The 143,636-nt window shown below is 42.7% G+C and overlaps 5 protein-coding genes across 6 annotated transcripts in view; 2 read left to right on the forward strand and 3 right to left on the reverse strand.

Moving 5' to 3' along the window:
• zgc:55943 (DUF4612 domain-containing protein) overlaps positions 1 to 8,678 on the forward strand; it is a 10,366-nt gene extending 1,688 nt beyond the window's left edge. The window contains exons 2-6 of the mRNA XM_012860989.3: positions 982 to 1,120; positions 3,011 to 3,090; positions 5,902 to 5,966; positions 6,073 to 6,136; positions 7,937 to 8,678. Of these exons, the coding sequence (XP_012716443.1) occupies positions 1,030 to 1,120; positions 3,011 to 3,090; positions 5,902 to 5,966; positions 6,073 to 6,136; positions 7,937 to 7,975 (339 nt within the window). The 5' untranslated portion in view covers positions 982 to 1,029 and the 3' untranslated portion in view covers positions 7,976 to 8,678. The remainder of the gene's footprint in view (positions 1 to 981; positions 1,121 to 3,010; positions 3,091 to 5,901; positions 5,967 to 6,072; positions 6,137 to 7,936) is intronic.
• Positions 8,679 to 8,833: 155 nt separating this feature from the next.
• On the reverse strand, positions 8,834 to 11,962 carry tsen15 (TSEN15 tRNA splicing endonuclease subunit). Its single transcript, XM_036137903.1, has 4 exons — positions 11,767 to 11,962; positions 11,606 to 11,687; positions 10,361 to 10,496; positions 8,834 to 10,277 (listed from the first exon to the last, which is right to left on the reverse strand). The coding sequence occupies exons 1-4, from the start codon at positions 11,842 to 11,844 to the stop codon at positions 10,106 to 10,108; spliced, it is 468 nt and encodes a 155-aa protein (XP_035993796.1). The 5' UTR covers positions 11,845 to 11,962; the 3' UTR covers positions 8,834 to 10,105.
• A 5,934-nt stretch (positions 11,963 to 17,896) lies between these two features.
• On the reverse strand, positions 17,897 to 28,853 carry zgc:153115 (C2H2-type zinc finger protein). Its single transcript, XM_012860990.3, has 2 exons — positions 28,056 to 28,853; positions 17,897 to 23,047 (listed from the first exon to the last, which is right to left on the reverse strand). The coding sequence occupies exons 1-2, from the start codon at positions 28,576 to 28,578 to the stop codon at positions 22,800 to 22,802; spliced, it is 771 nt and encodes a 256-aa protein (XP_012716444.2). The 5' UTR covers positions 28,579 to 28,853; the 3' UTR covers positions 17,897 to 22,799.
• A 1,703-nt stretch (positions 28,854 to 30,556) lies between these two features.
• On the forward strand, positions 30,557 to 96,733 carry LOC105925175. The gene is made up of 74 exons (XM_036137904.1): positions 30,557 to 31,786; positions 31,973 to 32,020; positions 32,180 to 32,346; positions 32,431 to 32,501; positions 32,711 to 32,876; positions 33,804 to 33,941; positions 34,049 to 34,226; positions 34,314 to 34,456; positions 34,872 to 34,975; positions 36,778 to 36,943; positions 37,022 to 37,207; positions 37,331 to 37,483; positions 37,762 to 37,906; positions 38,117 to 38,275; positions 40,083 to 40,201; positions 40,290 to 40,484; positions 44,867 to 45,025; positions 45,663 to 45,847; positions 45,926 to 46,108; positions 48,232 to 48,323; positions 50,515 to 50,684; positions 51,980 to 52,133; positions 52,215 to 52,291; positions 52,437 to 52,617; positions 52,703 to 52,858; positions 53,171 to 53,304; positions 53,961 to 54,119; positions 54,216 to 54,399; positions 54,496 to 54,707; positions 57,723 to 57,911; positions 58,034 to 58,176; positions 59,242 to 59,401; positions 59,483 to 59,566; positions 59,888 to 60,025; positions 60,667 to 60,783; positions 60,868 to 60,960; positions 61,038 to 61,255; positions 61,344 to 61,537; positions 61,973 to 62,221; positions 63,486 to 63,706; positions 63,837 to 64,001; positions 64,742 to 64,819; positions 66,591 to 66,959; positions 67,554 to 67,907; positions 68,099 to 68,428; positions 68,507 to 68,638; positions 68,760 to 68,909; positions 70,124 to 70,240; positions 70,315 to 70,488; positions 70,601 to 70,805; positions 72,205 to 72,359; positions 72,701 to 72,813; positions 74,263 to 74,344; positions 74,440 to 74,577; positions 76,505 to 76,667; positions 81,608 to 81,723; positions 83,535 to 83,681; positions 83,824 to 83,955; positions 84,018 to 84,134; positions 84,214 to 84,372; positions 84,508 to 84,669; positions 85,431 to 85,593; positions 85,687 to 85,877; positions 85,959 to 86,051; positions 86,149 to 86,353; positions 86,444 to 86,631; positions 88,011 to 88,108; positions 89,541 to 89,725; positions 93,414 to 93,613; positions 93,721 to 93,889; positions 95,372 to 95,481; positions 95,573 to 95,698; positions 96,282 to 96,408; positions 96,516 to 96,733. The coding sequence occupies exons 1-74, from the start codon at positions 31,723 to 31,725 to the stop codon at positions 96,524 to 96,526; spliced, it is 11,478 nt and encodes a 3,825-aa protein (XP_035993797.1). The 5' UTR covers positions 30,557 to 31,722; the 3' UTR covers positions 96,527 to 96,733.
• A 6,889-nt stretch (positions 96,734 to 103,622) lies between these two features.
• asip2b (agouti signaling protein, nonagouti homolog (mouse) 2b) lies at positions 103,623 to 114,091 on the reverse strand. Of its 2 annotated transcripts, none has more exons than XM_036137905.1 (4): positions 113,922 to 114,091; positions 113,702 to 113,819; positions 106,842 to 106,903; positions 103,623 to 104,554 (listed from the first exon to the last, which is right to left on the reverse strand). In XM_036137905.1, exons 2-4 carry the CDS (start codon positions 113,805 to 113,807, stop codon positions 104,387 to 104,389), a joined length of 336 nt encoding a protein of 111 aa, XP_035993798.1. In that variant the 5' UTR covers positions 113,808 to 113,819; positions 113,922 to 114,091; the 3' UTR covers positions 103,623 to 104,386. The 2 variants fall into 2 exon arrangements, with proteins under 2 accessions (XP_035993798.1, XP_012716403.1); XM_012860949.3 differs by having other exon boundaries at positions 106,842 to 106,915; positions 113,922 to 114,083.
• Positions 114,092 to 143,636: the final 29,545 nt, after the last annotated feature.

The following is a 143,636-nucleotide window of genomic DNA, read 5'->3' on the forward strand; positions in this document are numbered from 1 at the left end:
AACCGACTACGATGTGGCTCTCAACCTAAACTAACTAAACCTTGCTTAGGATTGTTTAGGTCTGTGGCGTGTGTTAAAACCACCTGGACATCGCTGGCTGGATGTTTGGTGCCGGTTAGCTGTCTGAAAGAAGGCACGCTCGCAGCATGGACGCCTTAAGCTGTTTGGAAACCTTTCTGATTGTAAAAAAAAAAAAAGCAGGCAGCTCACTGGTTGATCAACTATCAGCTCATCATTCCTGCGTTTGCCGAACAATAATCTGCAATAACCCCCACAAAATTCACTTCAAATGAAATGTAGTGAATGATAACTATAGACTGTAATAATTCACGTGCTACATTGCTTTTGCAGGTGTTCTTTTTTTTTTTTTTTTTTTTTTTCACTAAAAGCAATTAGTTTGTCATACAGTCTCATGTTGTTAGACATTGTCTAAATGTGTGATCTGCTGAAACTGAGATTTTTCACTGAGGTTACCATTCTGTGAGGATCTCAAGTCTAGTTCCCGTTGCTCCATATTTCTCTTCCTACGCCGCCGTTGTAAACTGGTGGAGTGAGGCACACGGGTCGGCACACGGGTCGGCACACGGGTCGGCACACGGGTCTGCACGGACAGCCTGAGCCAGGTGCTCAGTTCTGACTAATGCATTGTGTCCTGAAGGCTTCCTTTTACAACATTAGTGGATGGTATATGGTCCGGGACAACCTTCCCTCTCCACATGCATCAGTGAGCCTTGGCCACTCGTAGCCCCGTCATTAATGCGGGGGTTCTCCATCGTTGGGTCCCTTACAGCAGCTTCCAGATGCCCTTGTCAAACCAGCTCTTTCCAGCCTTATATGACACCCAGCAGGTCATCACATTGTTCTCTTCCTTCTCTAATGAGCCTCTCTCCCTTTGCCAGGTGTCTCTGTCATCCATCCTCGTGCTATGACTGCTCGGTATGTGCCTTACCTAATGTTGTCCCCCGTCCTACCTGTCTCCAGGTGTTCCTGTAATGCTTTGGGCTGAGGGGGAGAGCAGTTCAGGAGGAGATGGGCTGCACCTCTGCCAAGCAGGCGTTATCTGTTCCCAGCGATGAGGAGGGCCAGAGCAAAGCCCAAAGCAACGGGGACCTCGTCTCTGGTCAGTCTGTCTGTCGGAAGGTTTGAAGCAGCTGTACTCCCTCCTCACTGTCAGCTTAAAGTTCACAATTGCATTTCTAAATTGAGAACATTTCCTACCACAGTGATGGACGCACTTTGTAGGGAATTGGACTTTCTTTTTGAAGGGACCAAGTGTGTTGCAGGGTACGAAGGTAAAGAAGAATCCCCTTCTCACCATTCTGCCAAGGGAAGAGCACCCTACAAGAGGAGGGCCTTCATTTCTATGCAAATCTAAAAAAGAGGGAAGCACTGCCAAATTCAGCTGTTATTCAGGCATCTCTTCCCAGCATGTGTTCATTAGACCTGAAAGTAGGGCAGGACTTTCTGAAGATAAAGAAGTGAAGGTCCCATTTGATTTTCAAGCTGATTAAACTGACGGTACATAACAGTAGCAGCAGTGACTAAAAGAAAGCTTAGAAAGAAGACTTCACAATAAAACATCACAAATGCATCTCAATAATATTACAAAAGGTTGTAATTCTCATTAAACGCACACATTGGGTCAGGTAATATCTAAGTGTATATTTTTGGTCATTTGGTTGATTATGGCTTACAGGTATATAAAAGAAATTAGAATTTTGTGTAAAAGTGCTATATTTTGCCAGGCATCTCAGAAATTAAAATTCATGTATCAATAATAATTAATAATATTTTTATAGAATCACTCCGCATAGAGTGAAATATTCCACGTCTTTGATGCTTGTAACTTTGATGATTATGGCTTACAGATTATAAAAAAGGTCATTGCTGAAGCAGCTGGATGTTTACACAGTTCTGGATCCAAGCACATTAACAGAAAGTTGAGTGGAAGGAAGAAGTCATTTGGAAAACCTTGACACCTGTTCATGACATAGTACAGCTAGCTTGGGCATGAGATGACTTTTGCTTATGCTTTCAGACATCCTGATAGAAATTAGCACCCACAAGGTCCATGTTAATGGTCCATAAGTAAGGCTTTCCTCTTCAACCCATCTCTACCAGTAGCAGTGGCAGAATCATGGCTCGCTTGGAGGACTCCAGTAACCCACCTTCCACCATGCAGCCTCAGCAGAACTGGAGCTTGTTCAGACCGGGCTGTTTTTCCTTCCTCAGTGGCTGCAGCAGTAGAGCCTGCGTAGCTGCGGGCTCAGCTTTCTGCTGCCGCTATACTCTGACTGCCTCGCAGCTTCACCTTGTTGACGTTGCGCCTACTCCAGCCATCCTGCCCGCCCTCCTCTAACCTCTGAAGAACAGCTCGTTTCTGTGTGCTCAGAAGGAGACGTATTTTTCATTGAACCCTAGAGGCTGCTGACGTGAAAACCCCTGGAGATCTGCAAACCCAAATCAGCCCATCTGGCCCTCATAATCACATCACAGTCCAAGTCAATGAAATCACCTCCTACAGAACGAGCTGAAGCTGCTGACCTGACACTACTGCCACCTGATTGGCAACCTGAATATTAAAAAAGGGCTGTCCTGATGTCCTTATACAAATCTCCTTAATGGCAGATTGCGTTGCCGATCATTTTAGGTGTTAATAACCCATTATTCAACACTTAATATCTGTATCTTCCTCTTCTCTCAAAGCGTGGGAGTGGGATAGATGAGGGGGGCTCTACATGTGTGGGAGGACAGAGGAGAGTCAGGCTATCAGCTCGTGTTCTACTGCTTGCCAGCCATTGTCGGGACAGGGTTTAGTGCTGAGCGCGAGAATTTGAGCACGTAATTACTTTGAGAAGTACTGAACTGTGAGAACTATTAACCTCAGAGGATTGTGCTGATCAGAGTGGCTGCGAGTGGGTTGTCCTGAATCGGCCCGTCGCCGCTCCTGTTGCTGTCATGTGTTAATAACGGGGGGGTTGTGCCTCTCTTTGTGTCTGTCTCCTCACAGATGAGCACAAGATGAGAGGAGTGGAGAAAGACAAGTACATCAGTGGAGAGGAGGCAGGAGGGGACAGCCCTGACGGCACAGTGCGTGATTCCTGTTCTCTTTCTATTCAGTTTATTGTCTCCAATAATGGGTCTGATTTTAAACCCATTGAAATGTAGATGTTTGAACTAAAAAAAAAAAACACATACATTTGTTTTCATTTAACCACGCACTGTATGAATCCCGGATATTTATTATTTCCTAAAGACTTTTTTTGTATGTTAATAGACATTGGTAGATTTCAGCCAGACAACCCAAAACAGTGATGGATGCAATCATGCTCTCTGAAAACACCTCAGCCAGATCTGGAGGAATTTGTTTTGTGAAATTGTCAATACAGCCAGTAACAGACCTTAAAGCCAGGCTTCTGGGTCTTATAAACAGAGTTTTTGTAAGTTAAACTTGCAGATGTTTAATACTTTTGGAAGCCAGACATTAAATCTATTAAGCCTTAACTGTTCTGGTCAGTTCTGACTATCCTAATTATTTCTATTTACTAAGTGCTATAATAATAGATTTTTTTTAGAAACATATATTTACATACATTATGATTACTATTATGTTAAAAACTTTGGGAAAGCCCAGACAATGGTGTCATGGTTGGTACATTAACTTATTTCTTGCTACACTATGCAGTTGCTCTATGTGCACTGATGAAGAGTTACTCACCTCAGCATGCTGACTGCTTCCTGTGGCTCCAACTGACTAAACTAAATTCTGATTGGTTCAGCTAGGGGGTCACTCGTAGAGCACTGAACTTTTTCCCCACAATAGTCAATTGCAGGCAGGGGCCAGTATGAGATTCTAACAGTATGATAACCTTGACAAAAAAATACCACAGTTTGACTGTATCCCTGTGCTAACACAAATATTATGAACAAACCTGTATGAGAGGATTCAATTGAATTTATTTAAAGGTGACCCATTATGAAAAATCCACGTTTTGCTTCTTGTTGTACTTCCAATAGGGTCTCTACTGCTTCTAGAAACAGTCCAAGAGCTTAAAAAAGTATCCAGCTGTTTTTTGGCAATAAGTAAATGTTTTGTTGATGTCTGTAAAATGGGACAGTCTACACAGACAACAGTTATCATTATGCTAATTTGCTTTGTAAATCCCATTTGGACGCTAGCACTATTAGCATCTCTTTTTTCTCTCAGATTCTTCCCACCTAAAACAACAGAAATGCCTCCAAGAAATATCTTACACAAACCAGTGCTTTATAAAAACATAACACGCACAGACAGATGTTTCTTGGCAGCTGAGAAGGTATAACCGGATAGTTTACTGCAGAAACGTGACTGTCAACGTAGCTCTGGGACCCTCTCTAAAGTAGCTCTGTAGGAATAGACTACTAACTTACCTTTCAGAAACTGTTGCTACATCTTTGCTGCTTGTGTGTAGCCCATATACCTATCCTAAATGTTTAAAAGGAAGCATAATAGGTCACCTCTTAAAAAACAAAGCAATGATGATTGCATTGCTTCTGCTACAGTAATCTATTGATTATTTCAGATATAATAATGTTATCTATGACGTCTTCATGAAAACACTGCTTGGAGTATTGACAGTTAGCTAAAAATACTTTGAAAAATCAAGAGTTAAATTGAATCTTCAATTTAACTCGCACTGTCATTAAAGATAATGTGAGTTAAAACAGAAGGTTGTTTTAAAAGATTTAATACCAACTGTAGACAGCAAAATATGGTATAAACAAATGCTAAATTTAGCAGAATTGTTTAAATAAACATGATTATTTTGCTAAATTTTATCACCTCTCGCTATTTTACCTTTACTTGATTAACACTGGAAGGTAACACTAGCTAGCTAATTAGCCGGGCTATTGGCTTGGTTAGCTAGCCTGCACTCTGCTTAATAGACAGATAACTCTAGACTTTTGTCATCTCAGCTTTGCTTTAAAAAAGGCATCAACTTATAATCAGCTATGGGTAACAATCAGTGACGTTCATTTTGTAAACAAAAGAAACAGATTGACCAGAGCTGTAGTGGGCCAAAACTGCTTGGGAGGGATAAGTTGGGAGCCACTTTGCTCCAAAGTCAAGCTCAGTCCAGAACGTTCTTTGGCGTTTCATGGAGCAGAGTGAAGGAACATTTTAATGTAACTTGTTAAAATCACGTTATATCTGGAAACAAGGAGCTGGCATTGTATTTATGTGCTATCAATGATGTATAAAATATTATACTAGCTCAAAATACGCTCAAATACAAAGATTACATGTGTCCCTCACGCTCACATTAGACCACTGGACTGTTCCACAATCCTGGCTGCACTTCTGCAGCCAATGTAATATCTTACATGTGAGAGCTTCTGGTACATGAATTAACAAAATGCCTTTTTTATGTGTTATAGTCCTCTTACAGACCATTCAGACCTGAAAGAAAAGCTGAATTGGGTATCAGCCAGTAAAAGCTATATCTAACACATTTCATTACTCAGACTCTGAAATGCCAGAATATTGTTTAAATGCTCTGGCATTTGTGACATTTACAGATTGATAAAAGGTTTTCTCTCCTAACTTTATTATCAGAGTGTTTCTCTAACTCAAATCAGCTTACCTCAGTAGCACTGTTGCTTTTAAGCTATAGCCTCATTCCAAGGGCACTTCCTGCTTGTCCAAGTAAAAGCATTTCCTGTTATGTTTTTCCCTTAGTTTTACTTTTTTTTTTTCATTTAGTCACTGTGCTATAATCATTGTATAATTTACAGCATACCTTGAAGCCTATTTATTATTTCCAGATAAGAACAAAGGTTTTAAATGTAAATGTAAAGCACAAAACCATGGCAGGATTACAGAGACTGTAGTAATGATGGTTGGTGTGCATTGTCCCGCAGGAGAAAAGTGCTCTCCTAGGAGTAGGACAACATGCCAACGAATCAGGATCAAACGGGAAGGTTCTGTGAGTGTGAACAATGCTGCTGTTTGGATTGTTATAGAGTAATTTTCTCTGAGGTCAGGGTGGTGTGGTGAACTTCTGACTGGCTGTTTGTTCCTCCCCCCTCCAGGAGCATCCACTCCTCAGAGAGCCAGCAGGAATTCTTCCGAATGTTAGATGAGAAGATTGAGAAGGTAAAGGACGTGAATCCATCCCGGCAATGTAGTTTCTCTGTTTAAAAAAAAAAAAGGAAAAAAAAAAAAGCTTCTGCTGAATGACAGGACGGAGATTAATCCTGCAGCTGGAGCAGAACTGTATTTAGCGAGGACACGGCAGATGACACAGTGATACATAACAGACTCAATCTGTCACATCCAGTGAATGAGTAAGATGGTTACAGACAAGTCTGTCACCTCTAACGCAGCACGCGAGGGTAGATGACAGCTGATATCCCAGACCTAGCGCCAGCATGCAGAACAGATGGCTTGGGACAAGTAGGGGAATTGATAATATAATAAAGTCCACTTCCATTTCTGCTCTTAGCCCTATCCTTCCATTTTATCCTCCATCAGCTGGGATGTCCTGATAGATCTGCCATTTAAAGTGCCATGAAAGCATATTTGCCCCCATAAAGACTTATAACCTACGTAGGTAAAAAAAAAAAATATGTTTCAAATAATAATTTATTAGATTGGGACACATCATGTCCCAATCTAATAAAATCTAAGAACAGATTAGAAATTAAGTAATTGACATCTGTCAGCCTGGAAAGTGTTGCAAAGTAATTTCTCAGGCTGTGGAACTGCAAGAGTTCATCAGTTACTTATCCAGGAGATCACAACAGAACCCAGAACAGCAGCTGAAGAACTGCAGGCCTCACTAACCTCAGCTTGGGTCGGTGCTCCTAATTCAACCAACAGAGTTCCCGGGCCAACACCCAGGCTGACCCAAAATGACACAAAGGCCTAGATTACATCTGCTAAAAAAAAAACATCTTGATGGTTCTCAATATTCTGTGGATTGATGCGACAAAAGTGGACCTTTTTATAGAAGTACCTGATACAACTGCTTTAAAACTAACAGATTTTGATTAAAAAAAATTTAACAAAAAAGATCATGCCCACAGTCAAACATGGTGGTGGCGTGATGGTCTGGGTCTGGTCTGCGGCTTCAGGACCTGGAAGACTTGCTTTAATTGATGAACCCTGAATTCTGCTTTCTAGCAGAAATTCCTGAAGGAGGATGTCCGACCATGAGGTTTTGATAATAAACTCGAGCTCAGTCGGACCAAAGCAGGACCAGTAAGTCCGCCTCTGTCTCCCAAGAGACAAAAAAAAGTTTCTGGAGCGGCCTAGTCAAAGTCCACACCTAAGTCTGATTGAAAGGCTGTGGCATGACCTCAAACTGGCTGTTCATGCTCATAAACCTGCCAATGTCGCTGGTTTAAAACAAATCTGCACAAAATGGGCCAAAGTTCCCGGTGTTGTTGCATACCCTGACTGTCAGTTTGTGCTGCTCGGGGCGGCACAGCCAGTTATTAGTTTAGTGGCCAAATGCTTTTTCTCAAAGGGCCATGTGGGTTAGGATATTTTCTTTCTCTTAATAAATGAAATTGGCATTTGAAACCAATTTTTTTTGTATTTACCCAAGTTACAATTGTCTGATATTAAAGCTTGATTGATGGTCTGAAACATTTTAGTGAGAAAAGTAATGAGGCAGAATTCTATAACAGGTAGGAGCATCGACTAAACAATCAGGAGTAGAGGTAATGATCTACATGATGAGCATGTGCTAACTCCACCATTGATTGATTGATTGATTGATTGGTTTATCACATGGAAACCCAATGAAATTAAAGTTTGTCGTTGAAGCATAAAAATGTCAAATGGGTGAAAACTTTTGACCGGAATTAGTCCAGTGTCAAGAGAAACGTTTTGAAAAAGTAATTCTAGCTATCCTTTGATGTTAGTGCTGATGATGTGTGTTGTGTCCAGGGCCGGGACTACTGCTCAGAGGAAGAGGATCTGACATAGCCCTGCGGTCCTGCTTCCGACCAGATGGAAGACGCCATGGACTCCGCGTGATCTCGTTTTTAATTCAGCTCTGTATGAGAGGAATCGGTCTCCATCCTGAAGCCGGGACGTTTTCTTTCCAATACCCACAACCTGAGAGTCCAATCAGCTCCGTCATGATTCCAGCTGCAAGCAGCGTGTGGCGTCTCCAACGGGAGGAAGACGAAGCCATCAGAGGGACCCGGAGCCAGACCCCGCTGAAACATGAACTAAAACTTATCAGACTGCCATGTGTACACGTCTACTCGTGTGGACCTGTGGCAGAGTTGCATCGTTTGGACATAGCGCCTCCCCCTCTAGGCTCGGGGTGGGGGAATCCACCCTCCCAGAAGCAGTATGAACTGGTTTTCCACAGCGTTTGGGCCATCAGCGTGTCCGCCTGTCCGCGCCCGTTTCCGTTCAGATGTATCTACGTCTTAAACAAGGCTCAGGGTTAAAGTGTTGAAGCGTAACAGTCTCTCCCATGTAGTCCGGTCCTCCCGCTCACCGAGACACGTCTGCACCGTATAATGTACCCATGCACCAGTTAGTCATGTTTCCTGCTTCCGTTTCTGTTCCACGTTAAGGACAACGTGCACGCTGCAGCAGCACAGAGCTCTGTCCATGTATGTCAGTCACCAGTGTTATATCTTTGTGTCATCGTTACGTCTACTCTTGGGTTGTTGTTTTTTTTTTTTTTTTTTTTTTTTTTTTTAGGAAAATTAAAAGTGTTTACAGGACTTCTCTTCTGGTCGACTGGTTTGTTTCAGAGAACATCATGAGCAGAAGGAATCTAACGAGATCAAATATTTATTCATATATACTCAAATCATGTTGGATATGATGTTTTATTGAGGTGAGGAAAAAGTATAAAAAAAAAGATTTTTGTTGTCAAACTTACTGTACATGTTTCTCATAATCAAATTAATTTCGATATCAGATCAACTGACCTAAGGAAATACAAAATGCAGTTTTCAAACTTTGATTTCTCTCATTCAGGGTGGGACAGGACATCGTGTTTAATCTGGTCAGTAATATTCACCTCTCCCATGGAGGCCATTTTGTCAGTCTCTTTTCCATTGTTGACCCTTGACCTCTGAGGCATGAGAGGCCTGCAGCGTTGTAGATGTTGTTCTGGGTCCTTTAGTGACCTCCTGGATCTGTTTAATGCGCTCTTGGAGGGATTTTGGGATGGCGGCCATCATGGCTCTCGCTGTAGTTAACTGGAGCCTCTATTTGTTAGAAAAATCTTTTTAACTCTTTCCAGACTGATAACTTTATTTCTTATCTGTTCGTGACTGCCTTTCAATCAGGACATGACGCGTTGCTTTTTAACCAATCCTTCAGCCTACTTCATGTTGTGAGACAGGTTCTATTAAAGGGGGCCAGGGTGTAACCAGATTAGATTTTATAGTCCAGCACCAGGTTGGTTTGGATAGATGTGTCACCCGAGAAATAAAAATCTACTATTTATAACCTATTTACCCAGGTTTGTTCTGATGTTCAACATAGTTTGATGATCTGAAACATTCAAGCATAACCAAGGAAAAAAGGAAAAAAAAACAGAAACCATCTTTGTGGGCAAATGCTTTTCAACAACAAACTACTTTGCTTGTGAAATTCCAAAATCATCGCCAAACATCAGTCAGCCGTCAGGTTTTATGACGGGTCCAGCTGCACCAATCAGGGAGAGACGAAGTACCTGGAGACAAAACGCGCCTCTTCATGTGATGCAACAATGCTGCTGCACACGGATCGATCTTTAAACAGATTTCTTGAGCCCTTGTGAGGGCGCTGAACACACAAATAGACGCTTTGTACGGAGTTAAAAGCCCAAAGAGGGGCAAGCTGACAGTTAATGAGGGGTTATGATTTCAACCATTAAATGCCATCAGAACTTTTCACACATCTGTTATTGTGATGACACTGTGACGTCAGGACCGCTGCTCTTCTGTTCTGAGCTGTGAAGCTGCTGAACGAGGACCGATGGTGGTGGGAGGATACGGGTCCTCCACGCTGCCGGCCCACCCCAGGGCTGGACTGAAGACGGACAGCGCGGCGGGGTCTCAGCCTCATCCTTTCTGCTGCTTCTCGGGTCATCAGCCCCCCAACTCAGCGCTGCTGTCGCCTCTTCCGGTGCTGCCGCCGCCCCAGATCCTCGAAGGGTCCTACAGGGGGGTCCGGGGTCACCAACCCATCCGTCATCCTCTGGTAGACCAGGGTAGAGTCGGACGCCACGGCACACAGCAGCATAGGGAGGCCCCGGTCCAGCACGTGGCGGACGCTGCACAGCAGAGAGGGACACACCTGAGCGTTAACAACGAGGGGGACAGGTGAGGGGGCGAAGGCTGCTCCCGCGTGTCAGACCTCCTGTGGCTCAGACGTCGGTGGACAGGCAGCGGCAGCACGGTGTGAGCAGGAGCTCCGTCCTTCTCCCTGGCCTCCAGCAGAACCACCTGCAGCTCCGGGCTTCTCACACACGACACCTCCTTCCACCGGCGCACTGCAGAGTGCAAACAAGGATTTAAAAAATGAAGAAGAATGCGTTCTCTCTGCACTCTTTGAAGGGGACGGAGGGTCTGAGTTTGTGATTGGTTGGGAGGATTTAATGACTGTAGTATTAACCTACATGATAGGCTAGAATTTGCCTTTTGTTTCCTATCATCAGTCGATCGATAGATATTATTGAATTATCGTCCAGTTCAAGTTCTTTTAAACAGGATTGCTGAGTGGTTTTTTTTGGTCAAAATTCCACAGTTGTTCTTAAATCTATTAGTGTTAACCCGAAACTTTACAGTTCTTTAAATTCATAGAAGATGAAGGAATCTACAAAAGCCACCACCTGTATGGACGGACAGATGGATATGTGGATGGGTGAGCTGATAAGTAGACTGACAACGGATGGATGACGGGATGGATAGCTGAATAAGTGGAAGGAAGGAAGGAAGGAAGGAAGGAAGGAAGGAAGGATGGATGGATGGATAGCTGAATAAGTGAAAGGAAGGAAGGAAGGAAGGAAGGATGGATGGATAGCTGAATAAGTGAAAGGAAGGAAGGATGGATGGATAGCTGAATAAGTGGAAGGAAGGAAGGAAGGAAGGAAGGATGGATGGATGGATAGCTGAATAAGTGGAAGGAAGGAAGGAAGGAAGGAGGAGATGATGATAGCTGAATAAGTGAAAGGAAGAAGGAAGGATGGATGGATAGCTGAATAAGTGGAAGGAGGAAGAAGTGAGGAAGGAAGGAAGGATGGATGGATAGCTGAATAAGTGAAAGGAAGGAAGGGAAGAAGTGAATAAGTGAAAGGAAGGAAGGAAGGAAGGATGGATGGATGGATAGCTGAATAAGTGAAAGGAAGGAAGGAAGGATGGATGGATAGCTGAATAAGTGAAAGGAAGGAAGGATGGATGGATAGCTGAATAAGTGGAAGGAAGGAAGGAAGGAAGGAAGGAAGGAAGGAAGGAAGGAAGGAAGGAAGGAAGGAAGGAAGGATGGATGGATGGATGGATGGATGGATAGATAGCTGAATAAGTGGAAGGAAGGAAGGAAGGAAGGAAGGATGTGGATGGATGGGCAGTTTTTAGACAACAGGAACCCTGTCCTCCAGCTCACCCTCAGTAAGGTCCATGTAGACCAGAAAGGCTGTGTAGATCTGCTCACTGTCCTCCACCTGCAGCTGCTGCATCTGTTGGTACTAACACAGGAAACCCCACTGGTCACTCCGAGGGTCCCACACAGCTCGGACCCCCTGCCCGGGTTCCTGTCACACTCACCGTGGGATGCTGCAGGATCCAGTTTGCGGGCGCAGCTTTCTCAGCTGATCCCTCCGCTCCGTCTGACGCTCCGGACATTTTCACCTGAAAACGAGCAGCACGGCGAGAGACGCCTCACAAACCGCGGGTCTCAGCGCCGCTTAGCTGATGGTTCCGGATTTACCGGCGCCGCGTGCAGCAGCTAAGTTAGTCCGGGCGGAAACACAAGCGTGTTTTCTTTTCCGCACACCGGAAACAACGTTGTTGTTTTTCTTCTAAAATAGCTTTTTTAAATTTTTATGCTTTTTTTCTTTTTTGCCTGTAGCACTCGGAGATCTTTTGATGGAAAGTGCAGTATAAATTAAATGTATTATTATTATTATTATTATTATTATTATTATTATTATTATTATTATTATTATTATTATTATTATTATTATTATTATTATTATTATTATTATTATTATCATGGTTCTGGTTTAAAGCAGGGGCAGCCATATGATGTCTATGGGAGCAGCCAGCCTGACACTGTTCCTTTTCTCTCCAAACTTTATTACCTTATCAGCTACATTTTACAAGCAGATGTGACATTATACAACACAAGAAGCATGACATCTTACATCCATGAAACAGCGCTTAATTACAGGAAGCGTGTAATAAATATCACATAACAAGCGACGAGGATAACTAAAATAAAATTACAATGTACCAGGATGCATAAAGATAAATAAATAGAAATAAAAAAACAAGAGATTTTATTTAGCAAAGTGAGACATAATACTTTCCATAAAGCCGGATGTCTTCTAAGCTTTCTTGTTTTTATGTATTTTGCGGACAGAGTCATAAAAAGATTTAATTTCTACATAAAACAACGTTTGATTTGGCTTAGCCTGGAGAAATCTAGCTTTATGGATGTAAAATTTACCTAGCAAACACAGCAATGTATTTATATTATTACCTTACTTATTTACATTTAACATTTAAGAAAAATAGCAGTAACAGTGATAAAAACGGTATGGGATTCCCAAATCAGTAAAAACAATTGAGTCCAGACTGACAGACTGTATTCGGGAAGATTGGTTCACCACTAGGTATGGCGCTCTAAAGTCGCCATTACTTGCTTTTATTTTTTGTTTTTTACCCAACAGAATGTTGGGTGAAAAACGGAGCAATAAGTGATTTTTCACCAGTAGGTGAAGCTTGAGCACTGTCTGTAGACCAAAACTAGATGTGTATCAAGCCACGCCTCTCTCTATCTGGGCTCTAGCAATCAGCACCCGTTTCCCCTTCTCACCCATTGGCTCGTAGGAGTCGATTTGCAAAGGATAAAAACACAGCAGAACAACATCACCTTTCACAGGAACATGTCAAGTGAAGAAGTACATAACTCATAACTTTAGAATTAGCAAGAGAACGTTTTGATCCAACTGGCATGCTCTCTACCATTTTGTGCCTGGCGGTGGCATTTAGGGAGTGGGTAAGCCTTGAGTGGCAGCTGTTCACGTGCACGTACGTGCATGCGCGGCCGGCCCCGCTATGTAAACAAGAGATTGGAGAACAACACAGAGAGATAGGGTGTAATGTTTAACCATAGTCCATATAAAAAGATACCTTTAGTTCTTTACAAAACATTTTTTTAGTTCTTTCTATGTAAAATAATGAAATTTCACCTATTGGTCCTTTAAGTTGTGTTCAGATAATTCACCAATGGAAGTCAGGAGCTCTGTACTTTGATGATCCGATTTTATTGATAAAGCACTTGAAAACAAACACAGAGGCCAAACTGCTGTACAGATCAAAGCTAAATATAACTAACACCAGTAGAGCCAACAGAATTCAAAATTTCTAAAACAAGAAAATCCACGCATATGAAGAGATCTTAATTTGTCATTGCAATTGTTCCTTCCAGCAAAATGTGTCTTCTGCATTTAATCCATCCCTGAGGGAGCAGCAGGCAGTTTACAGCGCCTGGGGAGCAATCTGGGGCTAAGGGCCTTGCTCAGGGTGTCATGGTGGCAGTCTGCAGGGATCAAACTTCTCAGACGCAAGCCTGCCGCTCTAACCACTAGGCTACTCCTCCTCCCTATCAAACCTGCATTAAACAATATGAGATCTACATAAAACATTCACTGGATATTAAAAGCCTGGGAGAAAAGATGTGTCTTTTTATTCTCCTCACACATTGACCTTCCAGATCAATCTGAGACGAAGCTAAGACAAGAGAAAGAGGAAACTGAGTTCCTTGGATGTTCTGGTCATTGATGCTCCACCACTAGATGCTCTGGGTGGAAAATATGGTATTCAGTAGCAGAAGCAACAGAGACATGATTATGTTTTGTTTTTTGGTTGATTTTATATTTTAAAGACAAAATCATACATTCTTGAATGAGCAAGCACTGCCATGATTGGTTGTAAGTGTGATGTTCTTGCTCCACATCAGAGGTAAGACTTCCCCTCAAAGGTTCTACTTTTGACTTCTCAGTCCACAGAGTATAATATATAACTAAATATTTTGGGGATCATAATTTTTTTTGGCTATTATGTGACAGAGCTTTTGGTTGGCTTTTAGATCATGAACTCTGTCACTGAGGCATGTGAGGTCCGCAGAGCTTTAGATGTTCTGTGTTTTTCTCTGGCCTCCTGAATCAATCGTTGATGTGCTCTTAGACTAACTTTGGTTGGGTGACCACACCTGGGAAGGTTCACCACTGTTCCATGTTTTCTCCAGTCATGGATAATGGCTTTCACTGTTGTTGACCAAAGCTTTATAAATTGCTGTTAACCCTTTCCAGACTGATAGATGTGAATGACTGTTTCTCATCTGTTCTAAAATTTCTTTTGACATGATGAGAAATGATGTATTGCTGTTTGAGTTTGCTTGGCCTACTTCATGTTGTCAGACAGGTTCTTCTGAAACAACTTGTTGATCATACACATCTGGCAGTCATCTAATCATCTTAACTTCAACCAAAGTAATTAGGTTAATCACAATTAATTCATGATTTAACATGAGGGGGAATTGCCATCTTGCACAGGGCCAGGTTGGTTTGGATGGCTTTATTCCATTACTAAATGATATTGTTACTTGACTCGTTTACCTTTGTTTGTACACAGGTTATGTCTTTCTGATCTTTAAATTAGTTTGATGTTCTGAACTTAGTGTGAGAAAAACTTTTACCAGCTGCAACAGTAAGACACAGCTAATGCAGATATTGTACACCGAGCGTTGTCCTCCTGTAGATTCTAATGTGAGTTTTTTTTAAATGATCTTCACATGTGTTGCTAACGCCACGGACTCTCTGCTCATCACTGCGCTGCTCTTTTAGCAACCCTTTTCCATTCAGGTGTAATGTGCAGGTTCTACTGGAAGCTGCAGCCTACCGCCCCCTATGGAGCGGTTGAGTCAATTGCAGCCTGTTTTTCTCGTGTTATATTGGTGCCTCCCTCCGTGTCGCTTCCAGTCATCAAGGGTTAAGGTTACTCCTACTGACATTGGGCTGCATCCCTTCTTTACTGAATGGTGCCGAGAAGCTCTTCTTGGTAAAACCTCTAAATAAAATCCTTCTCGTTGAGGGCCTGGCAATCATGCACAAGAAGGACTCTCAATGAGTCAAATCTTCTGAGCGTCCCGAAGATAAGATAAGATAAGATAAGATAAGATAAGATAAGATAAGATAAGATAAGATAAGATAAGATAAGATAGACTTTATTGATCTCACAGTGGAGAAATTCACGTGTCACATCGGCTCAATATTCAAAAGAAGGTGCCAAAGGGAGGAAAAGGTGCATGAGGTATATACAGTGCATCCACATATATACAGTGGATCGAGAAAAAAAAAAAAAAGAAATAAGCAGAGATTTAAGATGATTTAAGATGAACATGACTGTATCAGTTTTTCTTTCTTCACAGATAAACACACTCCAAGCCAAGGGACATGAAAGCATGTTCTTTTTTTTCTTCTTTGATGGACCCTCCGCTGCTTCTCTCTGCACTACATCCAGTGAGTCATGCCTCTTCTGCAACACAGACATGTTAACATGGAGAGCATAGATAGGGTCTGGAACAGAAGAAGACCAAAAAGCAGCTATAAATCAGGTTCTTCTTTGATCTGTGGCTGATGGTGTCAGCATCTGCTAATACAGGAGGCCTGGGCCTTGTCCTCTGATGTGGCATAGTGAAGCTCCTAATGAATATTTTTATTCTAAGATATGAATGCCTTGCTTTTGATATCAGCTCAACTGGAAGCAAATTCAAGCTCATCCACTTCCATTTTAAGTTTTGCATATCTGGACAGAACTCTGTACATTATTTGGTCTTTGGGATCCTTTTCCTGTTCCAGTTCCAGCCAAGCCCATCCTTTCAGACTGATTGTCTCACATTTGACCTTAATAGGAGTTCACGGCTTTTTATCCCTTTTCCCTCATTAGCCTTAATCCTTTGTTTTCTGATTTCAGCGGGAGGACAAACGGGAATTGCTATCCAGACCCTAAAAATATAAGCATGGGGAATGTCCAGTCATCATACAGATCAGAAGGAAGGTTTTTTTTGTCCTGGACAAGGATGTGATTTGTAAAATGTGTGAATCACCTCCAGAACAGAACGCTGGAGATAGGCACTAGGAACCCCTGCGACCCCATGAGGGATTATTGAATCAGGAAGCTGTTTAATTTTCTATGTAATTCATATTCTCCAAATATGGTTGTAGCCAATCAGAGTGAAGTCAACTTGGTAGAGCTGCATGCCATTACTGCAGCCAACCCTTTTACTGAGGAGGGACATTTGGTCTGACAAAACAAGCTGACAATATTTCTTTTGCAAAATTCCTTGGAGAATTTACATATGCAGCAATATTAACTACATGAAAGGGTTTATACAGTGATGTCATTGCACCTTTGGATAATTAGAAAAAGTTAGAAAAATATATAAATAAATACACAGTCTAGACCACATATAGTACAATAATATCCATCCATTTTCTACACACCTATCCCTCATGGGGTTGCCAGGGTTGCTGGTGCCTATCTCCAGCTGTCTGGGTTCACCCTGGACAGGTCGCCAGTCTGTCGCAGGGCAACACACAAATAGGACAAACAACCAATCACACACACATTCACACCTAGTGAGAATTTAGAGAGGCCAATCAACCCAACAGCCATGTTTTTGGACTGTGGGAGGAAGCTGGAGTACCCAGAGAGAACCCACAGGGAGAACATGCAAACTCCATGCAGAAAGGCCCAGGGCAGGGGTAGGACTCGAACCCAGGACCTTGCTGCATGGTAACAGCGCTACCCACTGCACCACTGTGCAGCCTAGTAGAATAATATGCATTCTATATACATAGAGGGAAGATGTAAAAGGTGAGAAAGTATATGTCAGCAGCCTAATTGCTCATCTATAAATTTGCTTGTGTGATGCCGTCTCATCTCTGGGTTGTGATTGCGTAAAAGCAGAGGAAAAGATGCATTGAGCTATGACAATTGTGTCAAAGTCATCTACTTGGCACCATGATCCAAAGACCAATTTACCTTTCAACCCTATTCGCCCCCCAGAGCAGTGTGGACAGCGACGCTGCTCCTCTCTCCAGTCCGGTTGTCTCCACCTTTTTTTCCCCCCTCTCCATTTTATGCTGATTGTTTTGTCAAGTACTTTATACAAGCAGGCGATCTCGAGTGCACATTAATATCAAATAGATAAAGTATTAAAATGACTGGCGAGTAAAAATAAACAAGCAAATCAAAATGAGGACCTATGGTGTGTTCAAACATTTTGATGCCGTGTGACAATTAATTTAGCTAAATTTCAGCGTCATGTAACACATTTCCTGTCTAATCTGTTAATTTCACACCTTTGATTACTAGGAGTGTGCTTGATTTTATCTCCTCTTACCAATCACAGCTCTTAAAAAGACAGGGGTCAACCACACCTCCACATAAAGATAAAAATGTGTCACTTCCTTCCTCAGCGTCGCTCTCAGCAGCTAGCTGAATCACTCTTAAACCAAGTCTCTGGGCACTGAAGTCTAGTCAGATTTAATGCCAGTAAGAAAAAAGGTTTATTACACAGCGTGTTAATATCTGGCTCCAGCTGAATATTTCTATTGACTCAGTTAGTCTTAAGACTCAAAAGGAAAAAACTCACACAACACATATCTTGAACTTCAGAGTTTTTATTTTTTTTAAAAAGCAATGGTCAAACATTGAAACAATGTACTATTAGTACAGTCCCATATGAAAAAAATGAGTTATGAAAAAGAACAATTAAATCACATAAATGATCCGTCTTTGATATGTAATAAATTATTCTGCAAAACAAAAGTAATAAAACGCTTATATATATCGGTGCTGCACAGGAACATTTGAAACTCCAATGCTTAAAATCTAAGACACCTGAGAATATAAATATCAAAAACAGCTTCTCGCAGCAATTATTTAATTCCACACTTCCAACAAATGATCTTAACTAAAGCTTTAATAGGAGAGCTTTAAAAATGACATCTTAGAAAAAATTAGCAATCACAAAAAAGGGGGAGGAAAAAAAACAACATTAAAATACAGCACATCCCCCCCATGTACAGTGTGCAGAACTGAATTAGTGTGGCTGACATTTTTTCCCCCTTAAAGCAGAAAGAAAATAAAAAAAAAGGTTCATCCAAACTGGATGGAGCTCTGCTGTCAACGAGCCACATTTTGTGATCTGAACAAATGGATGGGCGACTGAAAGCGCTCCATCCACATCTTCTGCAAACTGAGGCTTTGAGTTTGGATCCTTTTAGGTCACTGCATCAACCAGTAGCTGGGTTAAACCCTTAATTACAACAAAAACAAAAAAACAAACAGCTGCAGCCAAAGCCAAGAGACAGTAGAATGATTTATCCGTTTACCGCGCTTAGCTGAAAGACTTGAGCTGCTACATGAGCTGTAAGGATGTTGCATACTGACCAAGCCGATGAGGTCAAAGTTCAGAAACCCGACGCCAAAAGGGCTTTCTAGGAGTTGTGGAAAGAAAAGGTTGGAGGGAATCTGTACAGACGCTGCAAAGCAAACAAAAGTCAAACTGTGAGGTATGTTCTTGTGATTTTATAGCTCTAAGAGTCAGCTGACGCCTCCACCTGCCACGGGAGGCGGGAGGAGACGTTTCCACCTGAAAACAGAAGTAGATTGTGTTTGTTCCTTTGTGAAACAGTCCATGTGTTCGAGGTCACTGCCAGCAGCAAACCTCCTTTGGCGGCAAAACAAAAACAAAACCCCAAAAATATTATAAAAAAAAAAAAAAAGTGGATAAAAAATGTCAGCGTTGCATTTTTTACTTCAACGGGCTCCCCACTGACACGGAACCATCGGTGAACTGCTGCCGTTTGTGAAAACAGTGAGAGGAAGACGTCCTGAATCGGAAACCACGAAGTGAAATCTATGAAATCAATCCCACACGAAGAGACGGCCTGGATAGCTAAGCACACACTAACGCAAAACGACAACAAAAGGTAACTAATGAAACAAAAGCAACCCGGTTCATTTAGCACGCTTTTTGAAGCAGATGGAAAAAGGCAGTTTTCTAGTCTTTTTACACGATTTGTTACAAAACGTCAGCAAAGTTTCCACAGTGCTTCCTTGTAGACACAGTGAGCGTGCAGGCCGCCGCGCTCCTCAGCCATCAACACCTTTCAGAGGAAAAAGAGCCGTGCTGCATGGTGATGAAGCGATATCTGCGTATTCCTGAACGGTGCAGCTGTAAACACGGTGAACAAGCAGCCACGGCGACGCTTAAGGCTTTCAGACGTCTCCTGAAGGCGTTCGCTGAGACAGAGGGAATGTGTCCATGAGTGGGCTAAACTCAGCGTGTCGCTGAAAGATAACAGCAAATCAAGTTAAAGCATCTGAATTACTTCAGACTGGCTTCACCTTCAGCAGAAACCCCTGAACAGGCGCGGGCCCATCATCGGTCCCCGCCGCACACCGAGGGTTTCAAAGATTAAAGCTCTTTGAATGAGATGTCAGAGGAGCAGTGTAACGGGGCTGCCCTCCCCCCACCTGGTGTACAAGACTGCCAGTCAGCTGGCTGAAAGACTCACACCACACCTTCCTTTGTTTCCAAGAACAAGACTTGGCTGTTTGGGTCACGTAGAACCTGGATCAACATGGCTACTCACCGATCTCAATGAGACACGTCTGGATCTACAGAGGCGGCCACGAGCGGCTTGTCTGGAAGGCAGAGGACCGCAGGTGGGCGGCCAGAGCAGACAGCCTGACTAATTAACCGACTGATTCTAGGCCTCAAAACCCAATGACTACACGTAAAGCCTGATTGATGCCTCCCAGTTCCACTGTGAAGCCTGTGTAATGTAACTTTTGACATCTGCCTCCCCAGCAGGGTGTCCATGTGCAGGCCGGAGTTTTGTGACATCGCTGTCCGCTCCCATAGCGTCAATACAACTCCTGTCCAAGGGGGGGCGCTATGCACACGAGGAATACAGCGAGGAGAGACATGTTTCCCCCGCAGGAATAGTTTAACGTTCAGGAATCTAAAATCCGTGTTGACTCTGGAGAGAAATCCTTTAATTCTCGCGCTTCTTTTCTCTCACCAGCTCAACGTCGCCCCCGTGAGGCTGTAGTGAAGACGGCACGCCTCTGAGTGAACCAGCCGCTCAGATGAGAGCACAACTGGTATGAAAAGCGGCGTGCTGGCCTGCTAGAGGTATGTGAAGGCATTTTCAATGTTACAGACATTGTTGACATGACTGTAAGAAAATCTATATAAACTGTGGAAGTTGTGTATTTACTGAAGTTAACCTTTTACGTTAAAATCTAATACCAGCCTGTGCCTGATCCCTGAAAGATTGGTTGATCTTTCTGATGGTTTTATGTGTCGTAGAAAAGACTTTATCTGGTCCTGGGTCTGTTTTGCTGCTTCCCCCACTGAACAGCCAGCAGTGACCGTTTCCGGTCCACCTACTGTTGCTGTGGGTTTATGGGTGGGGAAAACAAAGTCAATGCAACTCACCCAGTGTCACTATTGGTATGGTTGACAGAGATCCGGTTATAACTAAAGCCCATCTCAGTCTTCAGATTACGCCTGTCTGGACATGTGGCAGTTTATGAGCCCTTTCCCTACAGTAGGTCATAGTGGATGTCGGTGAACGTCTGGCTGTCTAACAGTGCAAACTATTCTCAAAAGGCGTTAACAAAAAGATGCAACTCACTCGTGGCGTTGCATATTCTTTGTTCCCTACAAAAGTCGGGCTGAGGGACGATGAAACCTGCAGCCGTGAGCAGCAGAGGCCAGACTGAACCTCCTAGGGCTAACGAAGTCATGAAGTGACGGCAGCCATGTTTGTTCCTCGTTACAGACACCGGTTCTCCATCAGCGCTGATCATCCACGTGCCCAACAGCCAGCTTTGGATTTCCACTAAAAACGGCTGCGATCCGATAATTCTTCCAGTGCAACCTGTAAGACTCGTTGTTCTGCTTTGGAAGAGGAGGAAAAAAAAAAAAAGAATAACAAACCCGTCTGGCACACCTGACCCCAGGCTGCTCCACACTTTCTACCGTCTGGCCCCACAACCCAGAGGAATGCTTTTAATCTGAAGGCAACGGGCTCACCCGTCATCCCCCCCCCCCGCAGCGATCAATAAGAAGAGTCCAATTGTTGCACGCTGTTGCAAACACCCTTACAATTTCAATCACTAGTCTTAAAAAAAAGAGATAAAAGAAAACACACAAACTCTCCCTGGATATGCCATCCTATTGAGCATAATATTACCCCTAATATAAGGACTACGATGCATTACATGTAGCTGCTAGTAGCATTACGCCTTAATCTACATTACAAGCTTAAAGCTTATATACATTTGCATCACTATTAGACATAATACTGCTGCGTATTATGTGAAGAGGAATTGTTGTAGCCTTCAGAGTGATGTGCAAACTGCTCGTCTACAGCGAGATTCGTCCAGCTTCCCAACAAAAATCAACATCGGATCTGATGCGGTGGAAAGATGGACAAAGCACCCCCCCCCCCCACCCCACCCCACGGTAATGTTGCTAATAATTAGCAAACGGGAATGGTTTCACCTCCAAAACTCAGGAAAAGCAAAGATAAAGCAACGGCAAAAATAAAGACAAACTCTAGTCCCTGCCTGGCTACCTAATATCACAACATGTTTAAGAAATGATGCTGAGGAGCACCACAACCACCTATGGAAGAACCAGGAGAAAGGTCTACAGCTTTTTCTTCTTTCCCTCCAAAGAAGAAGTGAAAAAACAACAAAAACAAAAAAATCCCTGCAACTCGCAAAAGAGTTTGAGACCTTGAGTTCATTCTTAGGATTTGGAGTTCTTTATGGCTTTAAATCTACTCCACTGTTCTTGTTGAAGGTAAAAAAGAAAGCGTCAGGACAGAAAGTGATTTGTGCTGCCATGAACCTGCATTGAACCATGAGGTATTCTGTGAGCTGTTTTTGGTAGGGGGACACAGGGGGATGGATAGAGATGTCATTATGAGCATATTGTGGGATGTAGCCAAGCTTGAGGAATGCTTCTGGTAAGACTGGACTTTTTCTTTTTTTTTTTCTTTTTACAGACATTTGGTACCTTTAACTGTCGGGGTGGGGGCAGTTTACGCTCCTGTGTTCTGGAGGAGATCCATTCGTCTACCACTCTGTGGTAAGTCCCTAAATGCATTTCTTTCTGTCCTTGCATATGTTCCGTATGCAGAGAATAAACCGCTGCATCCTTTCTGCCTTTTTTTTTGTAAACTTTCCACACACATGCTTCCTCACATGTGCAACTGGGGATGCAAGTGGTAGGGAACTAGGTCCAAACAGGTGACTTTAGGAAGCAGGAAGTGAAATGGGGAGAAGGCAGACGTCTGCCTCGTCTGGTGTGTACAGACCGTGTTCGAACAAAGCAGGTGAACATCAGGGTGAACAGAGAGGGGGTGCTGCTGCCCCCCCCCCCCCCTGAACATCCGGCCTCAGTGTGTGCGCTTGTATGGAGTTTGACCCAGTGGATTTGATTGTAGCTGGTTAAGTTGAAACGAAGGTGGCTTGGAGCCCTCCTAGGTGTGGGCGGCTTGGCGGGAAGAGGGCGTGGCCGCGGCCTTGCAGCGGGCCAGCATGGAGGGCTGGAAGTCAGGGTGGCGGCGGGCGTGTTTGATCAGGTGGTCGCTGCGCATGAAGCGCTTGTCGCACAGCGGGCACAGGAAGCGCTTCTCCCCCGTGTGGGTGCGGGTGTGGCGGGCGAGCTCGTCGGAGCGGGCGAACTTCTTCTCGCATTTGGGCCAGGTGCACGGGAAGGGCCTCTCACCTGCAGCAGAGCACAGAGATCCGTCAGACGGCCGGCTCTGACGCCACGGCAACAGCTCTCCTAGCTTAGACGCTCAGGCTAAGCGCCCGGCGGGAGAAACAAAGCAACCCTGCAGGCTACAGCTGATCTAAGTCCCTGTATGGCCGTGACTTAAGTAACATTAATTATAGCCCCATAAACACATATGTTCTGCTTAGAAATATACATTTAATGTTATAACATATAACACAATAAAGCAAAAATGCCTTCTTTATCAGGATACTAGCTTTTCATCACTCAACCCCACACAGTAATGGCAATTAATTAAATTTTTTATTTATTGATATTTATCACTGCTGTCAAGTAACCAAATGTGCAAAAAACTTCTTTTTAGTAAAAATTACAATCCTGACATTACTAGCAGTTCTGGGGTTTTTCAGAGACCACTAATTGGAATTTATCGTTATCATGATAAAGCCACATTCTTATCACGACGAGACATTTTTCACCGCAATGATAAAACGATGCGATACACGCCCACCCCTAGTTGTTACCGAGGGAACGCGTATGACAGGTCGCCGTTTTCACCGTCAGCTGGGTGTTTGCAAATGAAGTGAGACGAAGCGGAGACATGAGATCCGTCGGTTATGTGTTCAGCCTGGTAAACACGGGGAGCCGGGTTTGGATCCAGCTTATTGCTGAATGGAGAACAGCCGCCTGCCGCAGAGACCGAAGTTTACAGGTAGTGGTGCCAGCGCCGCTAACCAGGCCGACTGCAATACAACCTGCCAAAGCAGGGGTATTAAATTCTAGCCCATCAGCGACGTCAAACTTTTACATGTTCCTCGGCTTAAAAACACATGGATCAAATAATCAGAACAGCGGAGGAGGCGGTTCACCTCTGCAGACCCCACACATCCTGCACACAAACCGGCCAGACCTGGACCCGCGGGTCGCCAGCTACACTGGGGGCAAACAAAACCAGTATATTTGCACTTTTTCCTCTTTTCTTTACATATTAAAAAGAAAATGGCTGGACATGTTGCTCATTGTATCCTTATTTTTAATTCTTCTAAAGATTATATATTTATACTTAATGTCTGAAAGCTGTGAGAGCTTGAAACCAAAGTCAAACTCCTTGTTGGTTCACACAGTCTTGATTTCTGATTTAATTCATGTGTGCTGGACCAGAGACAGGAAACACCTCAGCGGTCTGGAGCACGGCACCCTGGGAGCTGGAGTTTGAGACACCTGCATTAAAGACACTTGAAATGTCAGTTCTTTTAAACGGAGGAACTCTGTTTTAAAGCGACCGCTCTCTCCCTCACACCAACGGGTTGTAACGCGAATTTTGAAGTATCGTATTGAGAAAGTTTGATGGAAACTGCAAAATAACTTCTTCAGTCTCGCTCGCTTGGGGGGATTTTTTCAGATTATGTGCAAACCGGGACATGGAAACGCATTTGCCGAATATGTTCTGCAAACAAATGATCGATTTACGATTAGTAGTCGATTGATGGTTAATTAGATTAAAGCTTGTTCCATTTGATGAACCGGCTTCTTGCAGTGCTGTAGTATGGCCGCCATCCAGAAGAGGGCGCTGCTGGACATTCTAAAGCGAAGCCAGACCGCAGTAGTTGTAAAAAAAAAAAAAAAAAACAATCATGGCGGAGGCAACGTGAGGCGGCCCAGAGTCCAGTGTGGGATTATTTTACATTTACGTAAAAAATTTGAGCATGGTAGAAACAGACATGAGGCCTAAAGCTCAGCTGATGATGGCGGCTTTCATAGTGATTATTAGTTTTTCCACGTATTTTATTCTCTTCAATTTATTTGGTTCTATCTAGACTTAAAGGTTCCTGTTTTGTTATACTTTATAAATATGTCCAAGTTTAATGTGTGAGAAAACTACAGTTTTACTTTATTCAGTCAGTATTTAATACAGGTGGCACAATAAACTATTAACATTTATTGATGTGCCTCTTTTAAAATTTAGCTTATTGTAAAAAAAAAAAAAATAAAGTAAAAAAAACACCTTCATTTTATGTTAATACCCTCTTGATACAAGAGAAGTAAAGTAGGGTTTTTTAAGAAAATGGCTGCCAATCAATGAATCGTTGGTTAATCTTTAAGATCCATCGCCTTTAGATTAACTCATTAAATGCAGCGAATTATTATTTATTTATTTCCACAGGACTGATCAACTGTTGCCGTCTTCCCAGATATTCCCATAACGTGTATGGAACCCACCCCAAAGCCGAAACATGTCTAATCCACGTTTTCTTTTTTCGTCACATTTTGAAAGTTTGCTCAGAATTTGCATGACAGTCGGACAGGACATGGCTACTGTGACGTCTTCTCTGCTCCTATTCTCCATGCCTACCGCTCACAGCAGGAATGGATGCTGACGAGTATTTTTAAGGCACATCAGAATGTGCTAATGTTGGGGGCAGCAGCAGAAAGCTTAGATCTCTGTAGATCACCTCCAACCTGAATCTAACAGCTCTCCTCAGTCAGTGTGCCAAACATTGGACCGTAAAGACAGAGTAGCCTTAAATGAGACGTTCTCCTGCCCAGCTCAAACACAGCTTACCAACGTTTAAAGCCAAGAAAAAAATGCAACAATACTAAAATATTTCTATGAAGATTTTAACAATTATTAGCTAAAAAACTAAACTCATATGAGTTTGTGCATGGCTGCAGTGTTGATTCAACAGACCACTAAGAGTGGCACAGCCCCAACATAAACAGGACATTATTTCCCAGTGCAAGTCCCACTGATGCTGAGCACTGAATGAGGGCTATTTTAAGCAGGCGGGCTTGAAACTAATGTATTAATCTGCTTCTGCGTTCAACAACACAGGGCTCTGTGGTAGTCTTTGTCACTGTACAATAATGTATTGTATGGAGGAAAACCTGCCGGCTCAGATTTAACACGACAACGACCCCTCCTGTCCAGCCCTCTCCTCACATTCTGCCGCCTCTAATCTCCTGCAGACGCCAGGCGTGGGCCCAAGCCCGGCTTCTCCCAGGATGCCCTCCTCTGCTGCCATTTTCTAGATCACAGAGCCAGGCCTGCTGGAGAACACCCCCGTGGGCGTTCCCCAGCAGACGCCGCTCTGAGCCGTTTCCTGCCCCTAATCCGAACCACGCCTGCTGGGGGGCTCTGGACGTGCTAGAAGCCCCCCCCCCGTGTCTGCGTGGCTGGGATCTTTGCATAGACGACTCAAATCGGTAGTGAACTAATCGCTGTAACTACTGGGGTTCACGGTGGGAGCGATGTGACTCATTGCCAAGGGTGACACTGGCTAGGGGGCGGCAATCAGAGAGAGGAGTTACGCGTCAGTAGCACCGGAACACGGCTTTTTTAAACGTGCAGTAAAGTGGGACTGTAAGTACAGTATGACCACATGGCCGGCATCACAGTAGGATAATAATGCTGGAGATTCAGTTTCTGTCCTGGTGTCCGATTAAAGGGTTATTTAAGAGCGCTTTAAAGAACCTGGACAGCATTTGATCCTCTCTAGTTAGAAATCTAATAAAAACTGGACCTGGACCGGGTCACCAACACGGCACCTGTGGGCACCAGGTAGCCTGTTCCAGAAAGAGGGCAACGCACCACTAAGCTACATCTAAAACTTTATTTTATTCTGTCGCTCTTCGTTTTTAAATCCTACTTGCATTGATATAGATTAATAACATAGCAATATAAAAAAAAAACATGAAGATATGTTTTTTTTACATAAATAAAGCGTTTGTTTCATAAATCCACTGATCTGATAAAAGACCACACGGCTGCCCTAAATACTTTTATTTTCCAGTTCAGTTACAAAATTTGATTACATTTACTTGAAAAAAAGTCCACAATAAGTCATTTAGTTTCACAGCAAATTCAGTTTTTAAACTATATATATATATATATATATATATATATATATATATATATATATATATATATATATATATATATATATATATATATATATAGCAATGAATGTGACTTTTTTGACTATCAGTTAACTGACATCTATCCCAACCAATAAAAAGGCTAAATCACCCCACATTTTCTGTTGTTGTGTTGCATAACTCTATATATATATATATATATAACTCTATATATATATATATATATATATAAAAAACTAAATTTAGCTTTTAGTGTGTTTAATTTCTACTCTACATCCGCGATCTTTGTCTTATTTGAACGATTTTTATTCAGATTTATTTTGACATCAAATTCTTTTGAACAACCAGAGCTTTTATTCTTACAAACCTCTCCTGAGTTTTAGAAATTGCTCTATTTTTTCTGTTTATTCCGGACGGGGCTTTGTCAGAGAAGTGCGTGTTTGTTTTCTGGTTAAGTGCGGGGCGGAGGGGGGCGGAGGCAAGAAGAGGCTTGCCCATGGCGCTATTCGTGCCAGAACCGCCACCTGTGCCTTATTTTAATGCCGGACGGCTAAAATGAACAGATCCCAGGACGCGCAGCGGGTCCATATCCCGGCGGGACCTCCTGCGGCTGCTCGGCCTAAAGCTGTAGGGAGGACGGAGGGTCATGGCGGAGTGATAGGATGGTCGGAGGAAGAGTCCCCCCCCCCCCCATCCTGCACTTGCTGCCAGAAACGTGTCTGCTGCTTCTGAACTCCGTGTCCCCGACGTTAAGGTTTCGTCTTACGTTCATTTCATATGCAAATCCAGCGGGGAGGAAAACCTTCGTCACAGCTTTTAGCGTCCAGCCCTGTTCTTTTGTTAGTTTACTTCTTTGTCAGAGTTACCGAGGGGAGTTAAGTTTTTTTTTTTTTGTTGTTGGTCTTTTCTCCCCCTCTCGCGTTTTCTCCCCTGCTTTGTGTCGCCACGTTTATCGAACAAACCCAACGAGGGGAAACAATAAATTCAATAAAAGTTAAAAAAGCATTTTCTATGGCGCAGCGGAGGTGGGCGAGAACAAAAGCGGGGACACGGCGTAGCGGGACACAAAGCTAGCTAACATGTCCTGGAAAGTGCTGATGTAACCCCGCGGCTGCTGGTGTACCTGTGTGCGTCCGGATGTGAGCCTTCAGGTGCGACGATTTCCCGTAAACTCTGTCGCATCCGTCAAAGGGGCACTGATGCCGCTTGACGGGGGACCGCGGGGGCCCGACGCCCCCCGGCCCCCGGAGGTGCTGCTGCTGCGGGAGATGCTGCTGCTGCTGCTGTCCGGGCACGGGCGTCGCGGAGGGGGTCATGGTCGGGGTGGTGGGGTCGGACAACGTGGTGTACCCGCTCTCCCCGCCGCACGAGGAGTTGCTGCTCTCCGAGTAGGCCGACATCGGGCGGAACTTGCTGTGCAGGTCCGTCAGGATCCCGGCCACCGTCATCATGTTGGTCCCCTCCAGCCGCAGCGTCTCCCGAACTTCCCTGTCCTCGCTCGACCCGTCGGGCTCCCCGGGGTGAAGGCCCACCGGGGCGGGCTGGCTGGCGGGGGCGACCGGGGTGGGTCTGTGCAGCACGGGGCCGCTGGAGATCGACACCAGACACTCGGCGGCGAAGTAATCGGACGACGCGGGCAGCGACATGGTTATCTTCTTGGTTTTGTTTGTTTTCGCGGGGGGGAAAAAAGAAGGAAAAAGTCTGGCTAGGAGGGGCAAACTGTGACGTCGCTCTGCTCCCCAACTCGCTTCTCCTCACAAACTCGACGGCCGACCTGCTTCCAGGCGAGAGTTGAGGCGGTCATAAGATGCGCCAGCAGCGTGAAAAACAAGTTTGGAAAACTGAACCAAGGCACGGCTAATAAAAATAATCTTGTAAAATCATGCTAATGCCCCGGGCCCAGCGTGCGTGCCCCTCTCCGTCTGACGGTTCATTGTGTCTGAGCCTCCGAGAAAGCCGGTCAACCCACGCCCCCTGGTCCGGGGACTAACGATGCGTTCACGGCCAGTCGGTTAAACCCCTTTCATTCCCCGATGTAATTTTGAAATGCTATAAACACGAATCCGTTTTAACTCTGCGGTTTCTATAATTGCAGCAGGTAAAACGTTTATAACAACTGCGAAACAAGGGCTGGATCAGGCACAAGTTTGTGTTACAGTTGTGTGTAATGCATTGCCATCGCATCCGAACTAACAACATAGATACTTTTTAGATTAAAACAAAACTACCGGATTTGACAAGTGTGTAAAATCGCAACATCGACACTTTAGAAAAATGACGAAGAAGAATACGTCGGCCTTTCTCTGTTTGTTGTGTAAGAGGAGTTTGTTTTTCACGTTTGCAGCGTGAACGGCACACACGTTACGGGCGTGGACCACGCTGGCGGGTGCATCGTGGAAAGTAGGTGGCTCTCTATGGGAGCTTAATGATGGGGGAAGGAGGCTGGGATGGAAAGCCTGATGGGTAATTTAGTTTCTTTTTTTTTTCACATCCAGCCATAGAGGACGTGGCTGATTGGCGGGCAGTAGATAAACCCAAAACCCATCACCGCTACCTTCAAATAAGCAGTAGGTCTAATATGTTGGATATTTTGGAGACAATAACACAGAAGTGCAGAAGCAGCGCATAAAAAAACCCCAAAGTTTACTATTACTGCTGTTTTAGGAATAAAAGGTTCAGTTGCAGCCAGGAATTAGCAATTGATTAGATCTAACTCTTTTGTACAATATGATGTTTTTGTGATTAACACACATTAATGTCTTCTCTAGGAACAAGAAACAGCAGCAAGAACATTCGAGGAGTAATTGCCGGTGCTTATTGATATGGGGCACCATATTTGGCTCTGTTTGTTTTCACAGAACCTTATTACCTCCACCATGTACCAGGGTATTCTTGTCAAATTTTGGCAGGAGCTGGAATGAGCTTCTCATGGTATGAAAACCTTGAGTGATACCGACCGGTTTTATAATGTCTCAGTTTTCAAACAAAATACACAGCAGTTGCCGTCATAGAGGTGAGAGGCGAGGGTCTTTTACTTTTCAAGGATTTCCTTCTTTACGGCTGGCAGAAACCTTTTTAAACAGCTGGTCCTGCCTTCCTTGAAAGTGTGGAAGGGGGGGGGGGGGGTCTGTAGCCCTGTGTCAGCTATAGTTAAGTCCAAAATGATTCATACCCCTGGCAGTGTCAGGTTTAAAATAATCTTTTAATATTACAAACATGCTTCTTCTGCCCGGTATTAATATTGACATTTCAGGGACGACCTAGCCAGAGTCCTGGCTTAAATCCGATGGAGAATCTGCAGAGGAAGCTAAAGAATATAGACGACTTTCAAACCTCAAAGACTTGGCCCTAATAACCAAAGAACAATCATCCAGAATTCCAGTGGAAACATGCAAAAGCTGCTCAGCAATTATAAACCACGGTTGGTTGCAGTAATACAAATAAAACTTTTTTTTTTTTTTTTACTGATTTTTCAGAAGGATATAAATAATATGCAACATGCAATTCTTTTACAAAATGTAAAAACAAGTTCTGAATAATATTTGCAAAACTTTCCTTCTGTAACGTTGTTTTATTATCTTTTGAGAGATGTCTGTCTCGTTTCTGTGGCACGCTGCTGGAGGTGAGGGTCGTTGCTCTGTGCGCCATATAGCTGGAGACACTATCTGTTGCGTCTCAAAAGGACGTCGAACCATCGGGGTTTTAACACTGGAAAGGTATAGAGGTTGGCCCGGGTACCCGGTAGTCAGCCCTGGCCTTCTCAGAGGTGAGGCTATCTGTCCCACAGCTAAAGCTTGGTTCAAATGAAGACATGCAGTACGACAATGGCCCCAAACACAGCAGCAGATCTACTGCTGTGTGTCTGGAGAAGAAAATGGTAGCATTACATTTAGTGTACCGCAATGCTAACAAACAATGTGGTCAACAACAGCACGTTTTGGATTTTTTTTCTGTGTTCCTATTGAATAAAAAGATGACAAAAGAGAATGCGTCTTGTGTTTATCAACATGGTACGTACTATTTTATGGATATCTAAAGAAATCCATTTGTGCACTCATGGTTAAACTGTAATTAAAGACACGTGTGCTGTTTTACATAGGTTGTATTACAAAGTGTTCCTGCTATCTGTCCCACTTTTCTTCTTTGTGAAGCTAGCTCTGGCTCACTCAGATGAGATGGAGAGCACATGTGAACATCCATTCTAAAGGTTGTGCAACAAGTTTTCTCTTTTGGACTGAGGACTTTGACTAGGCCATTCTCTGACATGAATAAGCTTTGATGTAAACCACTGAAACCCTGTCTGTAGGTGTAGGAGGCTGGAAGGTGAACCCCGGTCTACAAATTACAACAAAAACCTGCTCTTCTCCAGAACTTTCTCCTTGACGTTGTCTGCTGTTCTCCTCGGGCTTCAAGAAAGTGTTTGCTCACTGATGTTCTCTAAAATCCCAGTAAAGTACATTGAAGGTTTGAAGTGGTAACACCTAAAAACCTGGAGCATCAAGGTAAACTGAAGTTGCGTTTTCTCCACATATGTTCCTCATGTTTCCAATTTAGCCACACATCTCCATGTGTTTTGAGTCTCAAGGCCTCGCTAAGTGATTGGCCCATTGACTGTTTGTAGCTTTAGCCTGGGAACTGCTTCCTGATTGGCTGCCGTGAGCAGCATGGGTCACGGTGGAAGTCCACATACAAGCCCGGTCATTCAGTTAAACGAACAGAGCTTGGCTTTCATCTCTCATGTACATGTTGAGGTTTGTGGGGAACCGGACCTGTACTGACTCCAGCTTGCTATGGCTGTGTCTATGTCGCTGCTTGGTTATTCACATGCTATTATGATTATTCTACTTCTACATGGTAAGATTTGAGATTTCTTTTGTTAACCTTTCTTGATAAATCTGAATTTGCGCGTCAATCAGAAGTTTACAGTTGGCATGATTGCAGACGATCTCTTTAAAAGCATGAAATGGGACATGAGAACGTTTATCATCATCGTTGCCTAGCTTAAAGCTGGGATGTTTTACTGGACCTTGTGTTTAGCAGGTGACTGTCTTATGGTGACACCAGACGTCTGTGACTCAAGTTGTTCTGGTGAGATGTTGCTGTTTTTGCACAGTATAAAGCCATTCGCACATGTTGCATGCTCTTAAGTCAAACTATATGAAAAAAAAGTCCTATCTTTGAAGAGTTGCAAATATTTTGCCTCCATACAACCAAGTGCTGGATTTTTTTTTAACTCCGTTCCACCAGGATCTGCGGCGGCTGCTTTCTCCGGTCAGAAAGGTGTGAGGTACACTTACAGGTACAGCAGTGCCATCACCACCAGCCTTCATGGCTCGAGCGGTGGCAGGAATGGGCTGGCTCTGGACTGCGTGGTGGACATTGAAGTGGTCTCCAAGTGTCACCTAATAATGCAGGTTGGCTTTTGTTCAAAGCTGTTTTGAGGCGGTTATCTAATAAGCATATTGTGTTGTGGTTTCAAGTGCCTGCTTGTCCAACAGATAAGGAATTCACAGATAAAGCGTCTCTCCCCTCAGAGGGAACACTCTGTCCTGCATTTAAAAAGCTTGAGGTAACACCCAGCAAAGTTTCTGGTTTTTTTTTACTCATAGTTGTGTCTGCGCTCTGTTTATTGCATTGAATCTGCAACCTTATATCGCTTTGGAATGCTTCCCCATAACTCCTATTATTCAGATACGCAGTTTCAGATGTGCCTCTTCTATTTGTTCTCTTGTCTCGGGAGGAGGGGGGGGTGGCTCATCTGGTGTTTTTGTTTCCCAGGGAGTCACTGGAGAGAACGCGCCTCAAGTTCTCCCTCCAGGGGGGAAAGGTCACAGCCCTCTGTCTCCAGGAAGGGGAGCAGGTGTGGGCTCTCAACATTAAAAGGGCTCTACTGAGCATGCTCCAGACCTCCACCACGGTCGCCAAATTCAGAGAAGAAACAGAGGTGAGCGGAGGGAGACGATTTTCTGTCTGTTACATGAGACATGATTATGAACGGCCTCGCATTTCACAAACTTCAATACATTTTGTTGGGATCTTATGTTATAGAGCTGCATAAAGTAGTGCGTTACTCTGATAATGGAAAGAAGACCAAACATGTTCAAAAAGTGTGAAGTACATTTATATTTTGCTCCCTTACTCTTATACCACTAAATAAAACCCTTCCAAAAGGCAGCTAATTAGCAAATTCATCCAACCTGGGTATATTTCTTTTCTCAGTGTAAGTTGAATACTGGCCTCAAAGTTGTTGTTGTTTTTTTTTTAAAGAGGACTTTAGTAAAGAGCATCATGACAACTAAGGAACCGACAGCAGACAACTCAGGGAGAAAATTGTGGGGAAATGTAAAGCGGGGTTAGTTTAGAAAACAATATCCCAGTTTTAAATCTCTGACAGAGCTCTGATCACTCCATCGTCTGAAAATAATAAGAGGACGGTGCAACTGCAGAACTACCTGGAACTGGCCGTCCAGCTCGTGTGACCGTCTGGTTAAGGAGAGCAAACATAGAGGTGGCAGCGTCATGCTGTGGGGCTGAGCTTATCCGACAGGGACGGGGAAGCTGTTGCAAGACCTGCAAAAGGCCAATAATTTGTCTCTAGATGTGCAAAGCTAGGAGAAACGGACTCCAAAAGACTTGCAGCTATGATTCCTATGAAGGTATTTACTCAAGGAGGCTGTATTTCACACACGTTTCCCAGTTATATACCAGTAAAAATCTTTAGTTATGATGTGACAAAGCGTAGAGCTCCATGGCCTCTGAACTAGCTCCATTCAAACTGCAAACAGTAGTTCTGTTTTAGCGTACTCCATCTACAGGGGGTACTTTCATTTTAATGTTCATGTAAAGGACTTGCGCCGATGCTTTCCCTCAGACGGATGTTCATGGAACATGCACCAGCAGATATGAGAGGCGAGGGCCCACACTGCTGAAGAGCAGGGATCTTAAACGGTGCCATCAGTCCAGGTTGGCCGACCTCTGGCCTCACTCAGCTGCTCTGACCGAAGACACGGTGAGTTTCACTCTCACATTTGCTTTCTGGCCAGTCTGAATATAAAAGATTCAACATTCCTTCATATTTTTGTATAATCACATTTTTTCCCCCCGTTTTTTTGCTAGATGTTGCAGATGGAGCTACACTGCGTTCAGCGACCTGGAGAGACAATGATGGAAGAAGTCAACTGTACCGAGGTTGTCTCACTGGCAACTTCTTTGAGGAGTTCAACACCTGTGAAGACCAAGAGTGTGTCCATGTTGCTCCTGCTCAAAGTCCAGTCAGGAACATCTTTAGGAGCAGGTCAGACCAACATTTGTTCATTTACCTTAGCAATATTACCTCGCGACAGACACACAGCCCGATCCACATATTCCTTTGCTCTATCAGAGTCCCTAAGTCCTGGTGCGCTCACTGACCTGCAGTTTGAGGATGATGATGATTCAAGGCTGCAAAAACACAGGCCGACAACTCCAGAGAAAGTTGGTCAGACCGTGGCGTTGTTGTGCAGCGCCGCCTCAGATCCTCAGCTGGTAACCAAACAGCCTCTGATCGGTTTTTCAGACGCTTTCATTTCTTCTACTCTACGCTTCAGTGGCTGCGTTTGTTATTTAGCAGTGAATGTGAATAACGTAATACTGCTCATGCTCTGCCAGATCACTAAATGCATGTTTGTATTTGTAAGTCATGGCCTCTCTCCCGGGGCCCCCGAGTCTCTCGGGGAGGTTAATCATGCGCAGTTTGACGGCTTTCAGCCTTTCGGGGTGTATATTTATCTGGCATGTTTTTCAGAGGCCCAGGACCTTACTGGGTCTTTGTATTTTCAAGAGCCTAATATATTCTCACTTTAAAACAAATACTTGGCTATGACAATAAAGCATGAGTCATATCATGGAAAACAACATGAAATTAAGCTTTGTGGTTGAGTTTTACTGGATCCTCTTCTAGGTTTCACAAGAGTTCCTGCAGCTGGTGTTCCAGCTCAGAGATATGACTCTTTCTCAACTCAAGAGACTTTGGCAAGAAACTTCTTTCAAGTGCAGAAATGACTGGTCAGTATTTCCCCTATGGTTTCCCCTTTAGTTTATCAGTATTTCAATTCTGACAATGCTGAAAAAAAAATGTATTTGCCCCTCACAGATTTATTAGGTTTTGTATGTATTCTGTATTTTTGCCATGATTGAATGTTTCAGACCATCAAACGGAATTTTAATTCAGAAAATGTTAACCTGGGTAAATTTCACACAGCTGTATAGAGAGACCCTGGTTGGAATCCTAGCTGCGTATGGAAGGGCATCTAGCGTTAAAAACTCTGTCAAGTCTGTGTGCAAGTAGTAATGACTTCCTGTGGCGACGCCTGAATAACGGAGGAGACAAAATTACACAATTAAGAGTAAAAAAAGGTATTCAAATCAATCTGGCCTTCTGTGAAAAATGAAAAATTGACATCAACTGCCAGCAGGCACTGAAATAACTAGTAACGAGTCTTTTACATCACTGAGGAGGATTTCTTTACCAATGACTGACCTGTTTAGGGTCACAACGCAGCATCTCAGCATGAAAAATTCCATACCTCGAGGAGGTCACTCAAACGTTCGTTTTGATTTTATTTGAGCAATTCAGAGGTGGACTTGCAGGTGAGTATGGATCTTCTTGCTTCATAACTCAAGTGTCCTTAAGCGCTTGGCCATGAATGGATGACCGGACATTCTTCAGTTTTCTGCTTGAGAGCAGAACTCATGGTTCCATCAATTGCAGCAAGTTTTTCAGGTCCTGAAACAACAAAGCAGCCCAGACCATGAAATTGCCACCACCATGGTGGACTGTCAGAATAGTTTTCTTTGTCTGAAAATTTAGTCTACAGAATACTTTCCAAAAGTCTTTGGGATCTCCAAGATGTTTCTGGTAAATGTGAGATGGACCTTTGTGTTACTTTTGGTCAGCAGTGGTTTAGGCCATGGATGTAACGCACCAAACTGTGGACCCGAATTTCAGCCAAGCACTGAGAGCGTATTCAAAGGAACCGTGGCAGTGGTGAGAGCAGGCTTTACTCATTGCAGCGGCGTCAGGCAAATCAGCTGAAAACAATCCAGAACCCAAGGGAAAGGCAAGGGTCATTCATGTAGAGGCAGAAGTCAGCAAACAAATCCTAGCATTAGGCAGAGCTCTTAGGCTGGGGTACAGAAACAAGGTCGTGGTCTAGAACGTCAGATGCTCGGAACAGATCAGGCCAGGGCAAGGCGAGGTGACGAATTCCAGGAGACAGAATCATGGTAAAAAAAAAGAAGCAAAAATCGGAAATGGTAAAAATGCTGGAAATCCACAAGCAAGTGCTTTCAATAATCTGGAGAGGAACCAGTGGCTGTGAAGTGTTTAAAGTGTATCAGTGCAGATACCAGATAAAAGCTATGAGGCTGATTATAGCAGAGTAGGTGGACGTGGTGGTAGGCAGAAAACAAACAGGCACTCATCATTACAATGGATGCCATTTATGCCAAGTCTCGTTCTTATTGGTAAATCATAAACTCTGACCTTAAGTGTGGAAACTGAGGCCTGCAGAGCTTTAGATGTTGTTCTGGGTTCTCTTTTGACCTCCTGCATGACTGCTCGATGTGCTTTTGGTAGCCCGGCTACTCCTGGGAAGGTTCAGAGATATTCAATGTTTTCCCAACAATAAAATAGTTTCTTTCGAAAGGTTTTATAACTTTCCAATCACTGTCTTTTTGTCTTTTAAAGAAAATATTAACCCTAAATACTGTTTTAGGTTCACTCTGGTTTGAAACAGATTGTCTTATATTAGAAGTAAAAGATCGTATGTAGTACAGATGGATACGGACATTACCTGTTTTGACAGGCAGCCACTATTGGACGCATTACCTGCATGTGGATCTGAAAACTGCACTCTACTGCTGACTGACCTGATCATGAACAAAGAACTGGACGAGGAGCACGTTAACTCTTTCCTTACCGCCCTAGCCCTCATCCCACATCCATCACCTCAGATCATTGGCTCCATCAATGTAGGAACTTACACACTGAAGCCACTATGTTCCCTCATGCTATATTTTGGTTAAACTGATAAACTTTTTTTTGGTAAGGGTTTCTTGGAGAGCCCAGAGCTGCGGCCCAAGGCAATGCTGACCGGATCATCTCTGATCTATCAGCTGTGCCAAAGGCTTCAAACGTCCTGCGGTAAAACACCTCAGGTAGAGTCTTTCTTACAGACGCTTCAGGAAGCCCTGAGCACGGGCTGTGAGGAAAAGGAACCCCACGAAGTCAGTGAGGTACTGTCCCTTTAAGCTGAAGTCAGTGCTCTCGTAAGGCACATGCCAAGTCTTGTAAATGGATTGGAAAACCATTAATGAAAAACTGCCCATTTGCAGATATTATTGTGTTTCTTCCAACAGATTTTTTATGCAATGAAATCCATTGGGAACAGTGGTATGTCTGCAGCTGCCTTTATTCCTCTGTTGAATCGCTGCATGCTGGGCCACAAAACGGAGCTGGAGCTGAGACTTGCTGCCATCCAAGCTTTCAGACGCTTTCCTTGCTCAGCTGACGTAAGTTCATTTTGAAAACCATAGATAAGTCAGTATCAAAGCAAAACATAAAAACCGACACCTTTAAATTCCCCTTTGCCCCAGTTGATTGATTATGTACTCTTTGGTCTAATAGTCTAAGCATGAACTAAAAGACACAGATTAAAACTGAATGAAAGAACATCCCATCAAGGCGTATTTAACCGAAGGGATAATTGATTCACTATGAGCACCAGGTTGAGGAGTGATGAAGAGTGGGAGATTAACAACAGTTCCTGACAGCGGTTTCCTTCCCTCAGCGGTCTGTGCTGTTGCAGCTGTACAGATCTTCCCAGGAGGACCCTGAGGTCAGGATCGCTGCATACCAGCAGCTCATGCTCTGCCCTGACCAGGAAGTGTTTAAGGTGGTGAAGACAACCCTGAGGAGCGAGACTTCCAGCCAAGGTCAGATGTGTGCTTAGACAAGACACCCGGAATATGTAGCACAAGTCTAAATGATAAGTAGAAAAAGTTTAATGTTGACTTTCCTGAGTCGAGTATTTCTTCACACTGGTGTTAATGCTACTGTGAAAGTCAAGGCTATCTTTTTGGGCCTTTTTCCTATTGTATCTGTATTTATGAAAATCTTTTGCCTTTCTCCTTTTGTTTTTATAGTGGGCTCATTTGTCTGGAGTCATCTCACTAATATCCTGCGGAGTGAGGACCCTATGAAGCAGACCTTAATTGACTTACTACCTGATGACATTATAAGCAGAGATTTTGAAGCAGAGTTTTGGAAATATTCCTCCTTTTCAGATCATACTTTTGTTTCAGGTAATAATTCCAGGGCGTTCGTAATGGAGCCGGTTCATATTTATTGTAGATCCTGACCTTAAAGGACATGGACCATTGTTTTTACAACTGTCCCTTTAAACCAGGGGTTCTCAAACTTTTTGTGGTCAGGGACCCCTTAGCAGCAGTAAAGTTTTTCCAAGGATCCCTTTAGATTCCTCATGCTGATAGTATTTTGAAACAGCCCTTTATACTGTGAAATACATTAGGAATTATGTATGTTTTTAAAAAAATATATATATAAATACACCTAATATTAGAGATTTGGTGCAGATTAGATCCTCATTCTCGATAAAGCCAAACTCGATGTAACTTGGCTTTTACCTTCCTTGATGAAGTGGACGGAGGTAAATATTTGTCCATTGTGTTACTTTGCCCAACCCGGACGCATCCTCTGCTGCGCCTCCTCAGGCCCCACATAATATGCGTTTCACGGACCCCCAACCCTTGGTTTGCGGACCCCCGGGGGTCCAGGAACCCCAGTTTGAGGCCACTGTTTTAGACTGTTAATAGGTGGCTTGTAACTTATAGTAATTCTGTTCATTTCCAAATCCAAACTTAAGAAATGTGAAAAGAATTATTATCAAAGAAACAAACTTACAGATGAGCAAACACCCAGAAATAGCCAAAGAGAGATAATGAAACAACAACCTGGGGCCTCTGTGCATAACAAACTAGCCACCCGAGACTAAAGAGCAGGAGATCGGAGACCCAACAGTCCAGTAATCTACCAAGCTTGTTTGGGAAACCACAACTGATAAAAATAAAAATCTTTGTGCTTACAAGTAGATAATGTAAAATTGAATCCAGTTCTGACCGTTACTGAAGCTTTGATGTGCAAGCCTATAATTCAGCTCTTCCTTTTCTCCAAACAATTTTCACCAAAACATTCACCAATTTTCACCAAGTTGTTCTGTAGAATGTTGCTGCAGTCAATGGAAGCATCTATAAGACTTTTCCATTCATTGTGTGTCCATGTTTCACGCAAGATATATAAGCGATAGAAAGCAATTTACATTTGATTCACATGCGATCCGTGGATGTCAGCAGATGATTTGGATCAACATGGAATTTATGAAAGTAAAAAGCTTGTTGAATGAACACATGTTGTTACCTGAGGAACTTTTAGCCACTCCACCACCAACACCTGCGGCTGAGTCTGTCAAAGTCATCTGTGCCACTCTGGCACAAAATGTGTTAAATCCTTGTACCTCAGCATTGGGTTTTTCATTCAACTCAAACCAAGATTCTCAATAAAACTGCAAGTAGACACAATTGTTTCAAATTCAAAGGGCTGGCCCTTATTTGAACAGAAAGACGTTTTTTTTTTCTAAGTAAGGCGAAAAATCCATCCTCTTTACTGATTCTAGTTTTAGAAATCCAAACAACATTTATCTTTAGTAGGATAGTACTCACTCAATCCTTTTATATACTTCCCAAAAAGCAACCTCATATCCATCCCAGAAGAGATTTCTGTTTAAACCAATTTGCACTCAACTCTGCAGTTCTTGATTTACACAATGATGGGCTTTTCTTTTCAATAAAATGCCTGCTGTTAATTAGAAAGCAATGTTTAAAAAGTATTTTCCTGCTTTGGAAAAAAACAGGAGAAGGACCAGTTCTGAATTATTTCTGTTAGCGTTGTCCTGGTCAAAATGTTTTGTGGTACTAAAAATGGTTAGATGAGCTCTTCAAAAATGTAAACGTGTCAGTAATGGTGAGATGATTATGATGTCTGAGGTGGAGGAAGATGCTTTAGGTGTAAACATCCTTTTCTTTTCTGTTTCAGGCTTTGGGATAAAAAATGTAGAAACATCCCTGATTTTCTCTCCAAAGTCCTTTCTGCCCAGGTCTGTCTCGGCCAACGTGACGATTTATTTACACGGTCGAGCGCACAACCTGCTGCAGGTGAGTTTTACCGACATTCAATTATTTAGATTCTGTAGAGATCAAGTAAAAGTCATGTTGAAGGCCCTTCTCTTATTTCTCGCCCCAGGTGGATCTACACATGGAAAACTTTGAGCCACTTTTGAGGAGTGCTTTTGGTGACAAGACAGACAGTGAGCGGGCTGCTAAGCACGGAAAACAGGAGACGAGAAGGGGTGGAAGGGCAGCGGATGACAGAAACAGAGGAGAAAAAGAACCGTGTGTGTCCAACACCGACAGTTATCTGAACCAGGCCAGGGCCATGGTAAGAAACCGGGTTTTTGTCTAAGAGAAGCAGACAAGGTCTATGGTCTAGGTTTCTGCAGGGAGCCAAGGAGGTTTTTAAATCACTGCCATATATCTGACAAACATGCAATTAAAAATGTAATTCACTTCACTCTAACTTTAACCATTTTCTTCTGCAACGATCTGTAGACATAAAAGCTGCAGATTGTTGCAGGTAGAAAACTCCAAACAGGAGTTCAATCTGAAAAACTCACAGAGAAAGAAATTGCAATTAGAAGGATTTTATTGATACAATATTTTAAGTCTTTGGCGCTCAGACCTCGGCAGGAACATTAATGCTGAATTATACTTTAATATGCATAAGTAGATGTATGAGAACAGGGATGTTCCCCCCCAGGTCTGAAACTGGTGGTGGAGTGGAGATAGAAGAAGTTTGTTCAGTCCATATGATGATCTGTTTAAGATAGATGTCCAACTTGATAAACACAGGTTTGCATGAACTGTCCATGATGAGCAAGCTTGAAGCGACTGTGGAGAGGAAAAACTCCCCTTTGGGAAAAAACCTCTGGCAGAACCGGGCCCAACATGGTGGTCTTCTGCCGGACCAATAACAGGCGATAGGGAGTGATGAAGACTGAAGGGAGAAAACACTCTGATGGGTTGAGGATGGAGGAACGTCTTGGAAGCTAGATGAACTCAGCTATGATGGTGGAGAAGGGGTTGGGGGTGGGATGAATCGGACATCTGATTCGAAATCCAACATGCAATCCGTTTGCGCTTGCTGGTTAGCAGGCTGAGACGAGGATTTGAAATTGCTTTTAAGATGAGCGTGGGATGCTGATTGGCTTCATGGAGGTGCGGTTCGTAGCTGATTGGCTCACATCAGAGGCGTATCGGACTCTGATTGAATGGAGGCAGGCGATGAGTTTCTTCAATTGAACTTAAGCCTTCAGCTTCATTTCATACTCAGCTCTTGTCTCTGCTGCCTTCTCTGGACACCACCATGAAAGCTTTCTTAGCAACTTGTTTTTACGGCTTATAATGTCTATCAAACTGTTTCTAAGGTCATTCAGCTTACTGTGTTGTGATGCATTCACACCCCCACACTATATTATGTCGAACTGCAGGAGAATTGTTTTCTAATAGTGCTAAGATATTAAGTTCAGATTTGCTTAAACAACAGATATTAAATGCTTCAATCAAAACGAAACGGCTTTGAATCTCAACAGAGAAATCTCATCCAGTTCCCACAATTATTGACAATTCTGGTAAAGATGTGAAGCACACAGTTCCAGCGGTTTTTAATGTTTGATTTTTGTCTCTGATTATTGATATTGACAACAGTTGGTGAGTAATGGTGCCTTAAAAAAGGATTTGCCCCCTTTTCACTTTTTGCCAAACGGAGTGTTTCAAATCATTAAATCAATTCTAATATCAGACAAAGATAACCAAAGTAAATAGAAAGACAGTTTAAACCAATCTGGCTTTGTGGGGGAAAAAGTACTTGTTCTTGTTGTGACTTGAAGAAATTAACCACAAATGTTGCTTCAGCACAACCAGACCTGTAGAATTAAGAAATTACTTAAATAGAACCTGCCTGACAATATGAAGAAGGCTAAAAGATTTGAAATAAGCCGCAGTTCACGCCTTGATGTAAAGAAATTCTAGAACAGGTAAGAAACAAAGACATTAACATCTCTCAGTCTGGGAAGTTTTACAAAGCCATCGCTAAGTCTTTGAAACTCCAGCAGGAAACAAAAACAAGAAAAATTCTAAAAATCCTCTTTCACATCAATGTAGAACCCTTCTTAACCTTCCCAAAGATCTATTTCACATGGTTTGTGCAATCTTTCATTAGTCCATCCTTTGTAAAACACTAAATAAGATTTGTGTTTATCGTATGGTTGCATGAGAAAAGTCCCTGCGCCCGGTGCTAAAAAGCAAGCTTGGAGAAGATAAAACCAAATTAATTTTTGTTGTTGAAATGACAGGGATTATGTTTAAAAAAGAAAATAAAAACATCTCAATTATCCTTATAGCATTGGTAAGATAAATTGGTGATAGTATTACAGGCCAGTTCAGCTGCAGGATGGACGGAGTTGTAAAGGAATGGTGCATTTTGCATTTATAGCAGCAAATTCTAAAGAGGAACCGTCAGGACATCTGTCTGAAGAAAAAAATGGGTCATGCAATGAAACAATGACCCTGAGCATACAAGTCATTCAACCAAAGAATGGCCGAAGAAGAATAAAGTTAATGTTGTGGAATGGCCAAGTCAAAGACCAATGTCCTGACCTTAATCCAACAGAAATGTTGTGGAGGGGACAGTCATGGGGTAACCTCCATTAGAGTATATAGTTAATGAGCTACCGTTCATCCCCCAAGATGATGGTTTGGCTTGATCGGTGGTGATCAGACAGGCAAAGGCTGTACTTTACCCCTAACAGACGCTTAGCTCAAACAAGCCCATATCATTTCAACTGTTAAACATTTCGCATAATGTTCTCATTTGAGTAATCTTCAATCAAGATTTCTAAATATAAATTAAGCAAAAGGTTATGCAACTTAGACACTTTAATATTTAAGTTTAATTCTACCTAATTTTTAAAATGTACATTCTCAACATGGACGTAGACTTTTAAAGGGCCATTGTCATGTATTTTGACCATAAAAAGAAAACACAAAAAAAAAACATATATTCATCTTTAAATAAAACAATATAAGCCAAGCAGTCGTCTTGATAGTGTTTACTTGAATTTTTTGAGCCGTAAAAGAACTTTGCACTGGGTGCGATCAGCAGACATAAACATTGTTTTGCTATCTGTCAGCAGTACTGCCGAACTAACAGAAAGCTAGATGGAGACAACTGACAGATCTACTGTTGGAGCAAGTAAACCCTGAAACTGGGCAACTAATTGGCATTGTGGAGGTGAACTGAATTAAGCTGCTTATAGAAACAATGGTAAAGATAAGGAACCAAAACACTGATGGAACTTAACGGAGATGTAAGGATACGGTCTTACCAGACAAAAATCCTACAGGTAACTACATAAACAAAAATGATCCCTAAGCAGAGAGTAATTAGAACCTTGTTGTGTGAACATATTAACAGAAATGGACCAAAAGTCTCATTTCAGTGGATCATTGTCCTGTAAACAGGGCCTAAGAAGCTAAGCCTTATAAATGCCTCATCATCCGGAAAAGAAAAATAAATAATTAAAAGCAACTCTTACAAGGAAATGCTGAAAACAAACCTAAAACAAAACCCAAACACCTGTAGATTATGATGCTGAAATAATAATAATAAAAAAAAAACACTTCACTGCTCTATATCACCTCTATCCATCCATTTTCTAACACATCTATCCCTTGTGGGGGCTGGTGCCTATCTCCAGCTGTCAATGGGGTAGAGGCGGGGTACACCCTGGACAGGTCGCCAGTCTATCACAGGGCAATATCACCTTCAGTTATTTTATAAAAAACAAAAACTGTTGCGCTATGCCCCTCTCTTCCCCTAGGAGTACAATTTTGTGGAAGGGCAATTGACCTCACGTTAAAAAGAAACAACCACAAAAGAAGAAAAAAAAAAAGAAACAACCAGGTTTAGGATTCAAACTCTGGAGTGTCGCATGCGCTAACCCTGGGCCGCCACCGTGCTATGTTTTTAATTAAGGAATAGAATGTTACTGAAATATTGGTACACCTCTGACTAACTTCTAAATCTTTTCCAACAAGGTGGCTTTCATATATTCCCCATAACAACAAGCTGGTTTACCAGCAACAGCTGCTTCAGGTTAAGAAGCGCAGCTTTTTTGACTTTAGCATTAGCGCTGTCGTTGAACTCGCTAAAGCTGGGTAAACTTATATCTTTGGGTCAACAGAGAAACTTTTTCGATCGCAAGTATTATAGGTTTTAAGTTTTCTTACTTAACATGTTTATTCACAATACAACATAATACACCCCATCTAATCATACCAGCTTTACAGTTCACTGCTGGACATGACAAATGACAATAATGCCAGGCAGCGACAACATTGTCAGGGAAACTAATCAATATATTTGTTATCTAAATACGCAGTTCATGCTGTTAGAATTCACTAGTAATTTGCTTCATTTTGGTTTAAATTTGTGTATTTGTTTTATATGTTTGTTAATGTGTGGTTTAGGTGAGCTCAATCTGTACACCAATAATATGCAGGAGTTGTGGGATTTGACAGGCAGTTGAAATTTTGCAGGGTTGCAAGTTTATGTTTGAGCAAGAAGATATTTATGCCCCTCATTTAGTCAACATGTAAAAAAAAAAAAAAAAAAAAAAAAAATTCTTACCTGTTAGATATTCATCCAATTTTAGCATGGTTTCCTGACAGCCTTGTGTCTGTTAATGTGTTTTTTTTCTCCAGTTTTTTGGAAAAAAGAAAGTAGACGAGGAAAGGCCAAGGTGTTGGTTTGCTGTGAAGATCTTTGGGAATGAGCTCAGTGTGTTGACATGTGACGACATCTACAACCAAGTCCATCAGGCGTCCCTCAGCATGGCTGGGCTGGCTGTGAAACTGCTCAAGGTAACGCAGCAAATATAGCGTGCGCTGCTGTAACCACCAATCTTAGTCACAGTTTTCATCAAAAATCTCCTTTTCCAGATGAAAAGTAAGCTAAAAATAATATACAATGACCTATACTCAGATAAAAAAGACATTATTATGTCAACCAATAAGGAATGAGAATAATGGAAGTAGATGCCATCCATTACAATTTTATATTTGATAGCCAGTGAGATTTTAATCTTTGAAGTGTACATCCTACTTATGGCTTTTTACAGTTGAAACTTTATTGTTATGTTTTCAAATAACAAAACTCAATCTTTGTCTGTGTATGTCAAACTTTTTAATGAATTCATTTCCATAGTAAGATAAATATTTCACCAAAAATGTAAAGAAAAATGTAAAAAGGTCTCAAAAAAAAAAAAAACCCTATGACTTCTGGTTTTACTCGACTAAATTCACTGCAAATTTAGTCAGCTAAAACTAGACCGAAACTAAAACGACAAGATGATTGAATTGTTACTAAAAGTGCTTTAGTCAAAGGACTTCATCAAAATGTGCTGTCAAAAGTAACACTGGCTGTAACAGTCTGTGATTCACTCATCTGTTTACAACCCCTCACCCGCAGGATTTTCCTTCCTCCTCCTTTGTCCTGCAGGGTCATGAGGTTCAGCTGAGCCACAGGGGTGTGCTGATGACCGAGGAGCTGGTGTTGCCCTCGCTGTCCGGCGTCCCCATCAAACTGGCCGTCAACATGACCTCTCTTCTCTCGCTGCACCTGAAAGGCAGCGTTAACTACAGGGATGCTTCTCACTTCTCCCTGAACGGATACGTGCGCCCCAGGTAGAGCTGGCTTTACGGTCTAACAGTGGCCACATGGTTAGTCTATCAGCAGAGTGTAACTAGTGTCTTTGTTCACAGTGCCTATGTGGGCTTGTCAGCCAGGATGGGGGTGGACGGTGCTTTGGGTCGGGCTGCGGTTGAATGGCTTGCTGAGCTCAGGAGCTCCCCCAGCCTGGATGGGATCTTACAGCTGCAGGAGGGGCGGGACATCCGAGTCACTCTGAACACACCACAGGACTTGATGGACATCTTCTCTCTCAGGTAAGTGTCAGTGTTTAATGCCACATGAAAGGACATTAAATACTGCAAGCGGTAAAATCAAGTGGTTGAATACTACAAGAAAATACATTTATTCATGATGTCTTCTTTGTTGTTTTGTGTCTCAGCCCAGACACATATGGACATTGACTTTATAGCGCATTTGATGGCTTGCTGTGATATCTAGCACCAACGTGTCAGTGATAGATCCTTTATGCCCTGGAAAATTGTAAGTTGGGTCTCAGATGGTCAGCGTCCACTTAGACAAAGATAGAGAGAATTTAAAAGCTAAGGAACGCTTTGTCTTGTTTCTGAAACTGATCAAAGCACATTGATCCTGCTCCCAAATGCCACGGAACTGGGGATTGTCTCTAAAAAAAGATGCTGATCAGCAACATATATCTTGGCTTTTCTGTAAACATATTACAGCTTCTTGAATAAAATAGCCCAATATTACCCAGAAGAACATTGTTGGCCATCTTGCCTTTGTCCTTTGTTGGTGCCTGGGATCTTCTGTAGCCTGGATACACATTCATCAATCTGGATACTTACACAGAAAACACCCTCAGCAGAAAAAAACACCTTTGGTGTCGATTAAAGATGATCATGGAGACCCTGACCAGTCTGCTGCTTCATGGCCTCATACCAACAAACTTTCGGGGACCAAAAAAGTTGGTTCATATTTTTCTCCTCCTTGGATCACTTTCTGCTGACATAAATCACTGCAGATGAGGAAATGTTCTATCAGAGCTGCAGCTGTCAAAATGTTAAAACCCTCAACAAGCTTGTCCATGTCGAAAAACAAATCTAATGAAAAAACAAGACAAAGGACCACTTGTATAAAAACCCACTGACCATCTCATTGTAATCAGATAATATATGACTCCACTGTGGCATCAGCCTTCTTCTATTGAGTAATCTGCTGGGATAGCAGCATCACAATCATTATAGGAAGAAACTTGGAAGACAGACCAGGGATGCTAGCTCTGTCTTAGGATCAGAGAGATATAGTGAATTATATATTAATATGCAGACAATATATTAATTATTGTAGCGAAATGTTACTTGTTGACCCAAGGTCTGTGGGTGCTCATGTAAACTGCCCCCTCTCACATCGCCATAATAGACATCTACCAATGTCTATTATGCCTTTTAATCAACTGAAAGGTCCCAACACAAAATGGAGACTGAAATTTACCCCAAAATAGTATGCTCCTGAACCTTCATGGGAGGTAGTAATAATAAATCTGGGACCGCTAAGCTTGTATAAACAGCACTAAATGTATTCCAACGGCATGCATGAGGAAGATGACGAAGAGCTTGGACATGGGGAAATCCCGTGCAAAAGGAGGCTGAGATGTAAGTCACGACCCTTTGATTCCGCAATCCCAACTACACGATCTGAATGCTCACACATCATCGTCAATATGACGTTAGAGAGCAAAGTCATCCATATGGTTGGGTTTGTGGCTGGACCTACGATGCGATGGGGGCCACTGGTTCAAACAAGGGCCCACTGTAACATTTGTACGCCCCTTATACTGGGCAGTTAAATGGTAAGACCACCTGACCTCAGGCAAATCCAAAATGTGACTGATATCCTTTTAAACTCTACCAAGTGGTGGTAATACTGTGTCTGTTTAATTTGGTTTGGCACCTTCTGTGGCACAGGTCAACTGCAAAACACCTAAATGTTTCAGATCATCAACTATCTGATATTTTAAGATAAGACAAAGATAATCTGAGTAAAAAGTCATGTATTAAGGGGAAAAAAGCTATCCTATGTTTAAAAGTGATTGCCTCCTAAACCTCATAACTTGTCCGACTCTTCGCAGGAACAATAGGAATGAGTCTGAGTTAGATTTATGTTTTCTGATTAAACAGGGGGGCTTTTTCCACCATTGTGTGTCCTCCTGTTATCTTTGTTTGCCATCAGACATTTCAGTGTGACAAAAAAAGGGAAAACAGACGTAATCTGGAAGAGGTCTTATACATTTTAACAACCCTGTAGGTGTTGTAGGTGTTGTGCTCTAGCAGTGATAAAGTTAGGATCCCAGCTAAATGGGCTATTTTGAGATGTTAATGATGGTTTCTGAATAGCGACTTGTAATTTCTGTACTCTTCAGCTCCAGAGTATTTCAGCTTAGCGGAGACCACAGAGAGGAGATTAAGGGACCAAAACCTCGGATCCAAAAGACCTCCTGCACACCAAAAGACTGTGAGTTTTTTTTAGAAGTCAGCTTCTGTGCCACCTTTGCTATTTGGTTAGTTTTAACTCAGATTGTTGCAGGTAACAAACATGAACATGACTGTAGCTTTGCAATGACGGGGGGGGGGGGGGGGGGGGGGACTTAGAGAGGAGGCAACAGAGCAGTCTAAAACTTATATTTCGCAAGCTCAGTTTTCTGTCTTTTTTTTTTTTTTGGTTGCTATTGATCCGGTGTATTGTGGCTATGCAGCTTAACATGACTTCCACATCCACCCCAGCAATAAATACTTATTGCCCGAGTGCCAAGTTCAGGCACTCGGGCAATGAGTTCAGGACCTAAGATCAAGTCAGATCTTGAACTGATCAAGATTTGTAAAACTTGATCAGGTCTTTTAACCTGACTCAGTTAGTGAATGGTCCAACAGAGGATGAAGGACACGCCCTGAACTTAATTTGAACCTTTGGTTTACCTGGAGATGTCAAAGAGATATGCAACTCTGGCATCTCTGATCATTTCCCTGTTTTATTTGAGTTCAGTCTTTTAGCGTCTGTGCGTGGCTGGTCTGACCTGCTTACAGGGTGCAGCAATGCTGTTGGATCCCTGGGCTCTTCTGGCTGCATGTCTGTTAGGTATCTTGATGTGATTCTTGATTTGGGTTGTAAGTACGGTAAACAGGTTAGTGCAGTAGTCCAGTCTAGCTTTTATCGTCTAAGGCTAGTCAAGAATTATCTTTCTCGTGATGCCCTCCAGTGGGTTATTTATGCTTTTGTTACTTCTTAACTAAAGCACTGCAACCTGCTCTGTAGTCAGAGGTCTTTCTGACTAAACTCATCTTTTTAAACTGGCTTTTAATTCCAGAGAGCATGACCATTCTCTGTTTATTCTATGCCTTTGTCAAACTTGCATTGATTATTGCTTTTTATTAAGTTGTTTAATTTGTTATTGACCTGTACAGCAGTTTGATCACCTTTTGGTTCGTAAAGTGCTTTGTAATTGAATAAATAATGAAAATGAAGCGTGCAAATAATCCTTAGCATTTGATAAACAGTCGTGTGTGAAGAGGGTGAAGAGAGCAGGGCTGAGGACACAACCCTGCGGCGCTCCAGTGTTGAGCATCAAGGGAGCAGACGTGTGTTCCCTATCCTCACCACCTGGCGTCTGTTGGTGAGGAAGTCACTGATCCAGGAGCAGAGTGGTGGAAGTAATCCCAGGTTGTGGAGCTTCACGGTGTTGAAGGCAGAGCTGAAGTCCACGAAGAGCATCCTGACATAGGTGATGGGATGCTGCAGATCAGTCAGAGCTGAGAGAAGTGCCAGTGAGACAACGTCCTCCATGGAGCGATTCTCCCTGTAGGTGAACTGCAGGTTTTCCAGGCCAGGAGGGATGGCATCCTTGATGATGAGAAGAATCAGCATTACATGTGGTTTTTAGAACACAGCAATACAGCATACTGTAGATTTTAGAATGGACACAACTTTCAAAACAGCTGAATAAAAGGAAAGTGTTTAATCTTAACAGCAGTTCAGCATTTTAACAGTGTGAGTCAGAAAGATGTATAGCAGTGTGGTGGTTCGGCTGATAAGGTGGTGGTACCATTTGACTGATGACTTCAGATGACTTCAGCTCAGACAGATCACGGAGAGGGTGTGGGGAGTCTCTGATAATGCTCAGTTTCCTGTTCCTGCAGTGGCTCTAAAAGGTCCTGCATAGAAAGCAGGGACACACCAAGGGGTCTTTCAGCTCCCCTCACCATCTTCTGCGGGGCCTGTTTGTCTGCCATATGCAGGCGGAGTACCATGCTGAGATGCAGCGGATTAACACAGTCTCCACCCCCAGATTTGTAGAAAAATGGTGAGAACGCTGGATGAGGGTGATGCTTGATTCAGCATCCTCACAGGTTGCAGTCTCTGCTTGGCCGTTTCATGACTTCAGTGGTGTTCTTCAACCGGGTGAGGTCGTCAGAGATCGGTACTCCAGAAAACTTCATACTGTCTCCCCTCTCTACTGAAGTTACCGGTTATGGAACTAAATCTGAACAATATACTTAATTCTTTAATTCATATAGTCTGCACTGAAATAAAAGTCAGAGCAGATTTAAACATCCTTGCAAAAAAGTCTGTTTTCATTCGTCCCATTTTCCCATATTCTTCTATTCTTTTCTGATATAATCTATTATAACTGAACTATGGTTTCTTGCAGGGTCCAAACTGATTGGCTGGCAGTTGTGCTCCAATGTCTCTTATCCTTCTCTTGCCTCTGGTATTACTTTACCCCCTTCTGGACCGGTCCAACTGTCGCTCAGACTGCTGAAGCTGGATAGAGGCCTCCATTACTATCTGCTGGAGGCCGCTTACTCATTACATCATATGGTAAATGTAAATCTATATAGTGGCAAGGTTTTATACAATATACGTAAGAGTTTCTGTAAAAAAAAAAAAAAAAAAAAAAAGCATGTGTGTGTATTTTGAGATTTTACATGATCTGCAATGTATTTTATTTGGATTGTATGTGATAGACAAAGTGGTGCAGATGTGTGAAGTGGAGGAAAAAGGTTTCAGTGTTTTGTACAGTTTTAACAAAACAAAGCTAAAACGTATCGCTGTAGGTAATTTCAGGATAAGTGCACTTGTTCTATATTTTTCAACCCATCATCTGAAATTGGGAAGACTGGCACTGGTGCAAACGTGTTCAGACACGGCCATCCAGCTAGACCAATGCCCCTTTTCCACTGGCTCCATTAGGCCGCATGGCTCCACTCCGCTCTGTCTCACACACTCTCCTTGCAACTGGTTGTGTTTCCTTTGACCCGGTTATGGCAGGAGGAGGGGATGCTTTAAGCCACACCTCCAGGCGTCTGTGGTATCTGTTGTGCTTCATAATCGTGCAAATGAAGTGTGAGTCGTAACTTTTCCGAGACACCAGAAGAAGAAGAAGACTATGGAGAAATGCTGGTATGAACATGTGGACAGACAGACATATTACGTAATGTGCACATATATAATTTACAGACACACACAGACATACAAACGTAGGCAAAGATCCAATACAGTGTAAAACAGACAGATATAACCGGCCACTGTTCACCTGCCCGCCGTCGCTGGCTGGACGGCAGCAGATCTCACCCACTGCTCAGCGAGCTAACTCTTTAGCCATGTCTAGCCAGCCAGCGGGAATTGGCCGGTATTTACCACTACAAATGAGGAAAGCTTCAGACACAAACCTGCAAAGTAAAATAAGACCTCACCGTTGCAGATGCCCTCCACATTGAGGTTAAGGTTGCAATGTGAAATCAATGGCTGCCTTTTCTGTAGCAGCGAGTTTGGAAAATGGTGATTTGTTTTTCTGTCTGCTCCGGCTGACCGCACCCTTGGCCAATCAGTGAACAGCCATCTGTTCATGTCACATGTGGTCCCAGCTCAGCTCTAGTACCCGGTTAGACACAGGTACGAAAAGCTAGGTGCTGAAAAAACAGTAATGGAAATGCACGCAAAGCGGTGCCGAGTGGCATGGAGGAGGCCCAAGCAGAGCCCGTGGAAAAGGGGCACAAGTGCCCAGAGTAGAGGGAGATTAATCTAAGAAGCAGTCAAGAGGCTCTTGGTAACAGTGGATGAGCTAAAGAGATCCAAAGCTCAGGTGGGAGCTTTTTTCTACTGTTGTATTACAGGGGGGGACCTGGTTTCCCAGAGAGGCCTCCATCCACCTCCTACTTGCCACCCCTCAGTCGTCCATTCCCAGGGACATGTCTCTGGACCTGGCCATCAGCTCCCACAGAGTGCTGCTGAGAATCAAGCATCCACTGAAAACCATCTTCTTACAAGGTCAGGCCAAGAGGCGGTCTGAAACAGGCAAAGGACTTCTCAGATGTTTAGTGGTTTAAAACCTGCTCTTTCCTTCTTTAGGACAAATTGAACAAGAGAAGAATATACAGTCAGGGAAGCTTGAGCTTACAATTGACAGCGTTCATTATTATATCCTGGTAAGTATTAGATGACAAGGTCGGAGGCACATTTTTCATAATGTAACCCATCCATCCATCCTGTGTCTTCTGCTTATCTGAGACAGGGTTGTGGGGCGCCTACTTATTTCTCTTAATCTCTGTTCTTGTCGGCTTTAATCTGCAGGGTTTGGTGGAGAGCACCAGCCTTCAGTCTGAGCAGAGAACACGGTACCACGTGGAAGCTAAGACGGCCGCTGACGAACACCCCATGGTTCTGTCGGCTAACGCTACTCGTGGACTGGGCAGGAAGAGCAGCTTCTCTGCTACTCTGAAGAACGTGTTCAGAGAAACCGCCTCCCTCTCAGGTGACACGCCATTGTTTTTATTGTTGCAGCCCTGAAAACATCTGCTTTTACAGGCTTCGCTGAACAAGCAGCTGTCTTTGTTTAGTGGCTCTGGAGCGGAGGCGGGACCTCAGCAGCAGCCAGTACTCTGTGGAGGCGGAGCTCTTCTTACCTGGACTGGTGGGCAGCAGGATGCTGGGACTGATGGAACAGAAGGGGGCGCTGTTGAGCTCTGTCCTCAGGGTGAAATATGGCCTGAGAGGTCAGCACAGATTGTTACCATTGTGATGTCAGCAACAGGTTGCCAACTAGAGTCCTGACGTGGAGCTGCTTTGTTAATGAGAGCTTTCATTTATATGTAGACTATGTTGTGGAATTCAGTTTGATTTGCATTAGAAGCTGGTGAAAATGCGAAACAAAGATCTTGTAAATAATATGTTGAGGAGTTTAAACAGCAAAAACAACAGACGCATGGTCCAGAAATGAGCAGACTTCTGCTCTACAATAATTGGACAATATGTAAGGATTTATACCTGCAGTTAATTTTATATTTTGATTTGCTACATCCTGACAGGGGAATCCAGGAACCTGCATCAGGAGTGCTATACTTCCCAGAGACTGAGGAGAGGCAGGGACTCAACCCTCACGTACATCATGAGAGCTGATCATGAATTCTACTGCACTAACACGGCATCTATCAACCACAAGGTGACTGTGGACATACACTGGTGGACACACTTATTGGCACCCTTGGTAAAGTCGTGTAAGGAGCTTTGAATAAATGTATATTTCATGGCAACAGCATCATCTCACACTAAAATGTGAAAAAACAACCAACCTATGAATGAATATATTTATTCAGTTGGGGGGAAATCCCATGTTAACAAATCATTATTTTAACAAAATCACTGATGGCACAATAACTCTTGATGTAGCAAAAGCCTTTTTTAGTTTATACCTTACCTTATCTAATTGAGCTGAGTTTGATCTAAGACTTCCTGGTTCCTGTATGAAGACATCAGCAGCAACAAACAAAGTATGAAGCACCTCATACCCACTTTAAAGCCTGGTGGAGGAGCTGTGATGCTGTGGGCCAGTTTCTCTTCCAAAGGCTGTGCAAACTTTGTCAGGGGGCTTGATTTGCATTTGATTTGCACGTTCTCTTTAGAAGTTAAACAGTGTGGGAAGATGGTATTTGAAGTCCGTCCCACTGATATTCATTGACAAAGAACGATAAATTTCTACCAAGCCAGGTTAACCCCAAGTGTTTTTCTGATAGACACGTGATTGTTGATCTCTGCTAGAATGTTTTTGTCCTCTCTTAAGTTTAACGCAATGAGAGTTGACCCAAATGCCTGTAACAGATCCACATCAGGCATGAAGAAAGCCCCAGCCACATCAAGTCAGCCCTGGACATGAGCTACGGCAAACACTGGGACGAGCTCAACAACAAACACACACTTCTCCTCAGTCAGTCCCTCCTGAACCGATCCACAGAGAACCACACCAGTTACGTGTTGGAGGTGAGCCCGTCCATCATCCTTGTTATCATTTCTACAAGCACCATAGTAAGACGATTGGAGGTCCAGGAGGTAACATTTTCTCCCTGGTGTTTCCAGTTCAATCTGCAGGTACCAGGGAACAATTTAAACTACAGGACTCAGCTGATGCACTCTCACCTGACGCAGCATGGCTCTGAGAGCAGCACTCACTTAAAAATCAATTACAACAACCTGATGCCTGTGGTGGCTGGATTACACTGGAAAAGCCCTCCCAAAAACGTTCTTCCAAAGAAATGGGAAGGTATAAAGATTTTTTTTCCTGAGATGTGCATTTTGAAGTCAGAGAAGCCAAACATCTGCTCCCAACCACTGGCTATCACCCCTTATTTCTGTCCAGGCACCTTCAACATGGACACACCAGGGCTGTACATTTACGCCACCCACAAGCTGAGCCAGCCGCACCGCCACACCCTGCAGCTCACCTCGGAGCTGACAGCCAGCAAGTGGCTGACCGTCCGTAACCTGGTCCTGGACGCTTTGTACAGGGACAGGGGCCGAGAGAAGGAAGCCCGTTTGGAGGTCTACACACCTGCTGCTACCTACCTCCAAGTAAAGAAACGCATCAGTACTTCAGCCTGAACAGTCCAAATATAATGATTTACAGTGCGCTCATAAATATTTCTTTTTCACATTTTGTCAGATTATAACTATAAATTTGAATGTTTTCATTGTTTTTTTTATTCGATAAACCCACATAAAGTAGTGCCTAACTGTAACTCTTACAGTGTTTGCAAGACTTTTTATATATATGAATCTGAAAAGTGTGGCATACACTTGTAGTATGGCCAATACTTTGTCAGACCACCTTTTCTGCTGATGGCAAGGCTAGAGAAATTTGTGCCCATTATTTACATCAGTTTCAAGTCTTGGTATGGATGCTCATATGGAGCTAAGTCTGGGCTTGACTGGGCCATCCTGACATTATAATATGCTTTGCTCTAACCTGTTCCATTGCATCTTTGGCTATAAGTTTAGGCCCGTTGTCTTGCTGGAAGAGGAACCTCCACCCTAGTTTCCAGTCTTGTGCAGCCTCTAACAGGTTCTCTTCCATTATTGTGCAGCGTGTTTAGCTCCAGGCATCTTGCCGACCAGCTCCCTCTTTGCTACAGCATGATACCACCGTGTTTCACTGTGGGGATTTGCAAGTTTGCAGTCGTGCTATCCTCTTTTCGCTCTCAGATGACAGATTGAACTGTGCTCTGTCAGATGTTCAAAGCTTGGGATTGTTTTCTGTGATCTAACCCTGCTTTAAACTTCTCCATAACTTTAAAGCCTTTTTTCTTCCTTGGTTTTCATGATGCTGTTTGTTCATTAATGTTCTCCAACAAACCTCTCAATTCTTCATGGAAAAGCTGGATTTTATGCAGTGGTATCAGAGTGACGAGGGCTAAATACATATTTGTCACACTTTTCAGATTTCTATTTGGAAAAAATAAATAATTAATTTAAAATGCATTCATGTTTGTGATTGAATCAGGTCAAAATGGGGGAAAACTGAGTAAATTCTGTTACGTGACACTGCAGTTTCCCCTTTCAGCTAACCCAACTGATTAATAAATATTTATTATCAGAAGGTCGCACATAAGCTGTAAACACCATCACCTGGAGAAAACGGCAAAACATGAGGCAACATTTTCCACGCAATTTTCTGTTGTTCAGTGAACCAACTTGAATTTAAGGTTTTATATTCTTAACCTTTTTTTTATTGTAACTAAAGAATAGGTTGCCTTTACAAGAAAAAGCTAACAAATTAAATAAACCAAAGAAAAATGACCAGAATGCCAAATGAAAAACATGTAATTAAAATAAATACCGCTTGCCATTAATTTACATTAGTATGAACTCAAACATTTTAATATTTACCAAGTCTTTTGTCAATTTAAAAGATGTTAGCTCCTGCAAAACAAAACAAAAGAAAACAAAACAACTGTAGCTTGAACATTATTTTTGACAAACACGCAAGACAAATGTCATTATTAAATATTTATTCAATAACCACATTCAACAACACATATAACAACATAACAATAAACATTATACTAAACCTAGAGCTTATGAAAGTTCTCTAAAATAACTTTAAAAGACAACCTTTGTCTACATTTCAGTAATTCTGTTCAGAATAAAATCAGCCAACATGTCAGATAAAAAACTTCCACTGGACAAAATGTGGTAGAAATCTGAGACATTTTTTTTTTTACTTTTTCAAAAATTAGAAAACCTTCCTGATCATGCCTTTTCTGCTTATAATGTGTAGCGCTCTACAACATTTTCGAAAATGTGCCTCTCATCTTTACTATTTGGGAAATTAAACCTTGTGACTTTATTTTTTGAGAAATTTGAAAAGTAAAAAAAAACAATGAAAATTTATAGGATGTGGTTTAATTCAGAGAATTCAAGCTCCCTGTAATTACAATTAGTTAGCTGTAATAATCAGGGAGGACGGACCCTCTTTCCTTAACTTCTGCACCAACTCTGGACTGGGAGGCCACTTCCATTCTAATGCCATCATGCCATTCATGATCTAACCTGGACCTGATGTAAACAAGAGCATGCGTTAAAAAATTGCTAAGACATACAACCTTTCTGATAAGAAAACCTTAGGAGAAAATTATTATTTAAATGTCTCATCTCATCCTCCTGCTGCTCCAGCAGAAGCTGAAATTGCTGAACGATTGCCGAACTGGGCGCATCGTATGTTATTTTTCTAAATGATCCATTTTTCTCACTCTGCTGAATTCTCCTACTGTTCTTCAATTTGCATTGTTAGTTCCTATTTCAACTTTTAACTTTTTGTTCTCTCTCTTTTTTTCTTCATAGTAGGTACACCTGGTCTGGCGTTCTGTTAACTGTGACATCATCCAGGGAAGACAGATCACCCGCTACTACCATCTAATATAGAACAGATTACTGGATCAATGTGTGCTTCTGTGCTTTCTGTGTCTCTTCTCTGTCTTCTGTAACCCCAGTCGGTCGAGGCAGATGACCGTTCATACTGAGCCTGGTTCTGCTGGAGGTTTTCCTCCCTGTTAATGGGGAGTTTTCCTCTCCACTGTCGCTTCATGCTTGCTCAGTATGAGGGATTGCTGCAAAGCCATGGACAATGCAGACGACTCTTACTGTGACTCTACGCTCTTTCAGGAGGAGTGAATGCTGCTTGTTAAGACTTGATGCAATCTACTGGGTTTCCCTAGATAGGAAACATTTTTTTGACCAATCTGTCTGGATGATATGGTTGAATTTGACTTTGTAAAGTGTCTTGAGATGACGTGTTGTGAATTGCCGCATACAATAAATACAATTTTATTGAATTGACTAGAAAATAGGGTGTTTTATTGTAGAAAACTCCATTTGTAAAAAATGTTGAAACTTTTGACTTATGGAAAACTCAAAAAGGAAAAGAAAAGGTTAAATAATTGGAATAAATGCATTTATTAAACACAATTTTATGTGACATAGGGCTTTTTACAGTGTATGCTGTTGCAGGAAACAGTGATCATTTAATTACTTCTGAATAACACGTTCATATTTTCTTTGTCTGATACTACCATCCCTGTCCCTCTCCAGGCAGGGGTGTGGGGCGTGGCGGGAAAGCAGGCTGTAAAGGCCCACGGCTCCTTGGGTTCCCTTTGGACTCCTCCTCTGGAAGCAAACATCTCTCTGGAGACCTCTAAATCCAGCCACTCCCTGTTGATGAGGACCACATATGGCAAGCAAAATGTCAGCTTTGCTGCTGCAGTGAGCTGTGCTGATAAGGTGGGTGGGGACAGCGGGCTGGGAGTGTTGTAAGGCTCATTTTATTTTAGAACGAAGGTGTCTATCTTTTGCTGCTTGTGCAATGTCCTGACAAGCTGTCTCTGTTTACGGACATGGTGAAGAATTTGAAGAAGAGGCGGGCGATTGTAAAGATCACCTTCTCCAGGCCAAAGAGTCCTACCATGGAAGTGGAGTTAGAGGGCTTGGTGGAGGAGCTGAGGAGGGACAGGAAGATGTATCAGAAAGCAGCTCTGCTCCAGTTTAGGTCTGTGTTTCAGTCTGGCTCACCTGGACAGAGTCTGTAGGATGATATTCACCTCTGAATGACGAAGCTGAACTAAGCATCTGAGTAGGAGCTTCCGATTCGGCACTTGACTAAAGGGCTATTCCATTACATTTCATAACTCTGGACATCATTTGTTCCTAAATCTAAAATCCTTTGATTTTTTTAATCCTAAACTAAATAATTTAATTTTACTTGTGAAATCTGAAAGAAGTATCATCTGAGAGCTTGTTTGGCCTCTTCACTCCCTTAAATCAGGTCCAGGTAACAAACTACAACACCTTAACACTCCAAAACTAGCTGGATTATTTTTTAAATCAGATTGTACAAAATATGTTTTGTAATTTCTTATAGATTTATTTAATTAAAAAAAATTCACAACAAAAAATCCCAGTTGAATCCCATGTACGGTGGTCTCAAGCCAAAAAAGCCCCTAAAAATCATACTGTTTTGATTTTTCATGAGGTGAATAAAGGTTTCACCAATCCCAAAGTATATTTTGCCATTATTATGCAATAATCTTGTCTACGATAGGATTGTCTAGATCTTGTAGTTTTAAGACAAAGTCTAAGCTGGGCTCAAGGCAAAAGAAAATCCTTTAAAACCCCTCCTAGAATACACAAGCAGGTTTCACCAACTACAAAGTAATTTTTCTATACTTTGTCATTGGTGCAGATAATTGTGTTCAGTCAGGTCTGAACTGTCCAAGGATTGTAGTTTTTAATTGAACCCCATGTAAAGTGGTTTCAAAATAGGAAAAACAAAAACTTGAATTGGTTTGTTCTGAGTTTTCACAAACCATGTTTTACAGAATACATCATGAGGACAAACTAGTCCAGTTCTGGATTTACCATCCCATGTATTAAAGATGTCAAACCGCCGGTAGTCTTAAATGTAGTGGAATAGCCCTTTAGTCAGGTGCAGAACCTGAGGCTTTAAACCTGCTAACTTCAGCATTATCATTGATGATAATCAGCTCCACTTTATGAGAAAGCAGGAAGTAACAGCGCCAGCCCTGGTGATTTAACTAGCTATCATCTCGCACAGACAGCCCTTCCACACCTTTCCTCAGACTCTTCTTCTGCGGGAGACCTTCACTGTAGACCTCATCAAAGGCCTCTACATTTTGGAGTCTAAAGCTGGTTTCCACGACGACAAGGAAGTCGTCCACACCCTGACTCTCGGCTACAAACCCCCAAGCCCGTTTGTAAGTGATTAGCTAGGTAATTAATCTGCATGGTGCTCACTCAGTGCTTCCTGGTGCTTAAATGCAATGTCTGATGTGCAGGTTTGTTCTGCGCTCATCCATACGTTCAGCTCCGACACTTTTCCATCAGACTCTGAAGCCTGTGTGACTGCCACCAGCAACCAGGTAAACTCTGCATCTTCAAAATACTAATGCCGTTTTTTTAACTGAAGAGACTGAAGCCTGAAGTGATGGAAAGACAAAACATTTTCCAGCATTAATGGCTCCAAATATATTTCAACATGGCATTTTAACTCCTGAAAAAAGTTTCTAAAGAAGTGATGAATTATGTAATATATTGTATGATTTACAAAGCAATATGTTAAAATAAGAAAAAGCGCATGGTCAGTAAATCAAATATCAGTTAAAGTTAAACTATTGTTATTTACTGTTAGTGCATTATCAATAAAAAGTGGAATAATGTTTTCTTTATTTGCTCTTCTTCAGACAGACAGACATGTACGAGGGAGGTTATTGGTCAACAGTCAGGAGAAACTGAACTTCCTTGGGCAGATCCACCTGAGTCCCTCACATTCAAATCAGCAGTCAATACAAATGAAAGCCAACTACAGTCATGATCTGCAGGTCAGCCACTTCACCCTCAGCCTTCACCCTCTTTCACGTCTGTGCTTTTACATCGGGTATTGTAGAAAAGGTTTTTGCCATCTCAAAGATTTCCTCGGTTTTGGGGGTTTATCATTTTCTAACTGTTTAAGGTCATCAAACTAATTTGGATAATGAGCAAAGATAGACTCACGGAGACTAGAAGATCTATCCATAGGACCATGATAAGCATTTCCTAGAGCCAGGCTTTATGGAAGAGTGCTTTGAGTTTGCCAAAAGGCACGCGGGCGACTCCCCAACTCTATTGAGGAAAGGTGCTTTGATGGGATGAGAATAAGATTGAACTTTTCAGCCACCAAGGCCTTTTGGAAAAGACTGAACAACTGTGACCTTTTAAGGAGGACCCTCCTCTTTTGTAATGGATTGTTTTGGGTATTTGTGCACTAAAAAATACAAACCTGTTGATGTTTAGACCATTTTTATTACACTTAAAACCCAGATATGAAAAAGAGGTGTTCCTATTTACCATGACTGCAAAATCTATATAATAACCATTTATCAGATGGTGTTAGTTGAACTCAAATACTATAGAAGTGACAGAAGTTGTACCTAAATTAGTTGACAGCGTGAGCCCTTCCCTCATGTAGCTATTTCTGCCACAGCTGCAGCTGCCCTCCTCTGCTGTGATGGAGGGAGACTTACTCTGGATCCCTAAACTAAACAATGAGTTTGACTATCAGGCCAGAGGAAATCTGAGAATAGAGCGACAGGAGTGCAAAGTGAGTGTAAAGAAACCCAAACACACATTCAGGTTAGTGCTGGTTAAATAGGTGGGACCAAAGCGCCATGTTGTCGTTTTGCAGCTTTCAGTACAGCTGAACGGAACATCAGGAAGAGTCGGCCTCCGTTCCTCTCTCACGCATCCCTTCAAATCAAAGATTCCTAAAACGCTACAGGTGGGAGGCTTAGAAAACATCGCGACTATCTGTCTAATTGCGTTGTACTGCACAGTTAAACGGCGTGCTTTATGAAGGTGGAAGCTGCTGTAGACCACTCGGCGGGCGGAGAAGGGAGCAGTTCATTGAATGTGAGAGCTAACGGGAAGAGCAGGGTGACTCTGAATGGCCAGATGTCCCACCGGCTCCAGAATCAAGACAGAGCACTGAGACTGAACCTGAATCTGTCCCAGAACCTCCTGCCAACGGTCACCGACCTGCAGCTAAACATGGCGGCCGACGTGACGGCGCACAGGTTTGTGTGCCGCTGTTTGTGCATCTGAACAAATGTTTCATGGACTTGTGAAATGTTTTCGTTTTCTCGTCTCTTTATCCTCCTCCAGTGTGTCTCTGCGTGGCTCCTTCACACAAGGACAGGAGGCATTGCTGGCCCAGGTCACGGGGTCTCGAAACAACTCCCAGGGTCTTCAGCTGGCTCTGTGGGGGAATGTTCACCATTCAATGTCCATACTGGAGGTTCTGCCCCATGTCCTGAGTCTGGATGGAGTGTTAGAGCACGCTGATACTTTAACAGAGGGTAAAGCTCATGGTTCCCTGCATTAGTGTTTAGCGTTCCCACATTTTGTCACGTTAAAACCACAAACCTTAATGTGTTCTAATGGCTTTTTATTTAACAGATAAACACAAAGTAGTGCATCCTCGTGATGAATTGTAAGGTAAAGGATACATGGGTTTCAGAATCTTTAAGAAAAAAAAGTGAGACTTACTGTAATTACACAGGTGGACACTAGTTAATAGCTAAGATACTTCAAAAGCTAATTGCTTGCTCTGGATTTTGTTTAACGGTGTCAGACTAAAAGGGGCTGAACACGTGCCACACTTCAACTAAAATACGTTAAAGTCTGTGGTTTAAATGCAAAATGTGAAAATTAGGTCAGCGGACACGGATACTTCTGCAAGGATCTGTGGAGTCTCCAGCTGTTGCGTAAGTGACGTGTGCATGCCGTTGCAGGACATCTGAGAGTTAACGTGATGGAGACTGTTCACAGCATAGAGCTGAGACGTCAGCTGGATGCTGCAGAAAGTCTGGCCAAAGACGGAGGAATGGTGGGAGAGGATTCCCCGCGCACACAGGACCGGCTTTGTGTTTGGTCTGGGCTTCAGAACCTGTGTGTTAATGTCAGCCGGCTCCTGGAGAACCAGGCAAATGGAGAGATCTCTGTTCAGCTTTCTCACTCCTTCCACCTGCTCAACACCACAGGTGAGCGTCAGCTTTGACAGTGTAAATTAGATTAGATTTTACTGTAATCAAGATGTATTGGTGAAAATTTGATCAAATCTGATTTTTTTAAACTGCCAAAACCTATTTCAACCAATTCCAATTTTAGAACTACAGTACAATGTAAGGATATCCAACAAAATAACTATTTGAGCCTTCCTGCGGTAAATGGTTAATTGCCTGTATGAAGAGACGAGGAAACATCATGTTCTCATCATGTTGAGTGGAAGCTGTCACTGTAAGTCAGGGTTCAGATTTTAAAACTCCAAGGAGAATGAAGAGCCGCTGAGACATCCAAAAGGCTGCCAATATTTCCAAATGCAGAATGCTCCATGACAAATAGAGGCTGAAAGCTCAAAAGGATAAAACAGAACAACCTTGCCGTAAAAGCCTTCTTGTTATCTCCTGATTGTCTTGTACTCTCTCACAGCCTGAAAGGAACTGCAGACATGTCCACATATCGTTGCAAATACAGTTTTTTCTTTGAAATGGTTTCGTTGCACCTCCTAGCTTCACACTAGTAGTGAAAATTGCTAACTTTGAGCTTCCCTCAGTAATAACGTCCCCACTAAAGAGTGTTATTGTCAGTGCAACCTGATAGCATGTTGACTCGCTATTTAAAGCTCCAGTCACTGATTCCAATCAGCTAGTCATCGGTCAGGGGTCAAGCTAATTTCTCAGACATCCAGTAATACCACAGTACATACACATGATTATATGCATATGAGCGGGACTCGGGAGCTCAGTCCTGAGGAACTTTTGTGGTGGAGAACGTTCTCTGCACCTGCATCACCGTGTGACACGGCAGCTGCACTGCTGCTGAGAGCATGGCTCTGCAGAGGGAGCTTAAGGCTGCACAGTGGACTGCAGGGAGCAGCCTTCCCTCCACCTCGGACCTCTACGCGTTCCCATGCAGGGGGAGGGCGCTCCGCACCGTGAAGGACTCCACCCGTCCTGCACACAGACTGTTCCAGCCTCTCCTCTCAGGCAGGCCGCTGAGGAGCATCCAGAGCAAGACCACCAGGCTCAGAAACAGATTCTACCCGGCAGCTGTTAGAATGGTGAACTCAGGCCGCGCTTAATTCAGCTTCGTCTCTTTTTATCGTTTTTATTTTCAGATATTTGTATCTTGAATTGGGAGCTGAGTCCAAATTTCATACCACAAACATGCAAATGTAAGCTGGTATGACAATAAATATCCTTGAATCCTTGAATCTCGCTTAGTTAACTTGGGTTGTGGTTGCAGGTGTGCCTGCTGACTGCAGCGCTAAGACGGAGTGGACCCAGGACGAGGTTGGGCTGTCAGTCCTTGCAGAGCTGCAGGCTGGGACTGAGCATGTCAAAGCTGAGTTTCACAGGGAGAAGACAGACCTGCGCTGGCAGTTCTTCTCCAGCTTACAACAACAAGTCAAGGCCCTGCAGAAAAGAGGCCTGGCAAGCTCATTCCAAGCCAGTGCGCATTACCAGGTGCTGGACTGTTGCAGGTTTTCTCTGTGATTATTTCAACTGGAATGCATTAAAACATTATGTCGTTAAGGATTTAGGCCCATGCTCATATTTAAAAAGTTTGTCTCTATGTTCCTTTTTCTCTCCTCAGTCAGAAGCAGGAGGAATTGACTCAAGCTTGGTTCTCAGCGTAGAAGATGAGAGAAGGGCAGAGATCCTTTTGATTGTGGGATCAACAAACAAAACAGCTGCTTTAGTCGTGACGCTAAGGCAGCACATGAAGCTGTTCCAGGGTTTCGTACCCAGCTATTTACAGGTATATTTTACATCATTTAGAAAATGTTGCCTTAAAAAAAATAACATGATCCTTTTCATTTACAAAGGTTTACACTGGATGCTGTACACAAACTGGTAAAACGGTTTGACCTGCCAGAAAGTTGATCAAGTTAAAAGAGGAGTGTCCATGTCGCCAAGACTACAATACATCCACACGGCAGCACTCCAAGTAGACACATTCATCGCAGCTGCAACATCCATGGGGTTACAGTTGCTCTGGCAAAAGACAAGTAGCTGGAATCAACAATTCTGAAGAAAAAAGACATAATTAGATGCTTTGCAAATAAATACATTAGCATGCACTGTCATTCCCCTTATATAGGGAGTCTACCTTAAAAGAGGCGTACACATCTCCAAATCGGGCATATAGTCAGGTTGCTGCTGAGGGTAGGAAAGTGTTGACTGAAGTGATGCAAGCAAATGCAAAATGTAGTTCTGCTTTAGCAACGCTGTGAAGGTTAAGTACTGCCAACATATTCAGTAATGAGGAACGAAGAGCAGCGGCTGAGAGTGTTTATCACATCAGGTTACAAAAATCACAGCTCAAGGAAAAACAAGTCACAGCTGTGTTTATCCGGTATGAAGGGGACCGAGTGGTGTCCAAGCTCAGGTCTGGAATAGTGATCTTTGACTTGCCTCATGTTGGATAAAAACAGTCCATTGTCACTCTTAGAAAAAAAAGAAGCACATTTTTCCAACAAGATGTTTTTTCCCCCACAGATGAACTGCACAGGGGTCACCACCAAAGACCGACTCTCAGCTCACTGCTCTGGAAACGTGGCAAACGGCCCTGTGGAGGTACGAGCCTATCGCTCCGACAGACCACACTACAGACGCTGCTACGGACTCTCACTTTCTCATTTTAGCCTACAAGCTCAAGGCAAAGGCTGCTCCAGCTCCAGTGGTCAGACGGAGCTCAGAGCCGACCTCGCTCATTCCTCTGTGCTCTTCCTGACATTTTTAGGGGTGCCCAGCAAATCCGGTGTTAGGGTCTTCCTTCGGCCAGGGCCCCAGAGGTGGACTCTGGGGACCGGCGTGGCGGCTGACGCCTGGAGAGCAGATCTGAGAGTAGGACTGAGGTCGGGGACTCTTGGGCTGTATGTCTGGCATGGACTGCTCCAGTACGGGACTGTCAGTGTTACACACAAAGCTGCAGTGACAGGCCGTGTGAACGTGAAAAGCTCGTGTGACATGAGGGCAGAAGGGAGTGTTTCCTGGGACGCTGTCACTTCCAAGCTGGTGGCTTCTGTACGATGTAGAGGGGTGGGAAGAGCGCTCTGGGTGCAGATTGGAAACATGCTGAGTGCTTTACAAAATGAAACCTCTTTAACTATTCATGGCGAAACAGGGAGAAATGTTCTGAAGGGACTTCTGAGCTTTGAGAACCAGCAGGACGTCCTTAAATGTTACTTGTCTTTGCTGGTGAGGGATCATAAGGCTGAGGTAGGATGGAGCCTCCTGCACCAGTGGCCCTATAGTGCTACCCTTATCCCAAACAAAGTGGATTAACAAGGGTCAGGTCAACTCCATAGTGCATCGTTTTCTGGAAGAGCAAAGCTACTTCTCAACAACGCGTCTGCGCAGATGAATGCCACTGTTGCTTGGAAGCCCTTCACATCTTTCAGAGCTACTTTTCTACAGAACCTGAGCTCAGCTGCTACACAAGGGCTTCCCACCCTGGTCACATCCATCACACCTAACCACACCCAGGCTGGCGTGGAGAATGATGCTTGCTCCATGCTGCTTTTGGCGAACGGACTCAGGGAAAAAAGGGGGGACAGGACGAGGTGGACGTTTTTTGCCCGTCAGAGATGTGTCCATCTGAAGGTTAGAGCGGAAGCAAGGGACCAGAGAACTTGTTTCCCTTCAGAAAGAAAGCAAAGAAACCATCTTCCCCTGAAAGATGATTCCTGCCTTTCTGACTATTACCTTATTTTAGCCATAACATAAATAATGTTATGGCATTACCTGTTTTTTGTTCAATAATGTGGACCGGAGTCATGGTCCTGATAGCATAGAGTCCAGTTTGGAGGTTTACATCCACTTATCAAACACACAGAAGAATGAACAAGCCTTGTTTATGAATGCATAAAGCCGGCTAATCCAAAGCACCAAACACACTGTACAAACTGTATGTGAAAGTTGGCTCCACAGCAGGGAAAACAACTCTTTCATTCGGCTCCACCATTTCTGATAAGTAAGAATGGTCCAATATAAGATGTGTGATTAACCTGCCTAAAATGAAGACGAGGATGTAGGAGGATGAAGAAGTGGACGTGAACCTCCCAAAGGCGCTTTAAGCCTTCAAGGTGACATGGGGGCTAGTTAGTCACAGAGTTACAAACTTCAGCAGGGAGTATCTCAGCTGTTGAGCTGAACAGGAAGTGAATGTAAAGTTTGAAAAGAACACTTATGATTTTCATAATAACTCATCCACTTACTGATATCAAGCCATACCTCTACATGTTCTTTATTTGTCTTTTAACCTTAAAATAGTGACTTGTTGCATCTCAATTGTTGGCGTAAAGAGAAACCTCATTTGTAAATCATCTCCTTTTCCCTCCTACAGACTCTCATTGGTCCACAGGCCTCAGCCAACATTTCCATCACCCATTCAGGATGTGTCACAAACCTCAGTGCAGTTCTCCAGGCTGATGGAGCCAAGAAAGGCGCTCTGACTCTGTCCCTGACTCGCAGTCCTCACGGCAGCCTACGTGCAGCTGTCCTGCACCTATTAGATGCAGTAAAGACGCTGCGATTTGCTGCCAGCGGAGCCCCACCACTGAATAATGGCTCAGGTGCGTCTCTGCCTGCCGTGGATTTCAGCCTGGAGCTGGGCCGGTGTTCCCTCAGGGGAAATCTGGGTAATACCGCGGCTTTACAGCCATCACAGCCTTCTCTAATCATGAATGTGACCAGCCACTGCCCTCTGTTTCAGGTGAGAGGATTTAAAGAAACTGTGTATATGTAAATATGAATTCTTGTTGTAAAAAATATTAGTTTTTTTAAATAAGGATTACAAGATACACACTGACTGACAAAGCAGTGTCCCAGGCAAATGTTTCAGTTTAAGTGTATTTTAGTGAGCATTCAGCGTAGAAATGATCTCATTTAGTAGCTCACCTTTCTTCAATGATACCAATAAATGGTGGCTTCACAAGTCTGACGGTGGAGTTACAGGCAGCTACTGGAGCTTCTGTTGAAGACGGGAGTGACGCTCACGCGCCACAGAAGACTTGATGGAGTCTCAGCGACCATATTTTGAGTTTGCATCATTGGGCTACTGTGACCTCAGTTAGCCATCGCTTGTCTGAACGCGTGCCAGATTTCCTCCTGATCAAACTAGTCCTTCTGATCGCTGAACTTCTGTTCAACAGTTTGTGTCAAAGATCGAATGTATTTTTCTGGGAAGTGTCCAAAGGTAGAGACTAACGTGATCCGTCTACCGCCTTTCTTTGCTGCACAGCAGCTGCTGATTCTGGTTTGTGCTGCTTGCCTTCATCAACATGCTCCACTTGTGTTTCTGGCGTAGGGGACGATCCTCCCTCAGTCCCTGGCCTTTCAGGGCCTCCTGACGGTCACTTCCTGTCAGGTGACCGTGTCGTCCTCTCTGACGGTGGAGGACGAGGTCGCTTCTCTAGAGCTAAGGCAGTCCTGCACGACTCCACATCTCTCGGGGACCATCACCTGTTCTTTTTGTGAGCTGAAGAATCGAGGTCTGCCGCAGATGATCAGTATGGAGGTTACGGGTCCGCAAAGCCCGGACCGGGAAGAGGCGGTGATTTTTAGAATGGGAAGATGTAAGATTAGAGCCAGGAGAACCACACAAGACGGAGGAATGGACCACTGGCTTTGGGCCTTGGAGACAGATTGCCCCATTGTGCAGGTATGGCTTTGTTCAACAAAAGTCCAGTTGAATGTCTTGTTTTTGCTCTGCCAGGTTTATATGAGCAGCTAAAGTCAAAGGCTGAAGAGAAGACTTTATAAGGAATCTAAATATCCTGAGTTTAGAGATAATGTGTTTAGCATGGCACCCGTTTGACCCCCAATGACAACTGAATGTGTAATGCAACCAAGGCTCATGTGAATGGCTCAGTGTGGAAACAGCCTGGAGGTATGTGGACAGCCATGATGGAGACTGATGTAAAGGGCAGAAGAGCTGTCCTCAGGCTGGACGCCAAACCCTGGCCGGAGCTGAGTGTGGAAGGCAGGCTGGATCATGACAGTCCTGCCCTCAGGGCTCTGCCTAAAAGCGGCAGACTGAGACTAAGCAGCAGCTCCGGAGCACGTGGTGCAGAAGTGCTCGTTCAGATGGAGGAGTGCAGCCTCAGAGCCAGCGGGGATGTGATGTCACAGTCCGGCCTGCAGGTGTCACTGCTGCACAACAGCAACTGCACAATGTTTCAGGTACAGGCGTCTGACACAAAATGTGTCACTTTAGCTCCAGCAGTTCATTGACTGTTATTGTCCCGCTTGGATTAAAAGGAGTGGGGCGTTCCGAACAGCATGCAGGCTTCAGGCTCACTGCTTCTCTCGCCGGCCTCAGTTTATTCCCACATCTTCATGGTGATAGATGACAAGGGCTTACGCACTGGACTGACTGCAAGACAAACTGAGGTTTGAAAATGAAAAAATAAATACACAAATAGAAATGACCTGGACTTTGTTGAATGCTTAAAAACAAACACAAAATTGGTTTGTTACAATGACTTATCATTGCACCTTTGTTCTGCTGCAGGATCAAAATGAAGCATTTCTTAATCTCAGCCATTCCATGCCCCTGCTAAAGAAACTGGGCCTTCCTGTGAATGCTTCACTAGCAGTAAACTCTGAGAGTCATGATGGTTCATACTCTTTAGCGGTCAATGGCAGTGCCGGGAGCCAGAAGGTAAGGACAGCGATCATAAAAACTTTGAGAGATAATGTGTACTATGAAAAATCACCCTCAGTTAACCAGATGTGTGTCCAAATAATGCAGGATTGAAGTGTTTCTCAACATGTCCATCACCAGAGTATGAAGATACGACATCCATTTTCAATTCTAGGTTAATAGTTAGTGGGACATGATAAAACATCTACTCATTACCAGGTTTGAAAATGATTTAAATCTAGCTTCTAGGGCTATCTAGTGACGCCTTCACTTCTGTGCCGCTCCAGCCTCCTCACTCAGAGTTCTCCAGGCTTGGAGTTCTGGACTTGTCTCGGTATTAATTATTGGTTGAGTCATACAACTCAGACTGCCCCTATCAGCTTTTCTTCCACGTTGAATGCAAACAGTCGTTAATTATAAGTTGGATGTCTCCACCGCTTCACACCATGTCACAGCCACACCCAGTTCCTGATTGGTTGTCGCAGCACGACAAGACACAAAAGTTCACATTTTTTAACTCCAGCGACTGTTGCTTCACATCTATTGCAGGTGTCGCTTCACTCTGGCTTCACTGTAATCTGCAGAATAGCTCCTGTCGCACCACTAGAATTGTGTCTGTTGCCTCGCTTTGCGTCGCATTGCTTCCGTGTTGCACCTGTACACAGGGAGAACGTAAACTATTCGCTCCGGTCGCGGAAAACGCGTTCGGTGTGAACGCACCATAAGATTATTGTGGTCTGCCTACGATGCTGGCCTGAATCTGGAGCTAAGTTATTCATGCAATCAGGGTAATGTTTTGAGACGGCCTTTATGTAGAGCAAAACTGACCGGCACATGTAGGCAACCATCCGTTCTATATGGTCTCCCTGAAACGATTAGAGATTATGTGAGAGATCTGAAACTATTCTTAGAAAAACGACTTCTTAGATTTATTCCTGCAAAAGAAGGTTCTATAAACATTATTGAATAACAGGGCATTTTTTTCCCATGCATAATTTCTTCGTGCTTCCTTTTTCTTTACCAAATTATGAGAGTGCCTAATCTGTTATCCACTTTGATGTTACATTTTTATTTTAGAACCTGTTAAAAAGCAGAAAATGTCTACCATGTCCTGGAAGATAAATACTGGTCTTGAAAAAGGGTGTACTTCCATTTAGCCAGGAGTCTATATGTAGTTTCTCTTTGTATTCTTACTAAATGCTATTGTTTTTGTTGTTGTTTGTATTTTACAGTTATCTCAAGAGTTGAAAATGGAAAAGACACCTGAGAGCGTGAGAGTGCAGGGTCAGTTAAAACATACAGTTAATTATCTACAAAAACTTGGAGTCCCTGCAAGCAACCGCATCCAGGTGGGATTGATACTTATGGAGTTAATAAAGAGATTAGTTAGGGGAGCGTGTTCTGAACTCACAGTGTGTTACAGGCAGACCTTGGTTCTGCTGAGGGGAAGAGCTTCAGCCTGCAGTCCCAGTGTGGAGAGCAGCAGACAGGACTCAGACTTCAGCTGAAGACTTGTCCTGTAGTCAAAGAAATGAGGGGAACCATGTGGCACAGCTCACCATGGCTTCATCGCCAAGGACTGCCCCTAAAAACAGAGGTACTGTTTGTGTCGACATGGTTTTTGACTTAACGACTACACTAGTCCTGTTTTTGACGTTGATGAGCAAAGATGCGTCCGTCTTACAAGGTATTTCTGTGTTCTCTCTAAGGGCCTTTGTTCCATTAAGGGAACATCGTCTCAGCTGCGGTCCAGGGCTCAGCTCAGTGTGGACGGACACAGGCTGTTCACATCTGGGCTGAATGTCAGTGGGGCTGACGGTCACCTGGCTGTGCTCCTTTCCTACTCTCCCACAGCTCTCAACCAAACAAGGACGCAGCACAAGCTGGACACTGTCCTAACCGTTCAGTTCAAAGGTCAGGACATTGTGCCTCTTTGGAGGTTTTTCTTTTAATTATCTTCAAGTTTGACCCAATTTAAAAAATAGTTGTGCTAATGTTTTCTCTGAGGACAGAAGATGCAGTCAACCAAGAATTTTATTAACTAGAACTGGACGCTGTCCTCTCAGGGTCTTAGGTCACCTTAGCAGACCTGGCCCTGCCCTCTTTCCTTCTGCCATGCTTTCTTCTCCTTCCCCCAAATGTCTTTTTTGAACTTCAACTGAGATACCTGCTCAGTAATACACCCGGGCCTCAGATAAGCGTCTCTGGGCTCAGAAGTTCTGTTCTGGCAAACATAGCCGTTTAAACATTGCTTCTTAGGCCATTTATGAGATATCACTTTCTGCTGTTTTTAGCACCCCCTAGTGTTCCACCTGCACTATTATCTGCATCAGCCTTTGATTTGTTGCATGAAGAAATGCAGGAGCTGAGCATCTCAGTAAATCATATTTCAGTTTATTTAATATAGTTTAGTAATTCAAGTCAGTTATATGAGTAAACTGTTTGTTTACCAAGCACTACACTTACATCAAGCAATAGCTTCCAAAGACTTAGGACAATGATGGCTGGGTCATTGAATTGCATCTGACTTAGAATGCGTGTGTGAGCACTCCTGGATAGGTGGCGAAACGTTTTCAGATAGAACTGATCAAAAGTTCAGTTACTTCCGATTTAAGCCCGTTTTCTGTTGTGATGACCTGGATAACTGAGAGATTGCACAGGCATCTTTGTTGTTTTTTGTGAGAATGAGGTGCATATGCAGTTTATGGAGAGAAGCGAAGCTACGATGTCATCGTTTCAGAAAAGATGCAGTTTGGATGTACACACGGAAACAGAACCTGTGTTTTGAAATTCATCTACTCTGGGACCCGGTTTCAAAAACAATCACTGAGGTTCTTCCCAAAACACTGGATCCGTGTGGATACACAGCCTAAACAAAATACCTTTTGCGGATGCACCTAATCTTATTACTGTATGGACAGTGCCTTAGGATACAGTCAAATTAATATTCAAGGATGATCAGAACTGTTTCTGACACATGTTATATTTGGTTTTGATCATTTAAGGCATTATTTTACTATTTTTCTCAAACTGACTGTGTAATTCTTGCTTTATCATTGCCATATACTAAATGCAATGTCTGACCAGGAGATATTGCTGTTTCACTATCATAGTTATTGCTAATGTTCTGTTGCCTACTCTTTACAATCTAAAAAACAAATAAAAAAACAATGCATGGTCTGTGTTTTAGTTTTTCTTTTCCTAAAATGAAGACAGGAGAAATCCCAAGATGCATTGCATTATTGTGCGTTCATGTTGGCTCTGAGTATTCTGATGTTAATCCCATGCGGTGGTGTTCTGAAACCCTCTTCAGGCCCTCTAAGAAGCACTTCATTAGACGTTCGCCGTCAGGACTGGAGGCTTCGGCTGGCAGGGGAGGCGGGGGGCTGGGGGACGCATGGGGGTACCAAGGAGGCCAGGTTCACCCTGAGGCACACTCAACAAGGAGAAACTAGCCCCACCTTCCAGGTCAAAGTATTTGTATTTGTCTCCTTTGGAATAAATGTGCTTTGGACAAAGGGTGTTATTGGACTGGCACACATTGCACCCATCAGTAACTTCAAATAGATACAAAAAAGCTTTCCTTACAAAAAAAGCACTAATTCATTTAAAAAAAAAGTTAAAGAAAGGTTAATTGAAAACAGTAAAAATGGTAAAAGGTGCCAGATGTTGGCACAAACCCTTTCCACTTCTGTTTGCCAGCTGAGATTATTGTCAGTCTGAACTGGGAGATGTAATGAGGTCAGGATGTAGACGGAAACTCCCACAAGGTTTCTCCCCCTGCTAACAAACCCTGTTCCTGCTTTTAGGTGGAGGCCTGGGGAAAACTTACAGATTCCCAGCTGAAGGGTTCTATGGCTGTAAACCCTGAACTGAGCTCTTCATTCGCCCTCATAGTCCAGGGACACGATTCCACTCCTAGGTATTATGACATGGACGGATCACAGACTGATTTCTCTCCTTCCTACTTTCTATATCTGAATGTTTATGGCAGAATTAAACTATTATTTCTCAAAAATAGACTAAAATTACAGATATTTATCTCATAGAGAATGTCGCTGAAATTCTACAAATACATTCACATCCCCCAGGTTATAGGACAGAGGGATTTGAGCAAAAAAGACCCCAACTAAAATAATCACACCTTATCTTTGTTACTCCTTTATAATGCAGATTATAGCTCAACCTTTCTTATTATTATTTGTTAACATAAAAGTGTTCTGTACTCTATGTCAAAATCATCTGAAAATAACTGACAGCTGTGTCCAACTTATAATTGAAGACAAAATACTAAATATATTGCTATGTGTTAGATTGTTAAATCAGTCATTCATTCATTGTATCTATAGCTGTCCCTTATGGAGCTTTTCTGCCATGGTTGATCATTAAATATATGCAACGTCATTCAACAAGTCTGTGTGCAACACTGCAGGTTTATGTCTTTCAAAATAAACAGAAGACAATGATCTAGTTGACATTTTAAACTGCTTGAAATCTTATTTGTCTGAAGGAAAAGATAAGATAAGATAAGATAGTCTTTATTGATCTCACAATGGAGAAATTCACTCGTCACATCGGCTCATACAAGAAGGTGCAGAGTAGGGAAGGTGCATTCAGTTATATACTGAAAAGCTGGGTTGCCAAGCTTCGTAGACATTTGGTGCATCATCTGACATAGATAACCCATGAAACAGCTCACTGATATTGAAGACGTGTGTTCTTCTCTCACCAATGTTTGGGAAACACTGCATTAACCCACTGACGTCCCTTCATTTTGTGCTCTACCAGTGGATTTGTTCAACCTCCTAGATATGCATAGTTGATTCAAGTCTAGGTGTGTCAAAAACTGGAAGCAACATTGATTTTGATTAAAAAAAATATTGCAAAGCAGTCAAAATAGATTTTTCCCCCTCATCCCACATATGGAAATTGGTGTATTTACAGTATATGTAAAATGTCTTCACTTGCTGGAAAACAGGACATGACAGAAGGGACGACGACATTTCTACAAAACCAAATGAACCACCCCACATCGCCTCTGCTGCAGACCCCCCAACTAATGAAAAATAAATATTAAAAAGCAGAAAATCAGCTATACTCCTGGGTGGTATAAAATGCAGCATAGTCTTGCTGAAAGCACGTAAAATAGTGTCCCTTTTCTCAGCAGCCAGTAGAGGGCGCCAACTCTCCACTGAACAACTGCATAAACGCCTTTGAAAACTTATTCAAAGCACAGCTGACAGATAAGTTATGTTGTTTTATTTGGTGCTTATGCATACCTCTCTGTGACTGGCGCCCTGGGCAGCTGCCCATATGAAAATGCTCCTAAGACCGCCCCATACACACAGCTGACACTGGTTCTGTTGTCTAGCAAGGAGCTGATGGTGAACGTGGTCCACAACATCAACCAGATGTTGGTCTACCTGCCCTCTCAGCTCAATCTCCGGTCTCAGGTGGGTTCTGTTTGTTACAGCCAGATGGAGGGTTGTACTGATGCATCTTTAATATTGAACTGCATTGAAACGCATTGATCTCATTCACCTCCCAGCTGAACCATTCCCAGTCCAGCGTGGCAGCTATGGTGGAAGTGTTTTCAGGCAGGAGGAAGCTGTGGGCTCTGGGGGAGCTGACCGCCATAGAGAGCGGATACAGGCAGACCGTGGAGGTCAAACACTCCTACCCACAGGTATGTTTGGACTCACACAGCTTTTCCACTGACAATTTCAGCCCTGCTGCACTGCTCTACATTTTGCCTAGTGGAAGCCTTGCCTGCAAGCTGACGCGAAATTCTGTCTTGTCACGCTCCCGCCTCAACCGTTCGGGACAGATCCAGGTTGGGCCAATCACGTTGCAGTATTGTGGTTTAAGCTGTGACAAATGGAAGAGGTGGCGAGCCCACAGCTGAACCAACGTAACCATGGCAGCGCAGGAGGACACATGCATAGCTGCTGCTGTGTTTTGTCAGAATCCACCATTTCGTCTTGATCAGAGAAACCTGTTGTGGTTTCTCATGGCACCTGCCGCTTAGGACATTTTCATATGATACCGTGATTGGTTAAAACCAACCTTTGGTAGGAGGTACCAGGTGTCGCTTCAATCATCTCAGAGAGTTCTGCTGAATGCTTTACCCGAACGGGTTCGATGGGAGCAGCAACCAGATTGATAATGTGCAGAACAGAGAGTGCTGCACATTATCAGTCTGGCTGGCCAGATCAGACAGCTGGAGTTGTGGCTTCAGCCCCGCCTCCAGACATCACTGGTGTGCCGCTGTTAAGCATCACTGCCAGAAGCAGAGAGACGAGACTATCTGATCTGCTCCAGTGTTTGCCTTACGGAGGTAACATTTATGGCTTTGTGAGGACGTTTTTTCCTCAGCCATGGCGAGAACGACGATAAGGACTTTGAACCTAACAGCTGTCGGTGTGCGTAAGATGAGAGAAAGCCTCGCTGAACCGTGGATCTGATTTAGTTTATTAGATACAGCGCACCCGTCTGCGCATAGAAAGCTGAAGTGTCCTATTATTTTCTTTTGTTTTCTTCAGGCCGGTTTATGGTTTGTAAATAGTACGATTATGTTACATTTTGACCCACTGCGTTTATTGTGATCCTTGACTTTCCCCATGCACTTCCTCAGCGAAAACCTTCTTGCTTCTCCTCGGCCTTGGCCAATCAGTGGACAGCAGCTCGGTACAAAAAATAATAACTGAAATGCTTGCAAAGCGGGCGGACCTAAGTAGAGCCCTGCCATGCATAGTTCCTATAAAAGGGGCATTAATTTATCTCTGTAGCAGCTCCCCAGCACCTGAATTACTCTGCCAGTCTTGACGGGTGAATTTATCATTTTATTTTCTTTGATGAAGATCCACCATGATCTTTACAGTTACCACAGTTACCTCAGTCACCGTGAAAACTGAACCATATACATATATTAGAATACAAAATATAAACTTACAATACAAACAACAACAAAAACAAAAACATGCCTCGCTGCTTTCACTTGGGAACACTAAGTGTTGATTTCTTGGTCACATCTTGACAGTTCAAGTCATTCATTGGCACAATGATTCTACCAGCTTTTATAGGGCTTTGACTCATTAGCTACGGCAGCCTGTGAGGTACATCAAAGGAAAACTTGCAAAGTTTTTGTAAAAAAATTACAAAGTGCAAATACCATTAAACAAAACACAATATAAAACCAACAATGCTAATCAAAACAAACATCCATAAACAATCTGCAACATTCTTAATTTAGAAAATTCACTTTGAATAATTTACTTTAGTCTAGAAAAAAAAAATTATTTAGGCAATTTATTTTGAATAGCTCACTATCCATTACAATCTCCTTAGTGTCCGTGGGTAAAACTCACACACTGGGTCTGTTAATAGATTTCCTTCTCTCAGCATAGCTGGCTGTAAAGTTTGTTTTATAATTCTGGTGTTTAGAATGAGTGCAAACTTCATCATCAGAAACCATGACCTATTAGCTGGAATCTCACTGCTTGCCCCGACAACTGTATTTATCTATACAAATTATATGAGTTGTTATGAAATAAACGGCTTCTCCTAGAGAGCAGAGCTCCTTCATCAGCTTCTAGTGTGTCTTTGTGCTGCAGTTAAAGCCTCTGCCCAGGACCATGGCAGTGAGGACGGTGTACCAGACACGGACGTGGAGCTACCTCATCCAGCAGGCCGCCGTGTGGGGCAACCACGAGTTCAGCCTGTCTGGTCTTTACTCCAGTCCAGCGGACCTGGCGCTGGGCAACCAGACACTGAAGGGTAAACACAAGCACACTTTGCAAAATATCACACACGCGTTGCAGTACAAGTATTTCTTGTGAGGTTTCAGCCATAAAAGTCACTACAGAAATACTGGATACACCAACACAAAGTACTGCATAATTTTGAATGATATGTTTTTTTTTTTTATATAAAACCCTAAAAGCCATTTGTATTGAGCCCTCCTGAGTCAATACTTTGCAGAACCTACTTTGAGTGCAAGTCTTTCATCACGATGGAGATAACAGCGTATACGTCCCTCCCTCTGCAAACACAGAGACAGCCTGTGACGTCATCAACCGCGCTGTGAGTAGAAATCAAACAAAGCACCCCCAACTCCCCCCCCCCCGGCTCTTCTTCTCATCTTAGGGGACTTTAATCATGGATCCCTGTACTCCGTCCTCCACACATTTAAAAAGATGTTACCTGCAAAACTAGAGAGGAGAATTCTGGACTAACTGTATGTTAATTACAAAGAGGCGTAGAGCCCCCATCTGACCATAATGTAGCATACCTCCAACCTGTTTATAAGTCACTGGTGCACAGGGAACCAGTTGTAGCTCGCACAGTGAGGAGATGGTCAGAGGAGGCAGAAGAATCCCTGACAGACTGCTTCAGCTCCACCGTGTGGGATGAGCTGTGTGATCCTAATGAGGAGGACATTGACAAGATCACAGAATGCATGACAGATTACATCTTCTACTGTTTGGACTCCACTGTACCTCTCATGAAGGCGAGGCCCTTCTCCAACAGCAAGCCCCGGATAAACCCACAGATCAAATATTTGCTGAGCGAGAAGAGAAGGGGCTTTCAAGGTGTGGAAGTAAAGAAGAGCTGAGAGATGTGCAGAAAAGACTGAGAAGATCAGAGAAGGAAAAGACAACTACAGGCAGAAAATGGAGTCGCAGTGCAGGACAACAACGTCAGTGATGTCTGGAAAAGCCTGTCCTTCTCAACACTCCAAGTGAGGAACATTCTGCAGAAGATCAAAGTGAGGAAGGCTGCAGGTCTGGATGGCATCAGCTGAGAGCTGTGTGGCATCATGGGGCACATCTTTAACATCAGCCTGAAGCAGAGGATAGAACCACAGCTGTGGAAAACCTCCTGTGTGGTACCAATGAACAAGATCTCACACCCCAAAGGCCTCAACAGCTACAGCACTAACACCGCACCCGAGGAAGACCCTCGATAGGCTGGTCCTCAACCATCTTCACCCCCTGATGAGGTCTTCACTGGATCCTCTGCAGCAGGGTGGATGATGCCATCATCATTCTGCTGCACCGAGATCTGGTCCACCTGGAGAATCCTGGAAGAACTTTGAGAATCATGTTCTTTGATTTCTCCAGTGCGATCCAAACAGGAGCTGGTTGGATCGCTGGAGCGATCGGGGGTGGACCACCACCTGTTCCAGTGGATACTGGATTACCTCACAGTTTCACTGCAGTATGTGAGGACACTGAGCTGTGTCTCTGCCAGGCTGATCTGCAGCATGGGACCACCACAGGGAACTGTGCTGGCTCCGTTTCTGTTCACCCTCTACACTGCAGACTTCTCCATCACCTCCCCAGGTTTCCACCTGCAGAGGTTCTCTGATGACTCTGCCATAGTCAGTCTCATCACAGATTAGGCTATAGATGGTTGATAGAGAGCTTTGTAGACAGCAGAACCATGTCAGGTTAAATGCAGGGGAAAAAGGAGCTGGACTTCAAGCAACATTGATTCTGATCTGTTGAGCAACAGTTCAGTTCTTTTTCTCCTTAGTAAAATCCTTTTGATAATGTCTCTTGTTCAGGACATGGACTACAAATGTTGCATTCGTTGTGTCAGGTTTGACACAAGGAATGCAACATTTGTAGCCCATGTCTAGTTTTCGTCTGTGCGTAGTGGTTCTTGATACATTCGGTCCAGCCTCAGTCCAGTCCTCGTGAAGCTTTACCAAAATCTTGGATTAGTATTGTTTGACAATCCTCTCTAGGTGGCAGTACCTTTGTTGTTTGTCCACCTTTTCCTACGCATTTTCCTTCCACTCAACTTTCTATGACTCTGCTTGGATACAACACCCTGTGATTACTCTGCTGGAGGGAGTCAATGATTGTCTTCTGGACATCTTTCCAGTCTGCAGTCTTCCCCATGATTACATTACCTGCTGATTCAGACTTGGAGAACATTTAAAGGCGGAGGAAACATTTGCACCTATTTTGAGTTAATTAGAGTTAACATGGGTTTCCAGTACTTAACTTTTTCATAATAGTCTAATTTTCTGAGACATTGGATTTTGGGGTTTCATTATCTGTAAGCCATAATCACCAAAATTACAAGAAATAAAGGTTTGAAATATTTCACTCTGTGTGTGGATCTGTATAATATATAATAGTTTCACTTTCGGAAATGAGAGACCAAATATATATAACTTTTTCACAAAATGTCTTGTGACTTTCTTGTGACAATGTGTTGACACTCTTTGATAAAGGCCACTAATGTCTTGTTAACAGATCCTTCCATCTGAGCTGTGGATGTCTGCAGCTATTCCATTGTTACCGTGTGCCTCTAAATCGCTGCATAAAGAGAGATTTCAGACCATTCTTGGTATGGATTCATTTCATGCTCCTCAAAATAACAAAAACAGATAGGACAGACTAATTTATTAACGTAGGTATTCAGATGCCTTTTATTGCACTTGGGTCAAACTCCGTTGGCAGAAAAGACTTGTGTAAGCCTTCCTGGAAATGATTGTCTTGTTTTTGGCTCACCTCTCCTCTGGAGGTTTCCACCATTTCCTGGATTGCTTAATTCCAACCAGTTTGGGTGGGGAGCATCAGCACACACATCCACATCTCTGCAGAGATGCTCCGCGGTGCTCAGATCGCCATTCTGGCTGAATCTGGGTGTTTTTTTTTTTTAAAGTTGCTCTTGTTCTTTTTTTGGCAGTAATGCTTCAAATTGTTCTTTAGAAGAAATGAAGGTGAAGTTCTCTAACATCCTGTGTACTCCCAAAGGACTGCTTTGTGTTTTTGTCCATCCATATTTTCCTCTCTTCTGTTTAATGTCTTGTTGCTTATCCTAGAAAACGCTTGTCTGAAACTAGCCATCTTTGTATGCTTTACTCGGGTAATGGTGTTTTCAGGATGCTTAGCATATCACAGGATTTTGCTTTTCATGGTCTTGGACCATGGACCAGCTGAGAGACTTTACCCCCTTAAGGCTCAATAAGATGACAAGGTGTCCCAAGCCTGGTTTAAAAGTGTCTTCCATCCGGTTATCTGTGTGACCAAAGCTCTTCGCTCCTCATCACTCACTTTGGTGTAAACATTTTAAAAACCTTGAGTAAAAGAAATGATCTTTAAACATTGAAAAAGGAATAATTGTGGAGCCCATGATGGAGGACACTTTAAGTGCTACACAGGCTGTAGAGTATATTTCCCCAGATCTACAGTCATAAGTTTACTTTTATTCATTATGAGCCTTAATTTAGTTCATTTTTAGACTCTGTAAGGGTGGGATGCAATATCAAAGAAATTTTAAAACAAAAACTGGGTGCACAAGTTTTATTCCACTGCAACCTTTCATTCTAATCCAAACAGGTTTAAAATGTACACACAGGCTCAAATCTGCAGCAGGACCAGGTATTACTCTGCCTTGATATTTCAGGATGTTGCTACCACCACCTTGCCTGGCAGTTGATTCTTAGGTCTGAAAGCCTCGGTTTAACCCCTACAGACGTTCTTGGTGTCGTTGTGACCAAATGGCTCACTCTGTCTCTTGTGTGACGATAAGAACTTTTTCCAGAAGGGATTTACTTGTCTGTGGTGTAACGATTTCACCCTGAATGGTTCTTGGTTCAGTGAAAGCAACATTCATGGTCATGTCGGATGTTTGGTCTGAGGAGAACTGCATCTGTATCTCAAATGGAGCCCATCTCTGTTTCTTCTCTGGTGCCTACTTGGGCTTTTTTCCTCTCTGCTCCTCAGCTCCCTCCTCCAGTAATACAACCTGCATATGTAAGGGATAATACCCGAGGTGGTGTCCATTTTAGAAATTAATGGACGACGCTGAGGCGTAAACCATCCGACGCGAAGCGCGATCATTTAGAGCAGTCAGACTGGAACATTTTTGTAGGTGTCCTATAACACTTTTTAACGGGCACCCTGCAGCCAATCAGAATCGAGTATTCACCCAGACCACTGTATATCACTTAGTCATTGCTGTTTGCATGTGAATGCCAATGGCTAATAGTGCCTTACATAATTTTGGGATGTAGGTTAAACCCTCTTTAGCTTCTTCAGTAGGTGATTAACGTGGTTAGCATAACTGATTGTAGACAATGGTCTCCATATTTACCTTAAACTCACTTTTCCTACATTTGTCACATCTCCAAATCCAGCATGAGCACAAAAGACAAATGCTGAAAACTTAAAAGGATAACACAGAGATACTAGGGCTTCTGTTTAGTGGTGGCTCGTAATAAAAGTTCTGGGTAAAACGGGTCAGGTATTACAACACAACAGTAAACTCTACTTGACCATAAAACGGTCACTTCCCTGCTGCCGATTTTTTAAAATTTTGTCAACCCCCTTTTAACATGCTGCCGCTGCTTTTGTCATGTACTTTGGGTCAATTTGCTCTTTTGGCAATTGAAATAAAAAATGTCCCCAAGGTTGGTATGAATGCATGTTCTCTAGCAGATGGGTGTTACTTCTGAAACAGCAAAGAAAATTTAATGGGTAGCACATGCCAAGGCATAGCTTTCTGTTATGGCAGCCATCTCCTGGTCATAGCCCATCATCCTAAAGATCCTCTGGGCCTACAACATACAAAGCTAAAGATATTAGAAGCTAACTGGATTAAATCAAAAAACACAGAAAACATGTGTTTTTTTTTCTACTTGTATAAACTGGCTGGCTACAGGTTGTTATAATCTGTTTTTGTCTTCTTGCCACCAGTTCAGATCAGCAGCATCCCCCATTTGAGCAGTCTGGAGGTGGTGCATGAGAGTTCCTCACATGGCCGACTAGACAGCGTTTCCCTGGGCTGGAGGAGACAAGGACAAGCGCAGCAGGTGAGAGGGAGCGAAGAGTGTCACAACCCTGGTGATAAGAAAGCACTCTTTTGAACCAAATGCTGTTCTTTCTGTCAGTGTGCGCTTTTCACTCTGCCTACTATCAGGTGGGCCTAGAATAAAAGAACATGAAGAAAAATGGATGATAACATAAAACACTTTTATTTGTACCACGCAAACTTCTTGACACTTTCTCAACTACTGACCAAGAGCTTCAGACATGTTGGGATTTAATGGGATTATTTGACACAAAGTGGCACATAAATGTGAAGTGGAAGGAAAATTATACACGGCTTTCAAATGTGCTACTCAAATGGGAACCATGAGCATCATTAAGACCAGGGAACACAGAATCAAAGCAGAGCTGGGTTACAAAATGATATGTTGAGTCTGATATGTTGAGTCTGGTCATCTCACAGAGCGCTGCACGGTGCAGCTGCAAACATAGCAAAGCATGGCCTAGCCGCTAAACTAACAGGCCGGGTTAGGAAAGAATTCCTTAGAGAAGCAGCTAAGAGGACCATGGCAACTCTGGAGGAGTTGCAGAGATCCACAGCTCATGTGGGGAAATCTGTTGATAAAATAAGAATTAGTCATCCCCACCACAAATCTGCCATTTATGGAAGTGGAAAATGAAAATCAAAAGGAGTCCTGCTATCAGTTTCCCACGAGCTTTTCAAAATGCAATGTGTGGCAGAAAACTAACACTGCACATCACTCTGAATGGTAAAACCCTTGAACACGGCGGTGCAAGCGTCATGCTTTGGGGGATTATTATTTTTCACCAGGCATAGGAAAGCTGAGAGGAACTAGCACTCCACTGCAAATCCGTCTGAACACACTAGCTCATAGAAAAGGAGGGTGGTTTTGGTTCTCCACAACCACTATCGAGCTATTTCCTTCTGGATAATTTTCACCTAAACTAGTGCTCTCTCACAAACTCCCACAGGTGCTGGGTCCCAGTTATTAAATGTTCACTTATATACAGAAAGCCTATAATTTATTTATTTATTTTCTTTCACTTTCTTTTTTAGGTATCACATTACAGCTTAAATAATAATACATATGATTTAGCAATGGTATCAAGGTGTTACACGAGTGTATCTGTTGCTTTATGTCTGTTGGTTGTGCTGTTCTTTTTGCGTCTCTTTCCAGGTGATGGAGCAGACAGAGAACGTTTTATCATTCTCTCCCTTTTATCTCTTCTTTCTTTCACCTCTTCTCTTTCTTTTTTTCTTTTTTTTCTCTTCTTGTTCTTCCTTTACTCTCCTACTTTCCCATTGTAGTGTCCATATAATTTGAAATTTTCCCTGCCGGAATCACAATAAAGCTATTTACACGCACAAATCAAGCGGAGCACTATGGCGAAAGCTGTTTGCTCTACTTAGTTTTTAAAAAAAAAGAAAAGGAGGGTGGTGGCAGCATCATGCTGTGGGGATGCATTTCTTTAGCAGAGAGAAACTTTGTATTATTTTCTTTCGAAGTCACAGTTTTGCAAATGTTTTGTCTATCACTTAAAATGGCAATAATGTTTAATGGGACAAAAGGCAAGGCAAGTTTATTCGTACAGCATGTTTCAGTAACAAGACAATTCAAAGTGTTGTACATGAACAGAACATAAGAAAATAAAGCTTACAGAGGAAAGCAAATGTAGCAAAAGGGGCCTGAAAACTGCAAGGCACTGTAACTCTGAAACATTGTAAAACAGCACCAGGTGCTGGAATGGGGAATTGTTTTAATTACATTTTCAGGTTCTAACAAAGCAGCACAAAGAATCCAGAGTCCAGTTTTTACTCGTCTGTGTCCGGCAGGTCCGAGCTCTCAGTTCATGGAGTCGCTCTGAGGAGACAAACGAGACCAAGCTGGAGCTAAAACATCCTTTCTCCTCGGCGCTGAGCCAGCTCTCCCTGCATCTACTGTCCCACAGCTCACAGAGGAAGAGGAGCAGCAGGCACCGGGTACGCTAGCATCTCCACACTCTCATCTTACCCTGAGAACACGTTACTGATTGTTGCTCAACTAAGTTCCACCCACTTATACTTTAAACTGAAGTTTCTGTGAGAAAAGCACCCAGGCAGTGAGTGTATGTGTGTTACGCAGACCCATCTGTCCTGGGATGGCGCGGTTCCGGTCAACGTCTCTCTCAGCCTGAACAAACTGAGCTCCAACGTCGGCAGGGCGTGTGTGGCGCTTTCAGCTCAGCGGGTCGGCGGATCCTCTGCATCTTTAAAGGTTTGAAAGCGTGGGGGGGCGTACCTTTTTGTGTCCCATCATGTGCGTGGCTGTTGTTGCAGACGGCGGTGTCTTCTGGAAGGGGCTGCGTGTCAATGGGTTACGGGGGAAACATGTATTCACAGACTGCGGACGTCACATGGCACAACAAGAGCTTCAGACAAGGCGTGACGTACCAGGTATTTATTACCTTTAGTGGGGAGACCTTTAAAGCTGCACATTTACCGGCTGATGCTTTATTTCTTTGTTTTCTTCCAGAAAAGTGCTCAGGGATTGCACGGCCTTCAGTTGTATGTTGATTTGGACAGAGTGTCCCCGGCGCCCTGTCACTCTCACATGCTCCTGGCTAAAGTCCAAACCAACCTCAGGGACCGTCTGGAGCATCGAGTGGAGCTCGGTGTTTGTCCTGACCGGCCCGTGAGTCCGCTCAGCCTTAGTAGTAGAGACTAGAATCTGGATTTCTATGTGAGCAAGTAGCAAAGCCGTCTGGTGACCAAGTATGATCCAACAGTATCCAAAGGTTTCCACATGCACTGTGTCTGTATCTGCCAGAGTCTGTGCTGGTCCGGGTCTCACAGAGTGAAGTCTGGAGACGAGCTGTTCTACACTCAGTCCCGCCTGTCAGTGACGGGTCAGCCGCACCAGTCCAGCTTCACGCTCGCCCTCACCAACTCCTCGGCTGCCCAGGGAACCAACATCTCTCTGCACACCGAGGTAAAGATGGCCGTGAATATTCAACAAATCCCCACATATTCAGCTTTCCGTCCTCCCTTGAACTTTTCCACATTTCATCATGTTACAGCCAAAAACTTGAATGTGTTGCCTTTTGGAGTTTACAGAAAGTGGCAAAGCATTGTGAAATGAAAGGCTTATTATCCATGGGCCAAAAAAAACCCCAACAAGGTGTCTATTTGTTTTCAGCCCTCTCTGCTTTGATACCCCTAAATAAATTCCAGTGCAACTCCCTAACTTCAGAAGGCCTGTAATCAGGAAATGCAGTCCCCCTCTGGATAATCCAAACTCAGTCTAGATCTAGCTGTTCTGCGAAGGCCTCAGAGGTTCTCTAGAACATGTTAGGAAACAAACATCATCATGAAGACTTAAACAGAAAGCTGTGGAAAGGTTAAGAGCAATCTGGCACACCTGCAGACATGGCCACCAGGTCAGGTTGGTTTGGATTGCTTTTTTTCCTTTCGACACACTTTTCTATAAAATACATTTGGTATTTACTGAAAGGTATTTACCTTAAAATAATAGTTTACATTTGTCTAACAATCCAAAACACATGTTTGCTGTGAAAATGTTGTTAAAATTTAGACTGCCATGAGCTATTTTCACACCGTCAAAGACTGTCAAATTTGTAAAAATCCAAACCAGAAAGAAAACTTTTTCATGGCTCTGTATATGAACCTTACTGGAGTTAAAGAAAATCTCTCCGTTCTTTGTTTTCCTGTTCTAATGATAATTGTTTCCAGGCGATGGTGGGTAATTGGAGCTTGGAGCTGGGGTGCAGCGCCCTGTCTCGGCCCCATAGCTCGGGTCTCCAGGTTCAGGCCACTCTGGACCACAGACAGAGGCTTTGGCTCAATGGGACGATGGAGGGACGCTGTCTGCGGACCGCTGCAGGTTACATGAATGGTAAATAAGGGATAAACCCAAACTAAATCCGGAAAAGCCAAAAGGGTAAAGAATGTAATGACACTACGACGCTTTCTGTGTGTTGCTGTGCAGGGTCGGGCCTCTGTGAGAATCTCAGCGCTGCGGTTTGTGCAGGAATCAATCACAGCTTGAGGACGGACGTGCAGAGGGTCAGAGATGGATGCAGAGAGCCTGAGACTTTGGGGAGTTTATCGCTAGAACTAGCCAATCAGAAGCTGACAATGACAGCGAGTGGCAGTGTGGAGAGGTTAACTGCAGCAGAGGTAACCCTAACTGCATCAGACATTCCCTGCTTTCCGTTCACGATGCAGCTTCACTCTGTGTACCTCTCCATCGTTTCACAGGAGCAATTTCACGCTCTGAGCTCTCAGATCCAGAAGGAGCTCATGGAGAGGATAAAGGCGGTTCAGCGTCTTCTTATAGAAACCACAGAGCAGGTCTGCTGTGCCTCGATGCTTACCCAGTAATGTCCGGCTGCACCTTTGACGGTATTAGTCAAATGTAGCTTTTATTGCCATGCTTCCTCTCCTTCAGTCTGCAGACGGTCGGCTGCTGCGGGAGAGGAGCTCTGTTCCTCTGCTTGTTTCTCAGCAGGCTGAGGCCCTGCTTGGCCGGGGAAACGGAGGTTTGTTGTCCCTGTGGCTCAGGAGCTCGCTCCGTCGCACACTGACCAGCAGCCTGCCTGACTTTCTGAGTCAGATCCAACAAGCCTCGCTGCAGGGACAGCAGGAGCTCAGGAGTGAGTGCCAAAAGTCTGATTTCTCCAAGAAACCAACTCCTTTTAATTATAGAAAAGCACCAGTCTAGTATTCTGATCTTCCCTGTCTAGGGCCTCTGGCTACTCTGGCGGGCGTGTACCAGGACGTGAGGGGCCTGAGGCTGGAGGCAGCATGGAGGGAGGCTGTTGTGATGTGGACTGACAGGCTGGCGGGCGTCCTACCTGCGGAGCTGGAGAACCCCCATCTGAGTTCCCTGTCACTAGCAGGAGTCAAAGTCCTCAGAGCCGCCCTGGATGTGGTGAGGAAACCACAATCTCTTGGCTTTTCTAAGTCGTTTAAATTCAGCATCAGTTTGTCTGTTTGCATTGAAACCAAGATACTGTGGCGGATGTTATTTCTACCTCCTAAAGTTCAGCGCGTGTGAGGGCTTTCCACATTGCAGGCCTGGGAAGTAGGAATGGATGTAAACTGGCTAATCAAATAAATACGATGAGACAAAACAAACTAGAGTACATTGCAGAAGTATTCATACCTCTTAATTTCATTCACAGTTTGTGACGTTACAACCAGATCTGCAGTGTGTTTTGATGGGACTTTATTTGATAGACCAACAGGTAGAAGTACAAGTACAGAACTGTGGTACCTGTACTTGGGTTCCCTTCATTGATACTGTTCCTGCAGTATCAACTCTATAGACGATAGATGCCAACTAAGTCAACTAATTCCGTGTAAGATGAACTGTGATGTAAAGTTATTGCAGTGAAGCAGGAACAACGGTGTCTTGTTCTGTTGCACCAGTAGTCTCGATAGGACCCTCAAAACTGAATCACGGCTTTAAGTCAAAGTACATTCATGGGTTAGAACTGCCCGGTCAAAGTCCAGACCCAAATCTAACTCAAAATCTGCAGCAAGGCTTGAAAATGTATGTTCTCAGAGATCTCCATCCATAACGATTGAGCTTGAGCTATTCACACTGTAGCTGTCCAAAGCTGAATGAGACACATCCCATAAGGCGTAACCATAAAGGTGGTTCTACAAGGTACTGACTCAGCGAGCCGAATGCAAACGCACACCACAGTTTTTAGATTTTTATTTGTTAAACATTAAGAACATTGTTTCTTTTCTGTCCATTTTACAATTATGCGCTAGGCTGAGTCTATCAGGTAAAATAGTGCAACGTTTGATGGGGTCTCATTTTGTGTCACCATGAAGCCAATCAGGATATCAAGAATAGTGGTACAGGCCAGGTATACCAGAGGAACCTGAAGAAGAAGTGACGTTAATGACAATGGAGACTGCACAGCTGAGTGAACTGTGAATTTTCATTGCTAAGAAAATCTGAAAAATAAAACAGTAAAATATTCCTTTGCCACACATTAACTGCTGAATGAGGCAGCAATAGAAGCAGAGAGGGACAATGGTTAAAGCCGACTCTTTAAAACAACCTGGCCTCCCTGCAATGGTGCTTTTAAAGTGACAAAGGGGTGTGAATGCTTTTACAAGGTATTTTAGTTTAATAGATTTTTTTAAAAATAGAATAGTAAAATCCTTTATTGTCCTACAGTGGGGAAACTCCGGGGCACCAGCAGCAAAGAACACATTTACAGCATAAGAAAAGAATAAAGACAATTATTCAATAAAAACGTGTATTGATTATTCATCCGCTCTTTCATTCAGGCAGGCCAGCAAAGCTACCACTGGGCTGAGAGCAGGCTGGCCATGGCTCTGTCTGGCGTCAGGAAGCGGCTGGCTTCTCTGTACAGATTCACCCCCAGGTAATGCATAACTGAAGCCTTCTCTAAAGCTCTCTTAGCTCCTGATTTCATTAAATGACACGACCAGGTAAGATGTGGGATACATTCTTCATTTTATCAGAGGGCTGGCTGACCTCGACTAATTTAATTTCCATTTCTGTGTTTAAGGATTTGAGGACCTTGTTTTTGGCTCAAAGCAGGTCTAAACAAATGCAGTCAGGGAACTCCTCTTTAGCTGTGTGTTTGTGTGAAATTTAGCTCTGCCTCCTGTCTCTTCCTCAGCGCCACTGTCTCTAAACCAGACAACATCACTGGTCTCACCGCCGTCTTGCAGACCTTTCCTTTCATTCTCGCTGATAGGTTTTTTTGATCACACAACACACCGGATACTTTTCTCCAACCAGCTTGGAAGCATTTCTTCACCTCTTTTTCACACTTACTGAACTGTTGATCCTACATACCTAACATCATCCACCTTCTTTATCTCTGCTACCTGTAACCTCACAGCTCCTCTAGGGTCCCTCTTATTCACACACCCGTATTCTGTCTTGCTACAGCAAACCTTCTTTCCTCTCCTTTCCAGGGCAAACCTCTATCTCTCTAGATTTTCCTCTACCTATTCCCTGCTCTCGCCACAGATAATGTCATCTGTAAACATCATAGTCCATGGAGATTCCTGGCTAACTTCATCTGTCAACTTGTCCTTCACCACATAAACCACAGGGGGCTCAGAGCTGATGCTTGCTGCAGATTCACTTCCACTTTGAACTCCTCTGTAAAACCTACAGCACACCTCACCACTATATTACAGCTCTCATACATGTCCTGCCAAACTCCACCATAGCAGAGAACAACACATCATCAGTGCTCTTTTTCAATAACCATAATAAAGGTTAACTATTTAAGCCAGGGATCTTCATCCTTGGTCACAAGTATCCACTGTTCTGCGTGTTTCAAGTCTTTTCTGCCCTCCACACACCTGAGGTAAATAACTGTGTGATTAACAGGCCTCTGCAGCCCTTGATGGCCGCTGAAGACGTCGTACATTCATTTGATTCAGGTGTGGAGGAGCAGAGACATCTAAAACATACAGGGCAGTGGGTCCTGAGGCCCTTGCCATGGCTTGTGTGGGTGCCTGGCTGCTGGGGCGACCACACTTGGCCTGCACTGGTAGGGCGTGGCCATGGTGCTGGGTCAGGGGGTCCCGTGCTCTTTCTCTTTCCCTGGGCTTCATTGACGTGGGAGCTGCTGCTCCTGTGCTTTACGGAATATGAGCTGAGTGTTGGAGGGTTTGTACCCTGCACCCACCTCTAACAGAGGTTGCCCCTGTAGGTGACAAATGCACATACCTATCCCACGCACCCATGCATGCACATCATTCAAATGATGGCAGATCATCTTTGCTAACATATTCCAATGAGGTGATTTGATTAAAATCTTTTGTGTCTTTCAGAGAATGTGAAGTGACTGTGTCAGTGCCGCTGCTAAATCTCAACCTGTCAAAGGCTGCTGAAGGCGGGCTGTTGGAAATCCTGCTGGAGGAGTGGCTCCTGAGGCCCCTGCAGGCCCTCGCCTCTATTAGACCTGCTGCTGAGCTTTATCGCTTAAAGAGGAAAATCATGGACAGCCCATTCAGACGTAAGCTAGATGAGGGTTGGGGTTTAAGAAGTTCATATCAACCTTATGATACAGCTATGTTTGCCTGAAATCATTATGTACATACTTGTTCATATTTATTGATATCTTTATAAAAAGAGGTGTAAAAAACTTAAAAATGACTATCCGTAACAATTGCTGTAAACTAAATGGAAGTGAAGCTCTTTTTTGATGTATATGTTGCTTTTAATTTGATCAGAATTTTCAGTAAATTCTTTCCATCCATCCATCCATCCATCCATCCATCCATCCATCCATTGTCTTAATCCACTAATTCACCCATCCTCCTGGACCTGTTACAGGGACCACAGGTCTAAAACCCAGATATCCTTTATCCCAGCAACATCCTCCAGCTCATTCTGGGGGATCCCAAGGCATTCCCTGACCAGACAGGATATATATAGTCCCTCCAGCCAGTTGTGGGTCTTCCCCAGGTTCTCCCCCTGGTGGGACGCGCCCATAAAACCCGTAAAGCACATGTGTCAAACTCAAGGCCCGCGGGCCAAATCTGGCACTTCAAGGTAAATTATCCGGCCCTCGAGAGCTAAAAAAAAAAGGCATATATCTTTTTATACTGTATAAAGTGGCTAAAACTGTGCCTCCTGTAAGTGTAACTCACCCCAATATCAACTTGTTTTTGCAGATAAACTGTATAAACTGTATAAGAGTAGCACTAAGAGTGCTACTTTTATGTTACTGTGCATTTTTTATACTACTGTGTGAACTGGATTGAAATTATGAAATGAAAAGTATCGTCTCTACACATGCAAGTGGCCCTTTTAATGACTTCATGATGCCAAAGTGGCCCCATATAGAAATTAGTTTGACACCTCTGCCGTAAAGGGAGGTGTCCAAACCCCCTTGTGAGAGGCCGTGCCTGTTAAGCTTGAAGACACAGTGCTAATTTTCCAGAAAACTGTGGGTTTTATTATCCCCAAACAACACACTTAAGCAATTAACGCTGATTTAACACAACCTCAAACTAACTGCTCACACAAGTGGCCCAGCACACAACAAACAAAGGCAACTTAAATACTGGCTGATCAGACCAGACTGGCACACTTGGGAAGGAGAAAGGGGAACATCTACTGACAAATTGAACTAACAAAAGAAATGAACACACAGTTAGCCTTAGAATGAATTTAAATCACTAATAACTAAATATAAAGTTAGCCAAATAAGCAAATAACAAAACAAAAGCACCTAGGCAAAGATCAGAATGAGTGACTAAAAGTCCTCCATGGTGGAGCCCTGCATGGTATCATCCAATCAGTACTTCCCGGGCCAGCGTGTGCCTGCCAGAGTCCATCTATTTGTCCTCCGTGGTTTCACCCCCTCCCCCAGAGCACCAGCAAACAGGAAAATACAAATGTTAGAAGGTGTTTAACAGAATTAAATATACAACAGTTAACTAAATGCACGCGCCACAATTAGAAGGTAGTTCAATACTGCTAAATGAATGAAAATACACAGACCTATATTGTTGTACCACAGCGAGTGAAAACAAAGAAACTCAAAATAAAAAGGTGTTGGGGTCACTGACTGTGTGGCCATCACACACCTGAGCCGGCTCCTTTCAATGTGGAGAAGCAGTGGCTCTACTTTGAGCTCCTCACCCCGTCTCTAAGGCTGAGCCCAGCCGGCCTCCAGAGGAAGCTTGTTCTTTCATCATCCGTACCTCATGTTCTTAGGTCAGGGTTGGAATGTTGAAACGGACTGGTAAATTGAGAGCTTTGCTTTTTGGCTCAGCTCTTTGATCACCAGAACAGACCGAAGGCGGGCCTGCCTGACAGTCCTGACACCTCTCTTGTTTCATCCATGGCTTTCCCTGAAGTATAACTCTGATGTCCACTTCTTTTAACACCCTGCCCACAGTGAACAGACACCTCTAGAAGTATGCTGGAGGAGCCATGATGCTCTAGACCTGTTTCTCTTCCAAAGGCCCTGGGATTATTGTTAGAGTCCACAAGAAATTAACTGGAACTCACCAGTAAAATGAAAATGGGCCGTCACTTTGTCTTTCAACAGGATGACGATCTAGAATCTATCCCCAAATCAACATAGAAATGGTTTACTAGAAACAAAAGCAACTTTTTTCTATGGTCATCTTAGTCCCCTGACCTAGAGAAATCGTCTGGTATTTCTATGGTGTCCAGGTCTGAAAATAAGAGAACGCAAGAGAGGATCCAGGACTTTGTATAATCTAACAGACTGTGAGGTAGAATGGTCAGAGCTGCCTCTCTCTGTATGCTCCAACCTAGCGAGATGTCAGAGGACCAGACTAAATGCTGAGTTCTGTCCAGTTGGCAAAAGTATTCACCCCAGGGGAAGGCAATGATTGTGCCTCATATGACTGTTAAAACAATAATTCCTTCACATGGAATTTGTTAACATGCTTAATAGATAAATGCTAAAATACAATAGTGGATTCTCTCGTTGTTTTGGCTTGACATCTTTCAGCACTATGTGTGCTCATCAACATTTTACTTAATGAAAATTGATTCAAAAAATAATTTTATTGTGTGTGTTCATGCTGAACCCATTACTGAAACACATGTCTGGAAACAGAATGTGAAGACTTTCAGAACCTAAGTGAAGCTGACTGGAGCTCGGTGCTGGCAAACCTGTCCGGTCAGTAGAAAAAGGCAGATTGTGAGTCACAGATTTATAAAATAAATCACATTGCTTTTTGTGTTGACAAAACACATCTGATGATGGAAACCATTCACCTCTAATAAAACGCATCTCTGTAGACATATTGCCCAACTTTTTACAAAGCTGGAATCCATTACACAGCGAGTAAGTTTTTTCTCCAGACTTGGCCAACATTTACTTTGTCGCTGTTCTGCTTAGACAGAGGCTTTGCTGCAGTTGATCTTTGAAGGAAGGGCACAGAACACTTCATTGGTTGTATGAACAAGGTGCTAGATGCCAGTGAGTCATTCCTTCAGGGAAATAAGGTGCTGCTTCAGGTCCCCTGGTCGCTGCAGCGCCGCGTTAGAATTGATAGAAAATAAAATGTTTTGGCCCAGCTGTATATCTCCACATCAAGGATCACACACAGTCTAATCAGGTGACATGTTAGTTTAACCATTTTAACAGGGAATAAACGTGGAGGTTTCCAGGTATACTTTTTAAAGACATTTTTATTTTTATTTGTATTACAATCTGTAGAATCCTTTAATAATTGTATGTATGTGTGTGTGTGTGTGTGTGGACAGATGGATGTATTTCTTGAAATATTAGAAATTTTCTGTATCCCTTAAAATTGGTTTTAAGTATCCACGTGTCCAAGATTGACATGCATGTCGTCCTATAAGGTGTCCTGATTTTTTTCACGACTGTAGCTAACTAATGTAACCCCTGGACTTTTACACTGTTCAGTTGTAATTGTTACTCTGCTGCCTCACTGTTTCCTGTCCTGTTAGGCTTTCTGGCATCTTGAAAAAGGGGTCGCGTTGGTTCGTAAAGCTTTCGAAAACTGCATTTAGTATTTACTGAGGTTCCCTTTGAGACAGTGGGACAGAAAAGGAAAAGCAAAACAAACCTAGAAGGGGGAGGCGGGTGATCTGTTTTTACCACAGTTCGTATTGATTACCTAGTGACATCCACTGCTGCCATTTTGCTTAATCAATCTTTCTATTGCTTGCTCTTGCCTTTATTCCAAAAGACCAAGCTCTGCTGGTGGCAGATCAGTTTGTGGTGACTTTTGACGGTCACCTGTATGAACTTCCTGGTCCGTGTCCGCTGCTCCTCGCTCAGGACGTCGGCGGTGACCCGTCCTTTACGCTGCTGCTCGGTACAGACTCACAGAGCTCCCTGGTGATGCGAATGAACAACAGCACCATCAACATTCAGCACACTGGACAGGTACAGCACGTGTCACTGCAGGTGTGGGTGTACCGTGTGTTTGGCTTCTGCTCCTGCAGCTGTAATTGAACGAATGATGAAGACGTTTAAAGATCTCTGTTTCGCAGGTGAATGCTGACTGCAAGGACGTTGTCACACACGCACAATACAGTGATCAAGGGCTGAGTGTGATCAAGGGGTCAAACAATGCACGGGTGTCCAGTCAGGACGGACTATTGGTGTCATGTGATTGGCTGCTTGAGTTGTGCAGCTTCTCCCTGGATGGATGGTTACATGGTAATCAGTTTGAAATTTACTTAGATTGTACAAATCGCCACAGTCTCACATTAAAACAAGCTAAACGTTTCCTTCTTTAAGTCAGACTATGATCATTTCTATTGAAAAAAAACAGCAGACGATGATGGAGGGATTTTTTTATCCATCTATCGACTGTCTTCCACTTATCCTAGATCAGGTTGGAGGGGTAACAGATCGGAGGCTGCCGGATCAGATGCCCAAAGCACCTCCACTGACTCCTTCAAATGCGGAAGAGCAGTGGTTCTACTTCCAGCTCCTCAATTCAATTCAATTCAATTCAGTTCAATTCAATTTTATTTATATAGCGCCAATTCATGAAACATGTCATCTCAAGGCACTTTACAAAGTCAAAATCAATCAGATTATACAGATTGGGTCAGATTATACAGATTGGTCAAAAATGTCCTATATAAGGGAACAAATTGATTGCTTCAAAGTCCCGACAAGCAGCATTCACTCCTGGGGAACCGTAGAGCCACAGGGAGAGTCGTCTGCATTGTCCATGGCTTTGCAGCAATCCCTCATACTGAGCAAGCATGAAGCGACAGTGGGAAGAAAAACTTCCAGCAGAACCGGGCTCAGTATGAACGGTCATCTGCCTCGACCGACTGGGGGTTAGAGAAGACAGAGCAGAGACACAACAAGAGAGACAAAAAAAGCATCTCCCATTTGATAAAGCTCCAGACTTTGTCTCTTAGGCTAAGGCCACATGGGGACGGGTTTTGCTGTATCTAACAAACGTTAGAGGCGGTCCAATCTAGATGAAGTGGCCGGGAAACCGACTACATTTGAGTGGATAGGTTTCATGACAAGGAAATGTGGACCACCTTGTCAACGGTCCACACAAACAGCTCTTTTCTCTCTTGCGTTGGTTATTTTCACCCTGCTCTTCTTCCTTCTTAAATTTGCGGCAGTGTCATCACGCCAGTCACTGACATGGCATAGGTTTCACTACAGCTATTATGATTCCTCCAGCTTGGTGCGGTTTCATCTTTACGCTCAGACTTTTCTGTGCATATAGGGTATTCAGCCCTGTTTGGATGTAGCCTAGGTCACCGTTCGAGGTAAGGTCATTTTGACTGGGATCTCCTTCTTTGAGGTCATGATGCATTTTTCATGGCCGTAGGTCAGAGTGGGAACATCGGCAGAAAGCTAAATTCCTTTGTTAAAGCTTTCGTTAAATTCCCTTTGTATTTAGCACAAATGCACTTCAACTGCTCTTATTTGGGTGAGACATTTTGGGTTTCTTTGGCCGCGTGTCTCACCGCAGCAGAAATGGTGGTACTGAGTCAGGTTAGGAAATAGAAATATTTTCAAGAATTCTAAATGCGCTAAAGAAGGAAACGTTTAGTCTGATTCAGTGTCAGACGCTAAGAAAAAATAGCTTTTTATGCTATGAATGTAAACATCTGGTTTCCAGTGTGAATGTAAAGGCACACATTTGCTCTTTTTACTGCACAGGTGCATCCATTGGACTTTTTGGGACTAACGATAACGATGCGGGCAATGATTTCCCTTTGCCTGATGGATCGCAAGCTAGGACGTTGGAAGAGTTTTTTCACAGCTGGGAGGTAAGATCAGTAAAAAATGTTTTGTTTTGGTGGAGTTTAATTTATCTGTGTGTGTTTGGCTTTCATTGGTCCCGTTTGTCTGTGTCGTCAGCTGAAGCCAAGGTGCAGTAAATCCACAGAAACAGAGCAGCGAATTTCCAAAGCAGCTGTCAGCCCGGCGAGTTGTGGTTCTCTGTTCTCTTCCGCTGATTCCCCTCTGAGTTCCTGTTTCAGGGTGGTAGGTACAGAGACAAATACATTAGGCAGTCTTCATCCACTGTTTAGCTTGTTGGAGATCAATTTAGAAGGGAAGTTGATAAACCTGCATGTGAGGACCTTGTGAAAAGATTTGTCTAGCACCGGAGTCTGCAACCAGTGGCTCCAGAGTTTCACTTAGGCCAAATATGCTGAAGAATTTCAGTTTTTTTTAATGTAACTTGCTTTAGTTGTTTTTTCGTAGTTGTTTTCAGACAATATTATGCATAAAATGTCCACAAACTTTTTTTTGATTCAATTTACATATTTGCAAGAAAAAAATCCTTTTCCACAACTGAAGGCATAAATTTGCTACATTAAAACAAGTATATCTCTGACATTGTGAAGTCCGGATCATATTGCGAGCCCCACTTTGGGACCCCCTGGTCTATTGCATAAAACACTGAAGAGTGTGGTTGCCTGATAACACATAAAAAAGATTATTGGATACTTTTGCAAGGCACTGTATAACCTGATGTTGGCCAAAGACAGAGCCTTTAGGAGATTAAAAAGCAGCTAAATGTGGGAATCTAGCTGACTTTACATCACGGTTCCTGTATGCTCAGGTGGATCCTGCTCAGTTCCTGTCAGTGTGTGAGTTGAGCTCCTCCAAAGCGCCCTGCCGATTAGCAGCAGCGTTTGTTCATCTCTGCCAGCAGAACTACGTACCACTGGAGATCCCCAGCCAGTGTAGTAAGTCCACCAGCATACAAAATAACACGCAGCATGGTAGCTTTTACCTCACATGTGAAAAACTAATACCTTCTTTTCTTCTACATGTTCTTTGTCTTTTGCTTCAGTGAAGGTCTGAAGGACAGGCAAGCTGGTGAAGATGAAAGATAAGCAGTTAACCTCTGCTCACCTTTGTTTAGAACGAATACATTTGTAAACAATTGTCTTTACTCTTTATTTGTTTAAAGAACATATTTTAATTAGCTGTTTTATTTCCTAATGGGCTCTTAACTAAGATAATAGAATATTTTCAACAACTTGAAATAAAATCTTTTTGTCAGCCCTACTTACAGCTCTTTGTGTTTTTGTTTGTATTTAGATCCTCTGTGTGTCCATTCTGTGTCTACCGTCCTCAGCGCCCCCACTCAGACTCTTTTCTTCACTCTTTAAGTTCTTGGTTTCTGTTTCCTCTTGACACGAGGAGGAGGATGTGTCCGTAGGCAGAGAGGGAAGAGGAAAGCCTAGACACTGAGGTTCTCATGGGAGTGATGGATAGGATCAGGAATGAGTCCATCAGAGGGACAGCTCTGCATGTTAGATGTTTTGGAGATAAAGCCAGACTGAGTTGGTTTGGACATGTAGAGAGGAGGGATAGTGAGTACATCAGTAGAACGTTGCTGACTTAATAACAGTACTCTGTTATTAGGTCAAGAATGAGTGTCTTTTTTTAAATAAAATTGCATATTTATTGAAATCTCCACAGAGCTGCCTGTAGTTGGCTCACAAAGGATAACTTTGTGAGTTTAAATAGGTTTTATGACGTAGAGAATAACATGGGTCATTCATCTGGTAAAGGGTTTTGAGAACTGTTTTCTGCTTTCCAGAGATGATGACTTTAAACAAGTCATCTTTATCTTTGACTTACAGTGAGCCAGTGATGGAAACTTTTCCAATACAAAACTCACATTAGATGGGAATCGTTAACTGATCAGATAACAGCATGTTTACCAGGACAGCTAAAAAGGAGTTCAGCTGAGGTGGAGCCACGCCCACAGCTACCATTTGGTGTGAAACTGACTGGTTAGCACTGTGGAGCAACTCTGTTGCCTTTTCTTTATTTTCTTTAGTTTTTTACATGTGTCCTGTCTGGCAGTGTAGCATTAAGAATTGACGTCTTAATGCCAAAGAGAGCCCAACCGATTTTACTTTCACAAGTGGAGCGTTACTGCTTTTGTCATAGTGCTCAGCTTGATTTATATATGCATAAAGCTTTATTAGATTTTATTCAGGGACTGTTTCATGTTCAATGGACACGGGGCCCAGGCCCCGCAAAGCCACCGCCAGGATTGAGCCGGCACACACCCAAGAACTTGCAAAATAATTGTGAAAATGCAACTCTCTTTTGTTTTCACAAAAGAGAAAAGGAAAGGTTAATCCTTTGTGTGCCTAAAAGCATATAAGACAACCTTTTTTATCTTTTAGGTTTCTCTTTATGTCATGATCCTGACGGGTTTGGGATTTGATCACGTTACTGTTGTTATGTTCTTTAGGTCTCACCTTCGTAGTTCTTGCTTTGAGTTCAGTTTCTTATTTAAAGTCAAACAAAGTTTTACAACCATTTTCATGTAAATGTGCCGAATGCTTAGTCTAACATATGGTGTTCCTAACTGACACCTGCTACATAAGAACCTCCTGACACCCCTAAAACATTTGCTCCCTGTTCTCACAAACCTGCATTTTTCGATGGGTGGGGAATCTTTGAAAATTTTAAAATAGACCTTCCCTTGCATAGATCTATTGCCTTGGATCAATTACATGTTCGTATTGTGGGTTAGAGTATAGATTGGGCCCAGTACATCCAGCTTGACCCGACCCCATCAAGCCCAACCAACACACATGAATTGTGTGCCCACGCCTGAAGAAAACCTGACGTGAATAAATAAATTACTGCAACCAGATGCAGTGAGTTCGTGTGGCGCGGACCATTGCATTGTTTAACCGCACTCAGTCAGCACAGTGCACTCCACGGCGAGCACTGGACAAGGGCAGGTCTGGCCCAGATGTGCGTGTCGTGCAGAACAGACTCAGATGCACTATCTGTTGCCGCCCCCGCAGCTGCAGGATGAGCTCATATATTGCATGAGATAAAAAAAAAGAAAAGAAACAAACATCTTGGAGCCTGAGCCAAGTCCGACATTCATCCGATCGTCCTACGTGACATCAAGGCCTAAGCCGGCTCAGATTTTGGGTCGGGTCATGCATAAAATCTATACTCTGTTCCGGGGCATGGTGCAGGTGGTACGTCACGATTAAGAATATTCTTGCTTGGTTTGAGTGACAGCGTTATTTATTGACCAATGAGCCGATGTGGCAAGTAAATTTCTCCAATGTGAGATCAATAAAGCCTATCTTATCTTATCTTATCTTATTTGGATGCCCAGATGGCAGTACCCATGAAAAGCACAGGCGCGCGTTGGTACACAATTACTATTAATAATTAAGTTTGCCTTTAAATAAATGAATTAAACATTTCAAGGGTTTTGTTTGACTTTAATTTTGTGTTCTTTGTTCATTTCAGAATGAATGTCTATCTCTGTTTCCCCTGGTTGATATTTAAGTTCCTGCTCTGCTCATTCTCCATATAGCCTCACTGGTTGTTTTAGTTCTTTGCTAGTCTCTTCCGATGAGTTTGTTCCATGTTGCTCTGTTGTCCTGCCTGGTCTTCATACCAACATTGTAAGTTCTGTTTATTTTTCTTATTAAAATCGGATCACTTCACCGCGCTGCCTTGATTTCTGCTTGTGTTTAGAGGAGGCAATGCTGTCATAGATCATTTTTCATGAGGACACATAGGTAGGCTATTGACCTTACTAGTGTCATGCAGTACAGTGTAAAATGTTAAATACTGACATTGATGTCTTCCTTTTCTATTTCAATGGAGGTGGGTGTTTTAAATGTTCCATATCATGCTTTTTAAGTCTTCCAAAGTCAACCATAGACATATATATGATGAAATATTGCCTTTGGCACTATGGGGGAAACTGAAAGGTGGTAATGACCCCAGCCGTAAACTGTTTATTTGCACTTCTGATGTTTTGAATCTACTTTACAACCTGTTCATTTAGCTAAGTGTTTGATTGCATGAAATGCAAAGAAATCCAGCTGTATTCCATAAAATAGAATACGGCGATGAGGTTTGTTTGTCAGATTAAAAGTACCTTGAAAATAACCTTTAGGCAGGTATTAAACATAGTTTTCTGTATTAAAAATGTTCTGATGTAATCATTTAATCTTAATCTTTGTCATGTTTTCATAGGATGTTGGTAGAAAACCAATATAGTTAAAAGAAATAAAGGCTTGGAAACATCAGTGATCTAATTAATCAATATATGTATAACTTAGTAAATTGAGTTACAGAAATGTTTTCATTTTTTGAATTTGACTAATTTGACTGTTCATAGCAAGTTAGTTAGTTAATCTCTTTGAGTTTTGTAACAGGTATCTGTTGGGTTTGTGTTATTTCCAGATTCATGTTCCGGGTAAATAATTCGCCACCAGCACTTGCTCTTGGATCACTGAACGGAAACAAACACTTGGATTGGAGCTGTGGTCCTTCAGAAACCACTGAAGGCATGGAGATCCAGCCTGGGCTGCTAACCAAAGAGAGCGTGAACCTCTACATTTAAGCTAGTCATGATTTGTAAAAGAGTCCATTTGAGCTGAACTTGCTGAGAAAAGTCTGCTTTTTGAACAGATCTTCTTGAAATGTTTATGGCTCGGACATTTTACTACCCAAGCCTGGTTGGTTGTAAAATATTGTAAAATAGTAAAAATCTGAACATTAAATAAGCATTAAAATACATAAAAAAAATATATGCCTGTGCAAATTCTCAGTTATCCGGGTCATTGTAACAGCAAACAGGCTTGAACCAGATACAACCGGACTTTTGCTCAGTTTTTCTGAAACCCTTTCGACATCTATCCAGCCGTCTGTTAATTCTGGCAGCTCACACTTGAGCAACCTGCAGTTGGAGTGCTGCTGTTTTCAAGGAAATCAAAGGCCCATCCTCCTTGGTGCATACCAAGTTAGAGGCAGATCAGTGACCCACCAATCACTGTCCTGGGTCGTTAGAAGCTATTGCTTGGTGTGAGTGGAGTACTTGGTCACCTGAATCATGAATAGACGCGTGATACTTTCAAAAATATATAAATTACAAGATAAATTGCAGATAAAGTAGTAAAAATAATTTTGATGAAACAAATGTACTCACATTTTAGCATACACATTTATTGAAATGTGTTTGCATTTAAATGTATTTAAAATCTAGTTTAGAAATTCTAGTCAGTGTCTCCATTAGTTTCTCAGAGATCCCTCTTGTTTTAATTTCAGGTGGTTGATCATATTTACTGTGTGGCTACATGGAGCAGATACCACTGAGTAGCAAATCTTGCCCATCATGTATTCCATCTCTGTCTTTAAATCCAAAGTGGTACAGACAAAAGCATTGCAGTTTCACTTTATATAGACCATCACTGAATGAATTCCACAACTTTCTCTCTGACCTGTCTGCTGGGTTCCTTGGTCTTCACCATGCTGTTTGTTCTCTAATGTTATCTAATAAACCTCTGAGTCCTGCATAGAACAGTTGCATTTATACTGACATCAAATTACATTTTAAATTTTACTTAGGGGTGCCAGATCAAAGGTGGATGAATACTAATGCAGATTTCCATTTGTAAAAACCTTTTTAAAACTATTTATGTTCCTTCTACTTCACAATTCTGCACTACTTTGTGATGGTTTACAGCCTACAACCTCAATAAAATAGATTAAAGTTGGTGGATGTAATGCACTAAAAAGTTGAACATAAATGAATAGTTTTGCAATTGATCTTTGAAGTCATGGACATGACCGTACCCTCTTTATGTTAAAGCTTACAGAGAACACACACACCGTGTCACATTTAGAAGTTTGAATGTGTGCCTGCTCTTGTTTTTTGAGCTGCTCTTGTTTTCTCACCCACAGAGGGAATTTCTGGGAAACACATTTCGGCTCTTCTCCTTGATAAATTAGTTCCAGGTGAAGAAACTGGATAAATAAAGTGATCCCTGTCAGCAGTCTTCTGCACCTACTTCTAAAATACAGACACCCACTCATGCTTGAGAACTTCAAAAAGCCAACAACAGCATATACAAAACATTGGAAAAGTGAAATGAAATAGAAGGCTGTCACATTAAATCAGGTTGAAATGGTTGGCCTCAGTTGGAATGCCAGCCTTTATTCTTTAATCCAGATCCTCCAAGTATTTTAGAACTGGGGTTCCCTTTCACACTGCAGTGATGCCAAATGGCATTTTTGACATCAGACAGATTTTTGTTTTTTTTTTACCCCAAAGCACTTTACACTAGATTCAGTCATTTACCCTTTCACACAATGATGGTGGTGATCTACAATATAACCACATCTACTCTGGGGCAGATGTGAGGCTGGCGTACAATCGGCCCCACTGGGCCCTGTGACCACCACCATCAGGCAAAGTGGGTGAAGTGTCTTTCCCAAGGACACCTGGGATGGATGGAGCAGGGCTTTGAACTGGCAACCCACCGGTTACAGGACAAACGCTGACCTCCTGCTCCACTGTTGACCCAAACAGTTGAACTTATTTGATTTTAACATAGATGATCAAGGTGTGCAGAATTATTATGCTGATTCCATCCCTCAAGCAAACTGGGGCAAAAAAATTTTTTTCTGGAATTGTATAATATATATATATATAAAATCTTTCAGGCCCTGGGACCAACTGGCGACCTGTCCAGGGTGTACCCCGCCTCTCGCCCAGTGAACGCTCGAGATAGGCACCAGCACCCCCGTGACCCCATGAGGGATTAAGCGGATCAGAAAATGGATGGATGGATGGATGGATAATCTTTCAGTGGGAAACATCACTCTTTAAATTGCCACAACATTGGGGTTAGCTCAAAGAGCCATCAAATGTTTTGTTGCAAATAACAGTTTCACGTAAAGTGTGCTGTGGAAAAAGACGCAAACCAGCTGACAAAGATCAGAGATGAATAAAACGTTTACCTCAGGGACGTCATATTGCAGAACTGTAACCTGTCTGGAGTGGTCAGAAGTACGAGCTGCTCAGTGCTCAGAGATGAGGCCAATGTAAGCAGGGCTGAAACCTGAACACCGCTAAACAAGACACAGAAGTTCAAACATCGAGACTAGGCAAAGAAAAATCTGAAGATGGATTCTTCAAAAAGGTTTTATGAACTGATAAAGAGTGACTCCTGAGGGACAAGATGGACTGCCCTCTGGCTGTATCAGTAATGGCCACAGAGCTACAGCCTGGGAGTATTAAAGGTAAACTAGTGACACCAATTGAAAATCAATTTCCAATCCTACCGCCACTCTTTACACGCTTCCTTCAAATAGTGGTACAGGTAAAATGGTCATCTTTCAAGAAGACCAGGATTTTTTCTGCAGGAAATTTTTTCTGCAGCATGGAACGATGTACCGAGTGGCAAGCCAGCACAATTCTTAAAGATGGAGGAGCGATGACATGACTTCATTCATCACCTAATCTAAACCCTTTCTCAAACAGATTTGCTGTGAAGGAAAACGGCCCACCTCTCTGAAGTGTCTGAGCAGCTGGGAAGCTTGATCATCAACAGTTTAGTTTATTTTGAGAGAGCGTCCAACTGAGCCCGAAAGCAGCAGCCAAAATCTGGTGCTCGATGGAGAAGATTTCTTGTGTTTCCCGCTGACAGATTTAAGTCAGCCTATCACCCACCTTTAGTCTCGTGCTCTGCCCATAAACATGAACACAGCTGGACCATTTCTCGCTGACCTTCAAACCTTTTCATGCTTGAGTCTAAAAAAACTTGGAAAACAAGGCAGATTCTTTTCAACTGAATGAGCTCAGCCGTCCTTCCCCTCCCTCAGCCCAGCATCATTCAGGCCACAGAAGAAATGTTGGTTTGGATAGCTAATTTCCCAAATGACAAATGAAATCATCATTTTAATACTGCATATTGGGTTTAGTAAGATTTGATTTGCCTTGTTTAAAGATGTGTCTTATTTGACACAAGTGTGACCATGTTAAGAAATCTGTAAGAGTTGGCAGATTCTTTTTCCCCAGAAATGTAAAATATTTCCTTGTAGGATGATTGAAAGTTTTTATGGTGATATTTGGATATTGCAGCTGGGAAAAAAAAGCTCAGCAACATCATCAGCTTACAACGCATTTATTAGATAGCAAAAATATAATGTCATGTCAACTCATAAAACCACACACGAATGTGCAAGCAGTTAAAAATAATAATGTACCTATGAATGATTTTTTTTTCCCACATCGCTTCCGCTGTGAGTCTTTAAGAAGGGACGTTGAAGTTGTACAATAAATGTTGGGTTTACCGAAAGAGTAACAGGAGAGAAGAGAACATACAAATATTCAAAAGCAGCAATACTTGAAAATCAAACACAATTATGTTATTGTCTAGAACCATGAGAAAGCACAAAAGCCAACCTTTGATCCTTTTCATCGTGCTATCCCTCCTGCTGTGAAAGCTCACACTAAACCCATCCCTGTTTTTAAGGCAATCTCTAGCTTAGCTGTCGCACATTAAACTGTCCCATGTTTGTAAGACAACTCACTGTAGATAGTAACACTGACGTAATCTAACGGGCAGTTAATGACTGGGTCTTAAAGGCACCCTATTCTGCCAGTGTATAACAATAGCTCCTTATACAGGCAACATTGTACTTTTTATGACATGTAGCAAGTGTCACATTTTTATGAGCCCGTTAATGCTGCATACAGGGACAGTTAGCAACTTTCAGAAACATTCCTGTTCCTTGTACAGCTTCACCATTTTATTCACAGCTATTGCACTCAGCCATTTGATGATGTTCCAGGTCACATTTACGCAGAAATATAGAAAACTCCACTGTATGCGAAGACGTGTAACAGGGGAGCATCTGTGCGCACGCCCTCTAGGTCCTCTTCAAGCACAGGGGGTTTATTCTCCAGCAGTGACAGATGGTGTTAAAGAGTCGGCAGCGACAGGAGGCGCAGGGGTCGCAGCAAGGCATGTGTGAGGAGCAGTTTTCCATCAGGCGGCCGCAGCGACGAGCTGGGGGCATGATGTGGGACTTGTGTCTCTGAAACGGAACCAGTGGAGGGAAAATTGATGAAGTTCTGATAATGTAGAGAAGCTCACCGAATTCCACCAAAGTCCTACAGTACAAGCACACATTTAAAGGAGCAATAAGCGATATTTCACCACTAAGTGGTGCCTGAGCACTGTAGACCAAAACAAGACGTGACAAGCCCCGCCTCTCTACCTCCACTATAGCTGCCATCCGGCCCCTCCTTTCTGTTCTCACTTGTCGCCTCCTATGGGCATATTTGTTAAAGATAAAAACACAACAAAACAGCCTCACCTTTGTTAGAAATATTTCAAGTGAAGAAGTAAGTCATAACTTTATAATGCTGTTAGCAAGAGAAAATTTTGATCTGCTGGGGTGCTCTCCGCCATGTTGCTCCAACGCTGCGCTGCTCTGAAGGCGGTGTTTTAGGGCAAGGAGGAGCTAAACCTGAGTGGCAGCTGTTCACATGCACGTACACGCACACACAGCCTGCCCCGCTATGTAAACAAGAGACTGGAGAACAACACAGAGAGATGGTGTGCAATCTCATACCATAGTCCATCTAAAAAGATTCCTTTGGTTCTTCACAAAACTATTTTTCAATTAAAAATAATTACATTTTATTTATTGCTCCTTTAAATAGAGACAGAAGCTTAAAATGTTACAGAAAGAATAAGCAGGGGAAACGTATTTGTGCTGGAGAAAATCTGAGTTTTCAGTGTCATTGTTGATATTGTAACAATGCTATATATTTTTGTTTCAAATAAGACAATCATAGATGGGTTGAACTGTATTCCTTTAGTCTATCACCTCATCAGCTCTGTTCTTTTCTACGTCTTTATGCCATCACTAGAGAATACAAGGAGAGGGATTCAGCTATGCTTGAGCTGCAACAGGAAGTTATGAATTGAGTTAATGAGTTATTAACAGGCCTCTGCAGCCCCTGATGGCTGCTGAAGAAGCCATTTGACTCGTGTGGTGGAGCAGAAACATTCTAAACATGCAGGACAGTTGGTCCTGAGGAGTAGGGTTGAAGACCCCTGCGTTGAGCTAACATAGTGGTGCAAAAGCCATCTATGCAGGTATGAACACCGAACACAGTAGAAGCCAGCATGAATCATAAAAAAGAGCTTAAAGCTTTTTATCAAGTCAGCCCAACTAATTATCACCATAAATGTCTTGCAACCCAGAAAGGAAGACACCAAATAAAGCAATCGTTCAGTATGCAATAGCTTAACATCTGAGGAGTGCTGAAATCAGCCAGTGTTGGTGTTCTGCATCCGCATTACTGCAAATAAGGCCTTCAAGCACTTTTCCTTCTTTGGACCTTAATGTATTGGAGCAGCTGGGCTTGTAAAAAGCACCAAATAAAAAGCATCCAGCTGTAACGTTTATACTGTTTCATGTACGCTATTACTTTGAAGTCTCACTAATGAGATGAAAACAAGAAATGCTGTGCAGGTCTAGGTGTCTTTTGGAAATAAACGACCAGAGATGCCGTAGTTTAGTGTATTTGTCCAGTTTAACATTGATTAGACTCATATAGTAATCAGTCAATCACAACAACATTTAAATCAGCTCCTCTCTGTCAGACTTCATGATTTACTCCACTGTATGGCCAAGTCTATAACAATGGCCGCACAGTAGACGTCAGCGCCATGATGCGTTGGACCCTAAAACTCCATCTTGTCATGGAAAAGCGCAGGCTAAAAAAACTGTTCTTAGAAATTTCCACTTTGGCCGGAGTTTTCAGAATCATTTGCGTTTAGGGATGTAAAGTACAGTTTACGTGTGAATGAGAGGGCTAACGGCATAAAAATTTATCCTTTTTCTCAGATATCCAGCTACGTGTAGACTAGGCTTAAATGTTGCAATCAATTAGATCCGTCAGGTTATTTTACACTTGGGAGTTCCTTAAGGCTGGGCTTTACATTCAGTCCATTCACATGTTTTTTGTTCAAGCATGCAGAAGTTAACGTTGGAAGAACTCATGCTTACTCACTTTTGACCTCACTATGTCTTAAAAAAAAAAACATATATAAGAATTTGGGATTATTTGTTGTTGAATTAAAAAGCTTGTTCAGCAGATTTTGGCATCAAAACTCACAATTTACCAGGTAAATATAAATATTTTAATTTGGTATTCTTGATTATCTAACAACTAGAGTGGACACTGGAGAACGAAGTGACAAGGTTTTTGAGTTGGATCTCCTAGGAGCTGAAGGCTTACTGGACAAAGAGGTGTTACATGCAGCTGACAATAAATATGTCCAAAGAAAATGGATAAACAAAAACTTACAATAATGCGAGCATGTTCTGCTGGAGAAATCTTGTGCCTTGCAAATAGTCGCCTGGTCTTTGCTTGTCCCCAAACTAAAAAAGAGAGATAACAGAAAAAGCTGTTCATTGATAGACATTTTTGCCTTTACTTTTATGTGTCAGACATCCAATGAGCAGTGAGGTTCTGTTTTAGTGTTCTCACAATCAAAGCTGATTGGATAGAGTGAGGAAAACTAACACAAGAAGGGATCTAATCGGCACTTTTGCACCTGATTAGAGATTGAGGAGAGGATAGAGGACGGAGCCAGGTAGGAAGAGAAGGATTTTAACTTGGATTATCCCAATAAGGTTATGTAGATCTAACATAGAGATTAATTAGTTTTGTTTATCAAGAACTGTATTTTTCACTGTTTCCTAATTTATTAATAGGTGAGGTGCATTGCAGGTCTACAAACTGACATCCCTTTATTAACATCAGAGAAGCTCAACATTGTTGGAGGGTGCCTTTCTTTGCCGTCTACATTTTATGACGACATGGTTCACCTGATGAAAATGTTGGAGCAAAGCCTTCAGGAGGAGATGACAAAGCCAGCAGCAGCATTAGATGTTGTAGACTACCTCACCTAACCTGACCCTAGCCAGATGGATTTGATCCATAGGTATGGCGTTTCTGAAGGCTGGGCCTTATCAAAAATCCTTGCATATGATTGGATAAGCCACTTGTCTGTCATCTTTATCGACGTGCTATTTCAACCACTCACACTGAAGCTTTTTTTTTTATGTGTTTGCGGCTCTAGTGGCACGTGTTTTATTGACAGTGAGCTGACAGGAAGAGGGGGAAGACAGGCGGCAAAGCGCCGCGAGTCGGAGTCGATCCCGGGCCGACCCGTTGAGGACTAAAGGCCTCCTAACATGGTTCATGCTAAACGCTCTGCCACGGGCGCGCCCCAGAAAACAAAACTTGCCAAATGCGGTCGGGAGAAGGGCGAAAACCCTTCAACAAAAGCCTTCAGAGGCGTTCTCTGATGTTCTTTTAATGAAACAATATTAGGTAGATTGATTGGACAACACGGAAGAAATAGCAGCATCAATGTTAACGCTTGCTTCCTCGATGTGAGCCGCCATTGTTGTCTGAATCAAAACAGTCTTACGTCACGGTCGCTTCTCCACTACGTCACATCTATGAAACTCCAGCCTTGCGTCCTGATTGGCTAGACAAAAAAATTGGTTGAAGAAATCACTCTCTATGGAGAGGTCCCAGATGGATGTGAGTGAAGCTAAGCGGAGCGAAATCCATCTGGCTAGGGTCAGGTTATACCTCACCAGGCAGCTATGGGAAAAGCTTCACATTTTGCAGTTCATGAACATCCTATCCCTAGCTACCCTCCTCGACCCTAGATTTAAGTGTTTATTTCAGCCAAACTAAAGCCACTGAAGTAATTAAGAGACTGACCTCAGAGTTCATCACAATTATGCGTTCTAGACAGAGCTCAGAGGAAATTTCAAAGGCTTCCGCCTCAAGATATCACTGGAGGTAATTTTTCATTTTTTATCTTAGGTAGCAAACGGTGGCATCATTTGGACATGAGTGTGATGGAGGGAAGAAAAATGCTATCTCTAACCGCAGATGCCACTGCTTAAGTCCATTGCTACCTTTCAGAACCCAGTGTTTGCAGAATTGGAAATGCACTGGAGTACGGGAGAAGCAAAAACTAATGCGCCTAAATTTACACTTGTGCTTGCATTTTTGTGCATGCCCTGTGAAAGGGTGTTATCAAAGGCTGGAGAAGTACTGTAAAAAAAAAAAAAAAAAAGAAAATCGATTAAAACCCAAAACTGTTGAAAAACTCTTATTTCTGAGTAAAATCTCCCATTTTGCACATCATTGTCCAAGATGCACAAGCACTTTCACTGTTTGTTTGCCATGCTCTCTTACTAAAGTGACATACAGAGCCAGCCATATAAAATTGTGCTTTTCTTAGAAAAAAATACACACAGAACACGTTAAAAAAAAATTTATTTTACACATTTGATAAATCATAAGAGAAACTAATGGTTATTACTTTTTTTATTAATTATTTCGAAGGGTCCTAAAGGATAAAAGTACAGGTAAGCCTCACAGATTATATTGCTGACTGTGATTATGCACTCGGCCACTAGGTGGTTTCAGGGGCAAATGAAGCCTCTTGATATGAACCCTTTGCTGAAGCAACTGGCTCAAGTGGATCAATGCATCATCTCACCATCACTAATAACTGTCATGTCTTGATAAGTAGTAGATGGAATTATGCAGATGACAGTTTAGCAGCCACATGGTGGGGTGAAAATGAAGATTTATTGAAATGATAAGAGCAACACTTACAGGTAAGACGATGACCAGGGTTAGGAACAGCACAAGAAGTGGACCAGAAATAGTGGTTGCATCACGGAGGATCCGACAAGGGGGGAAGCCAGTGGTAAAAACAGGGAGGGAAGGAGGGAAGAGAGCAGGTGGAGGCAATTAGGGAAGCAACAGCTGATTGAAGTCAAGGTGATGAGCTGAAGGAGAGGGAGGATAGTGAAATGGCAGGAGACAGGGAGGAAAATAGAACCTAACAATGATCTACACATACAATGAATACACAGACTACGACGAGATAGATTCACTTAACCAAAGACAGGCAGGAAAACAAAGATCTAACAGCAAAGGGAGTAAACTAACTACATCCATAAAGAGCAGAATACTAAATAATGAAAGGAAACGAGAAGAAAAGAACAGAATCAACAGACTAATAAACAATACTAAAAGGGTGAAAACCTGAACAAACTACACGTTGTCCCCAAGAACGTAAAAATAGACAGGCCCGATTCACAAAATGGGCGAAGGTAATCCAATTATGGGAGGAGCCAAGTCAGGCGGGCGAAAATGAGAAGGGCCAGTGGAACTGCGTCTTATATCTCCCCCTCTACCATCTGTGCCTGAAACAAAAGCTCCCATCACCCTCCTTCAGCTCCCATAAAACCTCTCTCCATCCCCATTCACGCATGGTCTTAGAAATACTTTGTCATTGGTCTCCCCATTTCAAAAAACAAATCTGTCTGTCTCTCTATGGAGCATTCCTCAAATAACGTCACATTTCCCCAGAGACAGCCCGGGTTTTTCAGATAAGCGGACAAGAAGAGTGCAAACTAGAGAGCAAAACCAGCCCAAAGTCACTTATAATAAGTGGACTATGCAACACTGAAGCTCACATGAACAGCCCTCATGGATCGTATGATGATGTTTTCATTCTGCTGAGAAAAAGCCAAATAAACGTAGCCTACCTGCACAGACACTGCAGTCACTGGTTAAGTCTGGACATTCAGTGTTGGCTCCTTACCACCCAGGAAATGTAGAGAGCACATGTACACTCACCGGCCACTTTATTAGGTACCCCATGCTAGTAACGGGTTGGACCCCCTTTTGCCTTCAGAACTGCCTCAATTCTTCGTGGCATAGATTCAACAAGGTGCTGGAAGCATTCCTCAGGGAGTTTGGTCCATATTGACATGATGGCATCACACAGTTGCCGCAGATTTGTCGGCTGCACATCCATGATGCGAATCTCCCATTCCACCACATCCCAAAGATGCTCTATTGGATTGAGATCTGGTGACTGTGGAGGCCATTTGAGTACAGCAAACTCATTGTCATGTTCAAGAAACCAGTCTGAGATGATTCCAGCTTTATGACATGGCACATTATCCTGCTGAAAGTAGCCATCAGAAGTTGGGTACATTGTGGTCATAAAGGGATGGACATGGTCAGCAACAATACTCAGGTAGGCTGTGACTTTGCAACGATGCTCAATTGGTACCAAGGGGCCCAAAGAGTGCCAAGAAAATATTCCCCACACCATGACACCACCACCACCAGCCTGAACCGTTGATACAAGGCAGGATGGATCCATGCTTTCGTGTTGTAGACGCCAAATTCTGACCCTACCATCCGACTGTCACAGCAGAAATCGAGACTCATCAGACCAGACAACGTTTTTCCAATCTTCTGTTGTCCAATTTCGATGAGCTTGTGCAAATTGTAGCCTCAGTTTCCTGTTCTTAGCTGAAAGGAGTGGCACCCGATGTGGTCTTCTGCTGCTGTAGCCCATCTGCCTCAAAGTTTGACGTACTGTGCATTCAGAGATGCTCTTCTGCCCACCTTGGTTGTAACGGGTGGTTATTTGAGTCACTGTTGCCCTTCTATCAGCTCGAACCAGTCTGGCCATTCTCCTCTGACCTCTGGCATCAACAAGGCATTTCTGCCCACAGAGCTGCCGCTCACTGGATGTTTTTTCTTTTTCGGACCATTCTCTGTAAACCCTAGAGATGGTTGTGCGTGAAAATCCCAGTAGATTAGCAGTTTCTGAAATACTCAGACCAGCCCTTCTGGCACCAACAATCATGCCACGTTCAAAGTCACTCAAATCACCTTTCTTCCCCATACTGATGCTCGGTTTGAACTGCAGGAGATTCTTTTGACCATGTCTACATGCCTAAATGCACTGAGTTGCCGCCATGTGATTGGCTGCTTAGAAATTAAGTGTTAACAAGCAGTTGGACAGGTGTACCTAATAAAGTGGCCGGTGAGTGTAGGTGTCTTTGGTCAGATTCCTCAGTAAAGTCCTCTTGGTTACAAGCTCCTGACCAACACTGACATTTCTCTGCAATCCTTTGGGGTTTTGGTAAATCAATGAAAAAAACTCCATATGGTCCCCATCATCATATGGAGAGTCGCTCCGGCAGATACCAACACAGCGGTGCTTTGTTGCTGCCATAATGTCTGTTAAGACGATTTTCAGGAAAGATCTGGTCACTATTTGACTCAAGTAAAATATTAAAGTCTTACTGCTCTGTAGGACCACAAGACGGCTTTGATGCATGCGCGCTGCACTGCTCTAAATACAGTAATTTGACACCATTTGAGGAATGCCCTATTATGGTAAATGGCTTGTACTTGTATAGCGCTTTATCAAGTCTGACGACTTCAAAGTGCTTTACACTATAATCAGTCATTCACACCCTGACGGTGGTGAGCTATGTTAGTAGCCACAGCTGCCCTGGAGCAGGCTGACAGAGGCGAGGCTGCCATACATCGGTGCTACCGGGCCCTCTGACCACCACCAGCAGGTAATTTGGGCGAAGTGTCTTGCACAAGGAAACAACGACTGAGAAGGTCAGAGCGGGGGATCGAACCAGCAACCATCCAGTTACAGGACAAACTCCCTAACTCCTGCGCCCCAGTATGTAGTGGAGCAGTTCTCCAAAGCTTGCCACCTTGTGATTCTTTCCAAACCGCCATCCACAGCCAAAAAAAAACGAGGTAGCTTTTACCTATGTCTTTAGACTCCATGGCATCCCAGTGATACATGCGATATATGTAAAGAGACAGTGGCTGGAGCTGTGTCATGTTGCGTTGTGACAACCAATCAGGGACAATGTGACTGTCAACTTGGAAGACAAGCAGATAGTGGCGGTCGGCCTGAGTGGAATGACTCAACCAATAATTACTACAGGGACAAGTCCAGAACAAACCAAGCCAGGAGAACTCTGAGTGAGGAGGCTGAAAGTGTCACGGCACGCACAAGTGGCGACATGGTCGCTGAATTCACGTTCGGTGTGAATGCACCATTAGACAGGGTATATACATGCCACAATAAAGGTGTGAATTTTTTTTAAGGATTTTTCTTGTTTTTATTTAGAAAAAACTGTGCTTTTAAAAGTGATGAGTAAATTTAAGGATATAAAACAACAAATCTAGTAGCCACAAATAACCAGATTATTGCTACAATATGTCAAGGATATTTTAAAATTACAATAACAGTACAAAATTCATGAATTTTAATCACTCCATTTTTATTTTATTTTTTTCTTGTAAACATATTCTAGTTATTATTATTATTATTATTATTATTATTATTATTATTATTATTATTATTGTTGTTGTTGTTATTATTATTGTTGTTGCATTATTATTAGGTACTATTTTGTTGAATATTTAGTTAATTATTAAAAAGAAAACATCGAGATTTATCTATATCTCATCATGCATTAAAGTCCATGAGTAAAAATAACTTACATTTTAAAAAAGCAAACTTTTATATGTATGCCATGTGTTTTAAAAATTATTTCAATCTTGCAAATCATTTGTCAAGTGTCAAAAACCCTTGTTTTTGTCAGCATGCTATGTTATCTGTGTCCATGTCTGTCTTAAAAAAAAACGTCACCGTGGTGACAATAAAGATTCTTGATCAGAAGCATTTGTTTATTTAAAAGTAAAATAAATAATAGCTAAGGTGAGAATTCCTGTATGTTGACAAGAAATGCTTTGATTCCTTTCCACACAAAAAAGTCTAAATTCTCAAGTGTGAATGAAGTGGATTTGCAATTCTACTAAACGTCCTACTGGATCTTCTATATGAAACCTTACACTTATTTTATAGTTTATTTATGCTATTCTGGCTATTTAGAGCTCTGGAGAGTGTTTGCAGGTTGTAAACTTATTCTGCACCCACAAAAACCAAGAAGCCAATCAGATCTGTAAATACAGCTCACTGTATCTCTGGATGAGATATAAAACCCAGAAAACTGTCCGCTTACAAATACAGGATGGTTTCCAACAAACAGCTCAAATCAATTCACTCTAAGCCACAGAAAAGAAGATGAGCTCATTCGTCAGACTTTTACAAGTTTGTTAGGAATGAGGCTTTATTGCCAGGCGGACTAAATAAATAACCAGCTTTATGCAGGGTACGGTCCAGTTTGTGCAGACTTTACGCAGAACAGGTGTCCTTCAGGCTCCCACTCAGCACGGATAACAACAGGGAACAAAGAAATCTGCAGTGCGCCGCCAAGCATCCATACCTGTGACATTCTCGCTCTTCCTCACGTCTTTCTTCGTGTCCTCTGCCCACGAGAGCGGGAAGAAAAGCAGCAGCAAGCACAGGTGTCTACCGGCGGAGCTCCTCATGGTGATGGGGACCTGTTGAAGACAACAAAAATCACCCTGACATTCAGCAAACAGCTACATCTCTGGGGGCTCCGCGGCTGTTGGTGGTGAAAATGAAAGCGTCGGTTCGCGTACTTCTGCTCGTCCTTCTTTCTCCGTTTGTAAGCTCGGCTCTCCGTTGCGGCTCTGACGAGGTTTTTTTTTCCTTTTCTTGTGTTTTTCCTCCTTCGGCTTCTGTGGAGGCAGAGCGCGAGCGACTAGAGGCGGAGCGGAGCAGCGCGCGCCGCCCCCGCGTGACGGTCTCCAGACGCGGCGGGAGGTGAAGCGGTGGGAGCTGCTCAGCTGTGATTTCTCCGTGTTGGACAAAAAACATCTTATACAGCTGCATGTAGATTTTTTATTTTTTATTTTTTTTGTTTTCTCGAAATTACAATATTGTGAAAAATTATTTTTTTCCACAAATTTCAGAAACTCATTTATGGAGTCATTACACAGAGAGTCGAAAATTTCAAGCCCCTGTTTGTTGTTATTTGATGATTATGGCTTACAGATATTTCAGTGCTTCAGAAAATTCAAATATTACATAAGATTAATAAAAAAAACGATGCCATTAACAGACATGTCAGGCTTCTATGCACTCAATACTTGGTCGGGGCTCATTTTTCATGAGTTAGCCTACTGCATTCATGTGGCGTGGTATGGAGGCGATCAGCCTGTGGTTCTGCTGAGGTGTTCAGGAAGCCCAGGATGATGGCAGCCCTCAGGCCTTCTGCATTATTGGGTCTAGTCTCGCTCATCCTCCTCTTGACAATCCTCCATAGATTCTCTATGGGGTTCAGGTGAAGCCAGCTTGCTGGTCAGTCAAGCACAATGAACTAGCTGTTGCTACGTTCAGTTTGGGCCAATACCAAGTTCTGCCGGAAAAGGAAATCGGCATCTTCGTGATGGTTATCGGCAGAGGGAAGCATGAAGTGCTCTAAAAATTCCTGCTACATGGCTGCATTGACTGTGGACTTCAGGCCACCCTGTGGACCAGACCCCATCACTAACTTTGAAAATGTCACTCTAGACCTAGAGCAGCTTGGTTTATGTGTCTTTTGATGCTTCCTTCAGAATCTGGGACTCTGATTTCCAAATAAAATGCAGAATTTGCTTTCATCTGAAAAGAAGTGTTTGGACCATTGAGCAACAGTCCAGTCTCTGGCTCAGGTGGTATGACATGAAGAAAACAACATCTGTGGCCCATGTGTAGGGGTCATCAGTGGGCAGTGGATCATGGTGTGCTGCCTACTGCCCTAGTCCTCTCCTTGTGAAGCTCCCCCAAATTGTTGAATACATTTTGCTTGACAGTCCTCTGAAGACACAGTTTTTCCTTCCACTCAACATTCTATGAATTTGCTTGAATCCGGCACTGAACAGTCAGCTTCTTTAGCAATGACCTTTTGTAGCTCATCCTTGCTTTGGAGGGTGTCAATGACTGTCTCCTGAACACCTGTCACGTTTGGTAGGCCATAATTATATGTTCATAATTATATGTATAAGAAATAAAGGCATGACATATTTTTACTCTATGCATGATTTATCTATCTATGACTTTTACTTCCTGAAATTAGTGACAAGAAATAGAAATAGAAAGGATCTTTATTATCTCTCAGTGGGAAAATTCATGTGACCCAGCAGCAAATGAAACGTAAGTGGAAACATATAGATACACAAAGGTAATAATCTGAAATAAATAAATACGGATAGGAGACTGTGCAGAAAGGGGAAATAGCAACATAAAAAGTATTGCACTTACACAATATTCAAATTTTGCTTTTAGGTGTGCCTGTCTTCACTGATATTTTAGTACTGGGGAAACTTGTAAAAAAGGAGGTCACTTTTAAACATAGGGTGTAGGGCAGGGCCCCCCACATTTATTACCACTACTGGTAAGGAAACCGGAGGTGAACAAGATGCCATCCAAGTAAGGCTCATTTGTGTCAGTTTTCAAGAGTCAGGCAATGACCACAAGAATACTGTCCTTTTTTGTCTCACAAATCTTTAACAGTATTTAGGGTAGCTACACTAAACTACTGGGAAGTTCAAAAGTAACAGACAAACCAAAACAAAATATTTTTTGTTAGGGTACATAAAAATGTATTAAACAGAATAAAGGAATTAATAAGTATGAATAGAAATGACTGAAAATTAATTGTAAAAGACGATTAGTGCTTTGTGAATTTTGTGATTTTGTGAATTTGCCCTTTTACAAACACACATTAATCCATCTTGTCCCGCTCCCGCCTCATCCATCCATGGCCCAACCAAAACAGGTCGGGCCAATCACGCTGCAATATTATAGTTTAGGGCGTGACATACAGCTGTGATGAAAGCAAGAGGAATCAAGCCCACAGCCAAACCAAAATAAACAAGGCAGAGCAGGGCGCACACGTAGCTGCTGCTATCCCATCGGTTTTGTAAGGATCCACGACTGTTGTGAATGTCGCTATGTAAATAAGTGCTCCTTGACCAGCGTAACTTGGGGTTTCTCATGGCACCCTCTGTTTAAGGCAATTTTATTCGATACCGTGATTGGCTAAAACCAACCTTTAACCAGTGGTACCAGGGGTCACTTCACCCAATCAGCTCAGAAAGTTCTGTTGAATGTCCCTCCATTCCATGAATGGATTTGATGGGAGCAGCTCTAGATTGATCAGGTGCAGAACAGAGAGTGCTACAAATTATCAATCTGGCTTGCCAGGTTAGTTTAATAACCTCATTCACAGAATTCAAACAACTATTTTGCTTTCATATGTGGCTGGATGCAATGTTTTCTTGCAGGTTTTAATAAGACACTAGTATTGCAAGATGTAAACTGGCAGACTTTGCCACAAGACCTTGGGACTCAAAATGTAAGTCTTATGTGCATATCCAAATTGTATTTTCAATCCAAATCTGCAATGAAAATAAAGTTGGGAAAATAAGTGTTTCACCAGGTGAAACAATTCTCACTTTGGATACTATACTGCCAAAAGTATCTGCACATCGGCCTTCAGAAACTTAGAACCCTGAGTGACATCCCATTGTTCATCCATAGTGTTTAATACAAATTTTTTTGAAGCTGTAATAGCTGTAATTGTTCATGGGAGGCTTTCCAAAGTGTTCAGAAATGTGTTCACGGGAATATGTGACCATTCTCACATAAGTGCATTACTAAGGTCACGATGATGTTGAATGAGAAGAGCTGGCTAGCAGTCTCTGCTCTAATTCTTTCCATTCTATTGTGTTAAAGTTCCACAACAAACTCATTCATCATGTTGATGCCAGTCCCCAATTGTTCCTGTAAAGTTCAGAGCACATACATGTCAAAATGTTAAATGTTAAAGCATTAACAGTTCCTTTCACTGGAACTAAGGAGCTGAGCCCAATTGCTGAACGACAGCCCCACAACATAACCCTCTCTGTCCCAGCCTTGGGAGAATGGAGTTGGGCTAGTACCATTTTCCTGGAATTTGTCACACATACTTTGGAACTTTGGAAAAAAACATCAGTTTGCATGGCTTTCACTGTCCTATGTATCGCTAAGAAAACTATCCTTATGAATAGAAAAAGTAAAAAAAAAATCTCAGTATTAATCAGTATAGAGATCTTTTGTTAGATTATACTAGTCTTGGACAGCTGGAGATAGGCACCAGCACCCCTCGCGACCCCAACAGGGATAAGTGTGATGGAAAATGGATGGATGGATATTTGTCTTGAAACAGCATCCACAATAGATCAATCTCTCTGGGCTCCTTTGATTGGCTCCATCCTAGTGGGGGTGGAGGTCCATTGGATTTGTCCTGTGGGGCATTGGAGCTGTTGTGGTGGTGCCTGGGTCTTAGGGGTCTGGTGGGTCCCTGGGGTGAGGTGTCTGCTGGGTCTGGCACCAGGGTCTGGGGCCCTTGCTGGGGCGGGACTTTTGTGGACCTCGGTGCAGCGTTTGGTGGCTACTTGCTATGCTCTTGGGGGGCGGGGGGGGGGGGGGGGGGGGGGGGGTCTCTGTAGTCTCTGTAGTCTCTGTAGGTGTTGGGTCCTGGGGGTCGGCTGGAGTTGGGGCTGGCACTTCTCCTCTCCCCAGGAATAGTGTGTGGGGCTTAAGCATGAAGGGCAGGCTGTGGGGGAAGCAGCGCCTCCGGGTTCATGGGGTGGGCTTTGGTTGGCTGGCCCATTCAGATCATATTGGCCCCATCCCCGTGTGGATGGACTCGTGGGTTGATGGAGCTGGGATTGGGGTGGGGGATAGAGGATGGAGTATGGACCGTATATGTTGGGTTTAGGGGTATTTTGAGTTTGAAAATACCCCCCCCCCCCCGCCCATTCTGATGATGGGGATCACCTGGGGATAACCAGGGCCTTGGCTCCATGACTCTGTCACGACCCCGCTGGGGGGCAGTGTGCCCTTGGGCCTCGGGTCTCTGGGTCCATGTCTGCATCCGATCCCGTATAGCTGACCCAGTTATGTAGCCCAGACTACATATATATATATATATATATATATATATGGGTAAAATATATTTTTTTAAGAGCTGATTAACTGCACGGATTGATAGATGCTCATTGCTTATTTTTAAGAATGGTTGAAGTAATTTCAAAGAAACAGGATCCACTATCTTGAGTTCAGACTGGAGATGATTCAATGCTGTAGGAGCCATGATGCTGATTTCCTTTTTTTCTGTTCAAGTGCGTGCAACAAGCAAATGGAAAATGTCGTTGGAGTGACGAGAATAGCCAGTATTAGATCTTTGTAGGAAAGCATTTAAGTGTGACGGAGCCTGGCCAAGCAGAGCTTTATAGGTCAGGGTCATCAAATAAATGCATCTACGTACACTCAGAGGAGGCCAACCAGCTTTGGTGTAGAGCTCAGAGTGATGCGTGAGATGTCTGCAGCCTGTTCCAAACCTCAAGGCACAGTGATGAACAGTATCCCATGACTGAAGATATTTGGCAGAGACATTAATATACAGAACATCTCTACTGTAGTCAAGCAGAGGCAAAAAGGTAGCTGAGAACAGACATTTTTTCTTGTTTTGAGAGAAAAACAGGATCCATCATGGTTCTGCTCTCTCTTTGCAGTGCTGACATTTATTTCTGTATTATGTCCAATCAGTCATAGAGTGCTGATACAAAGTTTGTCACGACTTGCAGTTAATGCAGGATTCACCTTGGGTGCTTGAAGCTGTTTCTATGGTTACCTGCTATGGTTACCTACAGTTTGCATCCCCAACTAAAGGTTGTGGCCTTTCTCATGAATTCATTATGGGATTTGAAAGCAAGCATGAAAAAAAGGCTCTAAAATAAATTGGCTGATTAAAATGTTATTGTCTTTGCAGAAAGAGGAGCCACCAGGGAGCGTGAGTTGATTATCTCCAGGCCTGTGGCCTGTTTTTGTGGCATAAGTTTAAAATTACTCATATTGAAAAACGTGACGTTTAGAAGATTTATTTATGTTTATGTTAGGAATATTGCCAGCAATGTTTTTCTTTTTTGACAAATGAAGATATTTTCTTCAATGTAGGCTTGTCAGACAAGAATGAAGACAAAAAATACACTTTTTAAACGTGTGCAAACAGATGGTTTTTAAAACACGAAGCCCAACAGCACTTCTATAGGAGGACAAGTGTAGCCCATGAGAAATAAATGGAAGGGGTTATGCATGAACTCTGACAGCTCTGCCATCAGTCACATTGACAATGACCTGATGTCCATATGATTCTGTGGTGTTTGTTTCTTGGGCTGTGTGAGGGATTTACCCCCTCACTAACAGGTGCTGTAAACATGCATTTTCTGTCTTTTAAAAATGAGTATTTGGGGAAGGTTTAAGTTTTTATGTATGTATTGATGTAACTTGAAGAACTTGTTTTGTTTTCATAATTCTCTCCTTTTTTTGAGGTCACAGCGCGCCCATGAGCAGTGCTGACAAGGACCTGGTGTTTCCAATCAGCCTCATAAGGGAAATCCACACTGACTGTGAGGGAGGGAAATGTTTTGGGATTTGTTTGGATTTAGATTATTGTTTAGCTTTAATTTGTTCAAGTTTGTTCACTTGAATTTGTTCAACTGACTTTTGCCTTGTTTTCCCCTAGAGGTTTAATTTAGTAGATTGTTTACCAAATAGAAAATCTAAATGTTATAAATGTTTCAACCTCTTTAATTAGAGATAGTAAAGGCTGATGCTTTATAAAAACTGGGTTGTTTAAACATGGTGGTGTTTTTTTTCTGCTGAGGAAAGTGGAACCCCTGCCTTTCTGCTGCAGAATGTCAGAGCAGTCCTTTTTGGAAATGGATATAAAAATGAGAGCTCTACAATTTTCAGATCCAGTCTAATTTATTTTCCTTTTGGTGTGTTTTCTGTGCTTCACTGGCCATTTTTAAGTCCATAAGGTTTCTGCCTCTGTCTGCAAACCTTACATGCTTTAACTTTATTTTATTGAATTTGCGATAGTTTCCCCCTAAAAAAATATCTATTTCATTACAATATTAATTTTTGGTCAGTATGTACCCTCCTTCCAGGAAAAGACGCTGGGATAGGCTTGGGATTCATGAAGCTTCATGTAGGATCCCAAAGCATTTAAATCGCACTGGCAAATTAGCAACATTAAAACTAAAGGTCCAACACAAGGCAACCCCAAAAACAGGAATCGTTTTGCAGGTGGAGGCCACAGAGATTTGCTTTACAATAGTTTTGGATTTGACCAGGGTCAGTGTCACTGTTGGTAGCAGGAGACGATACCTGGACCCTACAGAGGTTACACAGACAGTCCCAATCCACCAGGATGGAAAAGCAATATGTGCAGTTGCCAGAAGACTTGCTGTGTCTAAAAGGTCTGGGGGCATAGTTAGCTGGGAAGGGTCATCAGAGGTCCTTAACCCATCAGTAAGACCGGGATCTGCTCCTTAAGAGGAAAAGGATGAGTACTGTCAAAGCCCTACAAAGTGACTGTCAGCTGGCTACTAGTCTGACCAAACCAGAGACATTCACATCAAACCTCAGGTCACTTCATAAGGGTGAAGCTTGACACTGACTGGCTTGACACTGACATTGACTGGCGCTTGCAAGAAAACACTGGAATTGACAGGTTCAGCACTGGTGCCCTGTTCTTTTCACAGATGAGAGCAGAGTCACTCTGAATTCATTAGATAGACATGAAAGGGTCTGGAGAAGCTGGACATCAGGATGCCTGCAGTATTTTTCAGCATGATCAGTTGGTGGTGGGTCAGTGTTGGTCTAGGGACCCATATCTATAGAAGGATGCACAGACCTGTACAGGATAAACTGTGGCACCCTGACTGCCATTAGGTGTCGGGATGAAACCCTGAGACCCATTATTAGACCCTTCTCTGCCGCAGCGGAGCCTTCTTGGGCTTGTTTCTGAATGCGCAGTTGGGCTCTAAAAAAGCGACTACAAAAACGAGTAAAGAGACCCAGTCATGTCACAGACAGTGAACGGGCAAGCCGATATCCCTCCGCCTCTCCCCGTACACACGTGCTAGAGCAGGGTTGTCAAACTCATTTCTATGTTGGGCCACTTTAGCATCATGAAGTCATTAAAAGGGCCGGTTGCGCCCGTATAGATGACACTTTTGATTTCATAATTTCAATCCAGTTTACACAAAAATGTAAAATAAACTTCACAGTAATATAAAATTAGCACCAATTTTAACAGTTTATATGAAAAAAAGTTGATATTGGGGTGAGTTAAACTTTAATCTCGTCCTGCGACAGACTGGTGACCTGTCCAGGGTCTACCCCGCCTTGACAGCTGGAGATAGGCACCATCACCCATAGACATCATATACGTAGATGCTTCGTTGTGCGCTTGTTCTTACGTCAACGTCACCACCATATTGTATGTGGCAGAAAGAAGTTAAGTTCTGTTGTAGTGAACGTGGATCAGAGAAAATGCCTCATTCCTGTGCTGCATGGAAATGTGTATATATATATAGTAATTTCCCTCTGGGATTATTAAAGTATATCTGACTCTGATTCAGTACAACAGCTGGCCTGTCGCAACAATCTAATATGCTGTTTTTAAACGGTGTGTTGCTGTTGTAAATTTTTACTTACGCTGGAAAGGTCTATGATGTTGTATTATGTTCCATTTCTGGTCTGCTTCTCTTACTGGCTTCCATGTTTGCAGGCTGCTGCTCTTTTGCCAAGATAAAATACCAAATGCTGTGCTCAGTGTTGGGAACCCTGGGAAATATTATATGATTGGCTGAAGAACCAGGAAGTAAACACGGGCTACTCCCAAGTAGTTCCAGACCGTACATCCAGGTTTGAAAGCAGAAAAACTTGACTAATACATTGTTGATGGAGAGGACCGGTTGTTTATAGGGAACATTACTTCCATCCCAGGTGACAAATGAGAATGATTTAAGTTGATTTTACAGTAAATATCTTACTTATAGCTCCTTTAAAGAAGCAATAAGCAATGTTCACCACTAGGTGGAGCTTGAACACTGTCTATGGAGCAAAACAAAATGCGTATCAAGCTACACCTGTTCCTTCTGCGCTCCAGCACTTGGCACCTGTCGGCTCGTATGCGCATATTTGCAAATGGTAAATACACAGCAAAACAGCATCACCTTTCAGAGGAACATGTCTAGTGAAAATGTGCCTCAGAACTTTATAATGCTGTTAGCAAGAGAACGCTTTTATTCGATTGCTGCGGTCTCTACCATTTTGTGCCTGGTGGTGGCATTTAGGGAGTTGGTAAGCCCTGAGTGGCAGCTGTTCACATGCACATGCGTGGACGTGTGTGCACGTACATGCTATGTAAACAAGAGATTGGAGAACAACACAGATATGTAGTGTCTGAAGTTTAACTATAGTCCATCTAAAAACATACCTTCACAAAACTATTTTGTAGTTCCTTCTATCTATCCATTCATCTTCTAACACGTCTATCCCTTGTGGGGTTGCGAGGGGTGCTGGTGCCTATCTCCAGCTGTCAATAGGTGAGAGGCGGGGTACACCCTGAACAGGTCGCCAGTCTGTCTCAGGGTGACACGGAGACAAACAACCATTCACTCACACCTAAGGAGAATTTAGAGAGGCCAATTAACCTAACAGTCATGTTTTTTGTACCTGGAGAGCCGGAGTACCTGGAGAGAACCCATGCATGCACAGGGAGAACATGCAAACTTCATGCAGAAAGACACAGGGCATGGCAACAGAGCTACCCACTGCAACACTGTGCAGCCCCTCCTTCTATCCAAAATAATGAAATTTTGCATATTGCTCCTTTAAGGTCATAAAGTAATAGCCATATATTCTTCTTTACAGATAAGGCAAAATCATGGTTCGTTACAAGAAGTTATTTAGGTCCTGAAGAAGCAAACCATTGTCAGACCATAACACCATCACTGTCACGGATAACTGTTGGTATGGTATGATGTAGTTTCATGCCACATGTAACATCATGCACCTCTTCCCTTTTTCTCCTCAGTCCACAGAAGTCTTGTGGATCATTAAGGTTTTTTTGGCAGATGTGAGACATTCTATAGGGTTTTTCTTTTGTTCGTTTGTTTGTTTGCTTTTAGTTTTCTGGTCACCAGGGGTTTTGACCTTTTGAAATGGTGACAGAAGCAGAGAGGGGAGATGAGACTATCTGCTGCAACCTTTGCATTACAGAGTTAAAAACAGCCTCGTTTTTGCCTCAGCCATGGCGAGAACGGAAAAGAAGGACTTTTAAGCGTGAAAAACCGTTTGAGCTTTAGAGACAAAACTTAACAGCTTTCAGTATGTGTAAAATGAGAGAAAACCTTGCTGAGCCCACAAACCTGATTTAAGTTATCTAATACAGTGGTCCTGTCTGCGTATAGAAAGTTGAAGTGTCCTTTTTCTTTTCTTTTGTTTCCTTCAGGTCTGGTTCGTGGTGTGTAAATTGTAAAATAATATTTTGCTTTAACCCACTCCGTTCATGGTGATCCTTAATGTTAATGTTGTCACTCTTCAGTTTAACTTTTCCCTGCACTTCCTCAGCAAAAACCTTCTTGTTTTTCCTCGCCCTTGGGCAATCACTGAAAAGCAGTCTGCTCACATCATATCTCGGCCCTTATCCACTCTGATTGACCCTACTCTTGAGCAGGATTGAAAAAAGCCAGGCCGAGGCTGAAAGAAAATGTTGCTGTAATACTTGCAAAGTGGGCAGAGCTGAGAAGAGCTAATCCAAGTCCATTTCCTGAGCAATACTATGCTCCCAATAGCCAGACACTCCATGTACATCTGCAGAAATGATCAACTTTATGAAAACAAACCCTTGGACCAGTGAAAACTGTTTTTTTATGGGCCTCACTAAAGATCATTGCAAGACCATCCATAATATATATAAGTAACTTTGTCAGGACATCTTTGAACCACCCAAGAATTGTAATTTTTTTTTGGAAAACTGGATTTTCTAAAATGTGATTTATGAAAGAGATTTCTTTTTTTTAGCTTATAAGTATGTTGTATGGTGGCCCTGAAGTGCAAACCACAAGTAAATATTTAAAAGCACTACCACATATTGAAAAACACAACAAGATTAAGAAAAACACAACGACATTAAGCAATACACAACAATGTTAAGAAAAACACAAGAGCATTAAGCAAACACAACAACATTAAGCAACACACAACGACATTAACCTACCGGAAAAGGTAGGTACCAGTGGGAAATGTGAGACATCGCTGATTGGACGACGGTGCCGTTTGACTTTTAAACCGGAAGTCATTCTGCCCGTTGCGGGTTTCTGAAAACATGAATGTTGTCGGTGTCCCAAACATAGCTGCCGTTATCCAGGAATATTTTGAATCAGGACATACGTAAGAGGTAATACTGGATATTAGTTATGGGTCTGGCAATACCGACACGTCGGCGCATGCGTCGGGCTCATAGAGCAAAACCCATGTAGATGCGCGTATCATTATCAGAAAGTCACGTGAGCGATACAGGAACTGTTTTGAACTGACTCTGACACAGCAAACTGCGTTTATAAGGAAGGATATCTGTCAATAGGATGCATCTACAAAAAGAATCTTTGATCTTTAGCGGTTCATCAATATCATCAAGAATTATGGAGCTTGGCTTCAAGCCAAACAAAAGGTTCCGCCGACCGCGTGGGACCATTTTAAACTCATATCGGAAAATAAGGTATTTATTTTAATTTCCTTATTGTTTCATCCTGTTCCTCTCAGAGTTTCACTTGATCTATCTAAATTGACATTAATTTCATGAGACTCTTAATTTACTGTCATATTATTTTGTGCAGGTTAAATGTTGCATTTGTTCAACAGAACAAAAGCACCTCCTCAATAATGAGACATTATAGGGTCAAGCATGTGAATGAAGTCCCAGATACACCATGATAAACTCAGATATACAGCTATTTTACAACTTACTCACAGTTGCTTTATGGATAATTCCTTCTAATTTATTCTTTACCTCACTTTCAACCATCAAGCTTCCAGGAACAGATGCTGGATGAGGCTCTGCTGAATTTCACCTTGAAGGACTGCCAGCCCCTCAGCATTGTGGAGAATGAAGGGTTCAGGGAACTGGTTCAGGTCCTTCAGCCCTCATATGTTTTGCTACTCAAAAAGGTTTGTGTGGAAATTATCTAGTAGTTTATTTATCCAATTTGTTTCATCTTTAGCTGATTGAAATGCTGGAGATAGGCATGTTGTATTTTTCCTAATGTCGTTGAGTTTTTCCTAATGTCGTTTTTCCTAATGTCGTTGAGTTTTTCTTAATGTTGTTGTGTTTTTCATAATGTTGTTTTTTTCTTAATGTCCTTCTGTTTTTCAATGTGTAGTAGTATTTTTAAATTTGTAGTTGTGGTTTGCGCTTCAGGGCCACCGTAATGTTTTGGATTTTTCTTTCACTGTATATTGAAAAAAAAATTTTTTGTAGTGAATGTTTTCGCATTCATGATCTTGGCACTGATACCTGGTCTGATCACTTATTTCACCCACCCTCTTAGCTCCGCCCATTTCGCATTACCATTTGTCTGATCCACCTGCTTCTGTTACTATTTAACCAGCCTTCATACCAGTCATCAGTGCCAGATCATACGAGCCATTTGGTGAGTTTATCCAGCATTCCTGTTCCTGTGTTTGCCTGTTGATTCTGACCAGTTTTGCCTTGTGACGTCTGAGCCAGCCTGGTCCCTGTTAACCTATTTTATCTGCCTGTTTCGGACTGCTACTCGTGTGCCTGACCTAACCTGTTTCTGGACTATTTGAGCTTGCCTGATCCCTGTCTGTTCACCCTGTGTACCGATCCGGATTGTTTTCTGACCACCGAGCCTGCCTGACCTTGTTTAGCCTGAAGCCTGTTTGTGTACCGCACCTGGATCTGTTGCCCGACTCTGAGACCAGATTCAGTTCCGGACTGTCCTGCTCTTCTGATTACCCGCTTTTTGACTTGGAACTGTTTTTGACCACAAACTCTGTCTTGTCCTGATTCAGCCTGTCTGTCATCCCGGGTCCTTCACCTACTACCTGTCCTAAAATAAACCTTCTTAAACATACTTCTGCTTGTCTGGTTCGAATTCTGTGTCCATCCTTTCCGTTCTTGACACACATGTTGAAATTTGTTTCTCTCAGTGTAAATTGGATGACTTTCTATGTTATATGTCTTTACCCTATAGTTGCACATATTTTTTTTTTTTTTCATTTTCATAGTAAAAATATATTTTTTTAACTATTCTATGGGGATGGCCGCCCTACGGGGACTCCTGTAGTCAGCATCCAGCCAGGCTCCCAGGATCCAGAAAACATCTAGAACAGCCAGCATCATAGGAACCAGCTGAGGCTGGTACTCAGGTTATATTTGTCTGCTGTGAAACATTCAAGTGTGACAAAAGTGCAAAAATAGAAGAGCTTTGTAATGTGACAGACTGTTTTTCAAAGTACTTTATGGCGTTGACTAGTATTAGGAAAACATACATCACTCAAATCTTCAGAAAAGGTAAAAGACAGCTTTGACAAAGCTCTGTTTGACAAATTATGTCTAAGAATCTTCATACTGAGCTTTACTTCCTGTTTTCATCAACAGTACTCCAAGCACTGATGGGATCAGTCTGAGTTTAAGCCCTGGAAGCAATGTGCTGATAAGACAAGGTACGACACTGAAATTAACCCCGATCTTTGACCCATAGGGATAACAACGGTAGCAGCAAATATCTAGACATCCCAAGCTAGACCAACTTTAACTTGTCTGTTTCTTTTGCACAGCTGCTTGGTGTCCTCACACTGGCATGGATCCAGACAAAGGCCTCACTGTTTGATACGCATTGCTCAGCAGTGAAGTCCAGTCCCTTAAAAACAGCTGGATATCCCTGTGGCATCCAGAAAATCTTAGAAGATTAGGATTTTCAGAACATATGAAACAGAAAAGCTATTTGTCTGTTCTAGCTGAAGGTCAGATAACGGGGGGAGTGTTGTTACTGAAATCCGCGGACTGGAACACAGACACCGCTTCAAGCCAGGGGCAAGATCATTGTCCTCTCAAAACCGTCAGACGTTAAAGAATGTTTATGTTGCATAAGCTAACCCGAACAAAACTGTGAGACACGTACAACCTTACAGACACACTTGTGTGTAAAAGCTGTCACTGGAATATGCAGTTGGCACTGAGAGACAGAGAAATCAACCACAAGCATCTGATAAGAAAGAAACAGACTTTTCTAAACCACACAAACACGCTGAATGAGAGATTGAGCTGCCTGAAGGGCCTCAGAGCTGTAGGTCTTACTCTCTGACAGCTGTAAACTGATGTATTGCAAATTTACTTGGAAATGCTCCTGCGAGCAGAAAACAAAGTTAAACCCAGAGAACTTTAAGGAGGTACTGGACTTTTAATGGTCCCTGGAGAATTTGTGTCAAAGGAAACTGTCTTAACCTGCAAAAGAATAGCATTTCAGTTTTTCTTTTGTAAAAATGATTTTCTCTTTAACGTGGCAATGGAAAAACTGCATTGAAATAACTCAATTGTTCTGACAAAATATATTTAGATTCCAACCTACGGTATCATGCAAAAGCACAATTTGTCATGTTAAAACTACAGATTTTCAATTCCATTTAATTACATTTAAATGAATTTAAATGTATTTATTAATCCTAAAGGGAAATGACATGTTGCTGTAACTCATATGTAGGTTTCTTCAACGAGCCGTTGTAGATGCTGATGGCTGCAGGCAGGAAGGATCTCCTGTAGCGGTCTGTCTGCAGTGGAGCTGAGAAGCTTGTTGAGCGTTTTTATGTCACTGGCTCTGATGCCGCTACCCTAACAGATGTCAGGTAATCATTGCTCTGGGCGATTGTTCTGGCCTCAGCCTGTGTCTTCTGGAGTTTCTGATGAAGCAATTTTGTCAAGTATGCAGTTCTGTGTTGGACTGTTGGTGGTTGTGTGGGGTGTCTTAGTATGTCACCTGTAGGGTGTGACAGATTGACGCCAGCTGCAGGTGTTCTCCATCTACAACAATTGGGAGGAGTACTTCAGGAGACAGAAGGAAGGCGTCAGAGCATTGGCTCTCCCAAACTGTACCTGACCTTGCTCCAAGTCATCCTCTGGTTCCATTCAGCTAAGGACCACGTTCTCCTCTTCCCACCAGAACCTGGTTAGATTGTTCTCCGTTTCCTCCAAGAAGATCTTCTGTTTAAGTTCCAGTTTCGAGTCCAAAGATCCTTCCTGGCACTCCTGTTGACTGCTGCTCCTCCGGCTCTGCTCTTCCATCTAGCCTGTCCACCCTCAAACGTTCTACAACCGAGCCTTCACCACACTCCACCTTCAGTTCATCAGACACCGACTGCAACCTGCTACGTCACCTCCAGCTCTCCATAAACCACTCCCTCCGTAAGTCAACCTCTGCTGCACCATCTTGCCCTCCTGCTTGCTGTTGTGCTCAAATCTGTCTTCTCTGCTCACTTACAGTCTATGACCAGAGCCTTCCCTGTCGACCAGTACCTGTCCCATACTCCATCCGTCATCCACCTACAAATTCCTTAATAATCCATTCATTACTTTTACTGATGTTTTCATGTTTGTTTCAATGAGGCCTTCATGATGTGGGGAGTCAGGGCAACAACTCTGTAGTCATTAAGGACTGAAGAATGACTTTTCTTTGGGATTGGAACAAGACATGATGGAACCTTCTCCTTATTCATGCTAAGACTGAAGACGTGCTTTAGAATCCAACATATTATCCAACCCCAGGGCTTCTGGACTCTGGGGTTGAAATAATCTGAATTAGCAGTCTTGTTCCAGTTCAAAATGTCCAGATCCATATTTATCTGACTAGAGACAGACAGGTGGGAGACCAAGAGAGCGCCATCTCCTGGTTTAGTTGAAGAGAATGGGATTTTATGCATTAGAAAACACAGAATGGAACATAATTGTTTCCTAGTTTCATTTAATAATGAAAATTGCTCTTGGATTATGAAAAGAATCTCGTTGGCATATAAACAATTTTTTTGTTTTGGAGCTTATGCCGGGATGTAATGCCCAGAGAGGCAGAGAACCCGATGTTGAAGCGGGACACGGTGTTGCATTTCAAAAGGTTTATTAGTAAAGAAACCTGGTGCGGGCAGGGAAATCATCTGGAGAAGTGAGAGGGAGCCCAGTGAGGCTGGTCACAGCAGGAGGTGAACCGCAGAGAAGGCAGACACTGAAGAGAGGTCTGTGAGTCAGGCTAGGGTCATACACAGGCAGGAGATGGCTGACAGGTCCAATGGGCTTGACCAATATTGGGGTCAGGAAACAGTCCAGGTTCATGTCCACAAAATACAAAGCCAATGAGGTGTCTGAGACAAGAAAATCCAGAAAACAATAACTTAGACAAAACTCTGCAAGGCAGGCAAGGAATGCTGGACATTTACTCACTCTATGATGCTGCTAATAGATGTCTGTGAAGCTCCCAAATACAAAGGAGCAGAAACAGGTGCTTGGAATGTTGGTGTTTTGGCAGACAGACACTTTTAGGGGCTCGGTTCAAATGGAAAATTAGCTATTATGCATCCCTGACTGGTCAGTAAATGTATAAAGGAGACAGTAGGGGAGACTGTGTTTAGAGTATTAACATACGGAAGGTTGGTCAGTAGGAAAACCCTTCATGTCTCTACAAAAAAAAAAGCCACAGCGGGTGCACTCAAAAGGCATGCAGTTTTAAAGTCTCCAAAGAGTGCAGCTGTATTCTGAACACTATTTCGCATGTGCGGAATTGAGATTCAAGCCCTGTAGAGATTGATGGTCTGGCGTTTGGTGCACAGCGTGCTGATCAAGATTAAACGTTTCAAAAGTGAGTTTTGTGTGAATCCTACATTGAAAAACCTCTGTCATAGTTGCTATGAATGAGTTATAACTTTATTTTGCATCGAAAACAGTTGTAGAAAAACCTGCACAATCATCTGGCTCTCATTGACTCCTACGGATAGCTGATGCTCCATCTTGGTAGTGATGAATATTCAAGACTGACAGTCCTGTTGCTGGAATCATGCAGCGTTCTCTCCAAAGCCTGCATTCAATCTTCTGGATTTATTTGCAAAGAGATTTTTGGTTTTGTGTTGGTTGCTCCAAACTCTTTGGGTCTTTCAAGTATAATCAGCAGGAAGTCTGTCCTACAATGCTGAGAAAAAGTATTTGCTCTTTAGCAGATTTCTTGTTTTTTAGGGGTGTTTTACTCACTTAAAGCCTGATCTTCAAAAGGTTTGTGTAATAAAACACGTGCAAACTACTTAGCATGTACAAAGCTGATCTTCATACCAGGTGTAAAGCAATTTGTGTGTGTCTAAAATGAGCGGAACAGCGGGTGCAAACGTCTTTGCGTGTGTTCTTTCATAAAAATGCAGATCGTATGCTGTTGACCAAACCGCTCAAATTTCTGGGAGGACAAAATGCAAATGTAAGAACTTACCACCTGCAAAGCGATTTATCTAACCTGAAACTGCTTGTGGGTACAGTTTTTACATCTATATTTAGTAAGTTTGAATGTTTGGCGCAAACACGTACGCAAAAATATCTGTGGTCCTTGTGGCCAGAAAGCAGCCGATGGTACAGCAGCTATGTTTACATGCATAACCAGTTATCAAATTTCCCTAAATAAAACACAGAAGAAGAAATACTTCCATCTTTGCTGAACAAAAAAAAAAAAAGCAAATAAAGCTGTAGTTTGTCTTATGAGCACCCAGGATGGACTCGCACCAGCTTGAAATTATGGTTGAGACGTAACTGAACTCACTAATTAAGCTACAGGTTATATATGCCGCATAGACATGTGGCTCACATGGCACTCAGGTCAGCTTTCCACATTCAGAATAACTTGATCCTGACAAGCGTTTACATGCATGCTGATCGGAGTTTCATTTGGCATGAACCAACCCTTTCAGTTGAATTACAATTTTATTCTGACCCTGCCGAATCCGATCAGAATATTCCAACTGGCATGCTTACATGATACAGTCCGATTGGCTGTTTATTCCGATAACTTATGTCCATGTAAACATAGCTAGTGACAGATGATGGAGAAAGTCTGTGCACATGTGAACATATTTGGACTGTCAGAAACAATAAACTCATATTAGTGGGGGAAAATACATCTGCCCTGGACAGATCAATGCAGCGCAAAGCAAACACTCTTTATGCAAATAAACCAAAACGAAAAATACCACGACTGAGCCTAAATATTGTGGCATGTTTTTAAATGAACAAAGCTGAATATTAACCGCCACACAAGAACAAGTCGGTGGGGTAAGGATGGGGCCGTAGTGAGCATCCATAACCAATGGCAAAAAGATTTTTTTCCCCTCCCTCAATGTTCCTCTACAGTCTCCTTACAAAGCACAGTCATGTTGTAATAAATTATGAGGTTTGGAATATTTTGGGTCAGGCGGCTGTTTTGAGGAGTTAGTGGAGGTAAATCCAGCTGTTCAGAGATTATTCTGCTGTAAATCTGACCGTGTAGCTCCTTCCCGGACTAAACTCTGTCAGAGGGGGGTCGGAGAGGAGATGACAAAGTCAGCTATTCCAAGTTTTAAGAAGGATATTTATTTAATCCCTTAAATTTATTTTTTGCAAAGCCATGTACAATGCAGATGACTCTTCCTGTGGCTCTACGCTTCCCCAGGAGTGAATGCTGCTTGTCGGGACTTTGATGCAATCAACTGGTTTCCTTATATAGGAAATTTTTGACCAATCTGTATAATCTGACCCAATCTGTATAATATGATTGAACTTGACTTTGTAAAGTGCCTTGAGATGACATGTTTCATGATTTGGCGCTATATAAATAAAATTGAATTGAATTGAATTGAAATTGAATTGAATTGAATTGAATTGAATTGAATTGAATTGAACTTTTTGGAAGGTGAGCATCCTGTTACATCTGGAGTGAAATTAATAGAGCAATACAGGAAAAGAACTGTCAAACATGTTAGTAGTGTGATGGTCTGGGACTGCTTTACTGCTTCAGGACATGGGCAACTTGTCATCACCGATGGCACTAGGAATTTGGTTTTCTAGCAGAGAATCCTGAAAGAGGATGTTCTACCATCAGTTTTTAACTGTAAGCTCAAAGTGTATTTTGGTCTGGAGCAGAAAATGATCCAATTCACACCAGCAAGTCCACTTCTAAATTATTCAGTTTCAATTCAGTTTTCAATTCAATTTGTTTTATATAGCACCAATTCACAACATATGTCATCTCAAGGCACTTTGCAAAGTCATCCATACCGACAGGTTGGTTATAAAGTGTGCTTTCTAGGGAAACCCAGCAGATCGCGTCGAGTCACTGACTTGCAGCATTCACTCCTGGATGAGCGTGTAGCCACAGTGGACACTCACTGGCTTTGTGTTGTTCACTTTTTAGCAATCCCTCATCATGCATGTATGGAGCAACAGTGGAGAGGAAAACTCCTCTTTAAAAGGAAGAAACCTGAAGCTGAACCAGAATCAGGCTGAGTGTGAACGGCCTTCTGCCAAGACTTACTGGATTTGAGAGAACAGAGCAGAGACACAAAACACCAAAGCGCTATGTGAAAGAGAGCATGTAAGTCACAGGAAAAGCTCAGTCAACAGCTATGTCTAGGAGAGAGGCTAGATTACTAGATGTTCTCCCTCCGTAGGTGTATCACCTACGGAGGGAGAACATGAAGTCATTGGCGGCGGCAGGTCAGCCGATATATATTCCCTCCAGGATGGCGTCACATCTACACAGACCACCAGGCCAGATGTAGCTATCTACGATGAAAAGAAAAAATTTAGACAACTGTCCGTGTGGCTTTGTGCTCTTTCAGGAGGAGTGAATGCTGCTTGTCAATACAACTGGGTTTCTTTAGATAGGAAACCTTTTGGACCAATCTGTATAATTTGATTGAATTTGACGTTGTAAAGTGCCATGAGATGACATGTATCGTGGATTTGCGCCATATGAATAAAATTTAATTGAATTGAATCAAGTTGAAATAACAGTAAATCATTCAAATTTCTTTTTTTTTTTTTTGTTTTAAACTGAATTAAAACAATGCTGCAATTAAAAGTGGATCAAGCCTACAGTGATATAAAACACTGTACCAGTGATCACAAATGCTTGATGGGAAGTATGACACCACCACTCATTTTGTTTTAGGAGTGGGGGGTAGGATTTGGATAACTGTATTCCTCCTCATAAATAAAAAATATGAATGACTGCTTTTCATATTTACCCAGGTTGTTTTTGTCTAATATTAACATTAGTTTTATGATATGAAATATATCTCATAAAAAAAACTGTATGAATGTGAGTAGTTACACTATGTTTCTATTTCTTCTTCTCTTTTTTTCTTTTTTGCTGAGTGAGGAATGCAATGAAATTTTGGACAACATCTAATATTACTTTCAGTCTTGCTGCTTATTTTCGCAAGAGCTCATATGGGAAAAAAATCCAGTTACTGTGGGTCTGATTTTACCTGAGTACTGAACCACATATTTAGGGAACAGTACATGTTGTTCAATAGAGCAATAATGGAAACGATAATTTGATAATGTTTACCTTAACCATACTGTTCAAAGCCTTATTGCTTAAGTTTGAGGATAAAGCAATCCAGAACAGATTAGATGCGCAAGCAAGGCAGAAAAACGTTGCCCCAAACCATGATTTAAAACACCTGTGCTGTTCCAGTCTGTTCTTAAATGCGTTACATAAAGTAGGCCCCACTCTGAAGGCCTCAGAGGGTTGGCATGAGTAAAAGGCCTTCAGAGGTTACGGATTTAAGGTGGGAATAGACAGCTTGAAAGCCAAAAGGAGATGTCCTAGTGCTGGGAGGGCCTGGGTCACTTCATCACTGAGAGCACCTTTTTGTAGTCACCATTAGTGCTGAACCGATGTGTCGTTTAACAGCAATTCAAATGTGTTTCAAACATGCACATTCAATGCATGGTTAAAGAAAACAATGAATGTGTTTCAGTTGTTTTGACTCTTTGATCGGGTTGCCACTCAGAGCAGTCTGACCACGACCAAGCGGATCGGTGCTGATCCTCGGACCCCATTGGCATTTACATCAGCCTTTTACCTGCTAAGTTAGCACAAGCACTTGGTCCAAATAATTTTTTTATGTTGTCTTGCAATTGTGTTTCAACGTTATTATCAGCTGCTGGAATTTAATAATTGATTTGTAATTTCAACCAAAAATAAGAATTGAAAAAAAACCATATGAATCCAAGCAAGGACAAAGTGTGGTAGCAATAAAAGTACAATTTAATATAAATATATGCATAAACATTAAATAACACTGTATTCTGTGGTGGATTAGATGTTTAAAAAACAGCAAAAACTACATTTCAGAATAAATGAACAAAGTGTATCTGTTCCAGTGGTCAGGGATTAACATAGCTCAAAAGAAATCAGAAATTACCTACATACTACATGCAGTAAAGGCCAAAGAAAAGCTAATTTCTTTGGGTGGAATAACCTAAGTTGGTATCCTGGCTCAAAGCTGTAATCTAACCCATCTGTGTGAGATTCACCCAGGCCTGTATAGATCCATTTTAGAACCAGGGCTCAGTCAGCAAAATAACCCAGATTGGTTGCTTATTATCCCAGCAGTCGGTGCTAAAACATCACATTACCAAAACTGCTTTGTTTTTCACCAACACCAGGTATCTCTGTGCTCTGAAAATGACAGAAATGTTCTCCTGTTGGCTTGTTAGGCTGGAATTCAGATTCATGTGAACAACTGTTACAATAAGGCTCCTTCCTGAAGTGTAGAAATGTTAAGCTGCTCTTTAACAGTCCTATGTCTACAGCGGTACTCTCTGTTTCTACTGTCTGAATAATATTTGGTTTTAGTATCTATCATGTTTTGATTATGTGTGAACTGTAATATGACTTTGTCAGCATGCGTGGGCAGTTCATGGGCTCCGCCAGTTTCCAGCCTGCTCCGTGGTCCCTGAATTATCGTCACATCTTTTGTAATAAAGATCAACATTTTCAGCAATCTCTTATGAGGATTCAGGCAGCCAGACAGCCTCATATAGTACTCCTAAAAAAAGAGTTTCTGGGAACATTTTGTAAAACTAAACAATAAGGTAAATTTGAGATGATCCGGTTTAATAAAGTCATCTTCAAAAATGTTCCTTCACTGGAAAGGTATTTCACAGTTTCATTGGCCAAGTTGTCATAAGGCCATTGTGATGTCAACTCTGTTACATTATATGCCAGGTCACATTCTGGTGGTTTAAAATTTATTGCCTTGGCTCAAACGGGCCAACTTTTCAGAGAAGCTGCCCAGCAAGAAACAACCAACAGCAGCCACAAGTATAATCTTCAGCTTGAAGCCTGGATGCTGCAGTTGTGGTAAAAATGTTGTTTTCACAATACAAGATCGAGAACAGATGCGCTCAGGCACTGCTGACCCACAAGAGTTGTTACACCAACACCAAAGACGGCAGCCAAAGGCTACACATTTCTCACAACAAGCCAACAACAGCCCCTGACCTGCACACATGTGAGTCCACAGAGCCTCTGAACTCGCTCAGGGGAACTGGGGACACCTGGGGCAACCCATTAGCCTCAGCAAACCCCATAGCTGCCACGTGCCATCTGGCTGCGAGGCATGAAATGCTCCCATTTCATGTCTGATTAAGTGCTGAGTTTTCTGAGAACCACCATACTGACAAACATTTTAAGAACAGTGGTGAAATAGGGAACCCTCTGAACCGCTGGCGCTGCATGGTCGGTTAAAAGATGTGGTTTTAAATTGGAGAAATTAGCAGAAAGCTTGTTTTGAAGACACATATCCATGTGGAAAAGCTCCAGCTTTCTCTTACCGACCTTAAAATCTGACATGACTGCCTTTGATTGCAAACCTTAGATACAGTCGCAGTAAGACTGTTGATCTGTATATTTAATCATCGGGGGGGGGGGGGGGGGGGTTCTGGACCCCTTCAATCTAGAAAAGCATTGATTTGTCCCCACCTAATGAATAATTGAAGGAACCTATATTTTTAAACAAAAACATTCATCTAGCAATAGAATGATATATTTATACGTTGCTCCTCCCATTGTTGGTATAGTCCAGGGGTCACCAACCTTTTTGAAACTGGGAGCTACTTCATTGGTGCTGTGTCACACGAAGGGCTGCCAGTACTGACCTTTGAACTTAAAGATTCAGAGTTCATCTTAACTTTATGTAAAATAAATAAATCTTTCATGCTTTGTTATAGATATTGTCATTTTAAAGCTACATAAATGCACGTGTGATTAAACAGGAAGAGTAACAGAATAAAATAAAGTTTTAGATGGAGCTCATGGGCATCACATGAGGTCTTTGGGGGCTACGTGGGCCACGTGGGCACCATGTTGGTGACTCCTGGTATAGTCCATTGTACCAACAGCTGACACCTGCTAGCTGCAGCAGTGCCATCTGAGGAGCAGAGGAGATGTACATATAAAGCACAGATAAATGGGATCCGGTGGCTACTTGAAACAAAAGACATTTCACACATTTAATTTACTTCCACTTCTCAATAGATTGAACCACATTAACATTTAGAATCAGACCACACTTTGTTCACCTCATTGCTTTGGTTCAATCCTGTGACGGACCACGGGGGTAATGTGAGGGGAAAGGGGGCCGAGCGGGCTGAGAGCTGTGTGGTGTGTTGAGACTGAGAGGAGAGACAGGAGAGAACAGACAGAGAAACAGTGAAAACAACTAAAGCACACAATGTTGAAACAATTTTTGACTATGGTTGAATTACTCAATTGGGTATTTGCCATTTCTGATCCAGGTGGTAATAATTACCCTCTGGTGATGTGTGCTTTTTGAGTGGCGAATTTTAATAATTGTTTCTATGATTATGCCATTTCAAGATTAGCCACCGACGTTCCGATAAGGTTCCATCTGTAAATTTTAAAACAATGCAGTTGACTGTACATTTTCTGCTCCCCAAAGGGACTTTTGAGGAAACATGTTTATTTTCCTTATAAATGGTGCCACATTTATTAGAAAAATGCATGTGTGGGTTGAGCCATAGAACGGAGCCTGTGGACTACGCCCATGTAAAACTGGCCCAATCCTCTCCGCCAAAACCAAAGAGCTTTTGGTGGAGGCAATGTGATGGTGTGGGACAGCGTCTCCCTCAATGGAAAAAGAAAGCAGGTCATTATTGGAGGCAATCTCAATGCAGAGAGATTTCCAGATGGGATTCTGCAACCAGTAACAATCCTATGTCAGTCTTCATTAAGCACTTGTAAGATCAACATGGGCCTGCTGTCTGAGCCAGAGTGACCCACACAGCCACTTTGGCTTATTTTCTTTTTAGAACAACAAAGCAATCCACACAGGCATACATCAGATGTGACTGATACAAGACACCTGTAAAGATACCTTCGCTGTCAGGTTTTCAAAAAGAGCACGGAGCCAAAACGCAGCAGGATGTAGTCAATGGTGCTTTTAATGCTGAGCAAAACTGACAGGCAGAGCAAATGTGAAGCAGATCAACACTGGAGAATGACAGAGATAGACGGAGAACCTGACAACCAGTGAGAGGAAACAGGTGGCTTTAAATAGAGGGATGAACAGAGGGCAAATCAGGAGCACAGGCGAAGACAATTAGGCCAATCAGTGAAGGAAGGAAAGTGACTCAGAACTGGAAAGGGAAAAGGGTTACCAAGGGGTAATAAATAAGGAGGTGGAGCACAGGAGATAACTAACTGGTGACAGAAACAACAATCTACAGATAATAACCATTATAAGAAAGTACAGAAAAGTGCAGAATCCCCAGGGACCTAAAACTAAGTAATCACACCCCTGGGGATATCTGACATTTGCAGACTAAAGGCAGCTTTTAAGTCTTAACAGATATGTTATCTTTGCCATTTGCTACTGTTTCCTTACTTTTTGGACCCACGCATTATAGTAGGATGGCTATAGTTGCATCCACTTAATCTCAAACGTTTAAAAAGTTAAGGTTTATCACAACCTTGCATACCCGCTGGTAATATGTGCAGTAATGCGACTGATACATCCCGAGGTATAACCTCTCGAAACATCTGATTTATAAACTTGTACAATTCACCTCATAAAAAATGAGAGAGAGAGAGAGAGAGAGAGAGAGAGAGAGAGAGAGAGAGAGAGAGAGAGAGAGAGAGAACAAACTGTTCTTGTCAGGATTTTAGTCCTGCCATGTTTTTGCTACTCTCTCCCTCCACTGCTAATTGATGATTATTCTCACCTGGGCTGTTCCCTATTTAAACACCTGTTTCTCACCTGCTCTGTGCGAGATCGTCTGCCTTTCCACAGCGTTCAAGCCTTGTCTCATGAATCAAGTTTATCCTGTGCTTCGACCCTGCCTGTCCCTGACCACTGCTTTTGCCTAAACCTGTTCTCGGAGTGAGTAGAGCCTTTTTTCCCTGTATGTCGCTGAACTTTTGCCTAACTCTGACCCTGATTAAGCCTACGGATTCTGGAAACGTCTTGCCTGAGTGATCTTCTGTGTATGACCCTGGACTGTTTATAGACCTCAAGCCTGTTGGATTTTGGACGCTCGGACCCTGCAATCTGCAAACCTCCCCAAGACCCCATCTCTCAATTGGTCCCTGCCCCGTTGGAGCTGGACTGCTACACCTGATCCACCAGAGTCTCCCTTCTTAAACTGGATTACTTCCACACCCTCCTTTTGTCTATTTGCAAAGAATAAATTTTCAACTCAATCATTGTTTTGGCTGTGTGTTGGGTTCTGCTCCTTACTAAAAACGTGACAGTTCTAGTGAAAGAACACTAATTTACCCCCACATCCCCCTTTTTATCCCTGTTCTGAGGTGTGTCTGGGAGCAACTCGTTGTGGTGCTGTCTCTTTAAATCTAAACGAGGCACCTCACACCCTTCCCCACTCCAGGTGGCAGAGCATTCCCGTTCACCCTGTTCTGTCCTGGTGGACAGCGTAATGAACAACAGAACACTTCTTCACCTGCAGCTTCTACATCCTTCAGCTTGGACTACAAAATCACTCCAAGAAATAAAAATGCCGGATTCATGAAATTGGTAAGTCTGACTAACCTGCCAAGCCACATTGATTATGTGTAACACGCTCAGTTCTACACATTATCAATCAGGGTTTGCTCCCATCGAATCCGTTCGGGGAGAGGATGGACTGCGGGACTTTCCGATCTGATCGTGCAAAGTGACACCTAGTGCCCGCCTACCAAAAGTTGGATTTAGCTGATCACAGTGTGAAATGTGAGATACCACAACAGGTTACGCTGGTCATGGCATGCACATTTGGATAGTGACAATCGTGGATTCTGACAAAACAGACGTCATAGCAGCAGCTACGCAGGGGTTGTCCTGCATGGTTCAGTTTTGGGCTCAGCGCCTATTGTTTTTGTCACAGTCTCCATATGTCAGATTCTCCGTTATGCAAATATAATCTGTCCTCTCTGCTTTGTGTCCTGTGATCCTGGTAAGTTTACGTTTTCCTATTTAAATTCACTATGCGGCTCCGAGTTCCTGTCTGCACTTTGGTACAGCTCCTACTTCACCAGACATGACAGAAAGTGCCTGCATAACTCATCAAATGACGTAAGGATGTTCCTGTTAATTAGCTGGTGTATAAGCATAAGCCCCTGATCTGCCCATTCAGCAAATCCTGTATCTAATGTTTTAGAAATGAAGGCTATATCTGACACTTCTTAGTATTTAAAGGGCTCTTGGCCACTTAAATGTACTTTGTACTTTGTTCTGAATGTCAAATGATCATTTTATCAAATGATCTAAAAATGGTTGCACCTTTAATGGTTCTGAGCATATTGTTAAATGCTCAGCCATCATTCCCTGTTATCCTCTGGCAGCAGCTCGTTAAGTTAACAACCTATATCCGTTGACCTACTCTTATGTAGTGGTTTCCCTCAGCATATTGCTGCAAAACTACTGAAAACACCATTGAGGTTATGTCCAGCATTCATCCTTCCCTGCCTGCCAAGTTTTCAATCAATCAATCAATCAATCAATCAATCAATCAATAAAATGTTATTGTCGATTACAATTTGCATTGTAATCGAAAAATCAGTTCCAGTACAACCGTCCATCACATACACTTAGACAAACAAACATTTGGGGGAACGATTGACTGAGGCCTTGCGTTGCCAAGGAACGCAGCCAGTCGGCCACTGCTATTTCAGCGAAGCCGTCAAAGCTGCATTCCTCCAAACAGCCCCGAACCCCGTCTACACGGAGTTCACTAGGCGCTGCCCTTGAATCTGTCGAAGGAAGAACAACAACATGGGGGAAAGAGGGGGGGGGGGGGGAAAGAGACAGATGTTTGCCAGTTTATGCTCTCACCAATAAAGAGACAAACAACCGACACAAAAAAACCCTCATAGCACGAAAAGCACAAATAACACAAGACAACATGTATGTAGAAGGTAAACATTTGATACCCGTCGCGTGTGAGTAATTCATCAGTTTTATGAGTATCAGTTATGCATGTGTGTTTGGGCGAAAGTGTTATATTTCCGTGAACACTCTCCAGAGGCCATTGTCCTTGACGTTATCAGCCGGCCCACAGTTCAGAGAAGCATCCTCAGGTGTCAGCGGGGGAGGGGGGAGCCGGGGGCTTTTCTGAGCACTCTCCGCCATAACAATCCAGGAGTTGAGATAAGGAGGGAATCCAAATATGTTATTTGTTATGAGACTGCACTGCCTTTCCTGTCAGCTTTTAAGTCTTTTGCTGGCTCCAAATGGTAAATCCAATTTTCCAAATTATTGGGCTTTTTTGCGCTTCACTTCACATTCTCCACTTCACATTCTCCTTCCAGGTTTGTCCGTTCACAGCCACAGTAAGCGCGTCATTTGCAGCCGCCAGCCTGATCAAGGCCAAATGGCTCCGACATCCGCTGTATTTGCCGATACTTCAAAAATCCACAAAAAACAATAAGTAGAGATCCCAGTATCCTGAATCCAAATGTGAAAGTTTCAAACGTCCAGGAATGACAAGGTCGAGAGACACATCGTTTTCCTCCAGGAATTTAGGGTGTATCTCACAAAATAAGTCAAATCAGGACCGGATGGGTCCCCCTTCCGTTGCCTACCCTGCAGCTTTTTTGTAGAAGCTGCAGGGTTTTATTTTGAAATAAACCCTTCAAAACCAAATACTGTGAATTTCGGTTTCTTTATTGGTTCTGACTCATTACACAGTCACTCTCCTTGTTTTCACCCGCACTTTACCGTTTATACACCGGTCTGTTTCAGTCACTCCTCAGGGGTCAAGCTGATGTGCATACGTGCCAGTTTCCATACCTGCTCATGTGTCATCTATTATCTGGATGTAAGTTTTGCTTCTGCCTGCCTGTCTGCACCTGGGACCCAGTCCTAGAACCCCAACATGACAAAACTGGTTAAATTGCCAAGCTCTCTTCTTTCTTAAATGGTCATCCACCTCAATGCAAAAGATAAAACAAGAGTCAACAGCTAAATAAGCTTTTTGGTACTGACATTAAGGCCGAAATCCAAATCTATAACTCTGCTGCTCAACTACATTTACCTGACAAACATGTACATATTATAAAGAATATTATTTAATGCAGCAGAACAAACCAGAACATGTTCCTGGTTCATTGCTGCCTGCTTTGGTTTATTTGTGGAGTACTTGAAATTTCATCCTATCAGCAAGGGACAGCAGATGTTTAGGTTTCCTTTCTATGTTCTCCTCTAAATGCAAATTTTTTCAAGAACAGATGGATTAAACATTATTGGTCCAGCAGCTTTTCAGAATAAGATGAAATGTGTTTAAACCTGTTTTTTAATGTTATTGGAAGTATTTGGAAGATGTGGAACCAGCGTAGCTAAGCACAAAGCAAAAGAAGCTTTGGAGAAATCGTTCATCAAATGATTGTTGCAATCCTCTTCTAGGAAAATTAGCATGGATGTAATTTCTTTGTCAATTGTGATATATTTGTGAAAATGGAGCCGCTGCAGTTAGATTAAGACGTATACAAAGATCTAAATTTAAATCATCAATCTCAGTCCTTTCTTTTCACTGAACAACTGTTGTAGCAATAAATGTAAAACTTCATAAATATAAAAATTTGCCTTGGAGGAAACGGGAAATGGGAACGCAACAAAACAGGAATGTGCAGCTAAAAAGAAACACAAGAGGCCCACAGCTGAAGCAGATTTATTGACTGAGACAAAAGCACATCCATCCATCTTTTATGTCTGGATCAGGATTTAGGATTGCAGGGGGGCTGGAGCCTGTCCCAGCTAGATTTTAGTGAAGATAGAAAGTAATCAAAAGTAGTCTACTGCGACAAGATTATGCTCTGCTTGATGCTGGCAGGTCTTGGGTCTAGGCCATTACATGTGATTTCATACAGAAAAAGTGAATATGAGAAGCAAAACGGAGAGAAACGGGACAGAAGATGGTTTTCTTTGACATTTAACAGGATCTAATGGTGATTGCAGACTGAAAAGAGCTTCAGCTTCTGCAACTGGAAATGTAAAAAAAGCTATGAAAAATAAGAATAACAACAAGACAATAACATTAGTATATTTTTACAGCTTACACCTGAAAGCTGTCATGCTTTGTCTTGGAAATTTAAGATTACTAGTTATAAATGCATTCTATCTCTTACTGTGTTTTGGACAACAAAGCCACCTTGCCACTTTGTAATGTTGCCATTCATTCATTTTTGTTCCACTTTCTGGCAGCATGCAAAGAAATTACATTTTTGAACAATTCTTTCATGCGAACACCACCAGAAATGACAAACAAGATGATCCACTTTCCATTTTGTTGGTTCACTTTCATTGATTGGTCAACACAATGACGCCCAAAGGCTCAGGGAGAAATTATGGCTTTTCAAGCATGAACGTTCTGTTTCACGTCACATCGAGATGTTTTTTAGTAAATGTGATGTTTTTATTCAGCAGATGTTTTGGCCTTAAAACTCTCCCACGGATGCCATTTTGCCCAGCCTCTTTCTTGCCGATGAATCATGAACTCTGACCATATCTGAGACAAGCGACGCCTGTAGTGTTTCACATGTTGTGCCGGTGACGTTCTCTTGAAGTAGTTTCAGAAGATTCACCATCGATCCATATTTGTTCTGTTTCTGGATAATTACTCTCACTGGTCCACTGGAGACCCAGAGCTTTAAAAATTATTTTATAACCCTTTCCAGACTGATAGACAACAATGGCTTCATTTCTCATCGCTTGTTGAATTTCTTCTCCTCTAATTTTATTAAGAATACAACAAGACAAATTTATGTGGAGGGATAATAATTCCATTTATTTCCATTTTAAATGGCTCACAACAGACATTTAATAATTACACTATTATGACTGGAACTGGACATGACTGGTAACCT

Source organism: Fundulus heteroclitus, chromosome 6 (genome assembly GCF_011125445.2).
Source record: "Fundulus heteroclitus isolate FHET01 chromosome 6, MU-UCD_Fhet_4.1, whole genome shotgun sequence".
Taxonomy (NCBI): domain Eukaryota; kingdom Metazoa; phylum Chordata; class Actinopteri; order Cyprinodontiformes; family Fundulidae; genus Fundulus; species Fundulus heteroclitus.

What these genes read in the sequence shown, in the direction of transcription:
- LOC105925175 (XM_036137904.1), top strand. Translation starts at nt 31,723, where the DNA reads ATGGCTGTGTCTATGTCGCTGCTTGGTTATTCACATGCTATTATGATT. An exon ending in AGATCATACTTTTGTTTCAG is followed by an intron (nt 38,276 to 40,082) that starts GTAATAATTCCA and finishes TTTCTGTTTCAG; the next exon opens with GCTTTGGGATAAAAAATGTA. An exon ending in GGTGAAATATGGCCTGAGAG is followed by an intron (nt 52,859 to 53,170) that starts GTCAGCACAGAT and finishes ACATCCTGACAG; the next exon opens with GGGAATCCAGGAACCTGCAT.
- tsen15 (XM_036137903.1), bottom strand. Translation starts at nt 11,844, where the DNA reads ATGTCCGGAGCGTCAGACGGAGCGGAGGGATCAGCTGAGAAAGCTGCG. An exon ending in GGATCCTGCAGCATCCCACG is followed by an intron (nt 11,688 to 11,766) that starts GTGAGTGTGACA and finishes TTCCTGTGTTAG; the next exon opens with TACCAACAGATGCAGCAGCT. An exon ending in CTACATGGACCTTACTGAGG is followed by an intron (nt 10,497 to 11,605) that starts GTGAGCTGGAGG and finishes TGCACTCTGCAG; the next exon opens with TGCGCCGGTGGAAGGAGGTG.
- asip2b (XM_012860949.3), bottom strand. Translation starts at nt 113,807, where the DNA reads ATGAGGAGCTCCGCCGGTAGACACCTGTGCTTGCTGCTGCTTTTCTTC. An exon ending in GAAGAGCGAGAATGTCACAG is followed by an intron (nt 106,916 to 113,701) that starts GTATGGATGCTT and finishes TCTCTTTTTTAG; the next exon opens with TTTGGGGACAAGCAAAGACC. An exon ending in CAGAACATGCTCGCATTATT is followed by an intron (nt 104,555 to 106,841) that starts GTAAGTTTTTGT and finishes GTTCCGTTTCAG; the next exon opens with AGACACAAGTCCCACATCAT.
- zgc:153115 (XM_012860990.3), bottom strand. Translation starts at nt 28,578, where the DNA reads ATGTCGCTGCCCGCGTCGTCCGATTACTTCGCCGCCGAGTGTCTGGTG. An exon ending in TCACATCCGGACGCACACAG is followed by an intron (nt 23,048 to 28,055) that starts GTACACCAGCAG and finishes GCTCTGCTGCAG; the next exon opens with GTGAGAGGCCCTTCCCGTGC.